Below are 132,910 nucleotides of genomic sequence, written 5' to 3'. Positions count from 1 at the left end.
CATGTCGCTAAGAAACGACCTACCAAACAATTCTCAAACGAAATCAGAGGGTAGTTGTATCATTGTCAAAAACTAAAGCTTCCTCTTCCTCCAACGACAATCCACCAACTCTGATTCAATCTCACTCATTGGATAATCACCAAAGAAGAACACGACAAAGTAAAACTCATAAGAAAACAACCCAGATCTCAACGATCAAAAGGAAAAAAAATTCAAAACAACGGATAAAACCCTAATACTGGGTAGAGAGAAAAACCCTAATACATCATTTATTTCTTTCTTATTTTAAAATTCTATTATACACACATTTTAATCCAATCTTGATCGTGACTATTTTATTTTTCACTATAATTTCCCTTATTGAGATTAGGGACAAAATTAAAATTAGATAATAAAAGTAATTCATTTTTTAATTTTAAATTTTAAAGGTAATTGTATCACATGCCCCTAAACTATAACCCTTATTTTAAATTAGTCCTTAAACTTTTGAATATTCCAATTTTATTCCCAAACTATAACTCACATTCTAAATCAGTCCTAAAACTTTTAAAAATTCTAATTTATCCCTAAACTATGACCCCCTTTTCTAAATTGATCCCAAACTTTTGAATATTCCAATTTTATCCCCAAATTCATTTAAATATGTAATTAGTTTCAACCATAATTTAACCTAATTTGTTTAAACATATAATAATATAACTTAGCTTAACGATTTTATAAACAAGGGGTGTGATTAGTATACGTATAGTTTGAGATGAAACTGGAATGCTCAAAATGTGTTGGGACTAATTTAGAATGAAGGTCATAATTTGGGGATGAAATTGAAACATTCAAAAGCTTGAGGACTAGTTTAGAATGATAGTCGTAGTTTAGGGATGAAATTGGAACATTTAAAAGTTTAGAAACTAATTTAAAATAAAGGTCATACTTTAAGGACATGTGCAAAAAACTTAATTTTATAAACTTTTAAACTAATAAAAACCAAAATTATCATTGAACAAAAATTTAGAGAGCTAAGGGCATCGCTCACTCCCTTGCCTACTTCAATTATAATTACATTTAAATTTAGGTATAAACTATTTATTTTTTACAAATTCTAAATCTAATTACATTTAGAGGGAAGGAAAATGGAGATTTTAGTAGAAAAAAGAGGAATGTTTCTAATGGATTTAGAACTCTTGACCTACATGAATATAAGGATCAGATATGAACAATTTGATTAATCAACCAAATTTACTTGCTTATAGATACAAACTATCCGTGGGGATAACTGAACCGTACCCTTGTGAATAACCGTAGGGATCCTCAAAAAATATCCGTAGGAATCCCTGATATTTTACAAAAATTTAAAAATATATTTATAATCATTTACCTATCTATATACCCTTAATATATATTCGAATAAAAAATTATATACGATAAGATTGTGAGATTATGTATTGTCACTGTTACATCTTAAATGAACTAAAATTAAAGTTTATATATTTTCTCATTTAATATACATTGATTTGTTGAGATTGAAAACGATTAAGATTGTACATATACATTGGGAGTTAGATAAATATTGATGTTTGAAACTTTCATATTATAGGTAGACCAATTTGAGACAATTTTATATATCTTATAAATTTTAGGTGTTGCATTGATTTTAAAAATGTTTGTTTTTTGGGATGTGAATTAATCGAACTCGTAGGGATTCGTAAAATATGAGTATAAGGATAAAAAAATCCCGAAAACATATAATAGAGATTCCCCAAAATTATATCTATAAGAATTGAGGACGGATTGAATAATACAAAATCATCCCGGCCCGTCCCATTGTCACCCCTAAAGTGGGTTGGCAATTTCGTCTTACTTTAATTAGTGCCTTTTCCACATGGAATGCATGCATCCTCCTCGATGGTCTCGTGTTATGCTATGTTTTTTTATCCGGCAAATTTAATATTTTAAAATATATACACATTCAGCCTATTGAAATAAAATAACACATTTTTTATGTGATAAAAGTTATGTATAAATCAATCTAATAGAAATGACCATCCAGCTCAGTTGGTAGAGCACAAGACTCTTAACCTTGGGGTCGTGGGATCTCGAGTCCCACAGAGGGCATTTCATAATTCGGAGGTCTCTTACGGAAGCTGCTCTCAACCTGGCGTTAGGGGCAGCCTACTATCCTACCTCCCCCTTACCCCATTACATATGGGAATAAGGGTCAGCTATAAATCAATCTAATAACAAATCGTTCTATGATTACTTTCTTTGATATATATACTAATAAACTTTGAAATATTAATTACAAGATATAATATTAAGAAGTATTTATAACGTTTCATTAAATATTTATTTTTGTTTTCGTTTTCTTTAGAATATTTTAACTTTAATATTCTTACCTTAAACGGACGAGAAACTATTTTTTTTCTGAATTTTAGAGTAAAAAAAAGTCTATTTAGAATAAAAAGTAAAATATATTAAAACTAACACAAGTACATTAACCGGGAAACTTATAATTATAAAAGAAGTTAATACTTTTGTTACCACACAATACAATTACAATGTTTCCAACTTACCTCACTATTTTCTCTTCTTTACCTCTAAACTTTTTTCCTCTAAACTCGTACCTTTTGTACTCTTTCCACTCTCTTTTTTTACTACACTGGTTATAATGGTAAATATTATCCTTATTTATATATTTTAGTGTCAATTATGATATAGGTCAATATATTAACAATTAGTCTTCAAATAATTTAGATAGTTTTAGACATAATATCGAATATTACAAATATCTATATTATTTTATGAATATTTTTAGATATATATTACTTTTATATTATTTTAAAATATTTTTAAAAATACATATCTTTTAGAGGATAATTATAGATTTATCTGTAAGTTGTATCGGATTTCGGTAGCCATATCATCCTTTAAAGCTTGTAGGAGATTCGTTTAGAGAGCATCGAAAAAGATATATCACTTAAATCTCAAATTTTAGATCAATTATATATAGGGAATTTTATTTTATTTTTAAAAAAATAAACTATATCAGTGATCACCTAATTTAAGTATCTTTTCATTTTGATTACCGCTTATGAATTTTGTCAATCTGATCATTCAGTTATTTAAATGCATTCAATTAAACCACTTGCAGTTAACATTAAACGGAAGTGGCTTAGGCCTGTAAACTAACCGAACGAACACAAACGGAGGTATGTTTATGTTCGTTCGTTTAACTTTAACCGAACAAATGAACGAACACGAACATAAACGAACGCAAAATTTCTTGTTCGTGATTGAATGTAGCTTGTTCGTGTTCGTTTATGTTCGTTCATTTAAATGATGAACGAACATAAATGAACGGATGTAAACAAACACAATAAACGAACGTAAATAAACACAAATGAACTAACGTAAATGTACACAATAAATGAACGTAAACTAAAATAAATGAAAATAGATTTTTTCTTTCCTAACAATTTTAGGATTATATTTTATTTAAATGTTTTGAGATTTATTTTATTTGTATTTAAATTAATTGAATTTTAAAGTATTTATGGTATCAGATTAAAATTTATTAAGCTTTAATATTTTAAATGGGTCTAGATAGATTGGGTTGAACATAAATGAACACACATAAACGAACGAACATATTACCGAAAGTTCACAAACGTAAATGAACGAATGAGCCCTCTGCTCATGTTCGTTAATTTAATTAAACGAACACAAAATATTGTTCGTGTTCGTTCGTTTAATAAATAAACGAACATAAACGAACTTCCCGCTGAACAGTTCACTGAACGTTCGGTTCGTTTACAGGCCTAAGAAGTGATGAAGTGACAGTTAATAAAATTGGCATAATGACACATTTAGTCCTCATTACTTACACATTCTATCAAATTAGTCATAAATTTAATCCTCCAATTATTGAACTAATTTAAAATTATGACTAATTTGATAGAATGTACAAATAATGAGGACTAAATATATGATTATGTCAATTCTATTAACTGTCATGTCAACACTTCGATTAAATGTTAACAACGAGTGATTTAATTAAATACATTTAAATAATCAAGTGACCCGATTGATAAATTTCAAAAATTATGATTAAAATGAAAAGGGCTATAATTACATGGTCAATGTATAATTTACTAAAAAATAACCTTATAAAATCAAGTCAAATTAAAATCAGTTAAAAATTTCAAGAACCTACTTATCTCGGTTATTAAGGAATGATTGTTATTCCTAAAGATCTCGGATTCAAGTATCTACGACTGTAACAAAAGAAATTGAGCATCCATTGTTAAATGATTGAAAGTATTAAAACAAATACTACTTTGTAATCACATTAGTTACGAGAAAATCTTAATTTTTAAAAGACGGACATCAGTTTCAAACAAAAGAAATCTCTACATAAAAATCCTACACTTTATACACCCGACGTCTTGAAAGGGGCGCGCACGAACAGCTGACCCTGCAGGGTAACGACGGCGGATGTGGCATTCGGGTTTATTCTGGACGGCAAACTAACAACCTGGAAAAAAGAATGTTTCGAGAATGAGAACAGTCGCTACCAATCCGATCAGGCATTTATAATGGCTGCTGAACACGGCTACCGTTATCTATACTAAGATTTCATCGATCGAGACGAACCTTTTTAAAGGGTGTGACACCCCACGGATTGTTCAATTCTCTCGGTTCGCCGGATATAACCAAGTGTCCTGCTTGGTCGGACTGAACATGCACCTGATTCATTTAAGCACATGCAGATGATTATAAAACAGATTCGAAAACAGATGCGGTGGTTAATCTTAATTAGTTAGTTGCAATGAACCTCTCTCAGAAATTCACTGAAAGAATCGTGTAGCGTTTATAACGGCTAGACTCGTGCAGACTTAGCACATGAACCAGAAGTAAGTCGCTTGTGTGCGCCCAAACAGCCTCCACGAGCAACATGAACTGGAAATAAGTCGCTTGAGCACCCGAACAAATTTCCTAGTAAAGTTTATGAGCTACAGGAACAGTCTTAACTATTCGATCAGTCTAGCTTCATGAGCTACATGAAGGGGAATAAGTCGCTTGAGCACCCGAACAGCCTTCGTGAGCTACATGAACAGTCTTAACTATTTGAACAGCCTTCCTTCATGAACTACATGAACAGTCTTAACTATTCGAACAGCCTTCCTCCATGAACTACATGAACAGTAACTATTTGAACAACCTTCCTTCATGAGCTGCATGAACGGGAAGTAATTCGCTTGAGCACCCGAACAAATTACCTAGTGAAGTTCTACTATGAAAGGGAAACAATACTAATACATCTGCAACGTCATCCTTTTGGCTAAAACGAAATCTCTCTTCTATCGAGGCGTGTTGCCTCTTTAAAGTTTCACCATTTCAAATTCGAAAGGAGTACCAGTAGACATGAAACAAGGAAAATCATGAAGAGATGTATATACTGACCTCTTCAAGAAGAAACCCGGGAATCAAAGCGAATACCTCATAGCAGTCGGTCTGAGAAAGGGAAGAAAGAGATAGATTCATAGGTACTAATGTCGCACACTGTCATCTAAGAACTATCACGTGAGGAAGACATACGGTTTTTTGCACGTTAATCTTTACCCAATCAGCCGGGGCTCCAATATCGACAACCATAGTATCCGACCTGCCAAAAGAAGACCTAGTTTCAGCACCTTCAAAACTCGAGCTCGAGATTTTGTTTCAAAAGTTTTACAGAACGGAAAAGGAAAAAAGAATTAACAGGCAATCATAACCGTAATTTTTTCGGTTTAAATGGAATAGCTCGGACACCATGCTCCATAGTTGATGGCTTTTTGCGCTTTAATGAACCTGAGACAATAAACCAAGTATCAGACATAAAAAAACAACTTTCAGAATTGTTGTTGCTGAATGTGCTTGGTCAGTGAATTAGACTATTAGAAATACCAGAATTTTTAGGTTGTCTGTCACTTTTGGGTGTCGGACTCAAGCTTTTGTCCTAGAAAATCAAGGAAACATTCATAGAAACGGTGAGAGCAGAGCAGATGAAGGGGGGGGATAAACAAAAGATTAAATCGATAAAGCAAGGAAGTTATCCACAAAATCTTGATGATTGGATGACATACCTCGCCATTATCAAAAACACGCTGAGAATGCCAGCTCTGCATAGCACGAGCAGCAGCATCCCTCTTCGCTCTACCGGACCCAGGAGCTTGAGTACTATCAAGCGGCTACACAAAATTTATAGAAGTCGTTGGATAATATATTTAACTTGCTATTGGAAAAGAAGTTACTATGTTTATGCTTACTATGCAAATGCTTCGTTAATTAAGGTTATGGACCCCAGAATTCAATATGAACTTCATAGTGTCCATAGGATCGGTTTTGTTACCGCATGCACCACAACATGCATGTACTCTTAATAAGTTATCATCGATTGAAGAGAACATTCGCATATGCAAAAGTCAAGATCACATTTCTTCATCGTACAAAGGAGGCAAAAACTAGATGGAAGGAAAATGTGGACAATATAAATATGGATACGACAAACAGCATTCATGCTAACAAGCAACACTGAAACAAATATGCTATGTCAAGCAGATCGGATTGGATTTTACCGGACTAACAACTGTGATAGGCTCTACGAGGGAAGGAACAGAATGAGGGAGTACAGCACCATGCATTTTATGCTTTTCATACTCAAGCAGTGCCTGCACAAATTGATGGAACCAAATTACAGGAGAACCACAAGTCAAAATAGAAAATAAAGATAATAAATATTAGAGACGGAGGAGGAAGGAATGGGGCCTTAATGCAAAGTACATCTCTGTTACTATAATGAATGGAAATATGTGGTCAGAGCCAAACCTTCTCATAAAAGATACGGAATGTCCAAGACACAGTAGTACAGGTCCTATGCGCAAGAAATAGATAGGTAAATTAAAGGTTAGCCGTAATAGAGGTATAAGGACACGAGGGTGCTTCGATAACAAATTCTATTCATAAAAACAGGAAACAGAGTTAGCAAATATAAAGGTTTAATCCGATAGATTTTCCCCCGCGATAGAAAATGTCATACGAAATCACAATTCACCGAAAATTGAACAAGCAGTTTTAATAGGAGAAAAGTGCAGGCTTTTCAGTACTCAAGTCATGCAAATCGCTAGCTCATCAATAAGACGTTACAGGTTATTCTCACTTTGGGGGATTAAAAGATTCTCCCACCTGCCTCCACAATTTGCTTGAGGTCACCTACAAAGTCCATGGCGCGATTAGGAAAGGAAGTCCATAACTACTTCATATTCTTAACTATAAAAGGCAAGTGAATATACGTTAAAACGGAATTAACCGCCTCTTTCATGTTCGGTAAAACCCAACGAACTATAATGATTCAATGTAACGAACAACAATGAGTTTTCACATACAGATGCTGTACACACAGGCATCTCCTTGAAATTAAGGATCAAGGAAGCAACACATTACAAAAGAACATAAAGTGATTGATATGACATTCGATTTTAGTTTTACACTTTCGGTTTAATGTAATAGCAAACCTGTTCATAGCCTCCCGATTTAATGACAGCTCTCCATAACCTTTAACCAAATCAAAAAGGGAAGAACAGTTAACACAAAGACTGCAATATTATCAAAGAAAATGATGAACATGCATACTTGAAAAACGCTTACTTGAGCAAATTCAAATCCTCCTTGTAAAACTTAGGGTGCTTGAAATCAAGGTTATTCTCCTTGTAAAATGCTTCAACCTCTTTCACGAAAGCCGCTTGTTCCTCCTCCAAGTCGGAACCGTCGTTGTCGAAGCAGAGGCTAGGGTTTTTGTCATCGAGTTCTCTCGATGTGGTCAGCTCCTGATTGTCAACTCCATCGGCATCATCTTCGGGCTTGCCTTTTACTTCAGCAGTGGGGCTTCCACAGAGTTCATTGTCATGTTCAATTTCATCCATTCCGGTAACAGGTTCAGCCACAGATTTGTCCTCGACATCCCTAAATTCACCATCTTCATCATCCCCAGACTTTAAAAGCTCCTCATTTTGATCAGCAGCAGCAACAACAACATTGTGAGCTTCGTCATTGTCCTCACGACCGTAGGTCTGGTCAGAAACAGCTTGTCCTTCAACGGAATCCAGCTTGTCGCCGACTGGTTGAGCCGCCAATTTCTCATCTTCTTCAACTTGAACACGGTCTTTCACTTCAGCAGCTTCTGTTCCAATGTCCATTTGAGCTAAACAGTCAGGTTCGGCTACAACAACAGCCTCAGTTCCTTCCATGACTGGCTCGGAATCGTCCAACTCTTCTTGTTCCTAAAATAAATAAAAAGATCCATAAAAGCCAAAATATTTTTCAATTAAACTCACAAAACAAAAACAATATCACAAGAAACAAGTTTCCCCATACAGACGTCACTTGCTTTCTGGGTTAACAACAAAATGAACAACTTCTTTTTCAAGAAAAGAAAGGGATCTGATTCTTTTTAAGCCCCCCTGCATTAAAATTACATGGAAAAAAGAGGGAAAAGAAACGCCTGAGACAAAATCCTGGAGAGGGTACGGCATTAATGAACCTTAACAAACAAAAAGAAACTTACTTCGACTGTCTTTGTTGGAGAGAGAAATGGCTATAAGACCTAGCTCCGAGTTGAACCCGGCCAGCTGAGTTAGGTAGCTCACTCGGCCGAGGCTGGGTTTTTTTGAATCGGGAGAAACGGAAACAAGACAGGACTCGGGATTGTTGGAGGAGACAGAAACCGATGTTGAAACAGGTAATGAAACCGCAGTTTTCCATTCTTTCCGTGAGGGTAACAATAAATAGGTGCAAATCTCTCTCACGTGTTAACTATCAATATTCAAATTTTGGTGCTCTTTATGGGCTTTAAGCCTACTAACATGCTCTCTTTATGGGCTCTAAGCCTGTTATCATCATGGCATGGTGTATTTTATTGGCTTAATTATAAAATAAGTGCCTAAACTATATCATTTTTGGCGAATAGGTGCCTAAACTTTTTTTTAACGATCTAGGTGTCTAACGTTACAAACGTTACTACTTCAGGTGTCCGGAATATAAACAACGTTAATTTTCTACGTTAAGTGACACGTGTCACATTCTGGTAAATTTGAATATTTTTTAAAAATAAAAATATTATTATGTTAATAAAAAAACTCTACTTTCTCTTGAATTACAAAAAAAAAACTCAAGTCCCAAAAAATCTTAAATCCCTAACCTATCGTCGGTTACGACTACCGCTGCTAACGTAGTCCTTGTCATCTTCATAGTCATATGCTGCCATAGTTGTCGTCGATTGACCGTTAGGATCGTGTGCGGTCGAATCTTTATCCTAGGGTCCGCGGGGTACAAAATGTTGATTGGTCATAGATTTGTCATCGATGGGTCGCAATTTCATAGGGTTATTGATCTTCGGGGGAGTAAGGTCGAGTGAGCTTTGTCGACAGCAAAGGGCGGCAACTAACTTGGTTTTAGGGGTTAAAATGAGGGATTTCAAAGTTTTGGTGCTATTTCAAAAATTTTGTGTTTTTTTAAAAATTTTAAATAATTTTTTTAAAATTACTCGAATGTTACACGTGTCACTTAGCAGAGAAAATTAACAAAGTTTATAACTCGGGCACCTAGAGTTGTAACATTTGTAGCGTTAGGAACCTGGATCATTCAAAAAAAAGTTTGGGCACCTATTCGTGAAAAGCGCTATAGTTTGGGCACTTATTTTATAATTAAACCATTTTTAATTGATCTAGGGTGATTATAAGTGATAGTATTTGTTCTAAATACTCTCAATCATTTTACAATGAACACTTAAATACCTTGTATTCACTTGTGCTTGAACCTGAGACCTCTAGAGATAACAATTATCCTTTTAACCACCGAGGTCAGCTTGGTTCGTGCCATGGCATGGTGTATTTAAATACAACGATTTTATTATAATTTAATAGATTTTGGCTTGATCTGATAAGATCATACTTAAAAAAAAAGTTAAGATCAGATTGAGTAAGTGTCTAAATTATACACTTTGTTTGTTTTAGGTGCCTAATGTATTTTTTGCTCAATGCAGGTGCCTAGCATTTTATTTGTTACTCTTTTAAATAACTACACCTTGATCGTTAAAAAATTGTTACCTAACACGTATCGTATTTTTTAAAAATTTTATTTAAAAAACTTTAAACTATAGTATGTTTTAAAAAAAAGTTCTAATCTCTCTAAAATCTCTAACGCTAATACTATCTTTCATTATTGATCGTTGTCGTCGTCCTTATTACCTCTTTTTGCCGTCAACCACTTCATTATTAACACTTGTTGTCGCCCTTAATCTGATTTAGGATTTGAGGAAGAAAATCATCACCCGTCACTCTAGAGGAAGAAAATGATTCTACATCACATTTGTCGTCGTTCTACCCTGACGTTGTCGTTCTGCTTCGACCATCAAGGCAACGATATTGATGGTTTGGTCGGGATTTATTTTTTCTCTATTTATGCTTGTTGTCATGCAACGTTGGTGGCAGAATTCAACCGATTGACATTATTGAGGTTTTGACCAGTTAATGATGTTGGAGTTTTGATCGATTGACGATGTTAGTGGCGATATGCCTTGGAATTAGGTATTTTAAAGATTTAAGATTTTTTTATGATTTTAGAAGAATTTAGAGTTTTTTTAAATATCATAATTTTAAAATTTGTTTTTAAAATAAAATCTTTTGAAAAAATACAGACATGACACACGTTATATAATAATTTTTTTAAAAGTCGTGACGGATCATACCTCTAAAAAATTAACGTCGGAAATGTTAAACACCTACTCCGAATAAAAAATATTTTATAAACCTAAAATAAGCAAAAGATGTAGTTTGAGTAATGGTTTTTCCATTGAGCATTTTATTTTATATATTTAGAGATAATTACTATAATATCCCTATTTATATATAAATATTTTCAATAGATATATCATTTTTAAATGCAAACACTTTAAACATTTGTATCGGATTAGTTCAGATACAAATTTTTACACTAAAATGGTATACTTTTAAAAGTAAATATTCAAAATATACTTATTATATTTATGGTTGAATATTTAAAGTATATTTTATTAAAAATAAATATTTGAAAATATAATATATATATATATATATATATATTTGGTGAAGAACACAGATGGTGTAATTGCAGTGAACTCCTTGAGATCTGTCAGAAAACCAATATTCGGCCACCTCCCATTCAATTTGAATTATATAAGTTGTAAGAGTATAAATAAATTTAGTGTTGAAGGAATTATTCATAAATTGTTATTACAATATTTATTTATTAAGTTAAATAAATAATTATGAACGTGAATATATGTGCGTCTAATTCGTTTATATCCACGGACAAACTCGTTTATAAGCTTGTTTGTAAGCTCGTTTTCCGAATTCTTTTTCTTCTTCTTCTTCTTTTATATTTTCCATATCGATAAAAATAAAGATTAAATTGAACGCAAGGTAAATTTTGAAGTTTAGATTGTGAAACCCAAAAAATTTAAGAAGTTGCAAATAAAAAAGTCAAAAGAGAGTGCTAATTGTCGTGGATATTTTAATCGTATAAATGAACATGTTTACAAATATTAAATAAATATATTTATAAATATTAGACGAATCGAACACAAATACTTTTAAAAGTAAACAAATAAATATAAATACATCATTAATAATTTAAGCTACTACAAAGTGTATATAGATATATTTAAAAATAAATAAATAAACAGAATCTTATTAATTCAAAATAGATTGATTTATAGTCCTAATCAGCCCCCTACTAGCTCGGGCAACAAGGAGAACAATCACGTGCGTGTTTGAGGGGGAGAGAAAAAACAGCCGATAATGAGATGTTAAGGAATTGGTCGTCTCCTTGACTACGGCTCTACACGAGACCGACCGAGGTTTTTAAATAGATGAGGCAGATTATAAGCTATTTAATATTAATTTAATTAAAATTTGATAAATATCTAATTTGAATAGACTCGATTTTAATTTTTAACGAGTTAAAATGAGTTATTTGATATTTGATTTGAAAAACTCGTGATTGAAAATATAATATATTAAGATTTTATTTTTTTTAAATAATTTATTAATAATATTAACATTTATGTGTTGATTTTTAAAAAAAGTACAATAGAAGATTTTTCATGTATTTAAGGTTTATGTTTGAGGCTTTAATCGAATTAAGTTTAAAATTCTTTTGAACCTTTTCGAACTTTTACGATATTCAATTCATGATTTTGAGTTTGAGTCGAGTTTGAAAATTTCAAACTTATCTCATTTACAACTTTATCGTTGTCCACCCTATCAACCCACGTAATTACCACTTTAAACTTGGGTTCCGACAAGATTATAAGAAAACACAAAACACATGGAGCATAAGCGGCATGTGACATTGCACCTCTGATTTTGAGGCTTTAAATATATTGTATTGCCGTAGCAGACTCCTTTTTAAATTTTAAAATATTATGGTTTATATCATGTTTAACGTTATCGAATCTAATGATTTTATTTTTGGATAAAATACATAAATAATCATCTGATTGTAGGATAGTATTCTATTGAGTCATTTAATTATTAAATATTACAAAATAATCCTTATATATATATATTGAAAAATTCTAAATCTAATCTTAATTTTACTATGAGGAAAAATGAAAAGTGACCTCTAAGAAAAGGATGGAAAGTATTTGTAGAGGATTTATAATTTATGACCTAAGAAAATATAAAATAACAAAAATAAACAGTTTAGCCAATTGGTCAAATATCCTAACTCAGAATCTAATGATTAATAATGTTAAAAAATTAATTATTAATTTCATATTAAATCGAGAAGAGTATATAATAAAAATATTTTTATAGACTTATTACTACCTGCGATGCCCACAAACTACCTCCACCTGGAGAATTTACAAATCATGCGAGTCTTTAGACATGTAGAGCGTACTCCGCGAACAACCATCAACAAACGTGTGTCGTTCATCTACCATTCCTGTGAGTACATCTTACGTACGATCATCAACGATCATGTATTGATACACATACTCTCATTTGACGACTAATCAACTTATGTCATCACTTCTTAGGATGTCCAATTGACACCAACATTATGATAACTCTCAATTGACACTTTTCCAGAGCATTATAAATAACCGTGCGACACCGAATAAGGACACATACACTCTTCTTCACCAGAAAACCAAGACAACACTAACCACAAGAATTATCACCCAGACTACCATCTTACCGCTCTTTAAAATTATTGTCTACTTTATCAATCAATAAAATAAAATCTAGTGTGATCTAAAATTTCATCAGAGAAGAAAATGAAAAGATCATAAAGTAACATTCAATATTTAAATCTTTTATTCACATTAAGCTCTAAATTTAATAATGTTCTTATTTTAGCCTGAATTAAGGAGGCAATTCAGGATCGATGTGCCATCGTTTTGGGTCAACAAAGGGTCAGATTGTGGATAGGACAAACGATGGTCGATTTTTGGTTTTGTTTTTTACTTGTTAATATCTCTGATAAACTTGCTCTTCTTTATTGGTCTTCAGTACAAGACACTGTAACCTATCGAAATTGGAAATAATTAATCGTTTTTTTGGGGTAATGACCCGATAACCACATAGATTACGTCTATATTAGGAGTCGATGTGCTTGAGCTTCAATTGAATTAAGTCTCATAATATTTTGAGTTTAAGTTTTTTCGACCTATATTCGAGTTTCAAAATTTGATTTCGAGACAAACTTCACAATTCTAAGCTCGTGAGCTTTCGATTTGAATCGAGTTTGTCAATTTTGAGCTTGCAAGCTTTTAAATCTAGTCGAGCTTTAATTTTTTTTAATTTTGAGTTTGAGTCGAATTTGATAATTTTAAGCTCGTAAATTCTCGAATCAAGTCAAACTATACTTTCGATTTTTCAAATCGAGTCGAGCTAACAATTCTCAAGCTCGACTCAATTTGTTTACAGCACTAGGCAGGTACCATTTTGGAAACATGAGTCGCATAGGGAAGATTTACTATAATCCACGGACCATTCATGCCATTAGCCCTAAATATCTTTTCGTTTAATGGGATTAATGGAGTACTAAGATAGCATGTTTCGGTTATTGCTTTGGCTGGAAGCGCGGCTTCTTCCCGAATAAAATAAAAGCGCAGACTCTCGGAGGATGTGGGGTCGGCGCCGGCCCTCCACTCTCGCCGGATTCACAGTTCCATAACAACCCTTTTTAATTAAACAAATAAAAAGTCAAAGGCTTTGCTCAAGAGTATCTTGGGAACACTTGCATGTTCCCTCGTTCCCGGCCTATATAAAGGTTTCTCTTCTCTAGTGAATTTGTTTCTTTGAGACGGAGCATTTAACAAACAAGAAAGAAGAAGAAAAAAAGATGATTTCTCTAATGTTTTCTAACTCGGGTTCATGCATGGCGGCCCTGATTTTCTACACTTGTGTGTGGATCCCGTATCTTCAGTTCAAGAGCCTCGTTTCGAGCCTGCTGGTTATCGTCTTCCCGCGGTCTCAGTCGGAGCGGGGGTTCCCGACGACTGGTGTTTGCCTCCCGGCTGCGAGGTTTGAAGATTTGAAGCTTTCCGGCGGTGGCGACGGAGATGATGATGGCGCGGTCTGCGCCGTTTGTTTGGCGGAGTTCGATGACGGAGACGTTGTTAGCCGAATCGAGAAATGCCGGCATGTTTTTCACATGGATTGCATTGAGAAATGGATGGAAAGGGATCACTTCACTTGCCCACTTTGCAGATCTTTCTTGTTTCATAATGTGGTTTCTTCTCATGCAAAATGTGGAGACTTTGCTCCACACACAGATTCTCACTTGGTTTCTTCATGGCTTTCGTTCTGATTTTTTTTTTTTTTAAATTTTTAGAAATCAAATTTTAGAGTAAATATGTCACTTAGTTTCTTTATTTTTTTTACCCTACCGGCGTAAGGTTATGTTTGATTAATTTAAACCGAGTCGCATAACTGATTTTTACGAGTGAGTCTCTCACCAGATAGTTTGTTTAATTTTAACGAATTTTTAAAATTAAAATGTTTAAGATTTAAGATTATTTAATTTTCCAAAACCAATTAATTTCTAAAATTTTCCTTTACTTTCATGTTTGTTTTATTAGAAGGTCAACAAGGAGAAAAGAAGAAGATAATAATAAAATAAAACATTAATCACTTAAAAAAAGACGTCATAATTCAAATACTCATTTAATAATAAAACCATTTTTATCACATGATCTTATATTAATATTATGATGATGACAATGATGATGTATTTATTGCTATTTTTAGCACGGAAAAGGTTTATCACAAATGTCTTATGATTATAACTTAAGAGGCGGCTAAACGTCAAAGTCAACGGAAGTGAATTCAATATAATAATATTAGCACTAATAACACTTTTTTATGTTGAAAATATAATTTATTATAAATAATAAAATCTACAAATATATTAATGTAAAAACCAGTTGAAATGTATCATTTAAATTAAAATTATTTATAATAATTGATGAGCTCAAAGATCTATTTGCCATTATTTTGTTGGGTCAGTTCATCCGAGCTTACAATATATATTAAAAAATAAATTTATAAATTTAAGGCTTAATACCAAAATTAGTGGCCAAATTATACCTAAATTCTCAAATAGGTGCCTAAGCTAATTTTTGACCCATCCAGGTGCTTAACGTTACAAATATTACCCACTTTGGTTCTCGGACTGTCAACGGCGTTAAATTTTTCTATTAAGTGACGCGTGTCATAATCTAATGATTTTGAAATTTATTTTTTGCTAAATATTATTATATTTATAAAAAACCTATTTTCTCTTAAATTATAAAAATCCTCAAATCCTATCCTTAACCCTCCGCCCCTTTTCCGGCCACAACCACCCCTACTGACTTCCCTGTCATCCTCCTAGTCATACGTCATAGTTGTCGTCGATTGGTCGTTGAGATCTCGTGGGATCACAATTTTCATCCTAGGGTTAGCTAGGTATAAAACGATGATCCGTCGTTGATTGACCATGATTTCATGGGAGTTTTGGCCTTCGAAGAGAGATGAGGTGATAGCCGGCATAGGTGCCTAAAGTTATAAATGTTATTACTTTAGGTGCTCCACGTTACAAACATTATTAGTTTTGGTGTCTCAGTTCTAACGGCCGTTAAAAATGCTCGTTAAGTGACACTTGTCACGGACCTAAAATTTTGAAATATTTAATTTTAAAAAAATAAAAAGACTTAAGTATAAAATAAGTGCCCAAACTATATATTTTTTTCCGAATAGGTGCCTAAAGTATTTTTCGGCCCAAAATTCAAACGGTCGACCGATCAAATGGTCAACGGGACGGTTTCAACAGTTGATTACCACGACTGATCAAATGAATTTAAGGGACTGAGTATTTAGTATTTTAGGGATTAGGGATTGAAATTTAGGGATTTGAGAATTTTAGGTTTTGAGATGATATTAAGAGTTGTAACTGGTTAGTGGGTGGTTAGCTACGTATGGACGACTTGTCGTCGACGAATATTAAATGAGACTAAAATAAGATATTTTTAGAGATTAGGTTTTTTTGGTATTTTAGAAAAAAAATGGTGGTTTTTCGAAAATAAAATATTTTTAAGTTTTTTAAATAAAATTTTAAAATTACCTGATTTTGACACGTGTCACTTACGAGATCTTTTAACAGCCGTTAACATCAAGCCACTTAAGGTGATAACGTTTATAACGTCGATCACCTGGATGGGCCGAAAAATACATTAGACACCTATTCGGAAAAAAAGTGTATAATGTGGGCAATTATTTTATACTTAAACCTTATAATTTTGTTAATGACTTTGATTTTGTATTTTTTAATGGTTAATAATAGATAATTCAAAAAACTGTAAGGTAATCTGTTACATCCTAGACCGGTTCAAAAAATAATAGGACAAACTAAATACGGTTGAGTATAACTGATACATAGCGGATTATTAACGTTACTTGGAGTAATTTTTCAGAACTTAATAAAATATAACTATTTGATAAAATAATAACCGTTGGTAGATGCATTACTGCAAGATGAAAATATTAGTAACCGGTAGTAAAATTCAGTAAAATATAATTATTCGAATATTGACTATTGTGAATGGAGTAAATTGAATTGGAAAGGTCGTCTTTGCCTTTGTTGTATCCGATCCGAATTAATCGATCAATAGATTAGATACCAGTGGTTATACCAAAAAAATGAAAAAAAAAAGGTAAAACAAATTTATTATGTTATGGTAAAATAATTTTATTATTATAGAAATGATTTTGTCATACTCAATATAATTATGAAATAAGGTTGATCTCAAAGTTAATATAATATTATATATTTATATATAAGAATAATATCTTATTATTTCTTAGCTTTCACGCACTGGGAGTAGAGAAATCTTACATATTAATTTCCCCTGAGGAATCTCTTAGGTAGAATGTGATCTTCCAAGAAATAGTAGCAACATTTGCTGATTTCCCCTATATGATAGAACCATGCTCGTCTCCAGTAAGGATTAATGTATAGCACAGTCGCAATACTCAGTATCACCACGACATAAGACGCGACAAACGACGCGTAGAAGGCGGTCATATCGATCAAGCTGTCGTCGCTCGACCCCTTCGGCAACGAAGACGGTGATGGTTCGGGTGTTGAGCAGTTCTTCGACAACGGTTTACCACAGAGAAGAGGATTTCCAATGTAGCTGCTTTCCTCGAATGTCGAGAATTGTGCTGTCATTACCGGTGTACTTCCGGACAAATTATTGTACGCCACGCTGAAATAAGACAAGCGGTATAGGCCCACGAGTTGTGGAGAGATCGTACCATTCAAGTTGTTGTGGGAAAGATCGAGGCTCTCGATTTGCTTCAGATCGGAAAATGCCGGTGGGATTGATCCTATCAAGCTGTTGTGAGACAGATTCAAAGTAAATATGTTTTGGAACTTGTTCACTTGGTGGGGAATCTCTCCTGTCAACTTGTTGCACGAGAAATCTATGCCAGACAAGTATGTAAGGACTCTTCCCTTATAAGAGTATGAGTTGTTTTTCGTCGTGAACTGTATCGGATTATCGATGGAGAACGAACTCGGAGCTTGTGCGACGGCAGCGACGTAACGAACATATTCTTGAGATACTTCGTTAAGCGTTGTAATCATCAAGCAAGGCGGAATGGTACCCGAAAGATTGTTATTGGAAAGATCAATCAAGCTTAATTGATCCAAGTTGCACAACTCAAATGGAATGCCACCTTCAAAATGGTTGTTGTTTAAGAGAAGATAGCTCAGCTGAGAAAGGTTGCCAATCCAATTCGGAATTTTTCCAGTCAAGTGGTTGTTGCTGATATCTAATGTCACCAAGATGCTGCTATTTCGGAAAGCATTTGTGAGTGGCCCTTGTAGCTTGTTTCTTGATAGGCGAACTTGGCTGATCCATAATGGGCTGAAGCACGATGGAATATGCCCAGAAATATTGTTCACGGAAAGGTCTAAAAGTTTAAGATTAAGATTAAGATTGCAAAACTCCACCGGGAATGGACCTTGAAGATGATTTTGCGCCATCACAATATCTTCCAAATTTGACAGATTTCCCATCCACCTTGGAATCTCACCAGAAATCTTATTATTGCTTAAATCCAAGGTTGTCAACTGTAACATATTCTTCATCCAATTCGGAATCTCCCCAGAAAGCTGGTTATTGCTTAAATCCAATATAAACAACCAAGAGCAATTAGACAAAGAATCTGGGATTTCCCCCCAGAAATGATTCCCATCCAAACGCAACTCACTCAAATATGTGAGATTAAACTTTGAAGACATCATCTGCCCTTGCAATCTGTTATTTGACAGAATAAGGGAACGCAATGAAGAGCAGCCCATGGTCAAATGCTCAGGCAGTCCACCGGACAATTGATTGTCAGACAAGTCTAAGCTTAGCAGGTCATTCATATCACCAATCGAAACAGGAATACTGCCGTGAAAATGATTCTTTGACATGTTCAAAAACGACAATGATGGTAGTTTTGCCTCGATCCCAGTCGGAACTTTGCCATAGAAGTAATTTTTTGAGACATCTAACCACCGTAATTTTGTATGTGGAAGAAAAGATAACTCTATAGGTCCCAGGAGAGAGTTGTTGGCAAGACCTAAACCTTCTAAATTTGTGTTGTTTTGCAACAACCAATTTGGGAATTCTCCTTTTAAGTTGACATTCGAGAGATCAACAATCTGCAAGCCATGCTGGTGGTAGAGGAATGCAGGAAATTGCCCAACATCTCCGCAACAAGATAATCCGATCCGATTCAATTGAAATCTTGGGACCAAGGATTGTTTCTCGCTTTCAACGTACATGATATTATTGTCTGCATAGAAAACCTTGAGATTTGGAAGGATGAAGAAAGGTTCCATTGAGATTGGGACTCGAAAGTAATTGTCTGAAAGGCTCAACATCACAAGGGATGTTAAACTCTGAAAGATCGACAAATTTCCCGAAAATTGGTTGGAAGAAAGATCTAAACTTTCAAGGGAAGTTAAGTTCTTAATGGTTGCAATATCCCCCGACAATTGATTGGAAGAAAGATCTAAACTTTTAAGGGAATTTAAACTCTCAAGGGCAGATATTTCTCCAGATAACTGATTTGAAGCAAGATCCATACTTTCGAGAGACGTGAAGTTGGAAATACACTCGGATAAATTGCCCGTTAAATTATTGTGGGCTATAGCCAATTCTCGGAGGTTCGTCAAATCACAAAAGGCTGCACATGAAATATAATAACGTTAGAGTTTTCTTCGAATTCAGTTTAATTTATTTAATTTTTTTTGGTTTAACCATCTGTATCCAATATGTTAATAGATTATTTTAGATCGTGTTTTACAAAGGCTTATTATGGGAGCGACCCTCCCAACCCAGTTTGTTTCCTTCTCAAACATCATGATAAGAACTCCTAACATTGTTTGAACGATTCAGTACCTCATCTCCCTGGACCGACAGATTGTTGGTTCGTTTTAACTTATAAGAATTCTAATTTAATTAGAAGTACATGATAATTAAAGGTAGAAAATCTAATTTTAACTGATCTTTATTCGATAAATCTTATTTGTAATCAAGTATTTATCTCTACAATAGGTAGTAGAGATTAAGGGTAGAGATTAAGCTATTATTAAGAATTCCTCTGGTATTCTCCTATTTTCGATATCAATGAATTTTATATTTTCCCTTAATTTCTTCGAAAGGATTTTCTACATAAAATCCTAATGTCTATTTCATTGCGTGACCAATACACTTGTCGTTATCTTCTAACAAGTGTTGTTATTATACTTACAATTATCTTCTAACAAATATTATAATTAAACAAATAAATTATTTAACATTTTTTATTTCAAAGGAAATTTTAGAGATAAAAAACAATTTTACCTTGGACATGTAAAGTGCCATTGAGTCCACAACCCTTTATGGTAAGAAACTTGAGAGAAGGCAATGCACCAATTTTTTGAAGAAAGTTATTTCCAAGTGGAGTATATGATATGTCTAAATACTCCAAATTCTTCAATTGAAACACTGAAAGAGATCCAACGGATGACAAATTAATTGAAAATTTTAAGAAATGATCAAACGGATCAAATTATTTATTTCAGTTAATTAAGTTTTTAATAATTCAAATACTAATCAAATTACCTTCTAGAGTGAAATTTGGACTGATCTCACATCCGAACAACTCCAAATGTTTTAAAGAAGAAAATTCTCCTGGGCTTCCAACGGTACCTATCAAGACCAACTCTTATGAGTTAGTAAAATTATATATGCATTTCACAATTTGGAGGTCTTCTACGGAAGTTGCTCTCAACCTAGTGTTGGGGGCAGCCTACTATCTTACCTCCCCCTTACCCCCATTACATATGGGAACGAGGGACAACCATTTTTGAATATCATGACTTACTGTTTTGAGAATCGGATGTCATTGTCGTATCATTAAAACTAAAGCTTCTCAAAGAAAGAGTCTTTAACGATGGGAATGAGCCAAATGATTGCAGTGGAAGGCTACAACCTACACAACAAGGATACAATTTTTTAATTACTTTATTTATTTTGGAAATTTCAATTACATTTTAAAAATAGGGCAAAGTATACAAATGATACCATGACTATATGATATTGCTTTATCAAGTCCCTCAACTATTAAAAGTTACAAAATGGTCACCCGACTATTCATTATGTTCCAAACTCGTCCTTTTCCGTTAGAAAATTGACCGTCGTTTGTGCTAAACGCTAACATGATGACTGGGATATGACAGACGTCTGAGATTCTGAGATCGAATTTTATCATATCACAATCAACATGTTAAAATTCAGCTTAGACTACCATTAATTTTTAACAAAAAAAGAACGAGTTTGGAACATAATAAATAGTTGGATGACCATTTTATAACTTTTAATAGTCTAGGGACTCAACAAAGCAACACTCTATAGTCAGAGGTATTGGATTAAAATTCATAATTATGAGCACATATTTTTATATATTGTTATCATAAAATATGACAAATTAAGTGACCAATCATATTATAAAGTCATAAGGTATTAGAAGTGTCATGAAAATAAAAGTGTAGATACTATTAAAGTTGTATTTATAATTTGATAAGGGATAGAGTTATAAATACATACAATAATTGATTCTTAAATCAACCATATAAAGAGGTTATGATCCTCAATAAATAGATAATTTTGTATTTTCTTTTATCACGAAAGAGAATTTATACTTAAGAGAACTCTATCGTCTTAGAAGATCACAACCGAAGAAAGATTCAAAGATTTCAACCTATCAATTAATCTAGGTACGCTTCCGCATCTAGTATTTTATTCTTGATGATTTGGCATGATTAGATCATAATTTGTTTTTCATATTTATTATGGGTTGATACTAACAATATGATCATTTTATAATTTTTAATAGTCGATGAATCAATAAAATATCACCCTATAATCGGGACCATCTGTATACTTTACCCTTAAAATAATATTTCAAAATATTAAACTAAAAAAATTAATTTTTTTTTTAATTTATAAACCCATGATTTTCTATTAGCAGTACCTGAATAGCAGACGATGTCCAGTTCCTCCAAGTCTCTCAAACCACGTAACTCTGAGAAGATAAAAAATTGTGATATAACTCAATTGGTTTAATTCTGCCTTCAATCCTTGTATTCTTGGAACTTTTGAAATTTAATCCATTTACTCGTAAGATTTTAGAAATATAAAATAACCGAGGGTGTAATTAAAAGAAAGGGTGACAAATTTACCTTTAATATCTATTGTTCCTTTTAATTCAGAGCCTCCAAGCGACAAAGATTTCAGATTTGGAAACCTACCAAGAGATGACAATATGCTATTGTTGAAGGGATTCGCCCGTAAATGAAGCACTTCCAAACTCGTCAGCCTTAATTCTGTCGCATTATTAATTTGATTTTTTTATTTTAAAAATATTATACATTTCACATAGTACATATGTTTTAATTACTATATAATTCAAAAGTAGATAACAATTTATAGAGCTAAGTGAAATACCTTGGAATGAAGATCCCAAGCTCCCAATCCCATTGTCGCCTAAATACAATTCCTTTAAATTCTCCAGAGTATTGAATTCTGTTGAAATCCATCAATTCAATTTCTGTCCAACTATTTCAAATCAAGCGAAAGATTTTAAAACAAAGCTTACCCAGTAAATCAACAGTTCCTTCTAATCCACAATTCTGTAGATTCAATGATTTTAAAGAAGTAAAATCATGTAATTGAGGTAGGATCTTGTTACTTAAGAAGAAGTTATTAGATAAATTCAAAGTCTCTAAATGATTCAATCTTGATAGCATCTTAATACCTGCACCCAAATACGAAGGACCAAGAAAAAAAAGATTGAGGAGGATTAGTATAATATGTGAAAAATTTTGCCCTTTAACATTTGGTAAAATACTCATTTTGACCCCTAAAAGTATTTTAATCTTCAATGTTTTATTATTGATCAAAATGGTCATTTTTTGCATGGAAACCGTAGGTTCACTAATGGTTAACGCTTGTTGACATGCTAGTGATACATGTAGTGTTTGTAAGTTGTTATGTATAAATAACACATGTCAATAAATCTGCTGCTGGAGCTCGAGTGAGTTGGGAACATATTTGCCTCTCAAAATCTGAAGGCGATCTCGGTCTGAAAAACATCAAAAGCTGGAATAGAGCTTGTATTATTATTCTCATAAGAAAAATTCTGGCTGGTGATGGATCCCTTTGGGTTGCATGGCTAAAAAGCTATATCATCAAAGAGAACGATTTCTGGCAATTTGAACCTGCCTCCAATCTCAGCTGGAACACAAAAAGAATTTTAAAAATGAGGGCTGATGCAGTCTCTTTTTATTCAAACTCACTTCAGATGAAGGAAGTTTGGGATGAGATTAGACCAAAAGGGCAGAAAGTTCCATGGCATAAACTTATTTGGTTTCCAATGCATATCCCGAAGCATTGCTTAATCGTTTGGATGGCTCTACAGGACAGACTACATACCAGAGACCGCCTACAACGAATGGGAATTAGCACTGATACAGCATGTGTAAACTGCAACTTATCTCACGAGACAAGAAACCACCTATTTTCTGAGTGTTCACTAGCCGTCTGCTTATGGAATTCTGTTTTGACATTGAATGGAATGAATCCTACAAACTTATCAAGGGAAGAAACGATTGCTACAGCAAGCACTTCATGGAAAGGGAAATCTCTTATCACCTTCATTTTAAAGATAGCTTGGTCTGCTTTTATCTATACTATATGGCAGGAAAGAAATCAACGAATTTTCCAACATCGGTCAAGACCTACTGAAATTTTGCTAACCGAAATCATTGATGCTGTTCGGTTTTGTCTTAGGGGAAAAAATATCAATAGGCTTGATAGTACTAATCTTAACCTTTGTAATGCTTGGGGTTTATAGCTCTTCCATTCACTATCTTTGTTTAGGTGTGCATAGTTTCTTTTTTGTATTGATTGGTTGAATGATTTGTAGCAAAACTTTATTGTTTGGATAATAAAATTCTTACTTATCCAAAAAAAATAATAATTAAACACATATGAACATATGACGTCAATAACCATTAAAATATCAACTTTACCCGGTGACCGCAACATCATTTGTGTAATCAATGAAAGGGAAGAAGGGTTTGAGTCGGGAGAGGGCGACTCGTTCTTCCTCCAAGCAACACTCACAATACCCACAAGCTCCTAACGTTAAAAACGCCAACATAACTAGAGCGAGCCATCTCGACTCCATCTGCTCACTCGGAACACAACTCATCAGATACATTTTTGTTATGCGTTTGTGGCCATTACTGTTAGGCCATTATATACTACAACGAAAGGGACCACCCCTCCCATGTTTCCCAGAAATTCATTCATCATTAAGGGTCCACTCTACCTGCATAAATTAGATATTTTATTTTCATGTGATTCGAAAAATTTACAATATCAACGGAATTAATAAAATAAATAAAAAAAATGAGAATCTTTGTTGGAAATTTTATCAAAGGTTCTAGGTTACAAATGTTATTGTATAATTTAATTATAATTATTTATTTATTTCTATTATATACTTTAATTTTTGTTATTTTTCGATTACTTAAAACACGTATTATAGACCTAATGAGAGAATCCGAGTGTATTTACACTTGTTGGAAACAAGTCCCTGTCTCTCTCTTTGACAAAAGGCAAGAGGAAATAACTCAAGAATTCCCCATTGGAAAAAACAAAAAACAAAGGACCTAGGCTTAAGGTCAACGAAGTTTCCAGACTTTGAAAAAAATAATTAAGCTTTTTTTAAAAAAATACATTCAATTAAATTTATAGTTTATTTAAAGAAAATTTTTAAAAATATATATTAAAATTCTAAAATTAATTCTGAAAAATATTAAAAAATATTAATAAATCAATATATTTCTAAAAATATTTGAAAATATTATGATATAGCATACGGTGGTAAATGTTTAAAAATTATTATATTTAATTACCAACTTTGATAAAAATAAATTAATTAATAAAAAATTAGAGTATAGAAATTTAAATGGATGTAAAAAATCCAAAGAGTGGGAAAGCAAATAAAAGTTTCGGACCGTGGACCGACCTAATTGGACAGTGACTGGGCTTTCTTATCGGTTTCTTGGGTCAATACCTCAAGTGGATCAATTATTTGAGATATTGTCTTATCGAGAATTTATTTTAGAGAATATAACATTTTTTATAGTGTACAACGAACTCGTCACGTTAAAGTGACGAGTTTCAAGTGTATGTTGTTGTCCGTCTACACATTAACCAACTGCTAGAAAGCGTTTATTATTTTTGAATTTAAATAAACTCATCACATTGAAGTGACGAATTCGTATTTTTTAAAATATATATATATATTTTTTTTTATTTTTTTTAAATATTTTTAAATGGATTGTCATCTCGGCGTGACGAGTCATTATAATGCTAATAAAATAATGACTCATGTGGTATCTACTACGTAAGGACCAATTGAAAATAATATTCGAGGGAACTCATCACCTTGACATGACGAGTTCGATGTACACCGTAAAAGTATCGTATTCTCCAAAATAAATTTTGAGTAGACCCAATACCCCAAACAATTGATCCGCTTGGGGTATAGGGCCAAAAAAAACCCATATGAACACATATGAACATATAATGGACTAAGTTGTTAGGCCATTATATACTACAACGAAAGGGACCACTCCTCTCATGTTTCGCATAAATTCATTCATCATTAAGGGTCCACCCTACCTACATAAATTAGATATTTTATTTTTATTTTATTCGAAAAATTTACAGATTCAATAAAAAAAAAAATGAGAATCTTTGCTGGAAAATTTATCAAAGGTTCTAGGTTACATATGTTATAGTATAATTTAATTATCATTATTTATATATTTCTATTATATACTTTAATTTTTGTTATTTTTTCGAATATTGGTAACACATTATAGATCTAATGAGAGAAATCGATTGTATTTATACTGTCGTTGGAAATTTTCAGTTACGTAAAGAAACCGTAATAGACCATCCTACCTTGTTGGAAACAAGTCCCTGTCTCTCACATTGACAAAAGCCAAGAGGTAAATAACCTAAGAATTTCCCATTGGAAAAAGAGAAAAAAATAAAGAAGACCTAGGCTTAAGTTCAACGAAGTTTCCAGACTTTGGAAAAAATAATTAAGCTTTTTTTTAAAAAAATACATTCAATTAAATTTATAGTTTATTTAAAGAATTTTTTTTAAAATATATATTAAAATTCTAAAATTATTTCTGAAAAAATTATTAATAAAACAATAAATTTTTAAAAATATTTGAAATATAATGATATAACATACTGTGTTAAATGATTAAAAATTATTATATTTAATTATCAACGTTGATAAAAATTAATTAATTAAAAAAATTAGAGTATAGAAATTTAAATGGATGTAAAAAATCCAATGAGTGGGAAAGAAAATAAAAGTTTCGGACTGTGGACCGACCTAATTGGACAGTTACTGGCCTTACTTATCGATTTTCTTGGGCCAATACCCAAGCGGATCAATTATATGAGGTATTGTTTTACCCATAATTTATTTGAGAGAATTTGATATTTTTTATAATGCACATCGAACTCGTCATGTTAAGGTGACGAGTTTTAAGTGACCGTTGCTGTCTGCCTACACGTTGACCAACAGCTAGAAAACGTCATATTGGGCAAGATCATTATATGCGTACGCCAGCTCAAAACCTGAACATACATCATCGGCTTCCATTTTTTTCGGGAAATATACATTTTGATACTTGAATTTTGTTTCAAGTTTAATTTGTTATTTAAACTGGTACAATTAAATATCATGAAATGAAAATTTTAGTTCATTTTGGCACTTATAATTTTCTTTTCAATTAGGTACTTAAGTTTTCTTATTGATTCAAATTGGTACATGATCTTGATTTCTTAATTCAAACTGAATTATTTGGAATTAAAATTCGTTCAAGTGAATTAAATGAATTTAAATAATTTTAAAATTTTATAAAATATAAGTATTTTATTTCAAATTTAATAATTAATTGAATCAGAAAATATAATTATCAAATTAAACTATGAAGTCAAGTTTTGATATTAATTCAATAATTTAAACTGAAAAGTTAAATTCAGACATCTAATTGAGCAAAAAGAAAAACAGCATAAGTTCTAAATTGAACTAAGAAAACAATTTCAAGAACTGATTTTAATCAAGAAGTCGAGTTCAAATATGTATTCCAATAATAAGAGTTCATGTATCAATTGAACATTAAAGTCAAGTTTGGGTACTAAAATCTATATTTACCATTTTGTTAATGGAGTAAAATTGTTCAGGTAAACTACCTCACATACCATTGAACTTTTCCTGCTGACAGTTTACACCATTAAACTTTTAGTTTTACTAATTATAGTACTAAACTTTAGTTTTACATTCAATTATGTCACTTTGCCATTAAGTCACTAACGAGACGATGACATGACTAATAGTTGCTGACATGATATGCCATTCTAAAATGACGTCATTTTAGTGTGATTATTTTTATGCTTAAAACGACATCATATTAGACTCTAAACTTTCGCGGTGTATCGATTTTACCACTGAACTTTTAAACATTTTCTTACCACTACACTTTTAGGTCGTCGCCAACAGCTAAGAATCGCAGTTCATTGGTCATATATCGTGGCAAGATCGGTACCAAAATGTTCGTATTTCACTCGTCTTTCTTCTCTTAGGATTGGTTTTCCATGAAACCCACTCAAAATTGAAGAAAATCCATTTAAATATTAACATAGTAATGCCCCGATCTCTTTCAATGACCGACCAATGACGTTAGTTTTGAGGTGTGTTTTTCATTTTCTAGAAATAATGCTTTTCACCGTTCATATATGTTAACAAATACACAAAATCCCGTAAATATAATGAAGTTTCCAAACATAAAAAAATGGTAGATTTTTAATGCTTAATTTTGTTGATTTTGAGTGAATTTCATGAAAAAACTAACTATATGAGAAGAATGAAGAGTCAAATGTGAATATTTTGTTATCGATTTTGCTGCGAAAGATGATCGGTGGCGGGTGATGATTGGCTACCGGCGACGGTAATAAATGTAGTGATAAAAAGAAAATTATTTAAAAATTTAGTGGTATAATCGATACACCCCTAAAATTTAATTTATAAAACAACATTATTTTAGGCATTAGGACAATCATACCAAAATAACGTTGTTTTGGTGTGACATGTCACGTCAGCAACCGTTAGCTATGTCATCATCCCATTAGTGACTTAACAGTGGGGTGACATAATTGAATGTAAAATTACAATTCAGTGATATTATTGGAAAAATTGAAAGTTCAGTAATATAAACGAGTCGACAGAAAAAGTTCAGTGGTATTTGATGTAGTTTATCCAATTGTTCAAATATAAATATAAAATGGCACCGCAGCAGCACCAAAAATCCGAATCGGGATACCGGCGTCTGAGCTCTCGGATAATCCAGAATTTCATTTTTGACTTTTCTTTCGGCTATTATCAAGGATGGTAACTAAATCGCCTTTCATATTTTGATATTAGTATTAGGATTGTTCGGCGATTTGGCTATATGATCTGTTTTGATCCTTTTTTTCAAATGCAAAGCACGGATCTGCTCTTTTTTTTTTCTTGCTTATAGAAGCTGTTTAAGCTTTTGAGTCTGTGAATCCTGAATTTTACAAATATTTTATGATCTTGATATTTCACGAATTTATGCTTTGCGGGCTTGCTGCTTCTGGTTTCTCTTCTGATCTACCACTTGTTTGTGTAGAAATTTTGTTTTGCGTTTTTAATATCGTTTGTTCACTGTAAATGCTCCATTTTGATAGTTGCATTCACTTTAAATGATTCATCTTGATGGTTCTTCTGATTTATTGTTAGATCCAACTTATTTCTTCTTTTTTGTAATCTTATTCGATCGTGCTTTAACATTTCTGTTTAACGTTTGCCTTCGCATTTTGGAATATTCGAGTTTAACGACATAATTCTGATGATTTCTATATTTTTTCTGTTTGATAAAACCTTATTGTTTTAATGGTTTCACTTTTCAGTGAGACATTAATCATATTGTTTCTCCCTGGGTGAGAACTGTAAGGTTATTATTGATATGAAGGAAATTACATTTTTTTACTTGAGCTGTTGAACATTTGTCCATGAAGAAGCATGCTAAGAGGATGGTCAAAGCCACATGTTACTAGTCGGGTGCTATAACTAGAAATTCACATAGATCTCATTAAGTGCTTGAATTTATGTCTTCTTGAGTTTCGGCTTTGGCTCTCATAGTGCGAGCAAAGAATGAATTTGTGCTAATTATGGGATCTGATTATCACAGTGATATATATATATATATATATATAGAGAGAGAGAGAGAGAGAGAGAGAGTCACACATATATTGTTCTAGTTTTACTCTGTTATCAACATATCATTGTTTAATTTCACTTTATAAACCTAAAATCAAGCTTCATTTTTTCGGCTGTTGACTTGTTGTATTGTTAGTATCTATAACCTATAAGCCTCTTTTGTGTTTCAGATTCACTTTGTTCTTTTAATTAGCCGACAAGGGAAAGTTAGGTTGACAAAATGGTATTCTCCTTATTCTCAGAAGGAGAGAACAAAGGTATGACTAGCACATTTGATTAACAGCATTGATTAGATTTATAAAGTTTGCACATAAAGGAAAAAAAATACTTTATAACTATAAGATTCTGGTGCGTTTTTCTTTATCTTTAGTACTTTGTTGGTGTTTTTTTTATGTCGGTCTTGCCTTCATTATATTAATGCTTTATGAAATGCATTTTGAGAAGGTTATCCGTGAGCTTGGTGGAGTGATCCTCTCTAGGGGGCCCAAACTCTGTAATTTTGTGGATTGGAGAGGGTTTAAAGTTGTTTACAAAAGGTAATACTACTATCTGTTAGTGTGTCTCCTTTTATGAGTAATCTATTTTACCATTTCAAAGATTTATCAACTGAGTTGGGATAAATTTTGCAGATATGCTAGTCTTTACTTTTGCATGTGCATTGACCAGGATGACAATGAATTAGAGGTTCTAGAAATCATTCATCATTTTGTTGAGATACTTGATCGATACTTTGGCAGTGTGAGTGAACTTAAAATCGACTGTTATTTGAATTATTTATATTCCAGTTTGTTTTATCTGATTGTGAATTAATTTATATCCAGGTCTGTGAGTTGGACTTGATCTTCAACTTCCATAAGGTACAATTATTATGCTTGTCATGTACCAGTTGTTAGGGTTCTGTTTCCTCTTGTCTTCTTTCGAGAGCAGTTTACATCTAAATCCTTGTGTTTTATGTAAATTATGCTCTTATTCATGTAATCTTTAGCAGCAGTAATCCTCCAACTCCAGAACCACTCCATTCTTCTCATTCTTTAACATTACCATCCATATCCTACTTTTGTATTTATTTAGACCATAAATTCTAAATCTCCCATACTTACTCCCATACCAGTGCGTCTCTTGATTTTATGCGGTCTCAACCCAAGTATCCTTAAGAACATAGCATTCATAGTCCAATTGATGCCATTCAATTGAGGGATTGTAGGCCGTTTTCTTCATGTATGGCACCATAATTTTTCCCACTTTCCAGATAAATACTCCCGAAAATGTTATCCTTATGGTGACATGTTAACCATATTGTTGAGGAAAGGAATCATATAGTTCAGAATTTTTATTTTCGTAAAAATTTTAGTACTTCCATGAAATCCTTCTTCTTCATGATTCAGAGGACGGGCATTTACATGAGAGTTCTTTCAGTTTTCTGCAAAAGTTGTGCCTGTTATGTCAGCTTGTGGATTCTGATACTGATGTTAGCGAAGTATTTCATCCATTTTTAGAACATGATGTGGTTTCTGAAAATAGGAGGTAAATAGCAATATTACGGATGTTAAAATAGGGTCTTTGAATAATTCTTTGCTGCCATTTGACATTGAAGGCCTACTATATATTGGATGAACTCTTGCTTGCTGGAGAACTTCAAGAGACGAGCAAGAAAACTGTTGCACGTTTAATAGCTGCACAGGTAGAACTTTTACCTTCCATCGTTAAAACATCTTGCACATCGAGTCGTAATTTCCGATTTTCTGAGACCATTGCTTCGTTGAACCATAGGATTCACTGGTGGAGACCGCGAAAGAGCAGCAGGGTTCCATTAGCAACATAATTGCACAGGCCACAAAGTAGTTTATGACCGGATTGATTGCGGATTGCCATTCGTCTTCTGGGTTGGTTTTGGTGTATCATCAGTTTTCTGAATTTGATCTTGAGAACTTATTTGCATGTTTATGAATGTAGATTTGGGACGGGGTTTAGGGGTAGAATTGATCACACCTACCATCATGCGTGTTTTTTTTTTAAATAATTTTTAAAAAAAATTAAAAACAAGATATATTTTCTAACAAAAAATAAGTTAAAAAGAAGACTCAGATCTCATAAACTTAATGCTTACAACACTTGAAATTTGTATGAATCTTAAAATCTAAAAATGTGTTTAGGTTTAATATTGAAGTTTTACAATAGAAAATTAACGTATTAAAGCAAATTCATTGGTCGATATATCAATAGAGAACTTGTTTAAAGGGTAAACTAATGGGTTTGTTTGATTAGTTATAATAAAATTCTCACTCAAATCAAGTACAAAACATTCAAGTGAAACAAAGATAAAAGGAAACGGTGAAATTACGAGTGAAATACTGTCACTGCTAGTTAGAAAAAACAAATGAAATATTGTTTAGTGATAAAATAAAAAATATATATATTAAAGGTCAAAATAAATATAAACAAATGAATAAATCTAAACAAATCTATTAAAAGATATTAGTAAAGCTAATCTATTGATTTTTTAATATATTTTATTTTAAATATTGCACTGTTTTGAAACTTTTAATATTTTTTAAAATTAAATAATGATATTATTATTGACATTAAACAATTTTATGTTTTGCGATCATTAAAAAGTTAACGAACTTAAGAGCAAACATTATCCATTTGAGAGAATGTGTCTAATCAAGTCGTCAAGTTAAAATATAAATTCTTTAAGTACCAACTTAAGAGAAAATGTATAGTTTAGATATCAAATACTTATTTAAATTGTAATTAAAAAGCAATGACAGTCATTGTTGATGGAATTAAAGAGAAGGGTATTCCAGTTATGCGTTGTTATTCGATGTTTTTATCATCTCTACTTTATCAGCTATTGCTTCTAAGATAACATAAAGTTGTTGTAAGGTAATCATTGAAACAAATGAGCTTGCTTGAAATAATGGATATGTCTCGTAAATCCTTTTTTGTTTGTTTGTGATTGTGTTGATGAATCCATTTTTAATCTTCTATTATTGAGACGATATTTTGGATTGCAATTTAGGAGGTGGAAACCTCGTCGGTAAAAATTTTGGGGCGAATATGGCGGCATGAATTTGCTTTGAAGAAGAATATACAAGAAAGACAAAAGCTTATAAATAAGCCATATATGTTTAGTGATGATTTTAAGAAGAAAAAAGTTGGATGACCAAAACAAAAATGTAAGAATAATTGAGTACATAAATATTTAATTTGTCCTTAATTTTTTAACGGAATTAACATTTTAGGACAAATAAAATAACGATTTAAATTTCAAAAGTATATCCCAAAAAATATTTTGAGTGATAACTCGATACAAAAAAACATACTTTAAGGGTGCGTTTGGTTCACGGAATGTAAGATTACCCGTGGGAATAAAAGATTACTAGGGAATAGGATTACTGGGAATGTTGTATTTTGTGTTTGGTTGGTTTAGCAGGAATGTAAGATTAACGTGTTTGGTTAAAGGAATAAAAGATTATTGGAATGTATATTTGACCAAATTGTCCTTATTATATATTTGTATAATATTACAAGTTGTAAAATATTTATATATTTTCTTTAAAAAATTAAATTCATAATATTTATATAATTTTTTTACAAAATTAAAAATGTAAAAAAGGTTTAATGAAAGGGTAAAATTTTATTTTAACCCCTGAACTCCATATAAAATTTTAATTATAGACTTTTTTGTAAATCTAAAATAATTTAAGGATAAATTTGTAATTTAACCTTCGTATAATTTTTATTATTCCATAATAGAAGAAGGATATTTTTGAAAAAAAATAAAAATTTAAGGGTATTTTAGTCCAAAACACCAGTAATGTTACAATACCTAAGGGAATGGAGGTAATGACATTTCCGGTAATATACCCCAAAAAATCTACTATTGGTAATAAAACATTACCGGGAATGACATTCCCGGCCAAACCAAACGGAGGAATGTGGATTCTATTCCCGGGGGAATCCCACATTCCCCCATCCAAACGCCCCCTAAGGAGTAATAATACTCTTAAGTCTCATGAAAATAACACTCATATACTATCAATATGAAAATAACACTCAAATCTACCACATAAGAAGGAGGCCTAATATAAATTTTCAAAAGCACTTTTTTCTACAAAAACGTTATTGGTGTACTAACAAGGAGGATATTCGAAATATATATTAGTAACGTGCCATTGAACCTGTTATTGAATTGGATCCAATTTTAATTTAATATATAAAAATAAAATATATTAGGCTTAATGCCAAAATAAGTGCCCAAAGTATATCTTTTATACCAAATAGGTGCCTACATTATTTTTTGGCACATTTAGGTGCCTAACGATACAAAACGTTACCCCTTTAGGTGCCCGGGCATCAATGACGTTAGTTTTTCCCGTTGAGTGACACGTGTCACAACTTGGTAATTTTGAAATTTATTTTTTAAAATATTAAAAATATGAATATATTTATAAAAAAAAACTCATAACTTTTCTTATATTATAAAATAACTCAAAATTTCAAATCCTAACCTTAATCCACCTTCGATGCCCTCTCCAGCCGCGACCACCATCACCGACGTAGTCCTTGCCATCATCCTAGTTATATGTCGTCGTAGTTGTTGCCGATTCACCGTCAAAATCGCGTAGGATTGCGATTTTCATCCTAAGGTTTGTGGGATTTAAAACGTTGATTTATCGTCAACCAATAGTCAATCGGTCACAATTTCATAGGGGTTTTGGTCGCTGCAGGGAGGGGAGGTTGGGTGGAGCTTCTTCGACGGCAAAGGGCGACTGTCGGCTTGAGTATAAGGGTTGAAATGAAGGTTTTCAAAGTTTAGGGGTTATTTTAAAACTTATGTGTTTTCATTTTTAAAAATATACAATTTTTTTTTAATTTTATATAAATTTTTTAAAATTACCAAGTTGTGACACTTATCACTTAACGGGAAAACTAATGTCCTTAAAGGCCCAGACACCTAAAAGGGTAGTTTTTTGTAACGTTAGGCACCTAGATGGGCAAAAAAATAATGTAGGAACCTATTTGACACAAAAGATATAGTTTTAGCACTTATTTAGGCACTAAGCCAATATTTTACTCACTTGACATGTCATCTTCAGACATGTGGCAGTGCCACAACATTATTATGGACATGTTACAATATCATATCACCACAATGGACACGTTGCAATGCTACGTCAACACTTTAGACACATAGTAATGTCATGTTAATAACAAACGTTGATAATTAATCAATTGACGGTTTCTATCCAATTATGGATCATTTTCACTCAAAATGAAACATTGATAGTTAAAGTGCTCAAAAAAGAACATGAACCAAAGTGACTATTTAATCAAACATTATGGGTGAATTCTTTTCATGAAATAATATCGAAATTCAGCTCTAATGTTTGACAAGATAGTCGCTTTGATCTCTATTTATTTTTAAAGCACCTTGACCCATAGTATTTGATAACATCATCACTTTGATCTCTAGTTAATTTGACAAGTTCTACGTGTCCAAATTGATATCATGACGTGTTCTATGTCACCACTATAGACATGTAACAATGTCGCATCATCACTTTGGATAGAATTTCCTCTGTTAAAAAGACTACAATCATGTTTAATTTATTTAATATAATTAAATAAAAAATATTAATCACCATTGTGCTTTGTCTAAATCCATTAAAGCAATTCTTTTACACAATCATCAACACACACATAAAGACAAAGCAGAGAGTTACCTTAAATCAAATGTTAAGGCACAAACAAATTTGTCAATCTATTTTTAACACTAATAATTAATAAGCACAACACCAAAAAGGCAGACAGGAGAATTATTTTAAATCAAATTTTGAGATAAACAAACTAGATCTACCAGTATCAGAAATACAAGCATCAAGGCGGATGCATAAGTAGTTTGTACCAATAAAGCATCGAGGCTGAGACTGGTCATGACTATCTCCTATACTTCATCACCTTCGTCTTTATTCAAGAGAATCGCTCTATATTTATTACTTACAAAAGAAGTTCAGGATAGGAAATTCACCAATAAAAAGTCTACGACCATGTTAGTTTATTTAATAACATCGAATCTAAAAGTATTAACCATCATAGCGGCACAATAATCAACACAACACCCAAAAAAAAGGGAAAGTGAGGAATTATTTAAAATCAAATATTAAGAAAGAAACAAATTATAGCCACAAGAATCTAAATTCAAGCATGAAGATGGAGGTAACACAGATAGATTGAACTAGGAAAACATCGAGATTGAGACCTATACTTCATCACATTCGTTCTAAGAATAGGAAATGAATCAACAATTCAAATGTGCAGATAGGAACAAATTAGAGCTACAAGCATAAAAATTCAAGCATCAGGACATGCAAATATTGAGAGCCAAGAACAACAATAACTGCAACTTTTAAGTATGTCCTAAGCAATCAAAAATTTGATACAGGTCAAAAGCTTTATTTCAAAGAAATCATGTTATTTTGGTGCCAGGAACACATATTTCAAGTCCCCTGAAATTCATTTGGACACAGCCATTTGTGGGGAATATTAAATTAGAGATATAGTAATAGGAAATGAGAAGGAAGTTGTATATTCATCACCTTCCATTTATTCAAGAAGAATCTGTCTACATGTGTAGCTTATGATAAAAGTTCAAGGTAAGAAATTCTCAACTAAAAAGACTACGAACATGTTTAGTTTCTTTAATAGCATCAAAATAGATTTAGCTGTATTCAAGCACTAGCAATTCCTTTTCAAGCTAAGACGACAACTTGTCGAGTTCTTTTATACAAGAATCAACAACAACAACAACAAAAAGAGAATAAAACGGAGAAATTTTTTAATCAAATTTTAAGAAAGAAACAAAATAGAGCTACAAGTACCAGAAGTACAAACATCAAGGCAGATGTTGTTAGTAAGAGTCAAGAATATCACTTTATACAAGTAACCAAATTGATCCACTACGACGATTTCGGAGGAAGGACGTTTCAGGTTGCTCCTATGGCGGTCCAAGCAGCGTTAATTGCAGATATCCTTCAGCATATAGGCTGATTTTTTCTTCCGTCTTTATTTACCAAAAGAAATTATATAGATGTAGAAGTATTTGTACGCATGTATATATACTACTTAAAATTTACATCATAATCCTTGATATTTTCATTCCAAGTTTCCAACGCATCAAACTTTCTAGAAATTACATTGAGGTCCTTTTCGAACTGGTTTAGTTTGGACCGTTCGGTATAAAATAATACTAATAAAAAAACCACTCCTCTTTAACTTCAAAAGCCATCTCTTGCATTTATCAAATCTCTGCACATTGATTCCCTAATCAAATCTCCTCCTCTTTAATTAAGCCTTCAACTGATTAACCGTTGTTTTGAAGCAACGAAGGTGAAAGAATAACACACTTTAATACCTCTTCTGCAGGTAAAAACAACATTGTTTTAATTCTGGGTTTTGTTTAAAAATGGTTGCCATCTTTGGTTCCAAGTTATATCGTCAAAGCCTGTCAATTTGTTCTTTTTTTTTCCTTCTCTTTTTTTTTTAACTTTCGTTGATTTCCCAGTTTTTTCCCCTTCTTTGATGTGTTTTTGGTTGTTTATTTGAAGCTTGGGATGATGGTTTGTTCTTGCCTTTGTTCAATTTGTAAATGCTTGTTTTGCTCATCAATGTAGTAGAAAAATTCTGGGTAAATATCTGATTTGATTGCGGTTACGAACCCAACTTGTTTTTGTGATTCAGCTATTCGTTGTGTTTTTTTGTTATTGGTGAAAATCATGTAAATTGAATTTCTTTTTTTTCCTTGGTAAATCTGGTGAATGTTGGGGTTCTTGTTTTGCGACCTTCACATGTTTGTATGCTTGAAATGGAGCTAAATGAGTGTAATTCTTCTTTAATTCTTTGTCTTTGAGATGTTAACTGAGTGTGGTTTGTTGATTTTATCAGTGAATCTGATTAGGATTTTTGTTTATTAGAGCAGGAGAAAAGTTAAGAGAGGAAACTTAGACTGAATCACCGAAAGCTTATTGTTTGATGGAGACTGGAGGGAATTCATTACCTTCGGGAGCCGACGGCGTGAAGAGGAAGGTGTGCTATTTCTATGACCCGGAGGTGGGGAACTATTATTATGGCCAAGGTCACCCTATGAAGCCTCACAGAATTGCCCTTCTAGCACACTATGGGCTGCTTCAGCATATGCAAGTTCACAAGCCCTTCCCTGCCAGGGATAGGGATCTTTGCCGCTTCCATGCCGATGACTATGTGAACTTTCTCCGCAGCGTAACCCCTGAAACGCAGCAAGATCAGCTCAGACAGCTCAAGCGCTTCAATGTCGGTGAGGACTGTCCCGTCTTTGATGGCCTTTACTCCTTCTGTCAAATTTATGCAGGTGGCTCCGTTGGCGGAGCTGTCAAGTTAAGCCATGGTCTATGTGACATTGCCATTAACTGGGCTGGTGGCCTGCATCATGCAAAGAAGTGTGAGGCGTCCGGCTTTTGTTATGTCAATGATATTGTTCTTGCCATTCTGGAACTTCTTAAGCAGCATCAGGTATATGTTCGATACCTAATTTCCTTGTACACTTTCTATCTGGCTTTTCTTTACTGAATTGGGCAATTTTTGTTTTTTTTTTGTGCACGAGTAAACTCTTCATAACGAAATCAATATCTAATTGTTTCCTTCTTGTACCAATCTTATCCAGTTCAATATGATATGTGTTGACCTGAATGACTGGTTTAACTCCTAGAGTCTACAGATTTTTTGTTTCCGCATGGGAAACAGTTTTTCATGGAATAGTCTCTGTCATTGATAGCGCTTTTCCTTTATCTTTGTTGTAGCGTGTTCTATATGTCGATATTGATATCCACCATGGAGATGGTGTGGAGGAGGCATTTTATACAACTGACAGGGTCATGACTGTTTCATTTCATAAATTTGGAGATTATTTTCCCGGTACAGGTGATATACGTGATATTGGATATTCAAAAGGGAAATACTATTCCCTCAATGTTCCTTTGGATGACGGGATTGATGAAGAGAGTTATCATTGCTTGTTTAAGCCAATCATTGGTAAAGTTATGGAAGTTTTTAAGCCCCGTGCTGTAGTTCTTCAATGTGGTGCTGACTCTCTGTCTGGAGATAGGTTGGGGTGTTTCAATCTTTCAATCAAGGGTCATGCGGAGTGTGTTAAATTTATGAGATCATTCAATGTCCCGTTGTTGCTTCTAGGTGGTGGTGGGTATACCATTCGGAATGTTGCTCGCTGTTGGTGCTATGAGGTAGCCAAACTCACTTTTTTGATTGAATATATACTGATATGTTTAAGTGATTGGCCTGTCCATTTTTTTTCAAATGTTGATACCGGTAAAGGTGACTTTTAGATCAACGTGTCTACTCCCTCTTTTCCCTTTTTTTGTTTCGTTTAACTGGGAAGATGTCTAAATCATGATTCATCTTTATCCCTATATATATGTAAACACTTCATAGTCTTTGTATTTCGAAACGACACGCAAAACGTATTAAATTTCATCGGAAGACATATGACATCGGTGCTAGATTTATTGAATACTATTTATAATTTACTTGTGGTGGGTTACTTTGTTAATGTGAGCAGACCGGAGTTGCACTTGGAATGGAAGTTGACGACAAGATGCCTCAACACGAGTACTATGAGTATTTCGGTCCAGATTATACTCTTCATGTTGCCCCTAGTAACATGGAAAACAAAAACTCACTCCGGTTACTTGAAGAAATTCGTAATAGGCTACTCGACAATCTCTCAAAGCTTCAGCATTCGCCGAGCGTCCATTTTCAAGAAAGGCCACCTGATACGGAGCTTCCCAAGGCGTGTTCCTCACTTCTTATTTTATAGGAATTTTGCCTTACCGGAGGAAATTTATGACATTTTCTATTCCAAGTTTTTCAATAATTCCCATAATTGAATGTGCTTTTATTATGTATCCATGGATGGCATTGCACATTTTGCTTAAATATTTTTCCTTTCTATGTTCGGGATGTTCGACATTCACGACAGCCTGCTTAAACAACTAAAGTGTTTCATAAAGTGGGTTAGTTTGCTCGAATATGAGAAAACAACTATATGCTTTGGTTCGGAAATCGTCTTTAGTCTGCCTGTGTAATGCAGCTGGTTGTAGTTTGCATCGATACATTTCCTTCAGTTTCTTGATGTTACATGTTAGCTTCATATCAACATTGCCCTCTGACTTGGTTTCTTTTTTGTTCATGTTATTCAGGCTGATGAGGATCAGGATGATGGAGATGAAAGATGGGACTCGGATTCGGACATGGACGTTGATGAGGACCGGTATTTATCTTTCTTCCTTCTCCTTTTTCCAGATTTTACATCCACAACCGTTTCTGATTGTGCTCGATTTTCGTCTTTGCGTTTCACTCATCACATTTATTCAGTAAGCTCATTCCAAGCAGAGTAAAGAGGGAAGTGATTGGACCAGATACGAAAGATCCGGTACGCTCTATGTTACGATGTCGGATTTTGTGATTGCGATTGATTTATTTTCTTTATTTCAATGATAAACTTTTATCGGCTTTATATTCTCTCCGCAGGTCCAAAAAGGATCAGTCGAGCAACCTAGGGGATCTGTGACAGATGAGACTGTAACTACAAATATGAACTTTTGGAACATAAAAGCACCATAACACACCTTTGCATTCGTATATGATGTTTGGATCCGTGTTTGGACACATATTCATTTCCAATACTCGCCCGAGCTCGAGTATATCATATATAACGCAATCACATTCGGAAACTGATACGATAACTCTGAAAAGTTGTGTTGATGGCTTGATGCTGGTTTTTTGCAGGGTGTAGATGTCAGTCCAATGCCGATCGATGAACCAACTGTGAAAGTCGAGTAAGAAACAACAATAAAGCATCCGGTCCGATGTGCCCGAAGACCGAAGCAAAATCGTATCCTTCAGGTACTGGATGTATTTCGTGCCATTTCGTTTTATCAAACATTATAAGACCTCATGTTCATGGATTAGTCCAAATTTGTACAAGGCGTGCAAACCAGAAAACGATTTGGATTTATATTAGATCTGCTTCAAGTTGTATATCAAACAGTTTAAAGCTAATCCATTGATTGCTGATTTTTTAACAAAAAAAATATATAAAAATATGTATGTTGTATTGTTGTATATGGTTATAGTAGGGATGATCATGAGTCTGACTGAGTTTTTAATCAGTGTTTTGAAAACCGGATCAGACCGGCCGGTTCAACCGGGAACCGCTTCTGGTCCGGTTCATTCTACACCGGTTAAACCGCTACTAGTGAACCGTACGGAACCGTTGAACCGGTTGTGAACCGTTCGAACCGGACCGTGAACCGGTTGAAAACCAGTTCTGTTTTTTTCTAAAAAAAAATTAAATCAAACAACGTCGTTTTAAAAGTAAGTTCAACTCAACTCAAAAACTCACAAGTTAAAAATTATCAAGTTCAACTCGAACTTGAAATATAATATTGAAATTTGAACTCAAAAAAGTTCGAAGTCAAAAAAATTTTAGAAGCTCGATTGAAGCCTGAAATTCGAGCTCGATTAAAGTAAAAAAAATAGTTCGCTCTGTGCTCACTAAAAGGCTCCATGATTTTGAATGTCAAATTACTTCTATTATTTATAGAAGTCAGTTGGGATGCTCTTCTATGTTTCTTAGCCATGTGGGATTTTTTAAAAAAAAAAATAAACCAAACGACATCATTTGTTATGATTTTTTTAGCCCCAAATTTATTTTTTGATTATAATTATATTTATTATTTAATATGTTTTACGTTAAATATTATGTTATAGTTGATTTGAATCATTTTGTTTCACTTAATTTTATGGTTTTTAACTTATATATGTTATAATTTGCTTTGAATATGACATGTGATATAAAAAATTATTTTTTATTAAATGTTTTTTATATTTTTATTTAATTTTTTAAATAATTAATTAATTATGACGTCGTCCGGTTCTTCCGATCGGTCTGACCAGTTCGACCGGTTGAACCAGTGAACCGATAGCAAGGCCGTTCACTGACCGGTCCGGTTCTGAAAACCATGTTTTTATCCATTCGAACTCGACTTGAAAATTAAATCTCTTTACACACATTCAATTGGGTTTAGGAGGACTCGCCATACTTGATATTTGATACGATTTTGAGGTAAAAACTCGTACTCAATTTAACTCGACACAAATATATATCAAATAGCTCATTATTTATATTCTAATGGATATCTTTTTGAATACTTTGCAATAATTCGAACATAGTACTTGTTCATAACTCTTTTTAGTCTATTAATAATGCACACGTTTTACGTACACAATGACTCGAACTTATTTTTTTTTTAAATAAAATAACATTTTTTATTACTAAAATCACTTAATCGATTCGAATCTATTTTCGTATGGATAAAAAGATTCTTTTAACGGACAGATTTTTTATTTGTGAGTGCCCACAGAAAACAATGAATACGCGTCGCTATCAGAACAAGAAATCGAAGATCATAACAGTAAAGCTGCTCATTCATGAATCAACCTTGAATTCCCCAATTGAATTATTCTTATCTTTTTCACAATTTATTCGTCTATGTTATTTCACCTAATACATTTAATATCTGAATTTATCATTTTTTTATTAATATGAATTTATCAACACCTATATTTATCAAATATTTTATATTTATATATGTCAAACATAAAACAATAATCCATATTAAACAACTTAAAAATAATAAACAAATAATTTCTACATTGAACAAATCAATATTTAAAATTAAAAAAAAAAAGACAAAATACAAATCTAAGACTGAGATTTGCCTAGCTCAACGTCCTTGAGTGGAGATGAACCGTCCGATTGCTGTTGCTGCTTCAACAATTCAACGTTTTCTTCAGAAGCATCTTTGGGCAGTGCTGAAGCCTTGGCTTCAGTTTGTTTATCAGCCTCAACTGCCCAGCTGTAAACTACCATGCCGAGGATCGCAACCGCCATCCCGAGTATGTTTTTCAGCGTCAGCTCCGAATCGAACAGTAGCCATCCCAATATCAATACGCAGACCGTTTTCATGTGCCCCAGGACCTGGAACGACGTCGCGGAGAATCGTCCGATGCAAAGGTACTGACTTATATTGCAGAATACCGCCAATAAGCACGACAGCAGTATGAAAAACTGCATTTTTAACAATCACCCCATAGCCATATCAGTATTTTCACTACAAGTCTCGGTACCATATAGTGTTCGTGCATATAGGTGTGCGAAGATGGTATGCGGTGCTTTGAAGAGACAAGGAGTACTTACGAGTGCAAATGAGGAGAATTTATAACTTGCCAGCAATTTTCCGGTGAGGTAGTAATCAACGAAGGGACCGAACAATAAAAGAGACAAAGCTTGGATCGGAGCTGTTTGACTAAGCAATTCAAATGAGCCTATCGAGTATTTCTTCTGTAGGGAGCCAATTGACTGTTCCAACAAAAGCGTGATTGATTACTCAGTAGGTAGAACGAATCAAATACGGATTGTTAAAACGTTTGGCTAGATCCTCTAAGATCTAGATCACTAGAAGCTGTGGCATGAAACAGACACATTCACATTAACGTAGAAGACACATGTTACCGTGTTTTAAATACCCATACTAAAACAAAATACGAGCTTTCAAAACATCTGGCATTCATCATACATAATTTTTGTAATGGTTTGAAGGCTTTATACTATCATGCACTGTAATCATATGACAGCTGAAAGGATAAACGAAAATCGGCAAATGAGAAATGCTTACAATTTGTTGTAATGAGGTAGACAGGACAGCGACACAAGCGCAAATAAATCCTTGAGCGTTAACTTTAACATCCGTGACCGTACAAACACCGACGCCAACCACCACCACCATGACAGAAATCTTGACTTTATCCGAGTAGTGTTTACTGTGTAGTATCCATTCCATCACACAGACAACCGGAATCATACTAAGCTTTGAAATCTGCATCATAATGATAAACAAAAGGGTTAGCTTCGAAATTCATACCATGAAGATAACCAAAAGGGGTTCGAAATCTGTATCACAATGACAATGACAATGACATAGATGGAATACATGAAATCTACATCATAATGACAATGAAACCTACTATCGATGCTTCTTTTTGGTATAACATTTCTTTTACCTGATAAAATCCAACAGAATTCAGCATGAGGCTCAAATTCATCCCGGTGATCGAAGTATTGGCGACGACCGAGAACCAAAGAAGCTCCCATAGAGGAACTTTTTTCCTCGTCGAGTGACCGGTGGCATTCGATACCAAGCCGATTAAGGCGGTCATAGAAAAGTGAAACCCGGTTAATGTAGTAGCTGTAAATGTAAGAAATATGTTCAGATTTACACAAACACAGAATTCAACTCATCAAAGGTTCAAAACATTTGAAGTTAAGGGATCAAACTAAATTGGATCACAAGCAATTCTAGAGATTCTCATCTGTTCTACTAACAAAAAAGCATGTTGATTTCAAGTTTGAACAATGAAAGACTCTAAGATTACAAATTACTAGAGATCCCATTCTAAAGAATGATCATGCACGTTAAGATCTGGAAACACAGTCGTAATGAAAGAGATTTGGGATCCGAATTTGCCCTTTGCAGGATAAGATCTGAACTTAAAAGTCCCATAATCCATCGCCGAATTTAAAATCAATGGACATTGAAATCTCTAACTTTTCTTTCTTTTCTTCAGTAAAAACCAACAAAACTCCAACTAAAAATCCATCTTTTCCCATCCCCAAAAAAGATAAGAAGCCAACAAATAAAAAAAATCTGGAAAATCCAATGGATCTGCCAGAGGTTTAGAAAGGGGGGAAATCGATCCAGATCTAAGATGAACAGAGGCAAAAAAACAAAAAATCTTCAGCATGTAAAAGAAAATTCAAAGAACGGACCAAAGACGAAGGCGTAGCCGGCAGGGGCCATGAGCTGCTTGTTAGCCATAATAAGGCTAACGGAGCTGATAACGTTCATAGCCCAAGCTCCCACATCGGACACCGCCGATGATTGTTTCTTCACCAAATCCATTTCTGGAAAAAAAAAATTCAAAGCAAAAAAGAGAAAAGATTGAAACTGTTTTTGTGGCGCTCGGTTGGATTCCAAGACGGACAGAGATCTCAAAGCTCCACCGAGCACACACGCACACTGTCTCTCCCACCTCCCCCACACCGCCGATTCTTGCAGGCCCAAAAACAGTACTCACAATATGTATATATAACACAACAAACCCTCTAGTCCTAGTAATAATTTTTTAGTATTATTATATAAATAATATATATACAAAAATAAAAATTAGGACTGTTTTCATATTTAATATTCTATTCATCGACACACCTGATTCTTTAACGGTAAAAGTTACTAAAAAGGTCAAATTCTGATTTCGGTCTCTCTATTATACTCGAATTTGAGAATTAGTTCTTATGGTTTAATTTCACATAATTTAATCATTCTACTTTGATAATTAGTTTAAGTAGTTAATACAAGGGATAGAGTCCTAATATAATATTGTGAAGTTATGGATGGTTATGGTTTGAGTCGGGAAAGATTTTTGGTCCACCTGAACTTTATACTAATATAATATTTTTTTATTTGTCACTTAATTCAACTTTATAAATTAAAATCACTCGATCAGATATAAATACTTAAAAAATTTATATTTGTTTAGTAAAATACATATTTAATTGAAAAATATAGATATATGGGTATTATAGTAATTGTCTTAAATATATAAAAGTTTATAATATTATTCTCAAATTGATCAGATATTTTTCATCATAAACCTGAATATAACCGAATTCTTTCCTTTAAAACTTAAACCGGATCAAATATGGATTTTTAACAATAAAAAAAAAACCTAACCCTATAGGGTCGAATCAAGTTAGAATCCATTAGGTTCGAATCAAATGCACATTCCTAGTTATGCCTCCAAGTTTTTTAGTATAATGATATTTGAGGCCTTTTTTTGTTTAAATATTAGTTAAATAAGACTTTTAATTTTCTTAATTTTTAGATTTAAGTACTTAATAGATATTTATCCTATAGATATAAACCTTGTCCATGTTTGATCTCGACATCATTCATCGTTAATACCCTCTACCCTAGTTGATAGATATTTTTGAAAGTACTCCTTGCTAACATAAAAAAAAAAAAAAACAACTGATGTCAAAGTAATTAGTTGTAATATCTTTTATATTAACGTTTCATTCCTAAAAGCATGTGGATTAAACTATGATAAAATAAGTATAGAGGTTAAAATTATAAATTTAAGATAGTAGAAGGACCAAATCCTTAATTTTTGAGGTTTTAATTACGTTAACAAGTAGGGATAAGCATGAGACTCGAACCCGACAGGTTTTGAATCGACCTAACCCGACCAGGTTGGATTTTTTTAAAAAAATTTGGGTTCGGGTCGGGTTTTTTTAAAGGTGATATTCGGGTCGGATTCGAGTTTAGGGTGAAAAATACCCGAAATTTTACCTTATATATTTAAGAATAATTACAATAATATCCCTCTATATATTATTTTTTTTCAATTAAATCATTATTTTTTATTGAATAAAAATAATATTATTATTATTATTATTTCGAGTTCAGTTCGGATCAGGTTCGGATTTTATTTCAAAAAACTGAGTCGGGTTCGGGTCGGGTGGAGTGTATATATTTTTCGGATTGGGTCGAGTCGGTGAGTGATGTCAAATTTTCGGGTCGGGTCAGGTTGACCGAAACCCGACCCAAACCAAACCCATGCCCATCCCTATTAACAAGGTAAAATAGTTTAGTTAATGGTGGGGTTAATTCAACTATACTAAAATTATTAAATTGTTAAGTTATCAATTGATTTTTGGGTAAAGTACAAAAATGGTCCCTGACTATAGGGTATTATTTTATTGAGTCCTTTAACTATTAAAAGTTACAAAATGATCATTCGACTATAGAATATTGCTTTGTTAACTCTTCAACTATTAAAAGTTATAACTTGATCACTTGACTATTCATTTATGTTTCAAACACGTCATCTTTTTTGTTAAAAAAATGACGATTGTCTAAGTTAGACGTTAACATGATGGCTGGGATATGATAGTCGTTTGAGATTACGGTGGACCATTTGTGTACTTTACCCTTAATCTTTTTACTCTTGAGATGAATTGATAAAATGGTAATAATAATAAATTAGAGATTTAGTTTCTTTATATTGATCCAATTGAGGATTAAATCATCATATTTTTTAGAATATTATTAATTAATTTAAATACATAACACTTTAATTTAAATGCTCGTGTGAATTTCCTTTTTTCAATTTTTTTAAGATTAAGGATAAATATGAGTCAAATCAAACTATATTTTTTATCGATCCGAATTTGATTCAAATATTCTATCTCGTTACCTGTAATCTGACCTGACATGGGTATAAGGACGAATTTTGTCCAAAAATATAGGGACAGCATTTTTAATTTAGTGCATTATGGGGGACTCAAAAAGAGAATTGACCAAAGGGGACGCCAGGACAGAAATCTACTGTTATTATTTATTTATTATAATATTAAAAATGATTATTTATAATAGTAACGTAACATTAAAGACAATAAATTTATTCATTTGTATTCGATATTTCCTGCTATCACTTATATTCATTTTATACTAATAAAAAAAAAGAAAAAATAACCTCACTAAAAAGATAGTATTCGTACGGACGTGTCGAAGACACCTATTATTACCACGACCACGACCACGACCACGACCACGACCACGACCCGAGACGAGACGGCGGCGGCGGCGCGCGAGAGTCCCCCTTGTTCTCTATTACTCAACAAGGAAGTGGGAAAGCAAAGCCTTAAATACCATTCCCAATAGTATTTCTATTACTATGTGGGATTGAGCATTACCAACACTTGTTCCCAATACTATGTGAGATTGAACCTTAAATAGTGATATTATTTTTGAATGTTTTGCTTAAAATTGCAATAATCGCGATTGATTGTAGATTGATTTTTAATTATGACATATTTAATCGTATAATACTAATGCAATTGGTTGCTGATTCAGTTGTTTTAAGGTGCATGATTGTTAATTGTTTCCTGAATAATCACATTGTATTGGAAACAAGTGTTGGTAATGCTCAATCCCACATAGTATTGGAAACACTATTGGGAATGGTATTTAAGGTTTGGCTTTCCCACTTCCTTGTTGAGTGATAGAGAACAATGGGGACTCTCGTGCGCCGCCGCCGCCGCCGTCCGTGTCGGGTCGTGGTCGTGGTCGTGGTCGGGTCGGGTCGGGTCGGCTTGGCTTTCCCACTTCCTTGTTTTTTTTTTCAATGAATATCTTCTCATTTTTTACTGTTAATCTTTGTCATATATTTTCACTCATCAAACGGTTCTAGATCTATGTAAAACTATATATATATATATACACACACATATAATTCACTTACATAATGTAAAACTAGATCGTTGGATAAATGAAAATATATGGTTAAGATTGATTTATTATTTTTTTCAATAAATATTTTCGTATTTCTTAATTTTAATCTCAGTCGTCTATTTTCACTCGTCAAACAATCTTAAATTTATGTAAAACTAAAAGAATTTTATATCGTATTAGAGTATCTTGCACCTATATATATATATCAGCTGCTTTATTCAGTTGTTTACACGTGTAAAATAAAATACGCAGCCTAAACTTGACACGCACGTCATTCAAAAAGCCATCAAGCCAGCCACTCAAATGCCAATTTTTTTATTTTATTTTGGATTTGTCTTCCAAAGTTGAACCATTGACCCCCTCGTTCCTTTACTTTGACTTAAAGTTTAACCGTTTAATTCCATTGGATATCCTTTAATATAACTCATATTTTAAATTGATCCTTGAATTCTAAATTTTTCAACCAAAATCTTCAATTATTATAACAATTTTGGTCCCTATTAGTTTGAATACTTGCCAAAACAAATTATATTTAAATTTTGAGATCAATTTCTTATTATGTTCCTGTTAATTCTGAAAATTACATGGATAACTTGAATCAAGATGTCCTAAGATCTAGGAATGAATTCAAAATTCAAGGTCACAATTTCCCATGTTCTTTTCTTTATTGCTTTGCTTTCATCAAAATACATTTTCCCTTTTTGCCTTTGTACAGGCCAGTGGGCGCAGCCCAATCTAAAAGATATTATAATAACACATAGCACATGGCTAGTTTCCCATGTAGCATGTCGGTCCGTCGGTGGTTCATTAATTATAATTAAAGATAAATAACTTATTCAATATTTGAACTATTCATTTTAATATATCTAAATTTTTAAATTTTTTAAAAATCATATTTAATTTTTTTTCATTTTAATACCTCTTGCTAAAAATTTAATGGATGAGCTAATGGGATATAATTTCGATGGATGGACATCCAAACAGTGAACCACAATAAAATGACGAGTTGATCAATATAATTAAATTTCAAACTCATCGGACGATTAACGACGGAAATCGGATGATTAAAAAATTGAAGAGCCAATTATCGATTTGAAAAGATTGAGACATTTTTCGAAGAAACAAAGGTCAAAACCACATTCATGGTTCGAAAAGGTACAGATTTGAAATTTAGCTTCATCGGCCGACAGATGCAAGAGTCAGTGACTATGGATGCAACGATCAACAAGTTCGTCCGTTAAGTTTTAAACATCAGGTACTAAAATAAACCAAAAACTAAACGTTAAGTATGATTTTAAAAATATTGAATATTTTGGTATTAAAACGGATCAAATGATAGTTTAAGTACTAAACACGTAACTTACCCTCTAATTAAATATGGAAAACACCCCACTAATCTCTCTTAACATACATAAACACATCAGTGAAATGCATGTGCCAAAAACATTCCCCTACATAGAAAATATTTCAGAAAATTAAATAAATAACAGTAATATTAAAAAAAATGTGATATATGTAGCAACCAGACAGCAAAGCCAACTGGTTGAGCTGTGCCAATGATCACATAACCGCATACAAAATCAAAGCAAATTTGTTTTTTTTTTCTAATAGCACAGAGAAAACGCCCCTACCACATGCACGAACACATGCTACTTGCCGACGGTCCCAACTCACAGGAACGCATCCTTCTCCAGCAACTTGACCACCTCGTGCTGATTGTTCAGTTTCGCAACGTCGATGGCCGTCTTCCCATCCATGTTTTGGAGAGTGCTGCAGTGAGAGACAAGAAATTACGTTCGAGAAAGGGAAAGTATATAACATAAGAGTCGGCATCGATGGTTGGCTGATACAAGTTGTTTACTTACACAGCAGCACCGTTTTCCAGTAGAAGGGCTACACAGTCTTTCCTACCATAACCGGCGGCGTAGTGAAGCGCGGTGTTCTTGTTCTTGTCCAGAGCGTCAACTTTTGCTCCAGCTTCAATAAGGACTTGAGCGCATTTCACCTGTAATTATATCGAGTTTGTTAGCTTTAGTGACTGCCATGGACACTGCATGCTTTGTAGGCAATTGGTGATTGAATCTATCTGGTTTTTGCATCAAATTTGTCTTCGTTAGAAACTACATTGTCGGGGAGAAAGATTCAGTTATTAAATAATCATACCTCGCCATATCCACATGCAAAATGCAACGCTGTCCTTCCCTCTGAATCTTCTTCATCCTTGTCAGCACCAGAGGCTAGTGCAGCTTTCAGGCCCTAAACCATGATCAGTGTAAAAAACTTTACAGATTGTCGAAGGGGAAGAAACATACGTACAAACAGTTCAGTAAACCGTACCTCAACATTACCGACACTAGCACAATTGTGTACGATCGATTCATCCTCATTCCCCACTTCATCACCTTCATCTGCAGCAGAGTAACCAGCAGATGTGGCTGCTTCTCCTGAAACTGGAAGAACCATTGCTTCACCCAACTTCTTCAGAACATCTTTATCGTTCCAATACCTAAATACAAAACCTTTAGTGAAAAAAATACGAAAACACATCCTACACTCATTCTAATGAGGAATAATACGTTATGCCCATAAAATTATGATGCTACTAATCCCACTTCATCATCGCTGCAGGACCACCAGTCTCTATTTCATCTAGAATAGGTTTCAACGATGGGTCTTCTTTCATACGTGCCATCCGTTCCTCAATCTGGTCTTTGTGTTGAGGATTAGTCAAACCGTCAAGCATGCTAGACATAGCCGGATCCTAAAGAAAGTCAAAACGAAAGCTTCATCTTTCAATGTGATTTCATGTACTGTAATACAAGGGAAAAACATTAAAAGAACCATGAATGCATGTGCTTAAACTTGCAACTGAACGCACACCTGCATTAATGCATTACCAAGGCGCTCAGCCATGGTCATAAACTGGGGATTCTGCATAACCTGTTGCATAGTTGAATAGTACTGCTGTGGATCAAGCTGTGGCACACTATCTTCAGTCGCTGCCCCTTGAAACGTCTTAGTGAGCTGTTCTGCCATTTGGGTAAATGATGGATCTTTCGCTATCTGCTCAGCTAGTTCCTTGATGCTTGGATCCTAACAAACCAAGGTGATTAAGAGCCATAAGCCATAAAATTAAAATTTGATGAAACGGGCATATGGTTTGGGGGAAAAGTAATCACTCTCTAAGGAATTTAATTGGCCGGAACAAAGGTGACCTGAAACTAAAACTCGAAATTACCCAAAACGAGTTGAACACATGCCCCATAAAACAAAATTTAACATTCCTTGTATAAGTGAAATTACAGACTACTTCACAAGATTTATCCAAGCTCACAAATTTATCAGCGGACAATGTTCTTTTAGTTCCCAGCCTTAATACAACCGAGGTGTTGACATGGCCGATCAGTGATTAACCGTAAAGCTTAACGTACTCGACTATACTACAAACACAGCCTTAGCAAGGCCATAGAGAAAAAGAAGAGAAATGATTATCAAAAGGCAAGTGAAAAAGAGAAAAGCTTACATTAAGAAGGCCACTCATGGCCGAGAAATCGAACGGATTCGGTGGAACAAACCCAGGTCCAGGCATGGTGGCAGGATAAGCTCCAGACTGTGCAGGCTGTGATTCCGCAGCAGAAGCTTCCGGCTTCGAAGTTTTGTTCTCAGTGGCGGATGTTTCTGTTGATTTCTCATCTGGAAAAACAAAAACATAAAGACCGACCATCTATTAGTTTACTAACTCTTAAAAGCCATGCAGTAATCCAGAAAAAAACACTAAGCTCCAAGAAAACGAAACTAATCAAATCTCTAGTAGATGAAACCCTGATTCAGTTACAAGAGGAAGAATTTAAAGGCAGCATTGACAACAACAACGATGAGAGTTAACAATTTCATTATTGACCCAAAAATCCAATCAATTCATAACCCAAAAATAGTACCAAAAGGAAGAAAATTTAACATGCAACATATATCTCAGAACAAATTCCAAACCCAATTCAACATTAAAACAAAAAAAGGAATCTGAGGGGTTTAAAGCTCACCGGAAGAAGTGGATTCCTTCTGCAAATTGGAAGCCATAGCTGAATTCCAAGGATGTTAGAGATTAGTAATTGGAAGAAGAAGAGATAGAGGAGTGAGTGAAATGGTAGTACAAGGGTGACTTCTTAGGCAAAGAAAAGAGAAGATCAAAAGAAGATGGATAATATCGGCTACAGATGGGAAGCAGAGACTGGGTTGTGGATGAGTAGGTGGGCCAACTCAATCCTAAACCCCTCATCTCATCTTCTGGTTGCTTGAGTCGGTACGGAACTGCTGGTCTGGGCTAAATTATCCAAATATAACCAATAAAAATGGGTAAACTGCATATATAACTATTAAATTATATTAAAATAAATTTAACCCCTAATCTTTTTAAATTTAAAATAAACTACGTATTTAATACTTAAATTATCAGTTTTAATTTATTTTAGTACCTAAACTTTTAATTTTTTTAAAACCATACATAACATATAATTTTTATTTTATTTTAGTACATGTCGTTAAAAACTTAAGGAACGGGCGATGAGACATAACTTCGATGGAAAGATGACCAATCTGAACAATAGACAACGAGAGAATGACGAGTCGACCATCATAGTTCAATTTCAAGCCCATCAGACGGTTGACGACAGAGATCGGAGGATGAAGAAGTCAAATAACCCATCTTCGATTTGGGTGATTGAGGGATTTTTCGATGAAACGAAGGTTGGAATCACGTTTAGGGATCAAAAAGTTGTGGGCTTGAAAGTTTATGCTTCATCGGCTGACGGATACGACTGTTGATTACTGTAGACGCAGTGACCGCCGTGCCCATCCGTTAAGTTTTTAACCGTGGGGTACTAAAATGAAACAAAAACTAAATGTTAAATATAATTTTTAAAAAAAATAAAATTTAGGTACTAAAATGAATCAAAACTGATAGTTTAGGTATTACAGGCATAATTTACCCTTAAAATTATTAATATAAACTCTATCTTTAATCAATTATTAGAAGTATGTTTAAAATAGTTAAATTTAAAAAAAATGAATGTCTAATTAGTATAAATTTGCATTATTGAATCTTATATTAATTAAATCCCCCAAATTTGAATATTATTATTTTGAATACACATTAATTTAGTGATTGAAAACAAAGTCTATACATGTATTATTGTCCATGCTCAACTTGTGTTTGTGTTAACACATAGGAACATAAATATAATTTTATACTAAGAGGAGTGATTTCTAAAATTTTAAGGAAGGTAAACTTATAAAATTTTAAGAGATGAAATCATATTATTAACAAAAAATAAAAAATATCTAAATTGTATGATAAATTGAAACTTTTAAAAGACGATTCTCCTTACCCATCCCCTTCTATCTATTCATATAATAAAACACGTCTTCATGATATACTGTAGAACAAGGTTTAAATAATTTCATTAACATGAATGTAAAAACATATTAAATTATATGAATTTTAAATTTTACGTACATAAAATTGTATCTATTTATCTATGCTTTTTTTATATTAAATTAGAATGATATTATTGTGAATGATGTAAAATTTTCGGGTCGAGTTGTCCGCAACTTGAGCCATGCCCATCCCCAGACTAGCGGCTACAATAACAACACCGGCCGCTTTTAGAGAAACCGCCGCTTACATACTTCACCGCTGAACCCAAATCCGCCGTCAATCGGCATTACCACCAGATCAAAAGTGTTTTATTTTAATCTTCTTCATCTTTCACTTTCCTATCACTTTTTTTTATCGTTATTCTCTGGTGATTCTGTAACGTTGAAATCTTCATTTAAATTGTAAATAGTTTTACGAAGGTAATGTCATACGAAGGATCGGGATGTTTGAGCATGAATTCTGGGTTTGTTAGCACTGATAGTATAGACTTGAAATTTGGGGGTTTCATGCAATTTTCATGGTGCAAAACCATATTTCCATTCCATGATTCTCTTGAATGATCAACTTTTAGGTTATTGCTGTTGCATCCTCTTTTATTCAGCCTGCCCTGTAGAGCTGTACCTGTACTATGTGAGAGGCGGAGAGAGAGAGAGAGGATAATGAACGTGGTTTGTAATTGCAGTATGTGTTCTTACATGGATTTTTTTACGATATATATGTATATATCAGCAGGCATTTATTTGTACATTTGTATGTATTTGTATGCTTTCAGGTCCTTACATGATCCCATTGCTTAATTGAATACTCTATTGCAGAACATTGCTTTGTGCTTACTCGGTGAAATTTCAAGTTGGGCATCAGTCGCACACTAAATACTCTAGTAATGGCTGCCTCTTTGACTCGCATTTCATACCCGTCCGCTTTCACTTTCTCAGCATCAAAAGTCTCAGTTTTCTCACCTTCTCTATCCCCTTCATCCATCAAAGTCCCCACCTTCTCCCCTTTGACTGTCAAACCCCTCAGTTCCACCTTCGCTCCACATGCGGCATGTGCCATTAGTCTCACAACACATGCCATCTTGACTCCCTCATCTGTTCCTTCCGACACTTCAACAACAACCTTCCATGGCCTTTGTTATGTTGTTGGGGATAATATCGACACGAATCAAATAATTCCTGCTGAATACCTTACATTAGTTCCCTCAAACCCAGTTGAGTATGAGAAACTGGGCTCTTATGCTTTTGTCGGTCTCCCTTCATCATATACTACACGATTTATTGAACCGAACGAGACTAAGACAAAATACTCCATCGTGATCGGTAGTGCTAACTTTGGTTGTGGGTCATCGCGTGAGCATGCACCAGTTGCACTTGGGGCTGCAGGAGCAAAGGCAGTGGTGGCTGAATCTTATGCTAGAATATTTTCAGGAATTCTGTTGCAACCGGGGAAGTTTATCCATTTGAATCTTCAGTGAGAATATGCAAGGAATGTAAGACTGGGGATATGGTGACTATCCAGTTGGGGGAGAGTCGTTTGATCAATCATTCCACCGGCAAAGAGTATAAACTGAATCCCATTGGGGATGCAGGGCCAGTCATTGAAGCTGGAGGGATCTTTGCATATGCAAGGAAAACAGGAATGATTTCGTCCGAGACAAATTAAAATGCAGGTATGTCTTTGAGCTCTTACGTATGCAATTTGTTTGTTGAGGCATTCGAGTTTGATTTTATTTGATTTTTCACGTCTCGTTCATGGAAATAGTTGGACAGGCACTTATGTTTCGCATGCAACCTGTGCTAGAAACCGGAAGTTTAAGCATTCTATCTTCTTATTGATAATTGATTCATGCTCAAACTTGACCTGTATTATTCCAGTCGGCACCTAAGCACGCCGGTTGTTTTGCTTACTGTAAACCTCTTGCATAGTCTAAAAGAACATCGAAGATGATTTTACTTCTTCCTATATATGAATTTATTTCCATATGCTTCTGATTGTCAAGTTTGTTTACCCTTAATTTGTAGGGAAGGTGCATTTGATTCCGACTTCTTTGACTCATTTCAACTTTGAGGCTCCGTAATTAGGCACTTGGGGTCGACGCTCATCTTTTTTTCGTCATCTTGTATCTCTGCTCGGAAAATGTTTGCATTCTAAATGTCAGGATATGAATTTATCTCCTTTTTTTGTTGTCTTGCATCGTTGGTCGTAAAATGTTTGCAGTCTAAATGTTTGGATATGAATGTATCTTTGAGGCCCAATCTTAACAAAAACTGAAAGAAGAGGCAGCTGCAAACATGCAATAGAAAGTATTTATTTCATCGTGTCATGCTTTATAAGCTGGTTAAGAAGATGATGACTAAGAAATGTACCAGTAGAATGAAAGCTTGATGGCCTAAGTGATAAAGTCTCAAACAGAGCTACCTTAGGAAAATGCTTATTCCCAGGTAGAACTGAAAGGTACAGGTAATAATTACATACAACAATGAACAATTATTGGGTTTTTATGGTTATAGGATATGTTGCCTGATATACAGATGAGAGCCATGATACTAATCAAGGAAATCCAATTCATCCTCCTTAAGATGGGCCAAGAACTTAACAGGTCCTCGTCCTTCAACCTCGGTGACGAACTCCACCTTGTAAGGAAGATTAGCTGAAATCTTTTTCCCTTTCCAGACCCCCACGAATTGTTTAATCACTCCTTCCATGCCGTTCAGGTCCAGCTCCGGGATTCGATTCACATGATAAACTTTGAGGGGTGCTTTTACCCTAACCTTGGCCCCAACTTTAGCCTCCTCCGATCCCGAAACCGACGCCTCTTTCTCGTCCTCGTCGACGGAAGCGGCGGAGGCAGCTTGACAGGAAACAGCCCTTCTCCTCGTTTTTATAGAAACGTTGACGGCAGTCGCAGTGGATTGAAACGACGCCGGTTTCAACGTGATCATCGAGGCTTTGGCTTCGAATCTCCCATTGGAGCATATGATCAAACATGAACCGGGCGTTGCCGAAGAGAGGCATAAACCATATGTACTTGTACTCATCTCTATTCTAGCTTTCCGAACAACAGATTATTTCCTTTCCCCGACAAAAACCCCAAACTTGTACGATCGAATCCTAAAAAAAAAAGGGTTTCAATCCGATTCAGAAACGATATTCTTCCTAGTGGCTCAACTCGATTACCGTTAGACGGAGGAAAGGGAGGGAGGAGCAGCGGGGAGCCCTTTATTACCAGTCTTTTGGATTTTGTCTAATCTTATAAATGGTCTTGTTCCCATCATATATAATGGAGTAAGGGGAGGTGAGATAGTAGGTTGTCTCTAATACTAAGTTGAGAACAGCTTTCGTAGGAGACTTTCGAATTATGAAATACCCTCTATGAGACTCGATCTCACGACTTCAAGGTTAAGAACCTTATGTTCTACCAACTGAGCTGGATGATCATTCTATTTTGCCTAATCTTATATAATATTTAAATCATAAGATTTAATTAATTATTTTTAAAGTATTTTTATTTGATGTTATACTTATCAAATTTCAATATTAGCAAATTAAAGTATGTTTTTAAAAATAAAAATGGTTTCTGTGACATATTTTAAAATATATTTGACAAATTGGTTGAGATGGAAAATGATGTTTGGACACGGAGTTAATCGTGGATGGAAACAAGGATAGTGGATGAGGAATGAGAGGACGAGAATAACCGGGTCTAATCTTTATGGGTAGCTAAATCCAAATTCTCCAATTTAGATTTTTTGAAATATTAATTTTATCTTTTACTATTAAAATTTTAAAAGATTATTATTATATTTATTTAAGAAAAATGTTCGATATAAATGTTGTATAAATTTTAGTTTATGTTAAATTTGTATGTTATATTTAGAATTTGAAATCTATAGTTTTTGAGGAAGCGAAAATTTAGGGTAAACTATGTATTTAGTGCATAAACTATCAGTTTTGGTTTATTTTAGTATTTAGACTTTTAATTTTTTCAAAATCATACATAGCCTTTAGTTTTCATTTCATTTTAGTATCTCATTGTTAAAAACTTGACGCATTTAATACCTAAAGTATAAGTTTTGTCCGTTTTAGTATATAAATTTAAATTTTTTCAACACTTCATGTTAAATTTTGAACGGGATACTAAAATGAAACAAAAGCTAAAATTTTTATCGGATTGGTACTAAAAGGAATCAAAACTAAACTTTAGCTATGGTTTAAAAAAATTTGAAAGTTTAAGTACCGAAATAAATCAAAATTGATAGTTTAGATACTAAATGCATAATTTACCCAAAAATTTACGATAGTTATAAATTGAAATATACAATTAATTTTTTAATCGAATTTTACTTAAACCGATCTAATTAATGAATCCTTTGTCACAACCCAATAACAAGATAAGTAATCGAACCTACAACAAGAAAATATGAAAATCAAAGTTTCACTCAACTCATTTTAAAAAAGGTATTAATATTCAAAGAGTATATTTTTTATTAGACTAAGGTGATTACAAAGTAGTATATACTCTAAATACTTTCAACTATTTGACAATCAACGCTCAATCACTCCACTACATTCGTTGGTGCTCAAATCAGTGATCTCTAAGAACAACAACGATTCTTTTAACCATTAAAGTAAGTTAATTCGTGCTCGTCAAAGAATATTGATATTTATTATAAAGCAAACATTGAATAAATGTGTCTGATACACATGCTAATCAGATAGTTTTATAGTTTCATATCCATGTATCCGACCCGAAAAGCTGAGACAAAACATGGTTTCAGCTTAATACCGTACTAAAAAACAACCAGTGTTTTGTTTTTAATAACAACAAAAGGGTTCTAAATTGCAAATATTAAGAAAGTCGGCTTTTTGGTGCGCTTACATGCTTCTCTGCATCATCACTTCACCAAGCAGATCTTAATAACCGAAGCAGCACCGATACGGTGAAGCACAACGACGGCGTCACCGGGCCTGCACAGCCCCTTCTCCGTGGCTGACTTCAATGCAGCTTCCAAGATAACCTCTGTAGATTCGGCATCCGTTGCCTTTGCCGAGCCTTCTGCCAGTATGGGAACCAAGCCCCTGTATATGAGACTGTCTAGCCGGGTCTTCGTCGCTGCAGGTCCAATCAAACGAATCGGTCGTTAAAACCGGGACGACCACCGATAGGATAGGAACCGCCGGTCTGTACTTGGCAACCAACTTGGCCGTCGTTCCACCACGGGTTAAAACGGCGATGAGTCTAGCTTTGGCCTTGTTAGCTGTTCGTACAGCTGAGGATGCAAGGCTTTCCAATGGACTCATTGGAAGTGGGGTTGATCGAATCGTTTCTTTGAAGATTGCTCCGAAGTCGAGGGAGGATTCTGCCTCAATACAAATTCGAGCCATTATGTTCACAGCAAGCTCTGGATAGGCTCCAGCAGCACTCTCACCGCTGAGAATGACACAATCGGTACCATCCAGGACTGCGTTAGCAACATCGGTTGCTTCGGCACGGGTGGGCCTCGGAGACTTTATCATGGACTCGAGCATTTGAGTGGCAGTAACAACAGGCTTGCCTGCAAGATTACACTTGTATATCATCATCTTCTGTGATAAAGAAGATCTTCTCGACCAGAGGCAGACCCAGGAGCCTTCGTCAGGGGTTGCAAGAGCCTAGGGGTGGCACTTGGATTAGGGGTGACACTTGTGGAGGGTTGCTTGGGATACCCGGACACCATGGAGGTCCACCCCTGGATGAGTGGTTACCCGGGATACCCCGGGCTCCATGGAGGTCCGCCTCTGTTCTCGACCGGATTTCCATTCCAAGGTCACCACGGGCAACCATAAAGGCATCGGTCGCGCGCAAGATCTCGTCGAAATTGATGACACCCTCTTGGTTCTCAACCTAAACGAAGCACAACCACAAGGAAACCTCACACTATTAACAGTCATCTTGCACAAAGAAACCACATAGAATCTCTCGTTCTTAATCACAATCAAAAGGTGAAACAGATCAACACACCTTCTACATCAGTTGGATCCTCTTACCATGGGGACCGAGGACCTTACGGTTATTAACGAGATCGGACCCTTTACGTACAAACGAAAGAGCAATCATATCGATACTGTTTGGAACTCCCCATCCCAAGATGTCTTCTTTATCCTTCTCAGTGAGTGTGGGAAGATCCACCACAACACCAGGAAGGTTGACATTTTTTCTCTCGCCGATCATCGCGGTGTTCTCACATCTGCATCTCACAGTCCCTGCCTCGGGATCACAGGATAACACCGAAAGCGTAATCGTACCATCTGCAAACAAAATGGTATTCCCAGGCTTCAGATCAACAGCCAACTTTTTGTAGCTCATGGAGATCATAGTCTCATCTCCCTCGACATCGTAATCGGTAGTTACAGCAATTTCCTGGCCTGCCTTCAATTGAACAGCTTTCCCATCCTTCAGAAATCCGGTTCGAATCTCGGGTCCCTGCAACACCAAAGCACGATCAATCAGATATGATCCTTCACTGACCTTCCAAATACATAATAAAAACATAGAACAATTGCACATAGCACTAGTGCATAGAAAAACTCCTATTGATCATTGACAAACAATGCAAAGTTCATTACAATTGTGCATCTTGAGTTATTCTACCAAATGTAATCTTATGGACCTTGGTGTTGGGCATGACGGCGCAGAGGATGTCGGTACTGTGCATAGCAGACCTGAGATTGTTCAAGGTCTGTTGATGATAGTCATTGCTGCCGTGAGAGAAATTGAAGCGAGCAACATTCATGCCGGCTCTCAACAGCTTCTCGATCATGGGCACGGACCATGAAGCCTGGCCCAGAGTACAAACGATCTTGGTTTTGGGGATACGCCCATCGTTGGGAAGCTAAATGCTCGACTATTCTTTAAAATTATATCCAACAATTAAGTTTAGTTTCATTTTGATTATTCTTCTATTAAAAAAATTAATTAACGATAATACTAATATGATATCTAGGGACGGAATCATAATTAAATTATGAGGGGGCAAACAAGAATCTAAATAGTGGTTCGCTATCGATACCCTAATAGCGTCTGTAGCAATATCAAGATGTAAAAAACTATCAGAATTCTTACACCAGTTCGAAGTTCATTTGAACATTATACAAAATTTATCGAGATAATCCCCAATTTTCTCTGCACCTAAACACATGATGAATTGCAATGCGATCAATAGCATTAAGCAGCAGCACTAGATGAACTCTCACTAGAATCTTCTGAATCGGAACCGTCAACCATCTTCTCAAGCGACCCCATATCCCCGTCTTCGGAAAATGTGTGTAGCCGGAGTTTTTCCACATCCTCACTGGAAGAAGGGGATGAGAACAGTTAAATATTTCGTACAGAGCATACCATATGTGTCGAAACACATCGTCTGCTAGTATTTATTTCCAGTTTCTTCCCATCGTTTTTGTGAGAACTAAAACTGTAGACTGAGAAAAGAGTCTTACTCTGTAACCCCGAATATTTCCTTGACAATTAAGGAGCTATCCCTCGAGCAGAACTCCGGCAACTGCAACAATATTTCGACAAAAAACATAATCATTTTAATGTTGTGCATACGGAAAAACGTAACCGCAGATCAACCCTTATGAATAGGTTCAGAATCAAATGAAGTTAAATGATCACTCGGAATGTAACGGAATTCGAATAGTTGACAATTAAAACGAGACATGCTTGTTTGATGCAAGATGATTATTCACTCTCCTTATTATTCTAGAGACCTAAGTTATTTACAGTGGGAGTATCAGATAAGGGTATGTATCCTATGCGAGTATCGTCGATTTTTTAAAAAAGTTGTTTCATATATTTAGAGGGTCGACAAATGTGTCAGACACGAATGCCGGATTCGGTTCCTTCAAGAGAAAAAACGAGAAGTCAAAGCAACACAGCCAGAGACACTTAGACAAAACATTTGACAGCCCCTAATACTTTGCAAGTGATTCAACAGAGTACCATATCATCCATAAGCCCACAAAACTATGAAATAGTTAAATAAAAAAAAAATAGAAACAACTTGAATGGCTTTTATCAATTGCAAATTGAATAAAATATACATCAAAGAAGCAAAAGAATCAATGCATATAGTATATTGATTAAGAAATGCATATAAAGCCATCTGTTCGACGCACCTCGGACAGATATAAAACCTTTGCAAAAAGGCTTTGCACAGCAAGTTTCCTCTTAAATCCTTTTTCTGTAAACCCTGACATGTCCATGACAACCGGGCCTGACCAGTAAACAAAATTTATCAATGTCGGATACAAAACACTCCGGGGAAGGTCAAACATATAGAAGTTCACAGAGAGCGCATATGGAAGATTATAAAAGATATGAGAGCAACTTTGAATCCTAAACCACACTTAAAATTAGATCGGTAACATGTTTATGATCAGAACAATTCATATCACCATTGTCAACTTCAAGAGACGATATATCAGTTGACTTCAAGGCATTGAGAAATGACACAAGCATTTTCAGAAATAATTTTTCAAAAAGAAAATTTAACTACCACAATCACCTATATGTTTTCCATCATTCACTAGAGAATTAATACGTCGCATGATAAGTAAAGAGAGCTGCAGTGATAAAAGTGACCTTTTTCGCGAACAATTCGTCTTGATATTTCATTTAAAATTTCAGCAACTTGAGAATCGTCGAGCATTGAAGATTTCCTCAGCTGGATTAAGCTAGCAACCAAATCTGCACTCCATGGTTTCTCATTCAACGAATACCTAATGTACTTGCGCAGAATCTCATCCACGCTAAAACCTGTCTGGATATGGATTAGCAGTTAATATTAAAACTCAGATGGCATGCATATTACGTATAAAAATAACAAAATGTCTGCATGACATGACTGTATGTGTAAGCTTCTCCATCAACATATTAATTACTTCCTATATGCTGTTAAAAACGTGTGTAAATATATATAAGTAAAATAAAACCAAACTCAGTAGCAAAGTCCTAATGCAATGATTCTTTGCCAATAAAATGTTCTCTACAATGAAATTTCTTATGAAAAAGGCAATTATAAAGTGGCCTAAATTTCTAGCATGGTATATGATACCATGGTTACTTGAAGATGGATCTTAATTTTCCCCTTTTCAAACAAGAATCTAAATTCTAAAACAAGGAATCATGTCTCTTGAGAGTTGAAACCGGCATGACTCGGTTAAGCACTACAGCAACAGTACATAAGTTACCATAAGGATATAGGAACAGGTAACAGCTATGTAATTAGAACTAAAGTGTGAGTGTTGGGCACATTTATATGTTCGACTTGAATACATTTGATTTTTCTGTTTTTTGGAAACCCATATCTAGATATTGGTCAGGCATGGATACAGAACACCGGTACTTAAAGAAATATGAAGAATCAAAGAAATTAGCTTGCGGTTGATACTATGTAAACTGCATAATATATGTTCGGAAGTAAATTCATAATCGGTATCACCTTTTGCACTAATCCCTTTAATGCTGATTGATCAACGGCATCACTTCCTTGTTGAAACAACTCATCAATCGATTTGCAAAGCAATGCATTTTTATTAACCTGAAAAGTGAAAAACCAGCCCCTATCAGTGCAAAACAACCGAAGAAGTATGCAATTTCAGTTCAAATTCCAAAATCCAAATCAAAACCCAGATAAAAAAAACTTCAAAAGAAATCAAGTGGTCCAAGTCCAACTAACCAATTTCTTTCTCTTGTGCCTGGGAGAAGTGAATTTCTTAACAGTCTTAGCGAAAGCAATAACAAAAGTGACACCGGCATAGGCTAGAGGAACAGCGAGAATCCAAGGCAAAGAGCTGGTGCCAACTCTGGGTCCGGGGATGGCTTGAGTAACGGAACCGGTGAACTCAACGAGGTCCAAGGCCTTCTCTTGAATCCAGGGCAGTTCCTCCTCGATCTCCACTTCCTCTTCTTTAACTACTTCCTTCTTGTTTCCTCTTGGAGTTTTCGAGGGCACCGCGTTTTCTCCGCCGCCCTTGGCCGCCGCCGCGGTGGTGAGAGATAGGGATGAGTTGGGTGTTCTTCTTGGGGTCAGACGAGGGATTGACAAGAGAGGAGGGAAGGGACGGGCACTAACTTTGGGTCGGGAGAAGAACTGGGAGAAAGGGAATGAACAAGAAGATGATGAAGAAGCGATAATGGCCATTGAGCAATGGATGTTTTCGTTTCAAAGTTTCGGACTTTAAACTTATAATCCTTGCTTTTCAAATAGCCAAACCTGAAACCCCCCACTCACAATTTGTTTGAATTAATCAATCGAATGTCAATAATTATATTAAAAAATTAAAAAAATATATCAACAAAATATATTTTTATTATGCTAAAGAGAGTCAAAGGCCCTTTGAGACAGTTGAATGCTGAGCGTTTTAGTGATATTTCTAGGAGAGTGCATGATAAATCTATGGAATTAGAGGGTGAAGTCCTGGATGGGGGAGTTTCTTTGGGTCTTTCGTCTTAAGGGAGGGAGGTTTATGCTGAATATCAAGGGCTTCTTGCGGCTGAGGAGAGCTTCTTTAGACAAAAGTCTCGTGCTACTTGGATCCTGGAGGGTGATCAAAATACTAGATTTTTCCATGCTTTGGTCGCTAAGAGGCAGAATAGGCAATCTATTGTTTGTCTTCGTGCTTAAGATAGGAGGATTTTGGCAGTGTTTTGAAAATCGCACTGGACCGGCCGGTTCAACCTGGAACTGCTGTCTAGTCTGGTCTATTATATCCTGGTTAAATCGGTTTTAGTGAACAGTAAGAAACCGTTCGAACTGGCTTTGAACCACTTGAATCGGACCGGACCGTGAACCGGTTCAAGCTAATTTTTTTTATTTTTTATTAAATGTTTTTTGTATTTTTATTTAATTTTTTAAATAATTATGACGTCGTCCGGTTTTTAGGATCGGTCCGACCGGTTGAACCAATGAACCGGTAGCACGGCCATTCACTGACCGATTCGGTTCTGAAAACCATGATTTTGGAGGATTTTGAGGAAATTGCTGCTAAAGTTGTGAGCTTTTATAAAGGTACAATCGGTGCGCCTACTCAAGTGCCCAGTTGTTCTGAGAATTTTATACGTGATTTGTTGGGGGGTTACTGTTACTGATGAGGCCAAGCGTGTGATGGCTCGGAAGGTGAGTAGGATTGAGATCCAAAATGCTATGTTTGCTCAAAGTGGGGATAAAGGCCCAGGGCCTGATGGATTTACTTCTCATTTTTTTCAAGGTTGATTGGAGTATTGTGTGTGAGGATTTAATTCGGGTTGTGGAGTTTTTCTTTTATACTGGGCGCATGCATCCTGCCTTTAATAATACGATGCTAGTTCTTGTTCCAAAGGTTGAGAATCCTTCTTCGATAAAAGAGTTTAGGCCTATTTTTTGTTGTATTGTGGTCTACAAGTGCATCACTGGGATCATCTCAGACAGAATTTCTATGTTTTTTAAGGATGTGATTTCGAGTAGTCATAGTGCTTTTATTCAAGGGAGGAATATTATTGACAATACCTATATAGCCCGGGAGCTTGTTAACAGTTATGGGAGATCTACTCTTTCTCCTCGTTGTGCCCTGAAGATTCATATTCAAAAGGCGTTTGACACTATAAGTTGGGACTCTATTCTCAAGATACTGAGTGCGTTGGAGGTTCCTCGTATTACTTGTGATTGGATACAGAGTTGTATCACTTCTTCTAAGTTTCCAGTGGTTTTGAATGGAGGTCTGGCTTGGTTCTTTGAGGGTGCGAAAGGCATTAGGCAAGGTGATCCCATTTCTCCTTATTTGTTTTTGTTAGCAATGAATGTTTAATCTCGAATGTTGGATGATGTTGTTGTTCATGGGTTGTTTAGCTATCATCCTAAATGTCATAGGATTCAGTTAACTCACATTTGCTTTGCGGATGATTTGTTAATTTTTCTGAAGGGTACGTATTGTTGGGACCGTCGGCGTACCCCTGGCGCAGCAGAAACAAAACGCGACGGTCTCACCAGCAATCCAAGTACGTTAAATCTGAAACCGGGAGGAAGGGATACGATTACTTACATTGGGTTCCTTATAAATCAGCAAAGACAACAACCTCCACTCAGTTCACCCGGTTGAGAGAAACATTTAACTTTTCCCAAAAACGGTTTTGAGAAAACGGCTGAAGATTAAGTGCGACTGCTAGACCACTCAGTTTTAAACCTGGGCTGCTAGGCACCTCTCCTATGCTTGTCGGATTCAGATAATTCGTGTTGTGATTTTCAGTATCCATAATTTTTGGAGTCGACAATTGATTCTTCCTAAGGCTGTCTTACAAAGGACTAATCAAATGTGTTCCCGGTTTTTCTGAAAGAATAACGATGTGGTTTCAAAGGGTGCAAGACTGAGTTGGAGTGCTATTTACTATCCTAGGTTGGAGGGAGGTCTCGGTCATAGAGATCTTAGTGCTTGGAATAAGATTTGCATGTTTCAACTTATTAAGAAAGTTCTTATGGGAGATGGCTCGATTTGGGTGGCTTGGTGTCGTATGTGTTGAAGGGGGTGGAGTTTAGGTGTGACAAGGCCAAGTTAAACTGCAGCTGGATTTGGAAGCGGCTACTGAAGTTAAGGGCAATAATTTTTGCTGGTATGGTCCCTAACTCTTTGCCTAATAATGATGAGCTATGGAATGTTGCTAGAGTCCCTAAGGATAAGGTTGTTTGACATAGATTATTGTGGCATGTTTTTCACACCCCTAGGCACTCTTTGATCTCTTGGATGGCTGTGTTGAATCGGTTTCCCACTAGGGACAAGCTTATTTCTTTTGGTCTCCATGTGGAGGGGACTGTGTTTTATGTGGTGTGGAGCATGAGAGTAGGGACCATATTTTCTTTGGATGTTCCTGTTTAAAGAATGTGTGGATGGAGATTTTGAGGATGTTTGATTTGCATCCTGGAGTTGCGAGTTGGAAATTTGAGCTGAAATGGGTTGTTAGGAGGTTGAAAGGTAGGTCATTGCTTACAATTGTGCCCTAGCTTGCGTGGAATGCGGTGATCTATACGGTTTGAAAGGAGAGGAACCTGCGAATTTTTCAAGGTAGACAGTCCTCTAAACATGTGTTGATTGACCGTGTTAAAGAAGTGGTTCGTTGAAGGTTGCATGGGAAGTTTGTTTTTGGCAGGAATGGTAACAATGTTAATAGTAGATTGTGTCGATTATAGGGGTCTGTTTTAGCCGTCTTTTGCTTTTTTTAAGGTTGAGGCCTGTTTTGGCTTTAGTGTGTTGGTTCTTTGTGTATTGCTTATTGGCAGTTGTCTTTCTAGATAAATGAAAATCAATGCATTTATCTAATAATATATATATATATATATAATTTTATTTTCATATATGTTTTTATAATATTTTTTTATATATTGTGAGTTATCACTTATAATTCTTAAATATTGATATAAGTAATAAATTTTAGTACCTTAAAATTCGAGGTAAATTATGTGTCTAGTATTTAAATTGTTAATTTTGTTATGTTTTTGTACTTAAATTTTTAATTTTTCAAAATCGTACTCAACGTTTAACTTTTTGTTTTATTTTTGTCCCTCGCGTAAATTTTTTTGCAATTGACACCTTTTTTATAAGTAAATTGAATCATTCATCATTTAAATATCTTCTCATTCCTGTTTTTGTCGCTAAAGTTTATTTTTTTAATTTAATTACTTAACTTTCAAATAACTCCTAATTTAATAGCTCTAACTTTTGAATTTAAATTTTTTATTTTTAATTATATATTGATAAAAAATATGAATAGTTAAATTTATTAAATTGGTTCAACAATGATCAAAATTATATAATTCATAAATTTCATAAACTAAAATTATTATTATACCCAATCTCGTCATTATTTCGTCTAATATTTAACGGTTAGTAATCTATTTATAAAAATATTTTAATTTAACCACTAAATTATAATAATAGGTAAATTACTCATTTAGTATATAAACTATCAATTTTTATATGTTTTAGTACCTAAACTTTCATTTTTTTCAAAATCATACTTAATCTTTAGTTTTTGTTTCATTTTAGTACCCAATGTTAAAAACTTAACGCATTTAGTACATAAACTATCATTTTATGTCCGTTTTAGTACCTAAATTTTCAATTTTTTCAAAAATTAACGTTAAATTTTGAACAAGGGTACTGAAATAAAATAAAAATAAAACTTTAGGTATGATTTTAAAAAATTAAATATTTAGGTACTAAACGGAAAAAACTGATAGTTTATATATTAAACGCGTAATTTACCCTATAATACTTTTTTTAAGAAGGTGATCCATTTGTAATCGGATTAATAATTAAGTGATAAAGTTTGTATTTTACCCGAAAATAAATGAATAAAGAGAGTGTTAATTGAAAATTTCTGTATCTTCTCGCTGCCTCCCCCGTGATTAAAACCCTAGATCCAGGGAGAAGAGCGGGAAATTTCATATTTATTCATATTCCCGTTTTGCCCCCTTTTCTTTAATCCTCAGTAGAACAACAGGGATTCAAATTCCGAAACACGAAGAAGAAATCCTATGGATTTGGATCAGTGGATATCAAAGGTTAAAGACGGCCAACACCTTTTGGAAGACGAGCTTCAGATTCTTTGCGAATACGTATTTTTCCCTTTCCTATATCTTTTTTTTTTTTTGCCCCTTTCCTTTCTACTTCTAGGGATTTCAATTGGGTTACCTTATTTTCTTTATTTTTTTCTCTTGATTGACAAAAATAGGGTTTGCGTAGTTTTTTTTGATTCGGAATTGGGATGATCTGGGAAAATGATTGATTCGTTTGTTAAAATGAAGATAATCATTTGTAAATGAATCAAGAATTGCAATAAATGTCCATTTCGTCTTTGTACTTGGAAGTTGGAACTCTCAAGACATCTATGCTTTTTTTGTCATCTTTAAAGGATAGCATTTTATTTTTAACAAAAATAAAGGTTATGGACTCGAAATAACTTGTATTCCCCTGATTTTATTTGCTTGAAGAATCGTGTCTGTAACTGTGTATCTTTTACTGTTATATAGTCAATAGAATTCATTTTATGTTTTTTCTGTATCTTTTACTGTTATATAGTCAATAGAATTCATTTTATGTTTTTTTCTCTTTATGGTGTAATTTGCTGGTTGCTATATATCAACTTGCGTTCTATTCTGTGTCATTTTATTTGAACCTAGTTCGTTGTATACTTATGTTGTAAAACATTATAGGTAAAAGAAATTCTCATTGAGGAGTCCAATGTGCAACCCGTCAATAGTCCGGTAACCGTCTGTGGTGATATCCATGGCCAATTTCATGATCTAATGAAGCTTTTTCAGACAGGAGGTCATGTACCAGATACAAATTACATTTTTATGGTAATATACCCTGCGTGGAAACTTCTGTGCTAATTCTATGTGATTTCCGTGTCTGTTGTGGTATTGATTTTGGCTAATGGACAGGGAGATTTTGTTGATCGAGGTTATAATAGTCTTGAAGTTTTAACTATTCTTTTGCTTCTTAAGGCCAGGTAAGCATCTATATAATTTTCCTTGGGGTTATCTACTGATCTTCAATCATGTGTTTGGGTGCATTATTTCTCTGCTTCTTGCTTGCTCTTGGCTCGCTATGTGATTACTAGCTCAATTCTCAGACCTCTAACGTATAATATACCTGGTCAAGATGTATCCGATTATTGTTAATCAGCAACCATATTACGTGATTTTGGTTTAGTTTATAGGAGTAACAATGAGTTCTCATTCTTATACTTTTTGAAATCACCAATTTTTTCCTACTTCAGGCTAAATGATCCTTTTGATGCCATCGTGGTATTTTATTGTAGCAAGATATTACCATATGTTGTATACGGTATCATAGTTGTGTTTGGAACTTGGAAGACTAAAGATGCACATATCATGATTTGCTTCTGCTATTGCCTTTTTCTATGCCTTTGATAAGGACATTAAATTTCTAGTTCTGTTTTTGGACGGTTAGGATACCAATACCATTTCTCGTTTGAGATAAGAAGTAACTATAATTTTTGTCTTTCCCCCTGAATCATAGGTAGCCAGCTAATATCACACTCTTGCTGGGAAATCATGAAAGCAGACAGCTAACTCAGGTGTGCTTTGAATTATACCACAATGGAATATGCTCGTAAAGACCTTATAAAATGTATGCATGTTCTGTTGTGTGTTACACGAATACACGTGTCTTCTGCTTTTTTTTTGGTTCATTATCTTTCTTTGCGGCTGTTTCTTGTCATGCTTAAAGCTTCATTACAGTTCCATGTTTAATTTCTTTTCTTCTTCCGAGGAAAAAAGGGATTGAATCCCTTTTAGTTTTGGAGCAGCATACTGAATCGGAGGGTCCGAGCCATAAGAAGTTATATGTGCCAATATCATATTAATTTGATTTTAAGGGAAGTTGAGCAGTGCTCTGAAGTTATAGTTTAAAAAAGGCATTCCAAATACCAAGGACTGACATTTTAAGGTGCATATACAATTTTTTACAGGTTTACGGCTTCTATGATGAGTGCCAGAGGAAGTATGGAAATGCTTATGCATGGCGGTATTGTACAGACGTTTTTGACTATCTTACACTTTCAGCAATTATAGATGGGACTGTAAGCATTCTATCTATAAATCATCTATTTCTAATCACCTTGTTTTCACCTCTTTAATTGTTCTTTATATAATATTTTGCAGGTACTTTGTGTACATGGTGGCCTTTCTCCTGACATACGGACAATTGATCAAGTATTTTTCTTATTTTTTGGCTGGCATGTTTATATGCATCAATACCTAGCTAGAAAAAAATGGTTGTCCCTTGTTCCCATATGTAATGGGGTAAGGGGGAGGTAAGATAGTAGGCTGCCCCCAACACCAGGTTGAGAGCAGCTTCCGTAGAAGACCTCCGAATTATGAAATGCCCTCCGTGGGACTCGATCCCACGACCTCAAGGTTAAGAACCTTTTGCTCTACCAACTGAGCTGGATAGTCATCTCCAATACCTAGTTAGAAGTTTGCATTTAATTGATAAGCTTTTGTCCTTTAAGTAGTTCTGTTGCAGCGTGTTACTTTATTGACTTTATAACCATCTAGTCACAGGATTTTTATTCTCTTTATTCGGTTATGTGAATTATCATCCACTCAGTCTTATCAAGTTAAAAAACAAATTGTTTGTGCAGTTGCATTTTATTTGGTTTTAAAGCTGAAGCGACAATTGTCTTTAGTGAGTGACCATCTATTTCTCATTGATAGTATTTTCTTTAGAAAGTACTACTCCCAAGAACTTGTTCTACTATAAGTGTATTGGTTGCATGTTCGTTCGTTTTTTAGTTATGTGATGTTGATGCCCTTTTATGTTTTCTGCTTTTATGCCAGATAAGGCTAATTGGCCGGAACTGTGAAATCCCTCATGAAGGCCCATTCTGTGATCTCATGTGGAGTGATCCCGAAGAGATCGAAACATGGGCAGTCAGTCCACGTGGAGCAGGTTGGCTATTTGGGTCTAGGGTCACATCCGAGGTAATTTATCGCTTCTCAAGTCTATAGTTATGCTTTCATTCTGAAATTATATTTTTAACCTTGTCATCTATTGCAGTTCAACCACATAAACAAGCTTGATCTTGTTTGCAGAGCTCACCAACTTGTGCAAGGTCTTAAGTATATGTTTCAGGATAAAGGCCTAGTAACAGTAAGACTCCAAACTTTCAGCTTTAATCTTTTTAGTTTAACTTTATTAAGAGCCTAATTGAATTTCTCGATTATTTTTTGCAGGTTTGGTCTGCTCCGAACTATTGTTACCGTTGCGGGAATGTAGCCTCTATATTGAGCTTCATTGAGAATATGGTGAGAATTTTTTTATTTTTCTTTTCGAATAGGATTGGAGAATATCGGCGCTATTAAGCACTCTGTTTGACAAGCACCTGCTGTGCCACTTGCGGTTCTTATGGTTTTCGACATTTGTTCAGGAGAGAGAAGTAAAGTTCTTCACCGAAACTGAAGAGAATAATCAGATGAGAGGTCCGAGGACCGGAGTTCCTTACTTCTTGTAATCAAAGTGAGCCACATACCGCGGTACCTGTTAAATTATACGAGCAGTTGGTTGTTCAAAAGGTGCGAGCAAGGAAGCGACGGTACAATGCTTGCAGATGGACCTATCCTCGAAATTTTGTTCTGCTCCGTCCAAGCTAGCTACTACTTACTACTGCGTGGTAATGGATCATGTGATGTCTCGTCTCAAAGTTGCTGTAAGTTGCAACATAGCTTTTTCCTTTAATGTTCTTTTTTTCTATTTTCATTGCCATTAATATGTGCTATTTGATGTCTGTTTTATATTCCTGGGTTCTGTATTTTGTTTTGTTATACGTATACTGCATCTTGTTCTCAAATTTATCATTGTTTTTGCATTCCATCAACTAGAGTCCACCCCTTACTGATACATTGATATTAGAGTTAATTGCACTACACGTCCCCAAACTATTACACTTATTCTAAATTGATCTCTATGCTTTTGAGCATTTCAATTTCGTCTCCAAATTATGTCTCTTACTCTAAATTGATTCACAATCTTTTGAACATTTCAAACTCATTTCTATACCATTACTCTTATTCTAAACTGGTCCTCAGACTTTTTAACGATCTAATAATATCCCCAATATTACGTAAAGGATGTACTTATGTCCTTGGTTTTCAAAAGCATGTCTAGGCACGCTTAAGGCCCCGAACGCATGTGGGCGACAGAAGAATCGTCTCCGGAGATACAGGCGCAACGTAGAATAGAAAGTCCTCTCAAGCATGCGCTTTGAGAACTTTTCTTCGTAAGTGTCACAAATTAAAATAAATTATTATAATGTTTTTTCTTTCTTATAATAAATTTAAAAAATTGTAAAATAAAATAATAAGGACCATAAATTTGTTAAGGTGTCAATTATCATTATTGGATTTTTTATATTAATGTGAATAAACTGTTTCACTTTTCATAAACTCCAATTCAATATTTTTTTCCTATAATTTTAAAAAAATTAATTGAATATCTTTAGTTTTGGTCTTTCTAATTTCTCACTATCAATTCACCAAATCTCTTTCTCGATTTTTCATATCAATGAAAAAATTTATTAACGTTATGTTTTTCTCTTCAAAACTCAGTGGGAGGAGAAATTTTAAGAATAATTAGTCCGATTCTTTTCTCTTTCATATTTCACAATTCCTTTGAAAATCTTTACTCACTTTTTAATTTCCCATATTTCTTACAAATACAAAGTCATAATTGTTTATCATCAATTGTAATGTTTGAATTATATTGAAAATTATTCTTAAAATTCTAGGTAAGATCATGTTTTCAAAATCTTTCTTTTGATTTTTATATATTTCTAAATTATAGATAAGATTATTCTTTTATTTCCAAATGATATGTTATGTATTGAGAAAAATACGTTGAAAAACATTAATTTAACACTATCATCAATGATTTTGCATCAAAAAATGCTCGAATACAATATTTTTTTCTTAGGGATAAGAAAAAAGGTAGAAAAAGATAAGAGCAGATTAAACGAGATAGGAGAACGGCCGCAGAAAATTCTCATATTTCTTACTTCCTTAACCCTAAGGGTGCGTTTAGTTCACGGAATGTAAGATTATCAGTGGGAATGTAAGATTACCAGGGAATAGGATTACTTAGAATGTTGTATTTTGTGTTTGGTTGGCTTAGCAGGAATGTAAGATTACCGTGTTTGGTTAAAGGAATAAAAGATTATTAAAATGTATATTTAACCAAATTGTCATTATATATTTGTTTTTAACAAGTTGGAAAATATTTATATATTTTCTTTAAAAAATTTATATAATTTTTTACAAAATTGAAAATATAAAAAGGTTTAATGAAAGGGTAAAAATTTTATTTTAACTCCTGAACTTTATATAAAATTTTAATTATAGATTTTTTTGTAAATCTAAAATAGTTTAAGGATAAATTTGTAATTTAACCTTCGTAGAATTTTAATTATTCAATGACAGAAGAAATATATTTTTGAAAAAAAATAAGGGCATTTTAGTCTTAATACCTAAGAAAAGAGAGGTAATGGTATTCCCGGTAATATACCCCAAAAAATCTACTATTAATAATCTTACATTACCGAGAATAAGATTCTCGAACTAACTAAACGATATAACGTGGATTACATTCCCCCACTTCCTATTAACCTATTAATCAGCCAAAGTCCATTACAGCTTTTTTACCTTTTGCCTGCTTTTTTTATTTTTATTTTTATTTTTCGGTACATCCTGTTGCCTGCTTTTAATCTAAAGTACAATGTTTATAATATCTTTATGAGTTTCTAATTATTTATTTAATAATAATATAATTAATTTTAAAATAATAAAATATTAAATTAAATACTATTTAATTAAAAAAATTTATTAAAAAATGTGAAAGTCAATTTTTATGAAAATTTAAAGTTATATGAAAATTTTAAACATTTTAAAAATAAATAAAATAATATTTTGAATATTAAAATAATCAAATATAATAAAATAATAGATAATGCTTTTATACAAAAGATGTGAAAGACACACACCTTCGCCTTGCGCCTAAGCTCTAGAGACCTTTTGCGTATTAATACGTCTGGCGCCTTTTAAAACCAAGATTATGTTACAGTTTTATTAATTTTTCGGTTTATGTAAAGGATGGAATTATATAAAGAGATTAAGACATAGGAAAAGCTAAAGATTACCCCCCAAATACCGGAAGACGATAAGCAACTTTAATTTAGAACCATTCAATAGTTTACATCAATCATCATTATTATCATCATTCAGAATTGGATTAATACAAATCTCAGTCATACTGGCTTTTCAGGCTTTCCAGGGGGGTCCATTGAAGGAAGCTGATATTCATCAGGTTTTAGTGACAGTGCAAAGTCTGGCAATGCTGGAGCTATTTGCATAATCCTGGAACTCAAATTGAACAAAATAAGTATTCCTTTTTATATAATTTTAAACCAATGTGATGGAAAAGGATACAAAAATGGGGTCAATTAGAAATAAATTGGGTGTTCAAAAGATCATCTCCAACAATTCACCCTTGGAATGTACATCACCAACTTGATCCTAAAGAGTTCATGGACCAAGTTGGAAAAAATGTCAAGTTCTGGGATAAATATAGAACCTAAAGAGTTGTCGAGCTCAGGGACTAATTGTTACTTTATCCGAAATCCGAATTCTAAAGGGTTGCCAAAGCTTTAACAGGTGGGTAAAAATGAAGGGGGGGAAAAGACTTACAGTTTATGTTTTTGTGAATCCCGGTTGATTGTTTTGCTTGGTATATCTTTTGGAATCTTCTCAGCAAGGTACTTGCAAGCTCCCCAGAGTGGAGGATTGCTGGGGGGGGGGGAAAGACAATAGGTACTGTTGTATAAGTGGAGATTACTACGTTGCACATCCAGGCATTCATTTAGTTATACAATATGTTACTCGGACTCGAGTGTAAGTGTTGGACATGCACGTCATAAAAAATGAAAAGTCCGAGCAATATAGGTTATATACAGGGAGAGTTCACAATTAAACTACCGTGATGAAGGGAGTGCCATATGGAATCCTTCACAAGTCTTTTTGCTTTCTTTGAGATACTCTTCTGCCGCTTGCAGAGCCGCTGCAGCAATGTCGGCAGACGCGTTCCCTTCTTCGAGGATTAATCCATGGAGATAGTATGCAACAGCCTGTAACATAAAAAGGCGATCCAGTTACTTTCTTATACATGTTTAGTAAATAAACATGTAATGTAAATTTGTAAAGGACTAGTTTCTATCAAGAGCTTTTCGATCTCAACAAGACCCGATTTGAGTTAAGAGAGAGAGTTGAGTTGCAGAAAAATTAAGTGCCCCTCGAACTTTTTGCAGGCCGAAAGAAACATTCTCTCAGAAGAAACCCAATTTTCTACACTTATATCCTGCTCAAGAACACTAGCTCGTTAGACAAAACACCGGCTCAAGAGCTCCACCAAGGAGATTGGAGTAGATGGCGGTGAACTATGAGCTCCTTATGAGATGCTTGCATGCCTACTTGTGCTGCCTAGTGGGTGGTTGAGGAGAATTGTACCTTAGCTTCAATATGCTTCCACTGAACGAAAAGCTTGTGTTTTTCTCCCCACCCATTTGCTAGTGGAAGGTCCTTTATGTATTCATGAGCCTGCATTTTATATGTACAAACCAGAAAATTGTCAAAGACAAATGATACACACACACACACACATATATATATATATGCACGTGTGTTTGTTTGTGTGTTTGCATGCAAGGAATAACAAATTTACCTGATGCCAGTATTTAGCCATCTCACATGCTAGCCTCCTTTTCACTGCCAGTGTGGCATTGATGCTATCAATTGCCATTCCCATTTGAATCTCAACACCCTGTAAATATTTCGAAATTAAAGGAAGCCTCCTATTTCTTTAATTAGAAACACGATATTCGAGTTACACCACACGTTACATAACCGCAAAATTTGCCATCCCCTCAGATACTAAGACCACCTTTGTCCTTAGTTAGATTTAAAGAGTGATATAGCCTTTGCCTAAACTGTTCGATATTTTTAAGTCTTTAACCAAAAGAAACGAATATCAGCCTCACTGGCTATGAATATTACCAGACCTAATGCTTGTAAACAAAGGGATTTGAGCACTCCCTCTGTCAGGTCTAATGGCAAATCATTCCTGCAATAAACAACAGTTTCGAGCACTGCTTAGTCCTTTCTGTGAATTATGACGCGTAAGGAAAATGAATATTAGAATTCATTTCGAGAACACTAGAGGCAGAAATCTTTCAAGCAAACCTAAGCTCCAAGGGCAACTGGGGAAGAACTTTCTGCACAGCAAAATCCAGATATCCAGCTGCCTTTAAGAAAATGTCGATGGATGCTCGTTTGCAGTCTTACAGAAATGAAGAAAAAAGGTAGATTTAGTCAGATAAATGGAGAAGGTCACGGTTTAAGTGCAAGGAATGGAAACAAACATCTAATGTATAATCCCTGCATAACACCTTATAGTTATCAGCTTAAGAAAAATATATCAACATTTACCATTGCCCGAGGTACCAATGACCTGAGGACCGGTTGGAATTTCCCCTTAAAAGTAAGAGGGATCTTCAAGTGAAAAAGGGATAACGGAAGGCCACCCCTGGTTGTGGTACCCAATTAATTATCCAAAAGGAAGAAAACACAGATGGAAAAGAAACTAAAATCTTCTAAATATAAGTTAACATGAAGACTAGAACTAAAATAAATTAAGTTCCGGAATGTTTGCAATAAGAAAACTTCTCCTGTGCTCTTTGTGTGGTGGTCTCATACATAAAAGATGGATCGAAGCAACCTTGCCTGTCGATGCTAGTAAACTAAAGCATGAACATACTTCTTACAGAAACTAGGGATCTAAGGAACTCATGATGCATTGCATAAGTAAATGCAACCTTTGGTACACAAAATTCTTTGAAAACCTTCACATGGAATCCGTTAGTATTTGTAAAATATATACAAGGGATTTATGATCTATGCCTTTCTGCGCTTGTATATAAAATGTCGCAGAAAAAAAAATCATGTTGTTCGATAGCAACGAGCATTGGAAGTGCAAGAAACAGACTTGTCATCCTCACCTTCTGATGATGTATTCTGACAGCCAGCAGTAGCTTTGTTCGGAAGAAGCAATGAATTGGTCTGGGACAACAATAGAACTGCCATCAAGTGCAACACTGATAGTACCTCATACCAAGAATCCGACATGGTAGTTTCCTGCACGATACAGAACAGTTTGAAAGGGAAACTGTAGACATTGAAAGGACTCTGATATGAAAATTACGATTCGGATCTGATTTAAGTCACCTCCACATCATCTTCCTGATTTATCCAACAGAACCGCAAGTTATGTGTTAGCCGGTTACCTATATGTGGTCAAAAAGATAAAACTTCAGAACATTTTTAACATTATATCAAATTCATAACTTACGGCGTAGATATGGTTATCATGTAGATACCGTTTTCAACTAGCCCCAACAAAACCGGCAGATAATCCTCGAGAGCCTGCTGCAGATCAGTCAAGGTTGAACCACCTGCATTATAAGATCGATGTTCAATTAAACAACATCGAACAATCTCCAAAGACAATATCAAAATCCTAAAGAAGTCATCAAACCGTGTTGTGTGGCTGTTCTTCTCGGCTTAGTAGTCATTGGTGCTTCTTGACCTGCCATGACCTCTATACGTGTTCTAAGCGCCGACAGACGTTCGACCAAGCTCTTGGATAGCCCATCGCCAAGCGGCTGAGCGAAATCAAGCGGTCTTGGAATTCTCAGTCCAGGAACAAAAACTACACTTTCCCCAATATTTTTAGGCCTCCTTCTGGCTCCCCCCGCAACATCTGGTGTCGATAGCAGGCATCCCATTTCCTTCCGCCATCGGTTCGTCTCAAGTCCTGAAACAATCCATATTATATAGAACCAGAACAGGGAAATCAAGTGAATTATTTTCAAACACTTCATCTACTACATATGAACATAATGAATTGTCCACCGACTGTGGAATTTGACCAACCATGATCTTGTTATTAAATTAGCAAGAAACTAAGAACCGAGAATCGGATTCTTTTCCAGAACACAAGGATCCATAATAGTGAGAATTTGAAGCACAGCCTAACAAAACCAAATTCCATGAATGAAAATTATATCATATTGTCGTAACCGGTTATCGTCCGGGCACGAATATATTTAAATTTGGCGGGGAAATTGATGTGAATAGATGGTTTTGAAAATAATTTGGGAGTCGCCATCGGCCTTTTGGGTCAGGTAGGTCGAATACCTAAAAAAAATATTTTTTAAAAGAGTTTTAAAAAAAACATCAATTAAAAAATTAAACTGATCTGCGTTTATAACCAAAAATTCGTTCTTTTTAATAATAACAAGGGATTCGTGGTCGGTTACGTTTAGGGAAGGATTAGCACCCCTACAACGCCCAAAATTGGTACTTTTTAATTATAAATTGTCTATATCATTAAAATTTTAAAAATTCAAAAATATATTTAATTTATAATTCTATTATTTTCAAAATTATATTTATTTAAAAATATCCGAAAAGAACTTCTAGGTGCCTTAAGACAGCTCTTTTCTTTGATATTGATAAATATTAATTTAAATAATATTGTTTATTTTTAAATTTTTTAAAATATCAGAATAGGACATCCAGTTGTATTAAGACTGTCCTTTTCTTTGATAAAAAATAAATATTTAAAAATTATTATTTATTATATATTTATGAATATATAAAAATATTTAACCATATAAAATAAAAAATATTACTAAAACAATGTATTTTAAGCAGTAAAATTAAAACATATAAAATAAATAACTAAATTATAATAAAAATAAAATTAAATCTAATTCCTAATTAATTAAATATTTTATTTTTTAATTTAATAATTTAGTGACCAAAACAAAATTATCTAAAATTCAAATTTTATAATAAAATTAATTAAAAATATGAACTAGGGATAAAAATTTTATTTATTAAAATTAAGGGATTAAATCTGTCATTTATCCTAAATATATTATTTTAATAAAAGGGACTAAAATGAATAAAATTAAAATTCGAAGACTAAATTAAAATTATTACAAATTCAGTTTAGTGACCAAAATGTAAAATTTACAAATACGAAGGACTGCGTCCGGGGTTTAACTATTTCGTAATTACGTGAATAGCCCTTCCCAAAACGGCGTCGTTCGGGAAGGGCTATTTAAGCCTAAAATCAGCTGGCCCGAAGGGCCAGCCTCATTTCTCCTCTCTTCCCTCTCTCTCTCTTTTCTGAGAGAAAGAAATTCTCTCGCTTCTCTCTAGAAGCTCTCCGGCCGGCCGCCGTTAGCCACCGTCAATACCACCGCCGGCCGCCATATCCGGTGGCCGGAAATTACAAATCCCACCCCAAATTAAAGCCTGGTTTTCCCTAAAGCTAGATCCGTAGGTTTTTTAGCCTAAAATACTACTGAAATGCGTAGATCTAAAGTTTATACCTTCGACCTTTGACTTTCCGATGGCTCCAAAAAGGTTCTGATGACCAACGGTTCCCTCGGTAAGTTTTTTTCTTCCTTTTTCCTTTTGTTTTTGCTCTGTTGTTGTAGACTGGGATCGTTGGTAGTTGTTATTTTCTCTGTTTTTTTTTTCTCTGTTTCTGTCCCTCTTCTTTTCTTGCAGATGGGTGGTGGCTTTTATAGCCACCACCGGTGTAGCCGTCGGACCGGTCCGAAGAAGGGCTCTCGGTGAGTCACCGGACTACCAGTGGTGACTCACCGAGTAGCCATGGCGTGGACGGCTGCCATTTTATCTTCTGGAGTCTTCGGTTGGGACGTGGCAGCGGCGTGGCGGCGAGAAGACTGTCGGCAGCCGCGTGGAAGCTGGGGCGGCGCCGCGTGGCCCTAGGGTATCAAACCCTAGGGTTTCTCTCTGGAACCATGTGGACCGTTGGATCGTGCCAGATCCAACGATTGTGATGAGGCGGCTGAGGATGATTAGGGTTAGGAAACCCTAACTGGAAACCCAAATATTTAGGGTTTCTGGTTGGATTTGGACCGGTTTCAGTTGGTTTGTAACTGGGCCGGTTGAATTGTAATTGGTTTGTAATTTATATGTATTTATATATTTAATAATAAAATAATAATAATAATAAAAATAAAAATAATAATAATAATGATAATAATAATATTAATAATAATAATAATAATAATAATATGGATAAAAAATAGTATCTTCAGCTGCCCCTCTTTGCTCATTCTTGTGTTAACAAGAATAGGGCAAAGATGAAAAGATAATAAAATTTTTTATCCATTTGACTTTACTTTGATCATTATGGAGATATTGAATAAATTCTTCTTTTTCTCCAGATGAGTTCTTCTCATTATGAACTTTCTGCTGGGGATGATGTTCCATCAAATGATGAATTCAAGCAAAAGATTGAACAAGTTCTTCTCATTATGAACTTCTTCTTCCTTCTTCAGATGAGTTCTTCTCATTATGAACTTTCTCTGGAAAAGAATGATCCATCAAGTGATGAATTCAAGCAAAAGGTTGAACAAGTTCTTCTCATTATGAACTTCTTCTTCCTTCTTCAGATGACGAGTTCTTCTCATTATGAACTCTTCCTCTGGAAATGATGATCCATCAAATTGATGAATTCAAGCAAAAGGTTGAACAAGTTCTTCTCATTATGAACTTCTTCTTCCTTCTTCAGCTGACGAGTTCTTCTCATTATGAACTCTTCTTCTGGAAATGATGATCCATCAGTTTGATGAATTCAAGCAAAAGGTTGAACAAGTTCTTCTCATTATGAACTTCTTCTTCCTTCTTCAGATGACGAGTTCTTCTCATTATGAACTCTTCCTCTGGAAATGATGATCCATCAAATTGATGAATTCAAGTCTTTGCTAAAATCTTTAAAATTCCTGTTAAAAATTCAACATAGATGAAAATGAATGAAAATGCACCTATTTTTGTAAACACCTAAAATATGATGCATGAATGTTAAGTTATTTGATTTCAGATGAGTGAATTGAATATTTCTTCAGTTGTAGAAACCCAATAAATCTTTCTTCTTCAAATCAGAGAATCTATCCTCTTTGACAAATGTAGAGGTAGATATAATGTCACAAAAATTTCTTGAGAATAAAACTCAATTGTGTAGGCTCTTGAAAAACTTGCATTCAAGCAACATGTTGATTCTGATAACAGCTCATCTGATTATGAAATGGCCTTTCAAGATGATTTCACAGATATCGATAGTTCTTCTAATACCAAAAAATCTTGAATTCTGATTCTGATGAGGAGAATAAACTGTTATACTTGACAAAAATGGGATTCTCAAAGGCTGAAGCTTCAATAGCCATGTAGAAATGTGGTCCAAACTCATCAATTGTAAAATTGATAAATTTTATATGTGCTGCTCAAATGACTAAGGCTGCTGATGCACTTCTTCTAGTAAAAGATAACTCAAAGAACACTTCCAGAAGATGCTATTGGCAAATTTATCTTTTAAATTCAATACTTGATTTTGTCCAATCAGATCAGATAACTCAAAGAACACTTCCAGAAGATGCTATGTTCTGTCCAACCAGATCAGATAACTTAAAGAACACTTCCAGAAGATGCTATGTTCTGATCAACCAGATCAGATAACTCAAAGAACACTTCCAGAAGATGCTATGTTCTGTTTAATGTTTGGACTGGAATATCACAGTACTTATTCGATGTAAAGCCAGAATTTGTAGATTCGAAGCATTTTCCTGCTGTCACACTGAAAATAGGCTATATTCATAATCTGCCAATTAAGAACAGAGTTTCTCTTATTCTGCTTCTTCCATGTGCTGATGCTTTTCCATTGACAAAGAAATGATGGCCTTCTTGGAATCCAAAAACAAAGTTGAACTGTTTATAAACATGTACAGGAAGTGCCAAATTAATAGAAAAGATTTGTAATGTTCTTGAAGCTTATGACAAAGAGCCACTTTCGAGTGTCCAGAAGTATGTTCTTGATGAGTGCTGAAAATGGAATCTAGTATGGGTTGGAAGGAATAAAGTTGCTCCACTTGAACCTGATAAGGTGGAAATGCTTCTAGGTTTCCTTAAAAACCATATACAAGGATCTGTATAGAAACATGTTTCCCAGTGATATCAATGTCTTGTTTCTTTTTGTTGGAATCAATGCTACAAAGGTTGCCTTTTATTGTCTTAGTATATCTTTGCAAACAGATGTGCAAGAACTGAATGGTGATCGGTTGGAGCAATTGATGAGTAGATTTGGCGGATTCGACCTCGTTGTCGGTAGCACCACTTATAACAATCTTGATGTTCATGGCTTTAAGCTAGTGATGATTTGCTTACTTTGTATTCCATGTATTCAAAAATATTAACATAAAGTGATATTCAGAAATCTTTAAATTATTTCAAAATTATGTTAATTCAATAGAAAAGAATAAATTGAATTTCCAAAAATAAATTGAATCTCCAATAAGTTGAACTTGAAATAGATAGAATTGTATTCAAAGTTCTGGCAATCATAAAAATTCAAATGTCTCCACAAATTATAAGCATAAGTATTTCTAAATTAATCAAGTTGACACAACTTAGAGTAATGATGTAAGCCTTTGTCTGGAAGATCTCAAACGTTGTCAAAATGCTTGTAGATGTGAAGCTTCTTCCAAACTATCAAAATCTTAAGAGAGTTCAATTGCCAGATGCCTAATATCAACCTGCATTTGAGCCGCCTTTTCAGGTTTTCAACTCAAATCCTTCCTTTGGTTACAAGATGCCCTTTGCAGGTTTTCACCTTGACCCCCTTTTTTCGTTTTTTTTTTCTTTTTTTTTTTTCTTTTTTGTTTTTTGTTGTTGTTTTTTTTTCTTCAAGCATAATATTTCTTGACAGAATCTGAGTTTATTGGATTTTTCAGAGTTTTTCCATCCATCTCTGCCAAGATCAATGCTCCTCCGGAAAAGGTCTTTTTTACAACGTATGGCCCTTCCCAATTAGGCATCCATTTCCCACGGAAATCTTTATGTATAGGCAAGATCTTTTTTAATACTAGATCACCCTCTTGGAATTCTCTTGGATGTACTTTCTTGTCATGAGACTTCATCATCCGTTTTTGATACATCTGTCCATGGCAAATAGCTTTCAATCTTTTCTCCTCAATAAGGTTCAATTGATCAACTCTAGCTTGGATCCATTCAGATTCATCCAGTTTTATTTCTCTTAATATTCGGAGCGATGGAATCTCAACTTCAATTGGTAAGACTGCTTCCATCCCGTAGACTAAAGAAAAAGGCGTTGCCCCAGTAGATGTTCGAACAGTAGTTCGGTATGCATATAGAGCAAAAGGTAACTTCTCGTGCCAATCTTTGTAAGTTTCAGTAGTCTTTGTAATGATTCTCTTGATGTTCTTATTTGCTGCTTCAACTGCCCCATTCATCTTTGGACGATATGCCACTGAATTTGCATGTTTGATCTTGAACTGTGCACAAAGTTCGGTCATCATTTTGTTGTTCAGGTTCAAAGCATTGTCTGTAATGATCCTCTCTGGTAGGCCATATCGACAAACTATCTCTTTCTTTATGAATTTGCAGACTGTGGACCTCTTAATATTAGTGTATGAAGCAGCTTCAACCCATTTGGTAAAATAATCAATTGCCACAAGAATGAAACAATGTCCATTCGATGCTTTTGGTGTGATTGCTCCAATGACATCTATTCCCCACATAGAAAATGGCCAGGGTGCTGTCATTACATGTAAAGGTGATGGGGGTACATGAATCTTGTCTGCATATATCTGGCATTTATGACATTTCCTTGCGTAATCAATGCAATCTGTGTACATAGTAGCCCAATAGTATCCATATCTCATTATTTTTCTGGCCATGGAAAGACCATTTGCATGTGTTCCACATATTCCACTGTGTACTTCTTCAATGACATTTCGAGCTTCACTGGTATTTAAACATCTCAATAGCATTTGATCATTGCTTCTTCTATACATAATCTCTCCATCAAGAAAATATCCAGCAGCCATTCTTCTCAAGGTTCTTTTATCAATTTCCGATGCATTTGGTGGATAACTTTGATTTTTGATATATTGCAGGATATCATGATACCATGGTTTACCATCTACCTCTTCTTCCACACTATAACAATGTGCAGGAATTTCATACACTTGCATTTTGATTGGCATCATATCAACTTTCTTATTTGCCTGAAACATAGCAGCTAATGTAGCCAAAGCATCTGCCATTTGATTTTCTTCTCGAGGGAGATAATTGAAGGTAACTCTCTCAAATTCTTTCACTAATTTGAGTGTAAAATTTCGGTATTCCAATAATTTGGGATCTTTTGTTTCCCATTCTCCTCGCAGTTGATACACCACTAACGATGAATCTCCATATATCTTGAGAAATTTGATTTTTCTTTCTATAGCTGCTTTCAATCCCATGACACAAGCTTCATATTCCGCCATATTATTGGTGCAAAAGAACTCCAGTCTACTTGTAAAGGGATAATAAATATTTTCTGGAGAAATTAACACTGCCCCAATTCCTCGTCCCAAAGCATTAGATGCTCCGTCAAAATAAAGTTTCCAAGTTGCAAATTCATCATTTGTTCTGACTTCTTCATTCATGGATATGCACAATAAATCTTCATCTGGAAAATTGAAGTTCAAAGGCTGATAATCATTTGATACACGACTGGCCAAAAAATCAGCTATGACACTTCCTTTTATCGCTTTTTGGTTGACATAGATAATATCAAACTCAGATAATAACATCTGCCATCTAGCCATTCTGCCTGTCAAAGCTGGTGATTCCATTAAGAACTTTAAAGGATCAAGTTTGGATATCAACCAAGTAGTATGGTATAACATATATTGTCTGAGTCTTCGAGTAGTCCACACCAAAGCACAACATAATTTTTGTATTGGTGGATATCGAACTTCACAATCAGTAAATTTCTTGCTCAGATAATAAATAGCTTTTCTTTTCTTCCTGATTCATCATGCTGTCCTAGTACACATCCCATCGAATTTTCGAAGACCGTCAAGTAGAGAATTAATGGTCTATCAGGCATTGGCGATACTAAAATTGGGGCATTGGATAAATATTTCTTAATAATATCCAAAGTTTCTTGACATTCTTCATTCCAAACTTCAGGATTGTTCTTTCGAAGTAATTTGAACACTGGATCACATTTGTCAGTTAATTGAGAAATGAACCGAGATATAATTTAATCTTCCCAAAAAGCCTCGAACTTCTTTTTTTGTATTGGGTGGTGGAAGATCTTGAATTGCTTTTACTTTATCTGGATCAATCTCGATTCCTTTTTTGCTGACCACAAATCCCAAAATTTTTCCGGAAGTTACCCCAAAAGTGCATTTAGCGGGGTTGAGCTTTAATTGATACTTCCTCAATCTTTGGAAAAGCTTTCTCAAATTTTTAATATGTTCTTCTTCAGTTTGGGATTTGGCAATCATGTCATCCACGTATACTTCAATCTCTTTGTGCATCATGTCATGAAACAAAGTTACCATGGCTCTTTGATATGTTACCCCTGCATTTTTCAATCCAAATGGCATCACTTTATAACAGAATGTGCCCCACATGGTTATAAATGTTGTCTTTTCCATGTCTTCAGGATTCATTTTTATCTGATTATATCCTGAAAAGCCATCCATAAATGAAAACCATGCATGCCCTGCAGTATTGTCCACCAATGTGTCTATGTGGGGTAAGGGAAAGCTGTCTTTCGGACTAGCTTTGTTGAGATCTCTGTAATCCACACACATTCGAACTTTCCCATTTTTATTAGGTACGGGAACAATGTTGGCTACCCATTCTGGGTATTTAGATGCCTCTAGGAAACCTGCATTGATTTGTTTCATCACTTCTTCTTTGATTTGCAACAACATTTCTGGCCTCATTCTTCTGAGCTTTTGTTGTATTGGTTTATATTCTGGATTGATTGGAAGCTTGTGTATCACTATATCTGTGCTCAAACCAGGCATATCTTGATAAGACCATGCAAAGATATCTTTGAACTCTTGAAGGAGATTTATCAATTCTTGTTTTATCTGGACTGTCAGAGTGGTACCAATTTTCACCTCTTTTATTTCTTCATCTGTTCCCAAATTCACAGTCTCAACCTCTTCCTTGTGTGGTAGAATTTGTTTGTCCTCTTTTTCTACCAATCTTAATAGTTCAGTAGGAACATCACATTCCAGTTCATCTTCACAACCATTGATTTCTTCCAGACATATAGGCTGCTCTAAATTTATCACTGGATTAAATCTAGGAATAAACATGCTATTAACACGGTGACACCTGCAAATTTAAGTCGGAACATTTCCGAAAGAATATAGTAAATTTATGAAAATAAATAAATGTAAAAATGTAAGAAAATGTAAAGAATGATTGCCATCTGAAAATTTTAAAGAAAATTTCTTATATTTAACATAATTTCTTTTACAAGATAACAAAAAGTTTTCATATTTTTGAGCTAAACATAAAGATTAGTTCTGAATATTACTCTGCATTAATATTAAAAACTATAGGAAGATCTTCAGTGGTCCAATTGGTGAGTGTTTCTCCAGGAAGGCATGGTCGAATCATATCCAAGTACTTGCCAGTCTTGTTGTTATTCGTGATCATGTTGATAAATAATCCATTCATAGCTTCTTCAACTATGTCTTGATCTTTCGTCAACTTTTCTTCTTTAAAGGCTTCAACAAGCTGCTGTTCCACATTAATTGTTCCCCCTGATCTGAATGTTGTCCTCAACTGTGGGAAAGACATGTGTTTCCAAAGGATTTCTCCTCCTTTCAATTTTGCCTTTCTGTCTTCACATATTCTTTTCATCTCTTTGTTCCTTTGCTGAAAATTGGGCTTAAACCCTAGCCCAAAACGGTCTTTTTTCATTTTTATACTGACAGGAACTGAAATCCCTTGAAGATTCTTTCCTAGACCTCTCCCAGTTTTAGCTCCGATGCCTAAAGTTTGTTGTACTGTCATCTTGGTGCAATCAGACAATCTGGGATATGGAATTTTCCTTCCTTCTGCAACAAAGGTTGTATTTACAAATTCAAGAGCTCGAAAAGAGCATTCAAGAGCCTCATCATTGGTGTCGATATATGGAACATCGCTTGTTACAGACGCAATGATTTCTTCTTCAGCATTGACGCATATTAGTTGTCCATCAACAACAAATTTCAATTTCTGATGTAATGAAGAAGGAACGGCTCCTGCTGAGTGAATCCATGGCCTCCCTAAGAGACAATTATATGTGGGGTGGATGTCCATCACCACAAAATCAATATTGTACACGACTGGGCCAATTAACAACGGTATTTCCATTTTCCCAAGCACTTCTTTTTGAGTACCATCAAATGCTCGTACCACATTCTGATAACTCTTCATGTGTGATTGATCCAGAGGCATTCTTTGAAGTGTAACTAGAGGCATCAAGTTGAGAGCAGATCCATTGTCAATCAATACTCCTGGCAATACATGACCATGACAGTGTGTCGTGATGTTCAAAGCTCTTACTGATCCCATTCCGCCTTCTGGTATTTCATCATCTGTGAAGGTTATGTAATTGTCAGCGGCTATATGTCCCACAATCCTGTCAAGTTTATTGAGGGATATATCTTCGGGGATAAATGTTTGATTGAGGATTTTCATCAAAGCATTCCTATGCGCTTCTGAATTCATCAAAAGATCAAGAATAGAAATTCTCGCCTGTTGTTTGTGTAGTTGTTCAACCACACTATACTCACTATGTTTCAAGAATTTCAAAAATTCTTGAGCTTGCTTTTCTGTCACAGGTTCATTGAATGCTGGAAGGGATTCATCTTCAAATACCTTCTGAGGTATTGCCATGGCTTTTCCTTTTGCTTTCACTTGTTCTGAAGCATTGGATGTTTCGGGAGAGTAACATCTCCCACTTCTTGTAAAGAAACCGACCTCGCTCACTGCTTCAGATGCCGATGTTGTACTCAGACTTTGTGTTTTCTCTTCTGTTTTATTTAGAGAATCAGATCCTCCTACCATTGAAACATTGGTAGTATAATTCCAAGGTACTCTGCGGGTATCTTTGTATGGAAATGGTAGAGGAGTGGTAATAATTACTTTTGGCCTTATTGGTGCCGGAATCGTCGTAGATGATTTCACATTAATGATCACAGGATCACTTATTCTTTGACTTGGTTTAGAATCCTCAGATGAGCAAACATCATCTTCTTTTTTCCCGGGTTTTTCTTCAAAGAATTCTATTTCTCTGTTGTTCATCAATTTTTGCACCAAGTTTCTAAACTCAGGACATAATTGAATTTTATGCCCTTTCTCCTGATGATATTCACAATAATTCTTGCCTTCATTCTGCTTTGGCCTGAATTGTTGTGGAATTATACCGGCTAAAGAAAGCTGTTGGAATATCCAAACAAATGGAGATTTAATTTCAGAAATGTCAGTCTTTGCTTTCTTTCTGTCCTCTTCCTGAATTGCATTCACGTTTTTATCTCCATGATTTGGCAATGGATGACTTGATGCGGATGGTGTATTAAATTCCAACTTCCAGTGTTGATCAAATTTTGAACCACCCTTTTGAATGCTAGACAGTTTTCAATAGAATGTCCTGTAATTTCTTCATGGTAAACACAGTGTGCCTTTGTATCATACCAAGGAGGGAATGGTGGTTGCATGGGAACCAAAGGATAGGGCCGTATAACATCTGCTTTTAACAGCGAATCATAGACCTCTGCATATGGTACTGGTAAAGGTGTAAAAGACAACCTTTCGTTTTCTTTTCGAGATCCTCTGGACTCTGCTCGATTAGTGTTTGTTTCCTCTTTCTTAACCCTTGGCTGGGTTATTGTAACACTTTTCGATGAATCTTTGCTGTAAGAATTTGCATTGTTGACTTCATTCTCCTTTTTCCGGTACGTAGGTCTTTTGGAACTAGACCCATCATTTGATTCAATCTTGCCACTTTTCAAGACATTTTCAATTAATTCTCCAGAAATGACCAAATCTGCAAAATTTCTTGTTGCATTCCCCATTAAATGGTTTAAATAAGGGGCCTTCAATGTATGGAAAAACATTACTGTGGCCTCTTTTTCTGACAAAGGTGGTTGAACTTGGGCCGCAGTGTCACGCCATCTCTGGGCATACTGTCTGAATGTTTCATTATTCTTTTTCTCCAAGTTTTGGAAAGTCCATCTATCAGGGACCATGTCTGTCACATGGCGGTACTGCTCTAAAAATGCTTTAGCCAAATCTTTCCAGGATCTAATGTTGGCTTTGGTCAATTGAGTATACCATTTCAAAGCCGGTCCTGTCAAACTATCCTGGAAGCAGTGAATTAACAATTTTTCGTCCTTCACATATCCTGCCATTCTTCGACAAAACATAGTAATGTGGGATGAAGGGCATGTAGTACCGTCATATTTATCAAATTCGGGAGCTTTGAACTTGATAGGGAGGATTAGGTCTGGAACCAAACTCAGCTCACTAGCATCAAATCCATAGAATGATTCAGTTATTTCCACGGATTTCATTCGCTCTTCTAAGCTCTTGATCTGTCTGGTCAGTTCTTCATTTACTTTTTGTTTCTCATTTAGCTCATTCAAATCTGGGATCAACTGATCAGTATTAAGATCCCCTACTTTCACATCTGATATAAGCGGATTTTTGCTTGAAGATGCGGGATCCACTTGTTGATCTTCATGTGGTTTAGCTTCTTGTAATGCAGATGTACGAGCATTGATTTGTATAGGGGTAATACCAGAGTGATAAATTGGTTCTGGTGAAAAACCTAGAGGATATATGGGTTCTTGGTCGAAAGATACAGGATTTTCATGCATTTTTCCACTGATAGCCTGCCTTTTAAACATGTCCTCTATCTTCTTCATCATACTGTCTTGTGAATTTGCAATGCTGGCTTCAATTTTTTCCAACTTCATTCTCATTTCTTCTTGTTCTTTATGATGTTGTTCCTCAATACGCTGTATTTTATCCTCCATAATTCTCTTAGTAGCTTGTCTAGTACCGTAGTGATGTAGTATTTTCTCTTTTGGCCAGAGTAACTGCGATTTAAAAATCTCTTAATATTATTTTTTCAAATTTTAATTAATGAATTTTAACTTAATAAAATAATAATTCATAGCGAAAATTGTGAAATGAATGATGAATGTATGCAAAATGCATGTATGTAAAAACATTGATCCCAAAAAGTTAACTGTCATAGAACAACTTTCATCGGCATACAAAAGTTTCTTTATAATAGTTCATAACTACAGATAAGGCGTAGCTTTCCTATTAAGCTCTATAATTTCTTTCATTAACCATGACACCTTCTTTCCACATCTAGAAACTGGATCAACTTGATGCTCAATTATTTTGGCTTCAACAGCTAGTTCCCCAACATATCTGGCAACTTCGCTCATTTGTACCATGGCCTCGAACACCATATTACTTCTTTCTTCACTTCTTTCAACATAAAACTCAGTTGACTTTTGCCATTGTTCATTTGTTCCTTCAAGAGTTTGCTCTAACTCAGTGATTCTGACTTGACAATTGTGCAGGATTTTTTCAAGATCTCTAATGCGTCTTCGCAGTGAAGCATTTTCTTCATTACTTTCTTTGAGATCATTAGGTCCTAGACGAACCTTTTCTTGAAACAATGATTCTTCAAGTTGCAAAATGTAAGCATTAAACTCTGAGTTTTTGTTTCTAGACTGATCCAGATCCTCTTCAAGTTTTGTTCGTGCTTCTTGCATTCTTTGATTAAGCTTCTGGATTTGAACATCTTTGTTTCTGCATCTTTGCATCCAATTGCTAGCCACTTCTTGTTCTACCTCAAGTCTGGTGTTGAAATTTTTTCTTTCTAGCTCCCATTTTTCTTTTTCAACATTGGATTCTTCCATCTTTTGGCCTCTGACTTCAAGCTCAGCAATCAACTGGTTCATTTCAGATTCAAATCCCTTGAACATGCTATTTTTCTCGCCTTCAAATTTATCAAAGATGTCATTCTTCATCTCTTCTAAATCTTTGGCTCGATCCCTTTCTCTTTGCATTTCATTCATGATCTCGCGGTGTTCAGCCTTGTGTTTTATAATTCGCTCTCTTCTGTCAACCTCGAAATCTTCCATTTTTTGCTTTCCTTTTTCCAGGCTTTTGAGTAGACGGCTATTCTTCCCTTTTAGATCTTCAACTCGTCTTTTCTCAATGTTCAATTCTCTGGTCATCTGTACCGTTGATTGGCTGGGTCCTGATGCTTTTCGGGATTTGTATAACTCCTGGTAATCTTTCTGTAAGGCTCTGTACTCATCCTCACCTTTTTCTTTATCTTTTCTCAACATTGCACATTGTGATGAATGAAAGTCAATGTCAACCCCCAACATAGCTTTATCTTGTCTCATTTGCTCTAATTCTTTCGACCAGCCATCTCTTTCTGCTTCAAACTCAGCTCTCAAGATTTCAATCTCTGATGGAACCACCTTAATGCGATCTTCCATAGGAATATCCTCATTTTGATCTGGTAGAGGAATATTTTCGTTTTTTCTGACAGATCTCCATTTTTCATAATCAGGAGTTAGCATTTCCTTTGCTGATTTAGCTCGAATACAAAAAGTTGTTTTCCAAGCTGTAACGGCTTCCATGATGTTTCTTTTATAATTTTTGCTGTGAAATGCAAACTCAGATGACTGTAGTCCAGCAGTGACAGGTACAAATTGACGACCTTCATACTGTCTTATAACCAGAAGTGGTGCATATCCAATTCCTCCCCATAATCCGAGCAACATTATCCAGTTGTAATCACCACATTTGTAAATGAATTCCCTTTGTATTTGCCACGGGGCTCGCCAAATAACGTCATTGCTTTGCAGATTTCGAAAGGCATTAATCCACATATCTTTCTTAATTTCTTTAGGCCATTCCTGCTCCAGAAATTCCTTTAATGGTGAATAATCCGTATTAAAACGTCGGTATGAAATCTTTTCTGTTCTCCAGAAATGACTACGGATCCAAACATATAACAACTGAGTACACCCTGAGAATCGTCCACCTCCTAGCCTTCTGCAAGCATTTAACGATCTGAAGGTTTCTGCTAGGATTGCAGAAACAGGATTAATCTTCTTCGGTAGCTGTTCAAACAAGTCTACCACTGCAGCTTCAATATATCCCAATACTTTTGGGAAGATGACCATGCCATATATACCCAGAGCAAATAGATCGAATCGTACTTTAATATCTGGATGGCTCTGAATAAGTTCTCTGATGTTGGTCCAAGCAATGCCTTCACTTTCGCCTTTTTGTTTTGTACGGGATACTACCCATTCTTCTCGTACTCCGGCAATTTTTGCTAATTTAACTCGGAAGGGTTGAGTTTTAATTGACTTTGAATAGATTCGATTCTCCAAAGCCCCTTCGATATGTAGCAAAGTTGTGTATTCTTCAATAGTAGGGACCAAGTCCTCCTTATTGAAAGTGAAGCAATTGTACCATGGATTCCAGAATTGAACTAGGGCTCGGAATAATTCATCATCAACTTCTACATAGAGCAGATATGGAATGTCTCCGTAAGTCTGATAAAACTGCAATTTTTTGTTTGAATCCCAACTTTCCCAAATGCTTCGCAAATCTTGCATATCATTTCTTTTTAATGAAACTGGAGCATAACTGGCCAAGTCAGATACATAATCATCCTGCAGACTGTCTCCTTCTTGTCTTTGTAAATCTTCAGCCCACTGTCTTACTTCTGAGTTTAGAATTACTTGACTTGAACACTTTTTATCCATAGATGAAGGCTTTCCAATGAGACAATTAACACAAGGATCAATGTCTTTTATCCTGTATGATGCAATGTAAACAGAAAAATAAAGAACACACAAAAAAGAAAATAAATTAGTTTATATAATAAAGAAATTTTACATAAATATTCTTTATTTAAACATGCTTTTCTGAATTTAAATAATTTAAATAAACATGTAATTTAAACAATAAATAAATTAACAGAAAAGACAGAATTCATTTCTCCTGTGTGTACATCTATTTTGGACAAAATTTTGGCATGACTTCGGATTGGAAGAGTTTCTAAGGTTTTTTATATGCAGGGTTTCAGATCTAGAAGTAAAGGTACCCGAATTGTCCATGTTAGTGCCTCCTTAGGCTGCTAACCCTCAATCCTAGTCCATTACAGACTAAAGTGGATCGAGTTCAATTCGAGGGGATACATTTCTCTATGCCGGACACGGAGAATAAATTCTCACGAAAACATAGAGTATATGAACCCCGAAAGTTACTTGCTAGGTCTGACACGGAGAATAAATTCTCACGAAGACGTCGCTTTCACTCCCACTTAAAAGGGACAACTCAATTATAGAGCTTTATGTTATGCAATGCAAGTGTTGTGTGTGAGGAGAAATGTTCAAACCTTTGACATAAAAATAAATACTGAAATAAAATACTTGTAAATAAAACATATAAATATTATAAAAATAATAAATAAATAAATAAAAAATTTGAAAAGAAAGAATTAAAAATTAAATATATAAATTTTTAATTTTTGACTAATAGAGACAATTTATAATTGATTTTTAAAAGTTTGACCAGGGTCCCCAGCGGAGTCGCCAAGCTGTCGTAACCGGTTTTCGTCCGGGCACGAATATATTTAAATTTGGCGGGGAAATTGATGTGAATAGATGGTTTTGAAAATAATTTGGGAGTCGCCATCGGCCTTTTGGGTCAGGTAGGTCGAATACCTAAAAAAAATATTTTTTAAAAGAGTTTTAAAAAAAACATCAATTAAAAAATTAAACTGATCTGCGTTTATAACCAAAAATTCGTTCTTTTTAATAATAACAAGGGATTCGTGGTCGGTTACGTTTAGGGAAGGATTAGCACCCCTACAACGCCCAAAATTGGTACTTTTTAATTATAAATTGTCTATATCATTAAAATTTTAAAAATTCAAAAATATATTTAATTTATAATTCTATTATTTTCAAAATTATATTTATTTAAAAATATCCGAAAAGAACTTCTAGGTGCCTTAAGACAGCTCTTTTCTTTGATATTGATAAATATTAATTTAAATAATATTGTTTATTTTTAAATTTTTTAAAATATCAGAATAGGACATCCAGTTGTATTAAGACTGTCCTTTTCTTTGATAAAAAATAAATATTTAAAAATTATTATTTATTATATATTTATGAATATATAAAAATATTTAACCATATAAAATAAAAAATATTACTAAAACAATGTATTTTAAGCAGTAAAATTAAAACATATAAATAAATAACTAAATTATAATAAAAATAAAATTAAATCTAATTCCTAATTAATTAAATATTTTATTTTTTAATTTAATAATTTAGTGACCAAAACAAAATTATCTAAAATTCAAATTTTATAATAAATTAATTAAAAATATGAACTAGGGATAAAAATTTATTTATTAAAATTAAGGGATTAAATCTGTCATTTATCCTAAATATATTATTTTAATAAAAGGGACTAAAATGAATAAAATTAAAATTCGAAGACTAAATTAAAATTATTACAAATTCAGTTTAGTGACCAAAATGTAAAATTTACAAATACGAAGGACTGCGTCCGGGGTTTAACTATTTCGTAATTACGTGAATAGCCCTTCCCAAAACGGCGTCGTTCGGGAAGGGCTATTTAAGCCTAAAATCAGCTGGCCCGAAGGGCCAGCCTCTTTCTCCTCTCTTCCCTCTCTCTCTTTTCTGAGAGAAAGAAATTCTCTCGCTTCTCTCTAGAAAAGAGAGAAGCTCTCCGGCCGGCCGCCGTTAGCCACCGTCAATACCACCGCCGCCGCCATATCCGGTGGCCGGAAATTACAAATCCCACCCCAAATTAAAGCCTGGTTTTCCCTAAAGCTAGATCCGTAGGTTTTTTAGCCTAAAATACTACTGAAATGCGTAGATCTAAAGTTTATACCTTCGACCTTTGACTTTCCGATGGCTCCAAAAAGGTTCTGATGACCAACGGTTCCCTCGGTAAGTTTTTTTCTTCCTTTTTCCTTTTGTTTTTGCTCTGTTGTTGTAGACTGGGATCGTTGGTAGTTGTTATTTTCTCTTTTTTTTTTTTTTCTCTGTTTCTGTCCCTCTTCTTTTCTTGCAGATGGGTGGTGGCTTTATAGCCACCACCGGTGTAGCCGTCGGACCGGTCCGAAGAAGGGCTCTCGTGAGTCACCGGACTACCAGTGGTGACTCCCGAGTAGCCATGGCGTGGACGGCTGCCATTTTATCTTCTGGAGTCTTCGGTTGGGACGTGGCAGCGGCGTGGCGGCGAGAAGACTGTCGGCAGCGCGTGGAAGCTGGGGCGGCGCCGCGTGGCCCTAGGGTATCAAACCCTAGGGTTTCTCTCTGGAACCATGTGGACCGTTGGATCGTGCCAGATCCAACGGTTGTGATGAGGCGGCTGAGGATGATTAGGGTTAGGAAACCCTAACTGGAAACCCAAATATTTAAGGTTTCTGGTTGGATTTGGATCGGTTTCAGTTGGTTTGTAACTGGGCCGGTTGAATTGTAATTGGTTTGTAATTTATATGTATTTAATATATTTAATGATAAATAATAATAATAATAAAAATAAAAATAATAATAATAATAATATTAATAATGATAATAATAATATTAATAATAATAATAATAATAATAATATGGATAAAAAATAGTATATTCACATATAGGCTGAGAAGAAAGGATTAATTAAATAACAAGTTGCTTATCAACCTACTGGTTTTGCAACAAAAAACCAGGAGCCATAGTGGTTTCATAGAAGCATACAAATACCAAATACAAACAATGGATAGACAAGCTTAACCCCAAATAATGACCCTTTCTTACAACAGCAAAATTATTTACTTTGGAAAATCATTTATGAGACAAAACAAAAGGAATCAGCATACCTGACAAGTTCTTCTCAAGCAATAATTTGGAAACATTTAGGAATCTCCATTATATATACTTGTATATTGCATCTTTTGTGAAATTAATTGAGAAAGAGAAATGAAACATTAAACTAAAAAAAAACTGTTGAAAAGATGATGGATTTCTCTCTTTCAGCTTTGTTCTGGGTTGTGTTTCCTCCCTTTTTCTGGCCAAAGCTGTTCTATGTTGAGTTGAAGCAGATGATTCGTTTCTAACATCGAAAGCATGCTTGCTTTGCTTTCTGGCCAACTCTGGTGAAAATGGGTAATGATTTTTAACACTAATTATTATTGTTATTATTATTATTATTATATGTGTGTATATATATATATATATTGTTGTACACATTGGCATTGCACCCAAGTTGCAAACATCCTTATAACGTAAGAAAATTTAACACTGGAGAAAAGGAGGTGAAAACGCAGTAATAAAGTTAGAGGCTTTAAAAAGGAATCTTTTTTACATTTAATCACATGATTCACCCACAAATTTAGTTAAATGACAATCAGTGTTTTGAAAACCAGATCGGATCGGCCGGTTTAACTGGGAATCGTTGTCTAGTCCGGTTCAATCTATACCGATTGATTCGTTACTAGTGAACCGGCCGGAACTGTTGAACCGTTCAAACTGGACCGGTTGAAAACCGGAAAAAATCGGAAAAAACCGCCAATTTTGTTTTTTTTTTTAAAAATTAAATCAAACGACGTCGTTTGTTAAACGAGCCAAGTCGAACTCGAGTATTGCTGAGCTCGACTCGAACTTGAAAACTTTAAAAGTAAGCTTAACTCTACTCAAACTCACGAGCTAAAAATTATCAAGTTCAACTCGAACTCGAAATATAATATTGAAACTTAAACTCGAAAAGGCTTGAACTCAAAAAAAAAAATTAGAAGCTCGATTGAAGCCTAAAATTCGAGCTTGATAGAAGTGAAAGAATAATTCACTCAATGCTCATCAAAAGACTCTATGATTTTGAATGCCAAATTACATCTATTATTTATAGAAGTTAGTTGGGATGATCTTTTATGTTTCTTAGCCATGTGAGATTGTTTAAAAAAAATTAAACTAAACAATATCATTTTGTTATGATTTTTTTAGTCCTAAATTTATTTTTTAATTATAGTTATATAATTATATTTATTATTTAATATGTTTTACCTTAAATATTATGTTGTAGTTAATTTGGATCATTTTGTTTCACTTGATTTTATGGTTTTTAACTTATATATGTTATGACTTGCTTTGAATATGAATTGTGATATAAAAAATTATTTTTTATTAAATATTTTTGATATTTTTATTTAATTTTTTAAATAATTATAACATCGTTCAGTTATTTTGACCGATCAAACTAATTCGATTGAATTAATAAACTGATAACATGACTGGTTCGTTAATCGGTCAAATTCTATAAACCATTATGACAATCATTTCTTGCTTTAAAACTGATTTCCGTAAAGGCAGCGATGATTTTGAACGAAAATCGATAAACATACGTCACTATTGTAACATGTTCGATAAACACGATAAGGTGAAGTATGGTTTTCTATCACTCAACTTTCTTTGTTTTCATGTTTTGGTCATTTAATTTTACATTTTTCTAATTTGATTAACTAACTTCTGTTTTAGTCACTCGACCATCAGGTGTGTAATTGCAGCACCAAAACATTGTATTTTGAGACTTTTTTATTTCTGAATTTTTCCTGAAATTTTTAATTTTTTCTATTTTATGGCTGACATTCTTCATCATTATCGATATTCATTTACAATGTAATTGGTTTCAAACTTTCATACTCTCTCCGTCTCACTAATCGTGTCCGTTATTGACTTTGTAAAAGTCAACAATTTTAAACTTTGACTACACTTATTTTAAATATTTTAAACAGTTAAAAATTATAAAACATATATTTAAAAACTACTTGATTTATGCTTTTTCAAATATATTTTTTAAAAATTTTATCAATAATATGTTTTAAATAATAATGAGCTGAAGTTATAATTTTTTTGACAAAAAAAATCAACAACGGACAAATTTAATGGTACAGAGGAAGTACTTTTCTTCTTCTTTTCGAGCTTTTCATTATTATTGGAAAAAAATACTCTAGTTGATGAACTCATCCTTAAACTATTATTCTTATTCTAAATTATTTCTTAAACTTTTGAAAATTTTAAATTCATCCCTAAACTATAACCCTTGTTCTAAATTGATCCTCAAACTTCTGAACATTCTAATAACGTCTCATTCAAAAGTCAAGAGATGAAAATAGAACACTCATAAATCCAACGACCAATTTAAAAGCTAAAACTATAAGACACTGATTAAGAATGAATTATATTCAAAAGCTTAAAGACTAATTTACATCAAGGGTTATAATTTAAGGACGTATAATACAATTAACCCGATAAAGGGGACTTAAGATAGTGGCGTCCCTTTATTCTTCCTTTAAAGATATCTATGGGACTGATATAAGCAGAAAATGTAACTTTTGGCTTTAAAATGTAACTTTGTTTTCTATAGTATTTCATTTCTTCATATAATATATATTTTTTGGTACGTATTTTTCCATATAATATTCAACAGAGATGACCCTCTTTTCCCAGCAATTTGCAATTCTTAATTATGCTTAGATGTATTTTTTATTACTCGCCATTAATTATATAGGGTAAAACATAATAGAGGTCACTGAACTATGTTAAAATAATTGTTTTGATCACTAAATTTTTAAAAGTTCTAAAATAATCGTTAAATTTTTCATAATGTTACATTATAAAAGGTCCATAATTATATATTAGCATTCGAACTTTTCTCAATTGTATTGCTTTTTATTCTCATAAGGACCTAGTTAATTGTATTTACAAATATTCATGGTGAATTCTGTAGAAGGTCCGGTACTATGTGTTCTTTTAATTTAGTCCCTCTGGCAGAGTTGGCATTCAATTTTAGAGAGACTTAGTTAATTATTTTAAAAAAACTTAAAGGAAATATTTAATTTTTTATAAGCAACTAATTTTATTCAAAATAGGAAATATCCTAAGTTACGATAAAAATGTACAATCGTAATAGTAAATTAAGCATATAATTAGGATAATTTCCTATAATCATTGAAACAAACCTAACAACTTAAGATCGAATAAGGACCATACAAGGAAAGATTAAAAATATAACCAATAAACTCGAACAAATATAGGTACAAACAAATCTGATCGCATCGGTAAACAAACCATAAAAGGGGATCAAACTATTGAAAGACCACCGACAAACCGCAAATAGGGCTCAAGCGACGTGAAAAGCTATCCATAAATGCAAATCTAATAATCAAATCCAATCTGAGGGTCTAAAGCAAGAAAAATCAACGTGACATCAGATAATTGTCATCTTGATCAGTTGTGGCGATGTCAAATCATCAAATCAGCCCTTAGAAAAAGATAAATAAAAAATAACCAAACGAACAAAAAATATACCAAAAGACAGAAGACACCCTGTCATAAAAGGCAGAAGAAAACGAGTCATAAAGACTAATAAAAATATACCATATATATAAATTTATTGAAAATAAAAAATAAAATAGAGGTACAATATGAAGAGAAAAAAATAATAAAAAATACCTACGATCAACGACTAACATTAAAGACGTACCATTGTCGATCAATAAAAACAAAAAAATAAAAAGACGAGAAAATTCGGTTAAATGCACTTGTACTCTTACAAATAAACTAACTTTATTAAAAAATATTTAATTAAATATACATATTACAGTATATTTTTATAATCAAATACAGATTGAATATCATATCGAGGGGAGTGCCACTCTGAAAAAAAATTATTATTTTCTTCATAAATATCGGATTGAACGTGTAGTAATATACGGTTATTATACGGTGTTATCGGATATATTAAAAGATATTTGATAAATTCAGTTTAGCGCTACCGGAATTATTGAGTAATAATAATATAATAAGTGGAAATCATAAAGAAATATTAAAAAATTTGGCAATCGGCCAACTTAGCTTGTCGGTTTGTGTCAATACTTTATAAAAATATATTGATCCATAACAATATAACAGGTAAAAAAATGACAAAATCGATCTATAAATGACAAAACAAGTAAAACGCTACCGGATATATTGAAAGTGTCGATACTTTATAAAAATGTATCGATCCATAACAATATAACAGTAAAAAAATGACAAAACCGGTATATAAATGATAAAACATGTAAAGCGCTACCGGATACATTGAAAGTGTCGATACTTTATAAAAATGTATCGATCCATAACAATATAACAGATAAAAAAATGACAAAACCGGTCTATAAATGACAAAACAGGTAAAGCGCTATCGGATATATTGAAAGTGACGATACTTTATAAAAATGTATCGATCCATAACAATATAACAGGTAAAAAATGACAAAACTGATCTATAAATGACAAAACTGGTAAAGCGCTACCGGATATGTTGATAGTGTCGATACTTTATTATAAGTATCGACACTTTTAGAATTTAAAAGAGAATAAGTTATAGCGCTAATAAAGTATCGATACTTTATAAAAATGTATCGATCCACAATAATATAACATGTAAAAATATGACAAAACCGGTCTCGAAATGACAAAACCGGTAAAGAGCTACCGGATATGTTGAAAGTGTCGATACTTTATTATAAGTATCGACACTTTTAAAATTTAAAACAGAAGAAGTTATAGAGTCAATAAAGTGTCGATACTTTATTATAAGTATCGACACTTTTGGAATTTAAAAGAAAATAAGTTATAGCATCAATAAAGTGTCGATACTTTATAAAAATGTATTGATCCATAACAATATAACAAGTAAAAATATGACAAAATCGGTCTTGAAATGACAAAACCGGTAGTAAAAAAGTGTGATTGTGTGATCATTTTTATTTCAGAATTTTCATTTTTTAATACAAAAAGTTGAATACTTTAAGCAAAACCTAGTAAGAAAATAGCAAAAACTTTACAGTAACAAAAGAATAAGATTGGGAAACCCACCATGTTATCAGTTTCTCAAAGAACAAAAACTCAGAAACAGACATCTCTCAACGCAAACTTATGATATACTCTTATTATCTTCATAGGATAAAGTTATGTCAGTTTTAGTTTTATTTTTTTAGTTAGGATTTTGTGTCATTGAAACTATTGATTGAAGAACTCAAACTGGTGCACACATAAGTGTCGATGCATTTATGAAAAGTATCGATTAAAAAAACATCGAAATCGATAATTATTATGTAACATGTAAATTTTTTAATTCATTTTAATTTTAAATTTAAATAAATCAAAATTTAATCTCTTTATTTTAATTTTAAATTAATAATTTATTAATTAAAATTTAATTATTATTTTAGTCATATCTATATGATATATCAACAGTTTTATCTTGACCCTGTCCCACTATAAATAGGGGGGAAGAATCAATGAATCGTTGTTGTGAATAAGATCACAATTTTGCACGTGATACGTGACATACAATAGGAGGTCCAAAGTTATCATCACGATTGTAATAAAATCGGTCACCGCCCAATATTTTCTTATCAATCTATCATATTTTTATAATCATATATACAAAATGATTATACTATATTAATAATTAGTTCAAGTGGTAAGTAACTTGATATCGTTAAAGTAATATTTCAAGTTCAAGTATTTCTGTATGCAAAAAAACCTTGCTATGAGATTTACCCACCAAAATTAAGTGTATAATTCGAGTCGATCCGAATTAATCAAGACAAAACCTTGAAATCGAAAGGGCAACAAAAAAAATATTAACATCTATTTTGCACGAACCAAATGACATTAATAGTAAAACAGTTATTGTTATTATTTAAGACATTGAGTTCGAGCAATTAAAATGACATGAGTTAATCAAACTCATCTAAACTCTAATTTATAATATTTATGGAACGAATTAACTTATTTTAGTAGTTAAAATAATTGTTGTTGTTCCTAGATATTATAGGTTCGAGTATAACAAGTACATCATAATAATTGAACGTTTATTATCAAATAATTAACAATTTTATAATAAATACTATCAGTCTAAATTAATAAATAAATAAAAACAGCATTGTCGACATTTCCTTTTTTTAAAATGAAACCAAGGTCTTCAATTAATACTATTTTGCTTCCATTTGGGGTTTTAGAAGGTGTCCAATTTTTTCATTAATAGGGCATAAGAGGTATTGTCAAACCCTAATTTCGGCCTTGCTCATCAGTATATGTACATTAAATACGGGTGTTCATTATTCGGTTGAAATCTAATTAATCGATCGAATTGAATTAGTTCGATTAATTTGATCAGTCATCGAATTAGTTCGGTCGAGAAATTGTTAACACTTTTTTCATTATTCGGTTAATGGTTAATTCAATTCGAAATCAATTAATCAACTGAAATTATTAAATCTTATATATATTATAAACATGTTTTAAACTCAAACCCATTAAAAATTAATACTCATTATTTTTAATCACACTAAACTCATTAAATTATAAATACCTAACTAATTTTTAATTCAAATAAAAAATATGCATCTATTATATTTAAATTAATCTAATTACAAAATTATAAAAAATTCGGTTAACCGACCGAAATAACTGAATTTTATTAGGTTCAGTTAATATTTTTAAAAAAAGTTCGGTTCGATTAACGGTTAAAAAAAATTCGATTAATTCGATTCAGTTAGTGAGCGAATTAACTGTTTAAACACTCATACTTGTCATTAAATATGTTTAATTTTGTTACACCTTTAGGCCTAGTCACGACACATATTTCGTTCGATCAACATCTTTAAGTAAAATGGATAGAAGATCAAACGGACTCAACTTGTACATAATATCATGTTGAACACTATCATTCACAATTATCAATCATACGTAGTGATGGATCATGCATCATATAAAGTTATTTTTTAAAATATAGTTAAGTTGAGATCGAATTAGATTTATAATGAGAAAAAATCGAAGATATTGTGATCAATGATCATATATGAATTTTAACTTAAACATCAAATCGGGTTAAGATCGAATAATAATCCTCTAAATTTAAATCAATTCGAATAAGTGAAAGAATTAATTTTTAAATCAAATTTAATGAATTAAAAATCTAATCTAACACAACCCGTTATCATTATTAATGTCAATTATCAATTAACACATGACATTCAGGGATGGATCCACCTTATGCTCTTGGGCCACTCCTCTCCCACCATTTTTTTATTATTAAAAAACTAATGGAAAAATATTAAGTTAGGGATTTAAATTTTAATTTATTTTAATTTTGCCCCCTCATTTTCTATGATTAGTTATACTTTGCCCTCTCATTTTTTATGATTAATTATGTTTTGCCCCCTTAAGTTGGAATCTTACCTTCGTCACTGATCACATATGATGTCTCAAAACCACCAAAGAACATCTTTTGAACACCTCTTTGTCCCTCATTCAATTTTAGGAATGGCAACGGGTCGGGTTCGGGGCGGGTTTTGCTCACTCCATCCCCGAACCCAAAACGAATCCCCGTCCCCGACCCCGACCCGATCCCTGACGGGTTTTTTTATCGGAGCGCCCCGTCGGGGATTTTTTTTGTCCCGTCCCGAACCCGACCCAAAATATTATACCCAAACCCGAACCCGAACCCGAAAATATTTTTATATATTAATATAAATATATAAAATATTATATATATAATTAATATATAAATATTATATATATATATATATATATATATATATATATATATATATATAATCGGGTCGGGTCGGGGCGGGGCGGGGCGGGGATACCTTGCCCTGAACCTGAACCCGACCTGAAAAAAATCCATGAAAAAAAATCCCCAAACCCGAACCCGACACGCTATCATTCAACCCGATCCGACCCGAACTCGAGTTTCCCCGTCGAGTTCGGGTCATATTGCCATCCCTATTCAATTTTAATTATCATATGACTTTATGTTTTAACTTTCAACATCATTTTCACGTGGATCATTTCTCATATGTTAAGGGAAACTCATGGGTTCCCTTATCAGCAAGCCCAAATACCCACTTAAGGACCCAAGTTTTTGAAAAATATTTTTCTATGTGGTAGGACTCTGTGAGACATGACACCAAACTCTGTAATTAGGATGTCCTTGAGGGTGGTGCATGTATCCGAAAAATTGAGGGAGGGAAGATTACGGTGGTTTGGGCATGTTCTTAGGCGACAACCGTCAAATGCGGTCAGGAGGGTGCATTGTATTTTATCTTTATTTTTAATTTTTTTATTGCCGGAGGTCTTCCACAGAAGCTGCTATCTACTTGGTGTCGGGGGCAGCCTACTACCTTACCTCCCCCTTATCCCATTGCATATGAGAATAGGGTTTTGTTGTTATTGTTGTATGTGGTTTAAAAAAAAGGATTACATTATTTAAAAAAAGGGATAAATTAAATAAATTAAAAGTTTTTTTTAAAATTTATTTTTAATTTAATATTTAAGACCTATATGAATTAAATATAAACTATAAAGGTTACTTATTAAAATTTAATTTATATAATCTATTTATTTTGTAATATTTAAATTTTTCTAAAGGATAATATGTTGTAATTTTTAAATTTTTCTAAAAGTTCTACTATGAGTCGGTTTAATTTAAGGTTAAAAATTACAATTTCAAGCGTAATTGAATATATGATAAAAATTGTAATATTTTAAGTTATATATAATTTAAAATATTATTTTCTTTAATATTTTTAGTTTAACTTAGAATGTTACAAAAAAAAAATAGCATTTTCGGTTAAAAATAAAAAATTGTTATGACGAATGTAACATTTTTTTGTTGATAACAAGAAAATAACTGTTTTTAGTTGCGTCAAATTCAAAATGTTATGAATTTTATAAAATTTTCGGTTGCACTTAAAATTATTATTTTTTAGCCTCGGATAAAGTTATGACACCATTCATTATAAATTACTTATATAGTTTTATTTTTTTAACAATAAATTTCTTATATTTATGGTTTAATCTCGTAATTTTACATTTTATTTAATTTTATTTTTTATTATAATTATAATTATGTTTGACTTATTAAATAACATAACAATATAAATATTTAAATTTAAACAAAACTGAAACAAATATATTCAATTTGATTGGAATCAATTTGGATATCTTTTTCATTTGTACATCCATTGTTTTCTTACATGTTTTGTCTTAAATAGATCGAAAATAAAATATAAGTGTTATTTTTTTTTGTACTTTTACTAACATATTTTGAATGAGATAATTTTAAGAATGAAAAATGAACAAATTTAATAGGACGGAGAGAATAATTTTTTCTTATATTAGTCTATAAACTTAGATATTTTATAAATTTAATGTTCTTAGATAGAAGTGTAAATTAACATAATATTCGATGAATTATTTATGAATTGTTCATATAACGTTCATTTATTAAGTTAAAAAAATGAGTATAAATACAAAATTTATATTCATTTTATAAATAACAACACGAGTAGAGGTGTGTGCCTATTTGTTTATGTTCACGAACAAAATTGTTTGAAAGCTCGGTTATTGACTCGTTTATAAACATGTTTACTCGTTTATAAACATCAATTTCATTTAAATAGTTGAGTGGTCTGAGTGATAAAATTGAAAAATTATTGGTTAAAATGAAAAGAGATAATAGTTAAGTGGTCACATATATAGTTTACCCTTAAATTAACTAATAATAATATGGGTAAACTACTACCTTTGTTCTATCTTGATACCCAAATTTTATTTTATTTTCAAACCACACATAATGTTCAGTTTAGGGTTAGGTTTTACGTTGATACCTACCGTTAAAACTTAACGTTGACATTAACGTGTCACCATAAGATAATATCACGTCGTCACTGAAATAATAAAAATAGCACACCAACATTTTTATTAAGTTTTTAATGACAATATATAAAAATAAAACCTAAACAAAACATTGGGTATGTTTTTTTAAAAAAATTCGAGGATTAGAACGGAACAAAAATTATACTTTAGAAACAAAACATGTAGTGATCAAATTATGCTAATGAAAATACAAGGATTAAATCTCAAAATTTAGTCATAGTTGAGGAGTCCAAACAACTATTCGACCTAAATAAAACCTTGGCTAAAACCCGTATGATAAGCGTTGCTTGACTGCCCCTTCCCCATTTGTTCTTCAGCCTTACCCTCTCTCTTGCCTGCGGCTGTTTGATTTTGCGGCAGATTCCTCAAGAGATAAAAAAATGGCGGGGCTTGTACCTCCTGGTACCACGGCGGTTCCGGCCGATGTTTCCCACACGGCTCACACCAAACAAGACGAGAAAACCGATTACATGAATCTCCCTTGCCCTATTCCTTATGAAGAACTCCACCGCGAAGCTCTTAGTTAGTCTTCTCCTCCTCACTTCATTTTATATATGGGTTTTCTTTATTGACTGTAACTGTATGTTTAGATCATGGATGCGGTTCTTTAATCTTTATCATCTTTAAAGAAAAAAGAAAGAAAGAAAAAGAAACTCCATTGGTTGTTTCTTGATCTATAGGTGTATGTGGAATTTAATGGTTTAACAGCTTGACTAGTGTCTAGTGATGGTGATGGTGAAGTTACTTGAAATGAGGGGATACCGATTTAGCTTTCGGCTCTGAACAGAAGTCCCTTTCTTGGAGCCCTAGTTGCTCTGATTAGTGGAAATGATGGGTTATTTTTTTTATAATGCGAGTATCTCTCATTCTTTCTAAGCAATTGCTTCTTAAAATTCGGGGAAGCTGTTTCTTTGGGTTTTCATAAAATGAACAATCATATTACTTGATAACAACCCAATTTCCAAGGTGGCATTATAGTGGAGTAGTGTTTGGTACACTACTAAGATTTATTAGTGAAATGTTGTTGAGTTCTTGAGGTTCAGTTAAGGTTTCTTTTTATTTTTGTAAATCTCTGTTCTTTGAGATGTGTGCTCAATATCTTTCTCTGGTAGCATATTTTCTTTGGAACCTTTTTCATACTCCTGCGCCTGTCAAAGTTTATTGTCCTGTTAATTATTTCTTCTGATGCATATTGGGATTACGAAAGAAGGTGGTGCTTAAACAGTGGTTAAAATCTGTTCTTTTGATGAAAAATGAATATTTATTGCTTGAAAATGTTTGGCAGTGTCTCTGAAGCCAGAAACTTTGAAGGATTGCGATTTGATTTCACCAAAGGGCTAAATCAGAAATTCTCTCTCAGTCACAGGTAGCTTCAGCATCTTCTATATTCATTAATTTTTCTATTACAACATTTTCTTGAGTCCTTTCTCTTCTATCTTAGTTAATTCTGTTATCTGTTTGCTCCCAATCATCTCTCAGTGTCATTATGGGCCCAACAGAAATTCCTTCTCAATCTTCTGAAACCATTAAAATTCCTACTGCTCACTATGAGTTTGGTGCCAATTTCATTGACCCCAATGTAGGTGGCTTCTCTCATTATCTCTATTCTTCCAAGCCACCCTCTCTTCTTCAATTTTTATCCAATAAATCAAGTTAAAAGTGGTATCAATTATGGTGTTCTAGTTGATGCTTATTGGGAGGTGCTGACTGATGGTAGACTCAATGCAAGAGTGAAATGCGATTTGACAGACAATCTTACTGTGAAGGCTAATGCTCAAGTAAATCACGTTCTCATTTATTATTTAGTCGTTTGCCTTTCCTGTTTAATTGCAGACTATGTTTTTTTTCTTGTGTAAGCTCATTGAGAGTCTCTTGTTTCCTGCTCCAGCTCACGAATGAGCCTCATATGTCACATGGCATGTTCAACTTTGATTACAAGGTCAGTCACTCTTAAACTGTGTTATATCTTGCCTAGTTTGCTTTCATCTGTGTATATTTTTGTTTGTGTCATCTTTGCAAGCGTGGTACCTGTTTTTTTTTTTTGAGTTTATTCATTATTTTTGTGCTTGAAACAGAACTTATGAGGTAGCTTGGGCTTGCTGCCAAGAAATATGAGTTTGTTTTTTGTCTTTTGAGTTTTGACATTTTTTTTTTCTTTGGAAAGGGTAAAGACTTCAGGTCTCAGTTCCAAATGGGAAATGGTGCCTTATTTGGTGCTAACTATATCCAGGTAAATCATCTGAAGCCACACTATTATTTTGAAGTCATCTGAGAGAGCATAACTTAGCATAATGAACAAGTTATTGGATGATCATGATACCTAGAAAAGTCACTTTTATTATACCTAGACTCAAAATAATGTGGAATTATAATCTCTTGTATTGATATAATGTACCTTCCTTTCAATAAAAAATGCTATAAGGTACATTGATACCTAATAATGATATAAGCAACCTAGAGTCCTAGATCTTCACTGAAGGCCTTCTGCATTGTGCATTTTGCTTCCTGGTCTAACGATGCATCACATACATTAATTGTCAGTCTTCTGTTGATTCCACTACCTCTGCAATTATGCTTCTGTCTGTTGTTATTAATATACCGAATCTTAACCATATTTGCGCAGAGTGTGACACCACATTTTTCCTTGGGGGGTGAAGTATTTTGGGCCGGTCAGCACCGAAAGTCAGGCATTGGTTATGCTGCCCGATATGAAACAGATAAGATGGTAATGTAATTCTTCGTTAATCATTGGCTTGTCGATATTTATTTTTCCAATGTTTAGTGGGTGCTTTTCGATTACTTCTAAATATGTTTTTAGACATGTTGCAAAAGTAGGGGTGTAACTTAAATTTTATATCCCTAAACAAACTCCTTTCTTTCTTTCTTTTCAATGGCCTCTGGGCAAACCAAGTCATTGGAATCAATTACATGGTATAATGCTGCTGCCTTTCTGATGGCAAAGTGAATGTGCATTCAAAACTAGTTAATATAATGATTAATGTTTAGCACATTAAACTTCTAGGTCAAATTTTGATGACCCCAAGTGGGCACGTGTTATAAACATAAAAGATCTTGGTTATGCGTTTAAGGCTCCATAAAGGTTTTAGATATTCAAAAATACTCTTTATTTGGTCCCTGGATATTGGCAACCCTTCTTCCTAATCCGACTTTTAATCCATAAAATAATTTATTGGCTTCTCCCTAATATTTTCCCCCCTTACACCTGCCGAGATGTGGAATTATCCTCTGTTTGCTTTACGTGTATTGTACCAACCAAGCTCTCTTCGACTCCAGGTTGCCACAGGGCAAGTTGCAAATACTGGGATTGTTGCTTTGAGCTATGTTCAGAAGGTATCTGATAAGGTAAGACTTCTTTTCTCTCGTATAATAATATTGCAATTTGTTTCCTGCAAATTCTCACGAATATTTATTTCTATCAAGGTCTCTCTTGCGTCAGATTTCATGTATAACTACTTGTCAAAAGATGTAACTGCAAGTGTCGGCTACGATTACATCCTTAGACAGGTAACTTTTGGTTGCTACATTTTCGTTAATATTTCTGCATGCCCATAGAAGTTAGAACTCAGCATTTATATTGTTATTTTGCATCACCGTATTGCCGTTCTGGATCATCAAAAGGAACACTTTGTTTTAGATGCAGTCTTTATCGATTTAACTGGATCACATTCCGGTCAATCATTTTTTTCCCACATCTCCAGTGTCGTTTGAGGGGAAAGATCGATTCGAATGGATGCACAACTTCGTATCTGGAAGAGCGACTGAATATGGGCCTAAACTTCATTCTCTCTGCGGAAGTAAGATAAAAGAGAGACATTTGTAGCTGTTTTGATGTTTTTGTTTAGTCCTTTATGCTAAACAATTTTTATTTGTGTATTTGCAGATAGATCATAGGAAGAAAGACTACAAATTTGGCTTTGGATTGACTGTGGGGTGATTCAATTGTGTTTTCCCCACATAAAAATGCAGTTCGAAAGTAGTTCTAGTTTCTTGGATCAAATTCACCATTTAGAACTCTGGGTTGAAGATTGAAGGATTGAGTTTTGTACGTGAAATTGGTGTTTTTATTGGAGCTGGTGAAACAAAATTTCAATGGCTGTTGGTTTCACTTTTAAGGGATGTATTTCTCAAAGTCGAGTGCAATTTGAGATGTTTAATAATTTCATAGGATTTTATACCTTTTGTTGAATTAAGAAAAGCTGTGACATTTAAGTAAAATCAATGCTTTGATTAAGCATGAGGATCATAGATGGTTTAATCATCTCGGCTTTTTTATTTAGAATTTGATCCCTTTATTTTTAGTTTTAGTAATTTAGTCCTTCAACCTTAATTTCCGAGAACTGATCTTTTGATATTTCTTATTTAATAATTTAAGCTTAATTGGTAACCCATAAAAAATATCATATAATTAGATTATGATTTTTTGAAATTACCAGAAAGGACGAGGACGATGTAGATATTTACAATATTGGCGCTGAAACAAATTTGAATCAGAACCAGGTGATAAAGGAAGACTGAAGAGAGCAGGAAATGTTAACGTCAAGGGAATAAAAATGAGCGGAAGAAAGAAGAGCTCCGACGCAACGGCGGATACCGATGCGGTGGAGCAGCTGTTGCAAGCGGCGCAGGATGAGATGCTCTTAGAACTCGCTGTTGACAGCCATATGTCCCGTGTGGCACCCGATTATCTCAATCCGGATCTCCGCCGCCGATTCCAGGCCCTTCGATCCCGACCTTCCTCTTCCCATCCGCAACAGACAAAGCAATCAGCGGCACCTCCTCCAACTCAGCTGCCGAAACCACAACTGGAGCAAAAGGAAGACGGGGATAAAAAGGAGCGAGAATCAAAGGCTGTTGTTGCCGGTGATGTTGACGACGAATTGAAGGCTGTGTTGGGCGATGATCTCTCCGCACGATTCGCTGCTCTCAAGGCGTCCTTGTCTTCTTCTTCTTCTAATTCTACTGCTGCTACTACTAACGAATTTAGCATCGATCTAGAAAAATCCGACAGCGAAGATGATGAGGAAGATGAAGTTGAGAGAGTGATCCAATGGGCGAAGGACGCTGCTCGCCTTGATCCTTCCCCTGCCTCTGATGACGATGATGATCTTATCGGTTCCGATTCCGGTGATAACTATACCGATTATGACGATGATCCCAAACATAGAAAAAAAGAAACAAAACTTAGTACGTATTTCAATTTCCTCAGGAAAAAACTCTTTTGATGTTTTTGAATTGCATCTCTTTGGAATTTATAAGTGTTATTGAACTGCATCTCCATTCAATCTTAGCACTGTTAAGTCACTGATTTGTTGTTTTTAGTAGAAAGATTCATTCCCTGATTCAATATTCTTAACTAATTTGATTTAGGGTTTATGTTAACTTCCTCTGAGTTTAACCAAAATAAAAGCTTTGGGTAGATAAGGGGAAAAGTGGCAAACATGTATTGATTGGCTGCTGCTTGTGTTATAACATATTGTTTTGATATCTTCCAGGGAAATGAGAACCTCCTTAAAGCAGCCTTGCAGGCATTAAATCTTCATGTAATGGCACCATACACTTCAAGGTTTTATCATATTTTCTTTTCATTTTACAAAGTCTTCATTTTCCATTTTTGCCTCTACGTTTTCTTGAAAGATCATTCATGCATAGAACACCGCTATCGCTTATGGTTTGCAGTTGTGTTGTGTAACTTCAACAGTGAATACTTGTCGACACAATTAATATTTCCTGTGCAAAAAGGATTTGGAAATCATGATTTGTATGTCTACAGGTTTCTTCCATTTGTGTTATACATGATGAATGTTTTATTTTACTAATTAATAATGATGGTGGCCTGAAATAAGGACTCGGACTCGGCTTCCTTCTCCCAGGGAGGGTGGGAGAAATGGGGAAGAGCCAAGAGAGATTATCCGTCCCCTCTTAGGAGAGACGGAGTCTTCCTATATATTTTGCTCCCCCTCCCCCCAATGCAATGTGGCATCATTGGATTGGCGAATAGCCGAGTGCAGGGCTTAGGGATAGGTCAGCTTAGGGTTTGTTGTGTGGAAATAATTTTAAATCATTTTAAAAAAAAATATTTTTTGTTACCAAAAACTTTATCTTTTGAAATCAACACTTCCTGGGTGTAATCTAGTCGCGCTGAGCTCAAATAATGACGTATTTTGGTCGTCACTTACATTAAATCATCGTATCTCATTAGTTGTCTTTCATGTTAAAATTGATATTAAAATATTTATATTTTATTCATCTTTCTTCTTATTAGATTTTCACTAAATCCACCTAAATCAATAAAATTAAACAAAATAGTTTATTTTTAGCGGTTTAAGGGTTTTCTCAAATTTGAGAGATTTAAAGAGTTTGTTCGAAAAGTCAAAAGCTTGCTTAAATATTTAAAAATTTAAAAAAAAATGAAAGTTTAATAATATAACTGATAGATTGTATGAAATTTATTGATATATGATATAATTTACCTAAAAAAAATCATTTTTGTAATAAACCTACAATATAATGATGTTTAAGAAAATCGAAATAAATATAAAAGGGTAGTATTGTATTATTAGTTGGTTTGTTTAACCAATAAAAAAATTGGTTTGTGTTTATTAATTAATTATTAAATGAGAGTAAATTATATGTTTAGTATTTAATTATCAATCATGTAAATAATCTAAAATAAAATAATGAGAATTAAATAATAAACTCCGCCACTAGTCCGCCTACCACATTATTCACTTTCCAATAACAAGTCATGTACGAAGGCAGGGTCATTGCAACAACGCCAATCGCCATCATCTTTTAAGCCGCATTCACAGGTGACGTATCTCTCCATCTCTCTCCTTCATCTCTTTTCTTATTCTCATCTCTTCATATTCAATTCCCCTTTTCTTTGTTGTTGTTTTTACAAGGTTTGTGAAACTTGGGGTCATCTCATCTTTTTCACTTCACTTGTTTTATTTCCGGATTTTTCCTTCTTTTTTCACTGTTGGGTGTGTGGAAATGGGGAGTGCCAAGGGGGAAAAACTGAGATTTTGTATCGATAGAGGTGGGACTTTCACCGATGTTTACGCCGAGATTCCTGGCCACTCCGATGGTCGGGTCCTTAAACTCTTATCCGTCGACCCATCAAACTACGATGATGCTCCGATCGAAGGAATCAGACGAATCCTCGAGGAGTATACGGGGCAGAAAATCCCCCGGACCGTCAAAATCCAACTGATAAAATCGAATGGATAAGGATGGGGACAACTGTGGCAACCAATGCCCTTTTGGAAAGAAAAGGCGAAAGGATCGCTTTGTGTGTCACTCGTGGATTCAAGGATTTGTTACAGATTGGGGACCAGTCTCGTCCCCAATCTTCGACCTCTCCGCAACGAGCCATCGAATCTCTATGAGGAAGCGATTGAAGTTGATGAGAGGGTTGAGTTGGCTCTTGAAGAGGAAAAGGGGGATGAGGAGAAATGTGGGTCATTTGTTAAAGGGTTTCTGGTGAGCTTGTTGGGTTGTCAAGTGTTTAGATGAAGAATCTTTGAAGCCTTTGTTGAAGGGTTTGTTGGAGAAAGGGATTAGTTGTTTGGCTGTTGTTTTAATGCATTCATACACTTACCCTTATCATGAAATGGCTGTGGAAAAGTTGGCTGTGAGCTTGGGCTTTCGACATGTCTCGTTGTCTTCGGCTTTGACTCCCATGGTTCGTGTCGTTCCTCGGGGTTTAACCGCCAGTGTGGATGCTTATTTGACCCCTGTTGTGAAAGAGTACTTGTCGGGCTTCATTTCTCGATTCGATGAAGGCATTGCGAAGTTGAATGTTTTGTTTATGCAGTCTGATGGAGGGCTTGCACCCGAAAGTCGGTTTTCGGGGCACAACGCTGTTTTGTCTGGCCCTGCTGGGGGAGTTGTTGGCTACTCACAGACGCTTTTTGGACTCGAAACGGAGAAGCCTTTGATTGGATTTGACATGGGCGGGTACATCAACCGATGTGAGCCGTTATGCCGGAAGCTATGAACAGGTCTTGGAAACTAAAATTGCTGGTGCTGTAATACAAGCACCTCAACTTGACATAAACACTGTTGCTGCTGGTGGTGGATCAAAGTTGAAGTTCGTGTTTGGAGCTTTCCGTGTTGGACCGGAGTCGGTGGGGGCTCATCCTGGTCCCGTGTGTTACAGGAAAGGTGGAGAATTGGCTGTCACTGATGCAAACTTGATTCTTGGGTATGTTGTTCCTGATTATTTCCCGGCAATCTTTGGTCCAAAGGAAGACCAGCCTCTAGATGTCAAAGCAACAAGGAAAGAATTCGAGAAGCTAGCAGAGCAAATAAATTCTTATAGAAAGAGCCAAGATTCATCTGCAAAGGACATGACAGTGGAGGAAATTGCGCTGGGATTTGTGAATGTTTCCAATGAGACAATGTGTCGTCCAATACGTCAGTTAACTGAGATGAAGGGCCATGAAACGAGGAACCATGCTCTTGCTTGCTTTGGAGGTGCTGGGCCACAACATGCCTGTGCCATAGCTAGATCACTTGGTATGATGGAAGTTCTTATTCATCGGTTTTGTGGAATCTTAAGTGCATATGGAATGGGATTGGCCAATGTTGTAGAAGAGGCACAAGTTCCCTATGCTGCAGTTTATGGTTCCGAATCTGTTGTGGAGGCCTCTCGTCGAGAAGCTATATTGTTGAACCAGGTAAAGCAGAAGCTCCAAGAGCAAGGTTTCGGAGAGGAAAATATAAAGACCGAGACATATTTGAATTTGAGGTATGAAGTTACAGATACAGCAATCATGGTAAGAGACGTACTGCTGAAATGGATCTGGATCTGACTATGCTGAAGAATTTGAGAAGATTTTCCAGCAAGAATACGGATTTAAGCTGCAGAATAGAAATATACTAGTATGTGATGTCCGAGTACGTGGGATTGGAGTAGCCAATATATTGAAACCACAGACCCTTGAACCTGTTTCTGGCTCTCCAAAAATTGAAGGCCACTACAAGGTCTTTTTTGGGAATGGATGGCATGATACACCATTGTTCAAACTTGAGAATCTGGGATGTGGGCATGTCATGCCCGGTCCTGCGATCATCATGAATGGGAGCAGTACAGTGATAGTAGAACCAAAATGTAAAGCTATTATAACCAAATACGGAAACATTAAGATTAAAATTGAGTCTACCGTGAACATTGTAAAAGTTGCTGAAAAGGTTGCAGATGTTGTGCAGCTTTCTATCTTCAATCACAGATTCATGGGAATAGCTGAACAGATGGGACGAACATTGCAGCGGACTTCTATCTTACTAATATCAAAGAAAGGCTAGACTTCTCTTGTGCTCTCTTTGGTCCGGATGGGGGACTAGTTGCCAATGCTCCTCATGTTCCGGTGCATCTTGGAGCTATGTCCAGTACAGTTCGTTGGCAGCTCAAATACTGGGGTGTCAATTTGAATGAAGGAGATGTTCTCGTAACTAATCATCCTTGTGCTGGAGGTAGCCATCTTCCTGATATAACTGTGATAACTCCTGTTTTTGATAATGGGAAGCTAGTTTTTTGTGGCAAGTAGAGGGCATCATGCTGAGATTGGGGGTGTTACACCAGGAAGCATGCCTCCTTTTTCGAAGTCTATATGGGAAGAAGGAGCTGCCATAAAAGCATTTAAACTAGTGGAAAAGGGGATCTTCCAAGAAGAAGGAATAATCAAACTACTTAAGTTTACTGGTGCTGATGAATATTCTCAAAAAATCCCGGGGACACGTCGACTTCAAGATAACCTATCGGATCTTAGAGCACAAGTGGCTGCTAATCAGAGAGGAATCACTCTAATCAAAGAACTCATCGAACAGTATGGTTTAGAAACTGTTCAGTCTTACATGACTTATGTGCAACTTAATGCGGAAGAAGCAGTGAGAGAGATGCTCAAGTCAGTTGCTGCAAGAATTTCTGCAGAGTCAACTGAGTTGGGCAAGAGGAACTCGGCAATGATAGAAGAAGAGGACTGCATGGATGACGGGTCTTTCATTCATTTGAAACTCACAATTGATTCTAACAAAGGGGAAGCAGATTTCGATTTTAGTGGAACCAGCCCTGAAGTTTACGGTAACTGGAATGCTCCAGAAGCAGTCACTGCTGCAGCTGTCATATACTGCCTCCGTTGTTTGGTTGATGTCGATATTCCTCTTAATCAAGGTTGTTTGGTTCCGGTTAAAATCCATGTACCGACAGGCTCGTTACTTTCTCCAAGCGATAAAGCTGCTGTAGTTGGAGGCAATGTTCTTACATCTCAGAGAGTAACTGATGTAGCATTGATTGCATTTCAGGCCTGTGCTTGTTCTCAGGGATGTATGAATAACCTTACCTTTGGGGATAATACTTTTGGTTATTACGAAACAATCGGAGGAGGAAGTGGGGCTGGTCCGACCTGGGATGGAACAAGTGGAGTCCAGTGCCATATGACAAACACTCGAATGACCGATCCCGAAATTTTCGAGCAGAGGTATCCAGTACTCTTGCGCTAATTTGGACTGAGGGAGAATAGCGGGGGAGCAGGACATCACAAAGGGGTTGAAGGACTCGTGAGGGAAATCGAGTTCAGGCGCCCGGTTGTGGTTAGCATTCTCTCAGAGAGGCGAGTACATGCACCTAGAGGGCTAAAAGGAGGAGCAAACGGAGCTCGTGGAGCCAACTATCTTATAACAAAAGATAAAAGAAGAATCTACCTTGGAGGCAAAAACACAGTGGAGGTGCAGGCTGGGGAAATTCTTAAGATTTTAACTCCCGGTGGTGGTGGATGGGGCTCTCCTCCTCCTCCTCCTCCTTCCCTATAATCATTTTTTTTTGTTTTGATTTCCATTGCAACTTCGATCAACCAAGTTAGAATTCTCTGTTGAATATCAAATGTTGGACAACCATAACAAGTAATAAACATGGATTTGTCTTGTGGCTGAATAACCAAATAAATGGAATGGAATGCAAAGAAAATAAAATAAAATTTTTCATCTGTTCATCTTTGAGCTCTAGATTTTCCGTTTTTACAACTTTGATTTGCCGTAATGCAAGACGTCATGTGTTTACAGGCAAGAAAGAAATTGCTGACAAGTTGACCAACCAATCATGAGTTTCATCAGGGACAAAGGCGATTCATGCGTTAGTAAAATAATAACTGACATCCTCATATTTTCTGAGGGTTCCCTCTCTTAGAAAAAAAAAATTAAAACTGTAAACAAAAATTTAGGTTTACTAATTCTATTAAGAATGCAATTTTGCAAGAAAAGAAATCGAATGATTGAAACCTATTGCTGTCTTTTTTGTCCTGCAAAGTTACAGTAAAAAGAGATCTGTTACTCAAACTGCAAAAGCAGATGATAGACACAAACAAAGGCTAAAATACAAAGCAAGCAACGCAGTTGACTAATTCTTCAAGGATTAAAGACTTATCCAGGTGTAATAAAATAGACTTGCCTATCATGAAATTAGCATTTAGCGAAACTCATTGTGATATTCGTAATCTTCATCTTCATCTTCGCTGAAGATGGCACTATAAAATACATACGGTTTCTCGATCATCTCAATTAAGCTTAAGCGACCATCTTTACCAGAATCCGCCTGCAATACACAAAAGAATAAGATAAACAAGGGATTTGAAACACTAAACTAAACTTTATTCCTTTTAAGGAGAGGCTAGAACCACAAGCATTGGTTGAGAGTTATCTCCACCTAATATTTCATTTCATTACATATTGCAACTACTTGTTTTCTCAATTCTTTGGTGTCGTAAGTACCTGTGATATGATGTAATCTGATTGTTGTTTTGCATAGTTCCGCTCTGATGGATGAATTTTCCCAATTATCGGTAGTAGTTCTTCATCAGACAAAAGTCTGTTAAAAAGATGCACCATGGATTTATTTAACCATCCAAACATACAACCATCAACCACGACACTAAACATAAAAAGATGTGACACATGCCATGTATGCATGAGTGATAACATACGCATGTTACACATGACATATACACAAGTAGTAATTTGTTACATGCCACATATAAAGTGATGATATGACATATGTCTTGTGTATGTAAATGATAATGTAGCATATAATGTTATTATCGTGAAGATATAAGTTACCGACAAACAGTGACGAATTCAGAAATATTTTTTAGGGTAGACATACATATGTTAACAATATAAAATTTTTAAATGAGATGAGCACAAATAAAATTTCAGGGTGAGCACCGTCCGTAAAATAACTAACTAATCGAAGAAAACTCATATTTCAGGGTGGACATGGAATATTTAAGGGTGGGCACCATCGGTAAAATAAATAACTAATAGAAGAAAATTTAGATTTTAGAGTTGATACGTGCCCACCCTCACCAAGTTATGGCTCCGCCACTGCCGATAAACGTTAATTATTAATTAAATGTTCTCACCCAATAAAAAGACATGTTCTCTCAAAATAGAACGTTGAAAATTAAAATATTTTAAAAAAATAGTAATTAAAATAACTATTTTACCAAATATTATAAATGAATTTTAACATCATATTAAATATTAAATATATATTATAATTTTAATTCTAAAATTGAAGTTTGAAAATGTGATATTATTAAAAGAAAAGGAATAAACTTCGAAAGAATTCACTTTTATAGATAATAAAATTGAAAAATATATAAATTTTAGAAAGAATAGAAAAGAAAAGTTAAAACTATGGACCAGTACAGAGACCACATGTGCTTTGTTCGACTCGTGAACTTTGATAACTTGTAACCGACGTGGCAATATGTGATTGGTTCCTTATTTTACTCTGCACGACAACTTGCTGACTTTTTATCCAAAAATGTAAGAGGCAAAATCCAAAAAGAATTCCAAATTAATTCACTATTAATCATAAAAAATGATAAATATCATATTAATATTAAATAATTTTATATAATATAAGGTTTTAATATATTTATATAATATTTATGATAAAATATATTCATAACTACTTAATTATAGATAAATTTCATTTAACCACTAATCTGTTGATTTTATCAATCAAGTTATTTAATTATTTAAATATTATAATTAAAACACTAATCGTTAACGTTTATCGAAGAAACAAACATAATAATTAATAAGAGTATAATTACACATTTAATTTTCATTTAAATTTAATTTAATCATCTAATCAGATGACGCATTCCATCATCCAATTAAAGGAAAAATAATTGAAGAAAAATGGTATGAGAGAAAGAATTAGGCATATCCTGACCACTAGGTCAAACATTAAACATTACAATTGTGATATAAATTATAACATATATATATATATATATATATATATATATTATTGTAGTTAATGTAAAAATAAATAATAAATTGGTCAAAGATATATTAAACCCATATCACTTAGAGAGAATAGACACACTTAAACCAATGAAACAAACCTAATAATTAGATTATAATTGGATAAATTTAATATATATTTTTAGATTGTAATTAATACAATATTAAAAGTAAGAATGAGTTTAAGATTTTATATTTTTAAATTAAATATAATATATATTTTTCTTTTCTACGGTTATATTGAATAAAATTAAAATTAAGACTAAATTAATAAAATGAATAAAAATTAAAAATAAAATTAAAAATAAAATATACAATTATATCGATATTGTTAACTACCACATCAATTTTTCATTTCCTCTATTAAATGCTAACATCGTGTAATTTTATTCATATCATTGGTCAACTAGCATTTAGTACCTAAATATCAGTTTTGGCCCTTTTTGGTATTTAAATTTTTATTTTTTTTCAAAATCATACTTGATGTTTAGTTTTCAGTTCATTTTAGTATCTCACTATAAAAAATTTGATACTTTTAATACCTAAACTATCGGTTTTGGTCCGTTTCACTACCTAAGCTGTCATTATTTTCAAAATTTAACGTTAAATTTTGAATGGGGTTTTAAAATAAAACAAAAACTATACTTTATGTATGATTTTAAAAAAAATGAAAATTTAAATACTAAACGCATAATTTATACTAATATAATTTATCTAATTAAGTGATTGTATAACTAATTAAGTGATCATGATTATAGTTTAGTCAATTATTTTTTTATAATATGAGGTCTTTATAAGTGTTAATATATATTCTAAAAATTATTAATCATTTGAGAATAAATGCTCAAATACATATAATTTTTTATGTTCGAATTTTGATCTCTAGAAATTATAATTATTGAGATAAGTTATTTCGTGCTAGTTTAGTCAAAGATTAAATTAATATATGATTAAGTAATATACAACCAAATTATGGAAGCACAAAATTTTGTCTTTGAAAAAAAGTGTATATATATACATGTATATATTAATTTTTCCTTTTTTTTCTTTGATATATATATATATATATATATATATATATATATATATATGTGTGTGTATTATTATTGTCTTTGTCAGGAATTCATGGGAGATGCAGATTGGAGTGGGCAAGTTGGAAGGAGGGTTTGGGCGGTTATGAATTCCCAGCTGTCTTATTATTTCTAAGCAAATTAGTCGTCGAAGTGAGGTATCAATTCACCCATCCTGCAACTTGTGAATTATCTGGATAACCCATCAACATCATTTATAACTTTTCCCCGTTGTTTCTACTTTATTTTTTTTCAAAATTTTCTGCATTCTACCTGTTTGTTATTATTACCGACTCACAATTTCACTCGGTAAACTTGGAACTGAACTACAAACATGCAATTTAGAGATTTTAATTCCTTTTAGGAAATGAAAAATAGAAGATTTTGATATTTGGGTTGGCTAAAAGTTTTTGATTCCTTGCTGTTTTTGATAGATTTTTATAGGAGCACCGGTTAAAGTATCAGAATTTTGATAGTGACACTGCCAGTGCTTTAGTTGCAAATGCTCTTATGCTTTTATAGCGTTTTCTGCAGTTATTCTGAAGATTTAAGTGTTGAGAATCGGGGAAATATTGGGTAATAATTTTCAATGTAATTAAAATATTAGAATTCTGATATTTTTATATGAAACCTTGGTATCTGGGTTTGAGCGTTTTTGTTTTTATGTTACCAGAAGTATTTTTTTTATGGTTGTTTGCTAATTATGGCTAGCATCCAAAATTCTTATGTTTATTGTTTTATGTTTGGATGATGCTTTTTTTATATATAAAAAAATCACATAAAAATTACTGATATTTATGTTTGAATCAATTACCCTGAATCCCAAACTGAAAACACAAACTTTAATATCCATGAAGCTTTAAAACCACTGAAATTGCAATTTGTAGTTTTAGTCATTCACTTGATTTTTTTGTTTTGTTTTGAACTTAAATGAGCATCCTTTAGAATTATCACCACTTAGGTTTAAACTGTTGAGTGCAAAATTTAGGTGATTCTTCTTGCCAATCAATGAACAAAGAAAAACCCTGATTAACATTGAAAAAAGGTTTGCTGTAATTTAACAAAATGATGTAACTTTCACGTGGGCCTGTGCTGTTAAAACTTTTGCTGTCAAATAGGTAGGCTTATTCAAATTAGAAATAGCAACTTGATTTACTTTTCTGGAATTTTCTTCTATTTGGATTTTGCATTGTCCCTTTCATACATTTCACAATACAAAAACCCTAATTATCTTAGTGTTGAATTCACCGCGCATTAATTTCTATCTGTTAATGATTTGAAATCGCCATTTACGGTTTTAAGATATTTCTGATATCTAACAGAATTCTTGAATTCTTCATATACTCCACTGCTGGCTTCTAAATTTTGCTGGACTTTATCTCTGGTTAAATTTGCTTGGCATTTTTGGGTCTATTTACTCTCTTTTGCACGGCATCTCTGCTTCTCCATAATTTAAGTATTCCACCAGATTTGTTGTTAGTGAAGCCCACTATTGAAATTGCCCAAGAAAGTATTGTCGAAAATCCATGGTATGAATTACAAACTATCCTAATTTGGCAGTGTACTGGAATATACTTCTTTCTTCCTAGGTGGTAATCTTGGTAGCGAATTCAGACAAGGATAGATGACTGTGGATGAAGCTGGAAACAGATCCGAGTGGACTAGGGAGCAAGATAAGGCGTTCGAGAATGCCCTTGCAACTTATCCCGAGGACTCTTATGATCGGTGGGAGAAAATTGCAGCTGATGTACCTGGGAAAACTTTGGAAGAGATTAAAGAACACTATGAGCTTCTGGAGGATGATGTTAACCGGATTGTATCTGGTTGTGTGCCTCTCCCACCATATAATTTTTCTTCCGAGGGTTCAGCAGGCAACGCTGGTGATGAAGGAACTGGTAAGAAGGTAAGGAACCATTTAGGGCATTGCAACAATGATTCAAATCATGGGAGTAAAAATTTGAAGTCAGACCAGGAACGCCGCAAGGGAATTGCTTGGACGGAGGATGAACACAGGTGAATTAGGTTTTGTGGTTTAATTTTTATTTATTTATTTTATGTTTTCATTTGGATTAAGTATGCATCTTTAGTAGTATCTTGATTAAGTTTTATTTTTGCACCGTCTTAACTTTGATACTTCTTCTCTTTATATTTAGTAATTACTTTCATTTGTTAAGGTTTGATTGCCTTGGAATCTCATATCCTGTTCATATTTAGAATCTTTGATTTTTATTTGACAAGAGAGTTTCCAAGATTGCTTTCAACCAGTGAAAAGTCTCTGATGATTATTGTTAGTTAGTTGTTAGGAAGTTCAGATCTTCTACATGGCTTTCTTATTAAGGTTTTCCTGCTGTGCTTTACTGCCAATATATGCTGAAATGATGTGAAAACAACTGAAGGGAAAAGGGAATTACAGTGTAACCATGTGGAAGATAGATCTTGCTAGTGGTTTCCGCTTGTTCATTTTATTTTTCCTGAAAACTCGCACAGTAAAAGAGAAAAAATATACTAGCTTCAAACGTCACCTGTATGACACAGGTGGCCGTTATCTGTGGATTAACTTTAGCCTTAGTTGTCTAACGTGGGTGAAACCACCATGGTTGCCATTCTTTTTTGACCTTATTTCCTGATATTCATATTAAAGCTGGGTGAGGGAGAATGTTAAGTGATATTATCCCATATCTGTTCTATGGTCTTATAGTAAAGTTGGACCCTCCACCTACAGACGATTCACTATTGGATGCTTAAGAGTCCTAAAGGCTAAAATTGGCATTTAGGTTTTGATTGCTTTCGACTGGTATATGTTTCTTTCATGTTCAACATTTTTTTGCATAACAGTTTGTGGTTTCATTGTTAAATTTCTTTCCAAGTTTGATTCTGATATGGAAGGAAAGCGATAACTCAAGGGTTATGGTAGAGAATTAACTTACCATGCTGCCAAATAAGAACATGAATTTGTGAAAATAATGCTAACCTATGCCTTTCCAAGTAAGAACTGTTTAATTGACGTGGTCCAGTTTATATCAAATTTAATTTAGGCTGTTTCTAGCTTCAGTTTCCATCAAATGACTGTCTACCTGAATTATGCCTTAAATCAGTGGTGGATTTCGAGTCTATTTGGATGGTTTCAGTGCACAATTTCTGGAAAGTTCGTTAAGGGTATGAATTCTATTTTGTTTGGATCATTTAGGTTACTAGTTAGTTAGAGTTAATCTAGCATAAAGTCTTCCCTATTTTCTATCATATTAATGATGACTTTCTATATATTAGAGATCTCGGTTCTGTCTTCTTTCTCCCTTGATTTTTCAAATTTTTGCATTATATTTGCTCATATAACAAGATAAATCATGTAAAATTAAGTCAAATAACAATTGCAAAACTTCGAAGAATCTGTAGTTTGTTTAGGGCTTGTCAGATTACATTTTTAAAGGTATGTTTAGTTACTCTATCCTTTTTATCTTCAAAAAACAGGTTATTTCTTCTTGGTTTGGAAAAATATGGGAAAGGTGATTGGCGAAGCATATCTCGGAACTTTGTGGTCACAAGAACACCAACACAAGTTGCAAGTCATGCACAAAAATATTTCATTCGATTGAACTCCATTAACAAAGATAGGAGGCGATCTAGCATCCATGATATTACTAGTGTAGGCAACGGAGAGATTTCAGCACCCCAAGGACCGATCACTGGTCAACCAAATGGTGCAGCAGTCGGAGTTTCATCGGGAAAGTCAGCCAAACAGCCATCTCAACATCCCGCTTCACCACCTGCTGTTGGCATGTATGGTACTCCAACTATAGGGCAACCAGTAGGAGGCCCCCTTGTCTCTGCAGTTGGCAGACCAGTGAATCTTCCTGCCTCGGCACATATGGGTTACGGAGTCACGGTTCCTGGTGCACCGATGAATATGAGTCCTGCAAAGTACCCAATGCCACATACAAGTGCTCATAGGTAATACAATGTTTAGCTGCCAGATAGATAAAGGATAGAAGCCTCGCTTGTTCGGATATTTGGTTACTGGATTTTCCATTTTAGCTTGAATAAGATATGCTTATTTGCAAGCCAAATTGTATCTGTAAGTTTAATCTCTAAATAAGGCATAGGGAGAGAATTTACATGTATCTATATGTAGGCAGATGTTAAATGTGGCAGATGTTTGGGTAGGACAGCATTTTTGCAACTATTTTTTCTTCACTTTTCTATTGCAACCATTAGCATTAGAACTAGTCAATGCTTAGAGATTGTATGGCATAAGCTGTAAAACGAAACCCCATATATATTTTACTAATAAGAGAAGCATATATATATATATGTGTGTGTGTGTGTCTATAATATATATATATATATATATACAAGAACATCAGGACAATGAGCTTTTTCAGTTCTGGGTTTCTGTTTACAGTTGAGATTCTAATGAAAAGTTACATTCTTACTTGGAAACCAACAACTTTATTGAATTCATTCCAAGATTCAGGATTTAGATTGTTAGTGCCATAATGCCATGTGGGGAATGGCCCTGATGTGGCCATGGTGTTTGCAGTTTTAATGTTGCAAAGAGCATTAAAATACAAAAGTCATCCGTTGCTACGTCTTCCTTGAATTCCCTTCATTCTTGTGTTGTTTTTATGTTTAAGCAAAAGCTTTATGTTATCATAGTCTTGGTTGCTGATTTGGGCATTGGAAAAGCAGGTGAGGTGAGGCTAAAAACTCTTTAATCTGCATGGCCTTCTGCCCATTCATTTCCTACCTGAAGGTTTCAAATTAAAACATGTTTAGTTGTATTCCAGTTAAGCATATGAAAACGCCTCTTCTTTGACCAATGAACCTAGTTCATCCTTTTTTTAGAGACGTAAGCTTCTATGTTAGGAGATGAACTTATAAAATTTTAAGGGGACGAATTGATAAAATTCCAAGGAGGTAAAAAAGATTAATAATAAAAAATACAAAGAAAATACCTAAATTATATCTCACTTCGATCCATCCCTGCCCTTTTCCTAAACAGTTGTTTCCTTACATTTAGAAATTAGAAAGCTGAATGAATTAGCTTTTTGTTCTGTTGGTTCATTTGATCACTACAAAGAGAAAAGCAAATGAATAATTGCTTACCAGTTTTTTAGCATTATAAAGTATTGTAGAAGTGATATGAACTGCCAACACTTAAAAATTTCTAAAACAAAGGGTATAAAAAAACTGGTCATGGGCATGCATGACATTATCTCAATAATTCCTCAGCATCATTGATTGTGAATTCACTAAACTCTTGTCCAACAATCTTAAAAAGGTATAAAACTAAAAAAATTTACACGGTGTGAATTCACTAGAGGTTATTTCTCGAAGATAATTACATGAAGTAACTGAATTCGACCTCGGATTATATGAAAGTTGCAGGCATTATCATATCTTTTAGTATGCGATTTGTGTTGGTTGAGTTGAATCTTTCCTTGCTTTTTTTCTTCTTTTCTTTCTTAGTATCTTAGCATCAAAGAAGTGGCAGACCTCACAAAGCTACAATGCCAACTCAGAAAGATTCAAAACCACATCTTAGAGAAAAAGTAACTTTAAAAGGTTGTCTCTACTCTACAGGGTATTGTGCTTTTTCCTATAGATTTACTGGAAACCAAATTAAGTTAGTTCCTTTGCTTCTTCTTCAATCTTTCAGGGTTTGACAGCTACTAATAGCTTGATTCTACTATGGGTGTTTTCTAGCTACTCGTATCGGACCACGTTGGGGACTTCATTAAGAATTTGAACCATTTTCTTAAAGGGTAAACTACATGTTTAGTACCTAAACTATTACTTTTGTCACATTTTGGTACTCAAACTATTTTTTTTTCTCAAAACCATACCTAGCATTTAGTTTAGGTTTCATTTTGGTACCCGTATGTTAACGTGTCACCATAAGGTAATATCATGTCGTCTTTGAAAAAATTTAAAAATACTACATCAACAGTTCTATTAATATTTTAACAGTGGGTACCAAATTGAAACCAAACCTAAACATTAGGTATGGTTTCTTAAAAAAATAAAGTTTGGGCACCAAAACGGAATAGAAGTAATAGTATAGGTACTAAACGTGTAATTTACCCTTTTTAAAAGAAATCAAATCTTCTAATACCTTCTTTTTTTACTTTTTTATCTTTTGGAAGTGATGAGCTATTGGTGACTCATGCAGCAAAAAGTTGGATTCAACCTCCACAGCTGAATTCCCCTTTAAATACATACCATTTACCAGAAAACATGATTCATCACAACTTGAAGAAACATTCAATTCAACAGCTTGTTGCCATTGAATTCCATTTCATTCATAGAAAAAAAAAGGGGCAATGAATCAGCTGCTTCAACAAGTTATTGGAGTTCCAATGAAAGCAGAAACATATGGAGTTGAGAGAACATCAAGGCTATGCTTACCTGATGATTCTGGCCAATGCCACATTTCATCACAAGGCTCTATAAAAAGTAGGTCTCCCCTTTCAAGCCTTACTAGTGGTAGCTATGGGAAATTCATGGTAAAGTTGTTTCCTTTTCTAATGAGAAAGTGTTTGAAATTGCAGGTAAAGGGAACTTTGTTCTTAGAAGGATGAACTTGCTGGGGAAGAAAGCCGACACTTTCGCCCATGGAGTCGGAGAGCATGGTATGAACAATTGAAACAATTACGAATAATATCTCGAGATTACTGTGAAAATGAAAAGACAGTTTTTACTTTTTGAAACTGCAGTGAGATTCGGGCCAAAGATAAGTGAAACAGTGAAGGGAAAGTTGAGTTTGGGGGCGAGGATTCTTCAAGTAGGTGGCTTGGAGAAGATTTTCAAGCAATTATTTAGTTTCACAGAAGGAGAGAAGCTGTTGAAGGCTTGCCATTGTTATTTATCAACAACAGCAGGCCCTATTGCCGGTCTACTTTTCATTTCCTCTAAAAAGGTTGCCTTTTGCAGTGACAGATCAATCAAAATCCTTTGTGGTAACGGAGAATTCCTCAGAGTCCATTACAAGGTTTTGATTCCACTAGAGAAGATAAAAGGGGTTAACCAAAGTGAAAACATGAAGAAACCATCACAAAAGTATATGGAAATTTTGACAGTTGATGGTTTTGATATCTGGTTCATGGGATTCTTGAATTACAAGAAAGCTTTCAAGTATCTTCAACAAGTAATCTCACAGAGACTTTATGATGTAGAAGTCACTTCCTAGGTGGCTTTGAGAAATGTTTTCATCACATTGTTTTGTTGATGAAATGAGGAAAAAGGTAATCAGTAAATCACTCTTGCAAATGTAAAAAAAAAAGTTCTAAATTTAATATATGTATCTATATAGGCAACTGTGGAAATTGTGATGAATAGTTACATTCTTACTTGGAAATACACCACTAAAAATGGGCTAGAAGTGCAGCAGCTGCAGCAGCTGTAACTTCTGTTTTACAATACTGTTAACACCAAAGCTGCCATTTACAATGGCATGTTAAAAATCATTAATTGCAAAAACAATTTATCTTTCTGGAGACATGTTAGACACTTGGTACTCATTAGATTGAGTCTCATGAGGAGATATTAAACTTGAGAGTTGAGATTTGATGCTCAAGCGCTCATATTGATTCAACCGGCATTGCTGGGAAAGTTTTTAATGCACTTATGAAGCAATGAACAGATCCACTCCAGATTCGGATTGAAGACAGCAAAGATGATGTGTATAAAAGGTTCTGAAGAACTGAACTCGGAAACCCATTTTTGAATGTTTCTATGAAAATTTCTCATACAACTCATGGTAGCATGAGCTACTGGGGAAATTGCAGGCATCACCTAAATGCAGTCCAAGGATAAACTGCTATTTGTCATATATATATACACACACATAAACACAAAGAGACCACATTTTAAAGATAAAAGAACGGATTAAAACTCGTAAGATTTGAACCCCGGGCTTATTAGATGTTACTTAAAGATAATTGCATGAACTGGCTGAACTCAACCTCGGATTATAATGCAAGTTGCATGTATTATCGTATGTTTTAGTATGCAAATTGTGTTGGTTGATGCGCATCTTTCCCTAGCAGCAAAGGATTGTCAGACACCACAAAGCAACATTGTCGAATCAGAAAGTTTCAAAGCCACATCTTCTTAGAGTCGGCAAAAATAGAAAAGAAAGGCTATTTAAAAGGTTGTCTCAACTATACATAGTACTGTTTTATTTTTGCACTGCACAGCTAATTCGAAATGAATATGCCTTTCCCTTAGACTTCATTATGGATTTGAACCTTTAAATACCATACCCTTTGCCGGAAAACCAGATTCATTCGAACGAACTGATCGATTCATTTGGAAATTCGACTTCCATATCGAATCAGGCTACACATAATCAACGGAGTGACTGACCAAACTTTTTCTCGTTCTCTTTACTTTAAAACAACTATTTTAAAACCTTTTCATATGAATCATCCATATATACAATATAACTTTATATCGGAGAGCTCTCAAAAAAATAATTACAGTTCAAAATGTACAGACTGACTCTTCACTGACTTTACGACTCAACTTTACATCAGAGTTTATAAATATACATGCCCTTTCAAAATCTTGAGACGTACTCTGACATGTTCTGCTCTGGTCTGGACCTCTATCTCTTTCTAGGTCTCATCAATAGCTCCACCTAATCTGCATAAGGAAACAAATTCTAAACGCTGAGCTAACTAGCTCAGTGTCACACTAACAACTAGCTCATACTAAAAGTGCATCAGAGAAATACATCAAGCTACTCAATCTCAATCATTAGTGAGTATCCTCGTGATACCCACTCTCTACTCTAGGTTAGACATCATAGTGCGGTTGAGGGATCTCTGCATCTCGGAGCTCACACACCCCTCTAGTCTACCGAGGATGGTGCCCGGAATCTTTGCATTGGTCGACACCCTCGACTAACCCACCCCTCGCGGGTGTCGGACCTCACGCCCTTGTTAGTCAGTTTAAAGTGTCTCGCGCACTGCCTAAGGATATCCGGACTACATCTATACTTTCGACATCTCTAGCTTTTCCAAAGGAACTCGGGTGTCCTAATCGTTTCCCAAGCATTCAACCAAGGCTAGTCTTATTTGATCCTACTTTATTCTCGTTTCTACGTTAGAATTAATCATTAATAATATCCTCACTTGTAGTCTTATTTAGAGGTAATTATAAGTTTTTGGGGAAACCTCCTCTCTTCTTAAAGCTCTCTTAAATTTATTACCTAAAACATCACTTTGGTATCAATACTGACCTTGTAGTATCGATACCCTATCTAAGGTATCGATACCCCAGCTGATTTGGCCTTGGAATTTAAAAGGGAAATATTGATATTTACATGGGAGTATCGATACTGGGACCTTGGGTATCGTACTCCCTAGAATATCGATATCAAAATGACATTTTGAAATCCCAGTCTCGATACTATACCCTCAGTATTGATACTCTTAATACTTCGTGAAAACTCATATTTCATGCTTTGTGCAGTATCGATACCAACCCTCAAATATGCCTTATTTAGGCACAAAATCACCCTTTAAACTCTCTAATTTTTGCTACTTAGAAGTTTCCTAATAATTATTAAGTCTTAAGTGAACATTAGAAATCATAAATAAGGCTTTAAAACATCTCATAATTCTAAAACATGTATCTTGTCATGAAAATCTACTTTTTAAGCATAATCTCATCTCATATGTTCTCTTGCATTTCTAATGACCCACTAAGGGTATGAATGAGTTGTGATGTGTTACCAGACTTCTTTGACTGCTAAATCTCCTCTCGAATCAACTACGATTCACTTTTTCTTAACTTCTAGTTTTGAACTTTCTCCCGCCTCTTTGGCTAATCACAAGGAAAACTAGAAGTTACATACTTGCTTAGGGCTTAGAACTGAGTTAGAAACACTCTAATCAACTTAAATTTACTAAAACTAATTTAAATCCCTTGATCTCTTCAACTTCAGTAAAAACCCATTTTGAAAACCTTAGCCAAAACTTAAGATTAAGAGCTCAAATTGAAGCTTGAGGGAAGGAGATTAAGTTTCTTACCTTGGTTTGACTCAATCTAGGCTTGGAACTCTTAAAGCTTGTTTCTTTTTCTTGTTCTTGGAAGGAAAGGAAGAGAGAAAAAGGAAGACATTTGGGAAGCTTGGGAGTTTACGTGAAATCCTTCCTTTTTATCTTTTAAAACATGTTACTGGTAAACTACATTTTTTGTTCCTCGCTTTTTTACCTCCATTTAAAAACTGATCCAAACTATTTTGTGAGATTTAATGGGCTCGACTCATGGGTTTCGGGTTGACCCAAACTAATCACCCGGGATTTGGGATATTACACTCTCCCCTCTTGGCAATGTCTCTAGAAAATTCATTGTTTTCATCAGGGCTTATTGTATTTCTACTCTAAATTTACTCACTTTGTGGACAACTTGGAAACTCGAAATAGTTGTATCTTTCAACACCAGTACGTACTAGTCAGGTCATGATGTTTCACAGACGAGCTAGAAAGTGAGATTCACATAATCTAGTACGTACTATTTCATTCTATTGAACTCCATGAACAAAGATAGGAGTTGCTCCTGCATCCACGATATTACCAGTTTTGGCAATGGGGACATTGCAGCACCCCAGGCCGATCACTGGTCAATCAAATAGTGCAGCAGCCGGAGGTTCATAAGGAAAAAAAGCCAAACAACCCTCTCAACATCCCGCTTCACTGCCTGCTGTTGGCATGTACGGTGCTCCAACTATAGGGCACCAGTAGGAGGTCCTCTTGTCCGAATTGGGCTACCGTGTCTTCATTTTTAGCCTGAATAAGATATGCTTACTTGCAAGCACAAGTTGCATGTATCATCACTTGCTAAACATAAGTTCATGAATCGACTGAAGTCGACCTCGGATTTGCATTATGGTGCAAGTTGCACGTATTATCATATCTTTTAGTATGCAATTTGTGTTGGTTGAGGTGAATATTTTTCCTTGCTATTTCTTTCTGAGTAACTTAGCAGCAAACAAGTGGCAGACATCAGAAAGCTACAATGCCAACTGAGAAAGTTTCAAAACCACATCTTAGAGAAAAAGTGACTCTAAAAGGTTGTCTCAGCTATACAGGGTGTTTACAAGGGGTGTTTTCTAGATATTCGTGTTCGATATATGTTAGATACATTTCGGATATGAATATAAAGGAAGTTGAATATACTTGTGTCGGACATATTTGTATCGGACCACTTTAACATGTTGCAGGACTTTCATTATGAATCTTTTGGAAGTGATGAGCTATTGGTGACTCATGCAAGGAAAAGGTTAGATTTAACTTCAACATCTACAGCCCCTTTAAATACACTACATTTGTCGAAACACCAGATTCATCACAACCTGGAGAAACATTGAATTCAACAACTTGTTGCCATTGAATTCCATTTCATTCATAAGAAAAGAACAATGAAGAATCAGCTGCTTGAACAAGTTATTGGGGTTCCAATCAACAGAACATCATATGAAGTTGAGAGAACATCAAGGCTATGCTTACCTGATGCTTCGGGCCAATGCCACATTTCATCACAAGGCTCTATAAAAAGTACGTCTCTCCTTTCAAGCCTTACAAAAGGTAGCTATGGGAAGTTCATGGTGAAGTCGTTTCCTTTTCTAATGAGAAAGTGTTTGAAATTGCAGGGAAAGGAAACTTCGTACTTAAAAGGATGAACTTGCTAGTGAAGAAAGCTGACACTTTCGCCCATGGAATCCGAGAGCATGGTATGAACCATTGAAACACTTTTGCTTTAATGTCTCAAGATTACTGTGAAAAAGAAAGCTAAAGTTTTTACATTTTGAAACTGCAGTGAGATTGGGGCCAAAGATCAGTGAAACATTGAAGGGAAAGTTGAGTTTGGGGGCAAGGATTCTGCAAGTAAGAGGCTTGGGGAAGAATTTCTAGTTTCACAGAAGGAGAGAAGCTGTTGAAGGCTTATCAGTGTTATTTATCAACAACCGCGGGCCCTATTGCTGGTTTACTTTTCATTTCCTCTAAAAAGGTTGCCTTTTGCAGTGACAGATCAATCAAAATCCCTTGTGGTAAGGAGAATTCATCAGAGTCCATTATAAGGTTTTGATTCCACTTGGGAAGATAAAAGGGGTTAACCAAAGTGAAAACATGAAGAAACCATCAGAAAAGTATATGGAAATTGTTACAGTGGATGGTTTTGATACCTGGTTCATGGGATTCTTGGATTACAAGAAAGCTTTCAAGTATCTTCAACAAGCAACCTCACATAGACTAGATGAAGTAGAAGTCACTTTCTAGGTGAAATGTGTTTCATCAGATTGTTTTGCTGATGAAATGAGGAAAAGGGTAATCAGTAAATCACTCTTGCAAATGTAAAAACAAATTGTTCTAAATTGAATACAGAGTATTTAAAGTCGAGTTCATTCACCAGTCTCTATCCAATTACAAGCCTTGTGAGTCAATGAACTGTAGGCTTTTCCTTTTTGGAAAGAACAAATCGAAAGAATGTGGTTATGGTCACTGCTTCAATGTACTGATGAATGTTTGCCACAAGTGAGCACATAGTCCTCCAAAAACTGGCTGAGCTGACTTGTATACAGATTTGGGTCATTTCTAAAATGATCAACATGTGTTGTCGAGACGAAGTTGCACGCCCGAACTTCATGCCCCGATCTCTTTTGCTTCTCTATGAACGATTCCACGGAATCTGCAGGGATTACT

The 132,910-nt window shown here is 34.3% G+C and overlaps 12 protein-coding genes and 6 pseudogenes across 17 annotated transcripts; 10 read left to right on the top strand and 8 right to left on the bottom strand.

The window, feature by feature from the left end:
* Window positions 1-4,355: 4,355 nt before the first annotated feature.
* LOC120171480 (AT-rich interactive domain-containing protein 6-like) lies at window positions 4,356-8,786 on the bottom strand. Of its 3 annotated transcripts, none has more exons than XM_039179187.1 (13): window positions 8,597-8,786; window positions 7,681-8,312; window positions 7,548-7,587; window positions 7,193-7,245; window positions 6,862-6,907; window positions 6,612-6,704; window positions 6,120-6,224; window positions 5,941-5,992; window positions 5,769-5,850; window positions 5,593-5,659; window positions 5,458-5,508; window positions 4,648-4,740; window positions 4,356-4,528 (listed from the first exon to the last, which is right to left on the bottom strand). In XM_039179187.1, exons 2-13 carry the CDS (start codon window positions 8,277-8,279, stop codon window positions 4,424-4,426), a joined length of 1,386 nt encoding a protein of 461 aa, XP_039035118.1. In that variant the 5' UTR covers window positions 8,280-8,312; window positions 8,597-8,786; the 3' UTR covers window positions 4,356-4,423. The 3 variants fall into 3 exon arrangements, with proteins under 3 accessions (XP_039035118.1, XP_039035119.1, XP_039035120.1); XM_039179188.1 differs by having other exon boundaries at window positions 5,769-5,844; XM_039179189.1 differs by lacking the exons at window positions 4,356-4,528; window positions 4,648-4,740 and adding an exon at window positions 4,786-5,228.
* A 5,635-nt stretch (window positions 8,787-14,421) lies between these two features.
* Window positions 14,422-14,897, top strand: LOC120171501 (RING-H2 finger protein ATL18-like). Its single transcript, XM_039179205.1, has one exon. The coding sequence runs from the start codon at window positions 14,422-14,424 to the stop codon at window positions 14,887-14,889; it is 468 nt and encodes a 155-aa protein (XP_039035136.1). The 3' UTR covers window positions 14,890-14,897.
* Window positions 14,898-17,432: 2,535 nt separating this feature from the next.
* LOC120171423 (receptor-like protein 1) lies at window positions 17,433-24,379 on the bottom strand. The gene is made up of 9 exons (XM_039179129.1): window positions 24,193-24,379; window positions 22,758-22,916; window positions 22,607-22,684; window positions 22,342-22,485; window positions 22,134-22,184; window positions 20,985-21,092; window positions 20,723-20,809; window positions 20,462-20,605; window positions 17,433-19,802 (listed from the first exon to the last, which is right to left on the bottom strand). The coding sequence occupies exons 1-9, from the start codon at window positions 24,209-24,211 to the stop codon at window positions 17,458-17,460; spliced, it is 3,135 nt and encodes a 1,044-aa protein (XP_039035060.1). The 5' UTR covers window positions 24,212-24,379; the 3' UTR covers window positions 17,433-17,457.
* A 4,154-nt stretch (window positions 24,380-28,533) lies between these two features.
* Window positions 28,534-31,480, top strand: LOC120171399 (AP-1 complex subunit sigma-1-like). 2 transcript variants are annotated; one of them, XM_039179102.1, is made up of 7 exons: window positions 28,534-28,649; window positions 29,672-29,758; window positions 29,946-30,037; window positions 30,131-30,239; window positions 30,323-30,358; window positions 31,096-31,182; window positions 31,272-31,480. In XM_039179102.1, exons 1-7 carry the CDS (start codon window positions 28,647-28,649, stop codon window positions 31,341-31,343), a joined length of 486 nt encoding a protein of 161 aa, XP_039035033.1. In that variant the 5' UTR covers window positions 28,534-28,646; the 3' UTR covers window positions 31,344-31,480. The 2 variants fall into 2 exon arrangements, with proteins under 2 accessions (XP_039035033.1, XP_039035034.1); XM_039179103.1 differs by lacking the exon at window positions 30,323-30,358.
* Window positions 31,481-36,812: 5,332 nt separating this feature from the next.
* LOC120171453 (histone deacetylase 19-like) lies at window positions 36,813-40,606 on the top strand. Its single transcript, XM_039179161.1, has 8 exons — window positions 36,813-36,929; window positions 37,478-38,051; window positions 38,339-38,779; window positions 39,115-39,345; window positions 39,755-39,825; window positions 39,930-39,987; window positions 40,086-40,136; window positions 40,344-40,606. Exons 2-8 carry the CDS (start codon window positions 37,536-37,538, stop codon window positions 40,395-40,397), a joined length of 1,422 nt encoding a protein of 473 aa, XP_039035092.1. The 5' UTR covers window positions 36,813-36,929; window positions 37,478-37,535; the 3' UTR covers window positions 40,398-40,606.
* Window positions 40,607-42,272: 1,666 nt separating this feature from the next.
* On the bottom strand, window positions 42,273-44,713 carry LOC120171447 (UDP-rhamnose/UDP-galactose transporter 2-like). Its single transcript, XM_039179154.1, has 5 exons — window positions 44,446-44,713; window positions 43,680-43,864; window positions 43,295-43,495; window positions 42,817-42,978; window positions 42,273-42,687 (listed from the first exon to the last, which is right to left on the bottom strand). The coding sequence occupies exons 1-5, from the start codon at window positions 44,576-44,578 to the stop codon at window positions 42,322-42,324; spliced, it is 1,047 nt and encodes a 348-aa protein (XP_039035085.1). The 5' UTR covers window positions 44,579-44,713; the 3' UTR covers window positions 42,273-42,321.
* A 2,437-nt stretch (window positions 44,714-47,150) lies between these two features.
* On the bottom strand, window positions 47,151-56,620 carry LOC120171620 (ferredoxin-thioredoxin reductase, variable chain-like). Of its 2 annotated transcripts, XM_039179301.1 has the most exons (3): window positions 56,583-56,620; window positions 55,953-56,483; window positions 47,151-47,162 (listed from the first exon to the last, which is right to left on the bottom strand). In XM_039179301.1, coding segments are annotated over exons 2-3 (492 nt in total). In that variant the 5' UTR covers window positions 56,444-56,483; window positions 56,583-56,620; the 3' UTR covers window positions 47,151-47,161. The 2 variants fall into 2 exon arrangements, with proteins under 2 accessions (XP_039035232.1, XP_039035231.1); XM_039179300.1 differs by lacking the exons at window positions 47,151-47,162; window positions 56,583-56,620 and having other exon boundaries at window positions 55,952-56,576.
* Window positions 49,464-52,122, bottom strand: LOC120171618 (ankyrin repeat domain-containing protein 2A-like). The gene is made up of 8 exons (XM_039179298.1): window positions 52,012-52,122; window positions 51,495-51,664; window positions 50,852-51,064; window positions 50,584-50,732; window positions 50,309-50,477; window positions 50,135-50,227; window positions 49,837-49,976; window positions 49,464-49,741 (listed from the first exon to the last, which is right to left on the bottom strand). Exons 1-8 carry the CDS (start codon window positions 52,046-52,048, stop codon window positions 49,642-49,644), a joined length of 1,071 nt encoding a protein of 356 aa, XP_039035229.1. The 5' UTR covers window positions 52,049-52,122; the 3' UTR covers window positions 49,464-49,641.
* Window positions 54,259-55,149, top strand: LOC120171619 (annotated as a pseudogene).
* Window positions 56,621-58,260: 1,640 nt separating the features above from the next.
* On the bottom strand, window positions 58,261-60,205 carry LOC120171536 (annotated as a pseudogene).
* Window positions 60,206-60,519: 314 nt separating this feature from the next.
* Window positions 60,520-63,651, bottom strand: LOC120171462. Its single transcript, XM_039179171.1, has 6 exons — window positions 63,125-63,651; window positions 62,888-62,986; window positions 62,029-62,206; window positions 61,563-61,660; window positions 60,882-60,943; window positions 60,520-60,736 (listed from the first exon to the last, which is right to left on the bottom strand). The coding sequence occupies exons 1-6, from the start codon at window positions 63,587-63,589 to the stop codon at window positions 60,610-60,612; spliced, it is 1,029 nt and encodes a 342-aa protein (XP_039035102.1). The 5' UTR covers window positions 63,590-63,651; the 3' UTR covers window positions 60,520-60,609.
* A 4,175-nt stretch (window positions 63,652-67,826) lies between these two features.
* LOC120171455 lies at window positions 67,827-71,811 on the top strand (annotated as a pseudogene).
* A 2,409-nt stretch (window positions 71,812-74,220) lies between these two features.
* Window positions 74,221-96,147, bottom strand: LOC120171452. 2 transcript variants are annotated; one of them, XM_039179159.1, is made up of 12 exons: window positions 95,904-96,147; window positions 77,580-77,858; window positions 77,422-77,496; window positions 77,270-77,328; window positions 77,044-77,179; window positions 76,229-76,325; window positions 76,043-76,109; window positions 75,711-75,809; window positions 75,497-75,586; window positions 74,969-75,117; window positions 74,681-74,779; window positions 74,221-74,350 (listed from the first exon to the last, which is right to left on the bottom strand). In XM_039179159.1, exons 2-12 carry the CDS (start codon window positions 77,827-77,829, stop codon window positions 74,242-74,244), a joined length of 1,230 nt encoding a protein of 409 aa, XP_039035090.1. In that variant the 5' UTR covers window positions 77,830-77,858; window positions 95,904-96,147; the 3' UTR covers window positions 74,221-74,241. The 2 variants fall into 2 exon arrangements, with proteins under 2 accessions (XP_039035090.1, XP_039035091.1); XM_039179160.1 differs by lacking the exon at window positions 74,681-74,779 and having other exon boundaries at window positions 77,580-77,857; window positions 95,904-96,141.
* Window positions 96,148-106,095: 9,948 nt separating this feature from the next.
* Window positions 106,096-110,038, top strand: LOC120171668 (annotated as a pseudogene).
* A 265-nt stretch (window positions 110,039-110,303) lies between these two features.
* On the top strand, window positions 110,304-111,505 carry LOC120171479 (ribonuclease E-like). Its single transcript, XM_039179186.1, has 2 exons — window positions 110,304-111,003; window positions 111,312-111,505. The coding sequence occupies exons 1-2, from the start codon at window positions 110,370-110,372 to the stop codon at window positions 111,317-111,319; spliced, it is 642 nt and encodes a 213-aa protein (XP_039035117.1). The 5' UTR covers window positions 110,304-110,369; the 3' UTR covers window positions 111,320-111,505.
* A 1,024-nt stretch (window positions 111,506-112,529) lies between these two features.
* LOC120171512 lies at window positions 112,530-116,682 on the top strand (annotated as a pseudogene).
* A 4,907-nt stretch (window positions 116,683-121,589) lies between these two features.
* Window positions 121,590-124,423, top strand: LOC120171639 (transcription factor SRM1-like). The gene is made up of 2 exons (XM_039179318.1): window positions 121,590-122,216; window positions 123,672-124,423. The coding sequence occupies exons 1-2, from the start codon at window positions 121,828-121,830 to the stop codon at window positions 124,153-124,155; spliced, it is 873 nt and encodes a 290-aa protein (XP_039035249.1). The 5' UTR covers window positions 121,590-121,827; the 3' UTR covers window positions 124,156-124,423.
* A 2,040-nt stretch (window positions 124,424-126,463) lies between these two features.
* LOC120171535 lies at window positions 126,464-132,487 on the top strand (annotated as a pseudogene).
* Window positions 132,488-132,910: the final 423 nt, after the last annotated feature.

Source organism: Hibiscus syriacus, unplaced genomic scaffold, assembly GCF_006381635.1.
Source record: "Hibiscus syriacus cultivar Baekdansim isolate YM2019G1 unplaced genomic scaffold, ASM638163v2 tig00111834_pilon, whole genome shotgun sequence".
In the NCBI taxonomy this organism is placed as follows: Eukaryota; Viridiplantae; Streptophyta; class Magnoliopsida; order Malvales; family Malvaceae; genus Hibiscus; species Hibiscus syriacus.
Note: the sequence above shows the minus strand (reverse complement) of the source record. Positions and strands in the feature narration are given on the sequence as shown.

Coding starts and splice junctions, on each gene's coding strand:
- LOC120171618 (XM_039179298.1), bottom strand. CDS start 52,048: ATGGCTTCCAATTTGCAGAAGGAATCCACTTCTTCCG. Junction 51,065..51,494: donor CCATGAGTGGCCTTCTTAAT/GTAAGCTTTTCT, acceptor TTGGTTTGTTAG/GATCCAAGCATCAAGGAACT. Junction 50,228..50,308: donor CTAGTGTCGGTAATGTTGAG/GTACGGTTTACT, acceptor ATCATGGTTTAG/GGCCTGAAAGCTGCACTAGC.
- LOC120171447 (XM_039179154.1), bottom strand. CDS start 44,578: ATGGATTTGGTGAAGAAACAATCATCGGCGGTGTCCGATGTGGGAGCT. Junction 42,979..43,294: donor CTACCTCATTACAACAAATT/GTAAGCATTTCT, acceptor TTGTTGGAACAG/TCAATTGGCTCCCTACAGAA. Junction 42,688..42,816: donor AATTCTCCTCATTTGCACTC/GTAAGTACTCCT, acceptor TTAAAAATGCAG/TTTTTCATACTGCTGTCGTG.
- LOC120171452 (XM_039179159.1), bottom strand. CDS start 77,829: ATGGGATGCCTGCTATCGACACCAGATGTTGCGGGGGGAGCCAGAAGG. Junction 77,180..77,269: donor ATCAGGAAGATGATGTGGAG/GTGACTTAAATC, acceptor TGTATCGTGCAG/GAAACTACCATGTCGGATTC. Junction 75,587..75,710: donor TGGCTAAATACTGGCATCAG/GTAAATTTGTTA, acceptor TATAAAATGCAG/GCTCATGAATACATAAAGGA.
- LOC120171620 (XM_039179301.1), bottom strand. CDS start 56,443: ATGAGTACAAGTACATATGGTTTATGCCTCTCTTCGGCAACGCCCGGT.
- LOC120171501 (XM_039179205.1), top strand. CDS start 14,422: ATGATTTCTCTAATGTTTTCTAACTCGGGTTCATGCATGGCGGCCCTG.
- LOC120171399 (XM_039179102.1), top strand. Junction 30,038..30,130: donor TTTAAAGTTGTTTACAAAAG/GTAATACTACTA, acceptor TAAATTTTGCAG/ATATGCTAGTCTTTACTTTT. Junction 31,183..31,271: donor CACGTTTAATAGCTGCACAG/GTAGAACTTTTA, acceptor GTTGAACCATAG/GATTCACTGGTGGAGACCGC.
- LOC120171462 (XM_039179171.1), bottom strand. CDS start 63,589: ATGGCCATTATCGCTTCTTCATCATCTTCTTGTTCATTCCCTTTCTCC. Junction 61,661..62,028: donor ACGAATTGTTCGCGAAAAAG/GTCACTTTTATC, acceptor TTTACTGGTCAG/GCCCGGTTGTCATGGACATG. Junction 60,944..61,562: donor AGGTTTTATATCTGTCCGAG/GTGCGTCGAACA, acceptor ATATTGTTGCAG/TTGCCGGAGTTCTGCTCGAG.
- LOC120171639 (XM_039179318.1), top strand. CDS start 121,828: ATGACTGTGGATGAAGCTGGAAACAGATCCGAGTGGACTAGGGAGCAA. Junction 122,217..123,671: donor TGGACGGAGGATGAACACAG/GTGAATTAGGTT, acceptor TTCAAAAAACAG/GTTATTTCTTCTTGGTTTGG.
- LOC120171479 (XM_039179186.1), top strand. CDS start 110,370: ATGAGCGGAAGAAAGAAGAGCTCCGACGCAACGGCGGATACCGATGCG.
- LOC120171453 (XM_039179161.1), top strand. CDS start 37,536: ATGGAGACTGGAGGGAATTCATTACCTTCGGGAGCCGACGGCGTGAAG. Junction 39,346..39,754: donor CTGATACGGAGCTTCCCAAG/GCGTGTTCCTCA, acceptor CATGTTATTCAG/GCTGATGAGGATCAGGATGA. Junction 40,137..40,343: donor GATCTGTGACAGATGAGACT/GTAACTACAAAT, acceptor GGTTTTTTGCAG/GGTGTAGATGTCAGTCCAAT.
- LOC120171480 (XM_039179187.1), bottom strand. CDS start 8,279: ATGGAAGGAACTGAGGCTGTTGTTGTAGCCGAACCTGACTGTTTAGCT. Junction 6,225..6,611: donor CTATCACAGTTGTTAGTCCG/GTAAAATCCAAT, acceptor AATTTTGTGTAG/CCGCTTGATAGTACTCAAGC. Junction 5,993..6,119: donor GTGTTTTTGATAATGGCGAG/GTATGTCATCCA, acceptor TTGATTTTCTAG/GACAAAAGCTTGAGTCCGAC.
- LOC120171423 (XM_039179129.1), bottom strand. Junction 21,093..22,133: donor GGACATCGTCTGCTATTCAG/GTACTGCTAATA, acceptor CTTGTTGTGTAG/GTTGTAGCCTTCCACTGCAA. Junction 20,810..20,984: donor GACATCCGATTCTCAAAACA/GTAAGTCATGAT, acceptor TGGTCTTGATAG/GTACCGTTGGAAGCCCAGGA.